The following is a 144,179-nucleotide window of genomic DNA, read 5'->3' on the forward strand; positions in this document are numbered from 1 at the left end:
GTGAATCTGTGGAATTCTCTGCCACAGGAAACAGTTGAGGCCAGTTCATTGGCTATATTTAAGAGGGAGTTAGATATGGCCCTTGTGGCTACGGGGATCAGGGGGTATGGAGGGAAGGCTGGGGCGGGGTTCTGAGTTGGATGATCAGCCATGATCATAATAAATGGCGGTGCAGGCTCGAAGGGCCGAATGGCCTACTCCTGCACCTATTTTCTATGTTTCTAGGTTTACCATCTTATCAATTTGTGCAGCCACTTTCATGGAGATCTAGACAAGGACCCAAAGATTCACCTGCACAACACAGTTAATGGTCCTGTCTTTAAATGTGGCCAGTCCCTTTAAATCTGACTTCTTAAAAAGAACACCTCACCCTTGTCCCAATTAACCCTCAACTGCCATTTCTCTGCCCATCTCTGTAACTGATCTGTATCTCACTGTATATCTGTTGTAATCTTCTGCACTATACACGATGCCACCAATCCTTGTATCTTTGGTGAACGTAATCACCCATCCTCGTTTTCATCCAGATAATTTACATACATATTCTTTAACCAGAGAATGGTGAATCTCTGGAATTCTTTCCCAGGGGCAGCTATGGAGGCCAAGTCTTTATGTGTATATATAAGGCAGAGGTCAATAAATTCTTGATTGGTCAGGGCATGAAGGGATACAGGGAGAAGGCAGGATATTGGGGCTGAGAGGAGAATTGGACCAGCCATGATGAAAATGGTGAGACTTGATGGGCCAAATGGCCTACTTCCATATCCTATGGTCTTGTACATGATGGTGAACAGAGGTCACAATTTGCTCGACACAACACCAGATTGACTGTAATGAGGTCATTGTTTTCAAAGTGCCCATAAATCATATACCATAGAAATATTTAAGAGCAGTTGGAACACTGGGAGAGAACAGCCAGCTAGTTGTACAGTTCCAGCTGTCAGATTCTGTAGAGTTAACTCTTCAAATTAACCTTTCTTCCTCCTCAGGTGTATCACAGTCTGCGTGATCATGGTCATATCTGCTCCTGGTAAGTACATCCTGTTCTAGAGGGAGCTTCACACAATGTCTGATCCTGTACTTGTGTGTGTGATGGCACAGTGTGGGAAATGATTGACTTTGTATCTGACCCCAGAAGTATGTGTTGGAATGTGGAGGGAACTTCACTCATGTCTGTCCCCAGTAGTTGATGATAGACTGGAGTGGAGGGAGATTCACTATGTGTCTGACTCCGGGAATGTCTGACAGGACAGTATGGAGGGAGCTTCACTCTGTATCTGACACTGGGAATGTGTGATGGGATGGTGTGGAGGGAACTTCACTGTGTTTCTGCCCCAGGAGTTTGTGATGGGTCAGTGTGGAGGTAGTTTCTCTTTGTGTATGACTCCGGGTGTGTGTGATGGGACAGTGTGGAGGGAGCTTCACTGTGTGTCTAACCCCAGGAGTGTGTGGTGGGGCAGTGTGGAGGGAGCTTCACTTCGTATCTGACCCTGGGACTGTGTGATGGAAGAGTGTGGAGGGAGCTTCAGTCTGTGTCAAGCCAGGGGGTGTATGATGTGACAGTATGGAGGGAGCTTCACTCTGTGTCCGATACTGGGAATGTGTGATGGGATGGTGGGGAGGTGAGGCTGATTTCCCCCCCCCCAACCGACCCCATTAACCAGGAACACAGTTCTCCCTACAGGTCAGCAAGGCATCTGCCTTTTCAAAAACGGCTCCTACAAGTGCCCCTGCTCCCTGACTGCCAAGCAGATCATTTACTTTTTCAACTTAAAAGAGTCTTTCGAGGATTTCTGCATCAGGGACAAGGGAGATGAACTTTGCTGTGAAAACAACAGCCAGGCCAGGGAAGCTGATTGCTACACCTTCCTGAAGAATTCCTCACATATATCTGGCACTTTGTGCTGTGAGACTGACACACGTAAGTTCTTGGGGAGAGGCATGTACCACAAGGGTTTGATATTCCAGAATCCCACTCTTCCCATGGTTTGGTGTCTGGACAATATTCCCCCTCACACCTCCCTCTTCCCCCACACACACCTTGCAGGGGCACGTGGTTTCCTGTGTTCTGATCTAAATATAACAGGAAGCAGCACAGTACAGGAACAGGCCTTTTGGCCCAATATGCAGTGCTGGACTTATTAAATATGTTCATATGTGTATAGTCCCTTCTCCCTACATCACATCAATATCCCTCCATTGTCTGAACAGTCTCAGCACTCGTGGGTCAACAATCTAATTCATTTGCCGTGTACTGTTCGATGTATTGGAAATTTGCTGTGGTGCATCCCTGTAAAGAGAACTGGCTCAGCACATCTCCTTTGAACTTGCCCCCTCTCACCTTACATGCACAACCTTTGTACGTTTTAACTCTGGGAACAAGAAGATACTAGCTTTTGTAATTTCATTACAAGTCTCCAGGAATGAAACTTGTAGAGCCAAATCTCCATAAGATCATAAGATATAGCAGTAGAAGTAGGCCATTCAGCCCATCGAGTCTGCTCCAACATTCAATCATGGGTTTATCCAATTATTCCAGTCATCCCCACTCCCCTGCTTTCACCCCATACTGTTTGATGCCCTCACTAATCAACAACTTATCTATCTCTGCCTTAAATACACCGAATAACTTGGCCTCCACAGCCGCTCGTGGCATCAGATTCCACAGATATACCACCCTCTGACTAAAGTAATTTCTCCGCATCTCAGTTCTAAAAGGACGTCCTTCAATCATGAAGTTGTGCCCTCTTGTCCTAGAATCCCCCACCATGGGAAATAACTTTGCCATATCTAATCTGTTCAGGCCTTCTAACATTCAGAATGTTTCCATGAGATCCCCCCTCATTCTCCTGAACTCCACGGTATACAGCCCAAGAGCTGCCAGACGTTCCTCATACAGTAACCCTTTCATTCCTGGAATCATTCTCGTGAATCTTCTCTGAACCACCTCTAATGTCAGTATATCCTTTCTAAAATAAGGAGCCGAAAACTGCACACAATACTCCAAGTGAGGTCTCACGAGTGCCTTATAGCGCCTCAACATCACATCCCTGCTCTTATATTCTACACCTCTGGAAATGAATGCCAACATTGCACTCGCCTTCTTCACAACCAACTCAACCTGGAGGTTAACCTTTATATAACCATATAACAATTACCGCATGGAAACAGGCTATCTCGGCCCTTCCAGTCCATGCCGAACTCTTCCCTCACCTAGTCCCACCAACCTGCACTCAGCCCATAACCCTCCATTCCTTTCCTATCCATATATCTATCCAATTTAACTTTGAACGACAACATCGAACCTGCTTCAACCACTTCTGCTGGAAGCTCGTTCCACACAGCTACCACTCATAAGTGTATCTTGCAAAGGGACTCCCAAGACGCTTTGCATCTCTACATTATGAATTTTCTTCCCCATCTAAATAATAGTCTGCCCGTTTATTTCTTCCACCAAAGTGCATGACCATACACTTTTCAACATTGTATTTCTTTGCCACTTCTCTGCCCATTCCCCTAAACTATCTAAGTCTCTCTGCAGGCTCTCTGTTTCCTCAACACTACCTGCTCCTCCACCTATCTTTCTATCATCTGTAAATTTAGCTACAAATCCATTCATACCATAGTCTAAATCATTGACGTACATTGTAAAAAGCAGTGGTCCCAACACCGAACCCTGTAGAACTTCACTGGTAACCGGTAGCCAGCCAGAAAAGGATCCCTTTATTCCCACTCTGTTTTCTGCTGACCAGCCAATACTCCACCCACTCTAGTAACTTCCCTGTAGTTCCATGGGCTCGAATCTTGCTAAGCAGCCTCATGTGCGGTATCTTGTCAAAGGCTTTGTGAAAATGCAAGTACATCAAGTCTACTGCATCTCCTTTGTCTACCTGCTTGTAATTTCCTCAAAAGAATTGCAGTAGGTTTGTCAGGCAGGATTTTCCTTTCAGGAAGCCATGCTGGCTTTGGCCTATCTTGTCATGTGCCTCCAGATATTCCGTAATCCGATCTCATCCCTATTAATCGATTCCAACAACTTTTCAACCACTGATGTCAGGCTAACAGGTCTGTAGTTTCCTTTCTGCTGCCTCCCACCCTTCGTAAACAGCAGAGTAATATTTGCAATTTTCCAGTCATCTAGTACAATGCCAGAATCTATCGATTCTTGAAAGATGATCGCAAAATCATTTCAAGAGACCCTCCGCAATTTCTGCAGCTACTTCCTTCAGAACCCGAGGGTGCATTCCAGCAGATCCAGGAGATTTATCCACCCTCAGACCATTAAGCTTCCTGAGCACCTTCTCAGTTGTAATTTTCACTGCACAAACTTCAGTTCCCTGACACTCTTGAATGTCCGGTATACTGCAGATGTCTCCCACTGTGAAGACTGAGGCAAAATACGCATTCAGTTCCTCTGCCATCTCTGTGTCTCTCATCACAATATTTTCAGAGTCATTTTCTATTGGTCCTATATCGACCCTCAACTCTCTTTTACCCTTTATGTGCTTCAGAAAGCTTTTTAGTTTGTAAGCTTTTTAAGCTCTCATTGTAAATTCTTTAGGAAAAAGATTCCGACTGCATCTCTGTAAATTGTTTTGCTGGAAAATGTGTTCTAGTACTTTGTAACAATCAAGCCAATAAGAGTTGAGAGTTTAAATTGGAATAACTTCCAGAAGTCTAGAAGATTAGCTCATCTTCCAGCTGAGCGGCATGGCAGGTTATTGGATACTTAATGGACAACTCTGTGGTGTAATGATTACTGCAGGGCTGTCATCATTTCAATCGAGGGGAGAGAGCTACAAGATCGGGGTCAGTCATTTCTTCTAGAAGACGGTACCATCAATACTCTGCCCCAGAGAATGTGAAGGGTGGATTACTGAGGGAAAGGGATAAGTGTCAGAAAGGTTGTGTGGAGGGGGTTTGGAGTAAGGATGGAGACCGATGGGCAATTGGGACATGAGCCTTGCACAAAGCGTTGGACTATTGTGTTCATTTTTCATCACCTTGCTCTAGGAAACATGTCATTAAGCTGGAAAGACGTGAAATGCTCCAGATATAATACACAAGTGACAACTCTGGAGTCAAAGTCTGACAGGACGAATGGATCGGATGGAGGAGGTGTGCAGGATACAAATAAGAGTGCGGCTGGGTGGATTGCAGCTCCAGGTGAGGTTTCTCATTCAGAAACTGGGACTTGAAATGAGTGTCTGGTGGGTGTCTGGTTCAGAAGGGGTTAAATGAACCCAGCAGTAACTGGGCTGTCCCGTCCTCTGTCCCTGGATTACAGCCCCTCTTCCTCTCTATTCCCCTATTGCTCTGCTGTGGGGGCAGTTTTAAACCAGAAGATACTGTACAGGAGGAACTGAATAAGACCATTTGTCTCATTGAGTCTGCCTGTCCAAACATTCATGGCTGATTTTTTTTTTTCCTCAGCCCCACCCTCCCACTTTCTCCCTGTAACCCTCACACCTTCACCCCTCTTCTCAATGTCAAAACTTGTTCATATCTGCCTTCAGTACCCTTTCCCAATGGCGATGTCCACAGCCAATGAATTCCACAGTTCTGTGCTCCTCATAATTTTATTCACCTCTATAAAGTCATCCCTCAGTCTTGTATACTCCAGACAATAAAGTCCCAACCTCTCTCCATAACTTAGTCCCTCAAGCCTCGGCAACATCTCAGATCTAATCTGCACTCTTTCCAAATTCAGGGCAACTTTCCCCATATCAAGTTGACCAAAGCTGAGCACAATATTCCAAGTGTGGGCTCACTAACAACTCGTACAACCGCAACGTGACCACCCAAGCCCTGCTCTCAGTACCCTGACTGATGAAAGCTCATGTACCAAACACCTTCTTCACCATCTTGTCTACCTGTATCACCACTTTCAGGGAACAATTGATTGGGATTTAAGAAGGGGATAGATAGACTTTTTAATATAACAGACCTGTGATGGAGCGTGAATGGGATTGTAGTATGGATGAAGGTGTATCTGGGATGGGTGTGGATGGTGGAGCAGGTACCTGGGGGTAACGGATGTCCTACATCTATGTTGTACGTTTCTGGTTGATTCACTCTAATTACATCATTTCCATTCACCAGTGACTGTGGGAGTCATTGTGCCTGTTGCTGTGGTTGTCATTCTCATTCTGTGGTAAGTGACCTCGTCCCTTCCTGGGAAAACTCAGTTTTCAACCCTCCCAGTTCCTCAGCTGTGGCTTCCCCTACACCCCTCTCATCTCTGAATTCTTCTAGTCCCTACACCCCGTCAACCCATCTCTGTGACCCCCCCCCCCAACTCTGGCCCCTAGACTTCTCCCATTTCTGTAACCACCTCGAGCCCCTAGACTCCTCCCAGTCTCTGTGACCCAATATCTCCCCTAACCCTTCCCAGTGTCTGACTCTCCCCTCCATCCCCTACACCCCTCTCTTTGACCGCCTCCAAACCTTTGCCACTCCCTGCCCCTGTGCTCCTGTGACCTTCATTTCTGTTCTACTTCCAGATACCGGAAGCGAGATAACAATGCGAGTGGTGAGAATGTTGGCCTGGATTGATCCTCAGGGAACGTCTACACACAGTTAGGACTGACTAACAGCCTGGAGTGCCTGAAAGGAGTTGGATTAGCAATGAAATTACACTTTTTGACCTATGCTGTAAATTCATGTTATGCTAAATGTCCATCCTCTGGCAATGTTACTTTGTGTTTGGTGTGTACACCCTGGTCCAGAGGAACGTTATTTTGTTTGGTGGTTTACATCTGTACAATTGAATGACATTAAACCTTATCTTGAGCTTGAACTTGCCCCTCACCAGCTGACACAAGTCTGTTTTAGAAAAAAGATAAACTCTGTCTCACAATCCAACTGGCTGTGGTCTTGCACCTTATTGTCTACCTGCACTGCACTTTCTAACTAACGCTTTATTCTGAATCGTGTCCTTGTTTTATCTCGGTATTACCTCACCATTCTGACGTGTGCAATGATCTGTCGGGATGAAACATAAAGCAAAGCTTTTTACTGTATCTCGGTACATCTGTGAAAATAGTAAACCAGAACTGGGCAGCATGCCAAGGTACTTATCAAACGGCTCTGTGTGTTGGGGGCGTCCCTGATGGGGAAAAAGCACAGTGTCCATGTGGGCAAGGTGCAGACAAGGGCACTGGGTATGTTGACAGGAGAACATATGTCACTGTGTCACAAACACCTAACATCCTCAGAGCCCCACACACCAACAAGCTCCCACAGTGCTGTTAAATTCATTGCAACATACATTCAAAGGTGAAAGTATGAGAGTACAATCACAAAGGAGAAAATCTGCAGCTGCTGAAATCCAAGCAACACACAAAGTGCTGGAGGAACTCGTGAGGCCTTTTCCCTCTTTCACCTTATCTCCTTGCTGCCCAACACCTTCCTCTGTTGCTCGTCCCCCTGTCCTTTCTTCCATGGTGTTCTGTCCTCTTTTATCAGACTCCCACCTTCTCCAGGCCTATATCTCTCTCACCAATCAACTTTGAAGAAGGAAGTCTGAGAATCGGAGCGGGAGTGCGGAGAAAGACATTTTTGAATTTTTCGGTTTTTTTTCCATCGGCGTTCAGAGAGGCGGGACTGCGCAGGTGTGTGATGTCGGGCAGTGAAGCACGGAAGATTTAAAAGGGACACAGCCTCATACAGCGGGCAGCGTAGTTTGTGGGCGGTGGAGTGAGCCGGGAGCAGAGTGAAGGGTTAAGGGCTTCGGCTCACCGGGCTTAGGTGGAAAGGGGCAAGGAAAGGAAGGTTTGGTATTCATTTTTTTGTTGTTCTTATTTGAGGAGAGGGGCAGTATGAGTGTGAGGGCAGTTTGTTGTTCTCGGTGCCGGATGTGGGAGGCCCTGGAGTCTCCAAGCCTCCTGGACGTCTACATCTGCGCCAAGTGCATCAAGATGTAGCTCCTAAGGGACCACGTTAGGGAACTGGAGCTGCAGCTCGATGACCTTCGTCTGGTCAGGGAGAGTGAGGAGTTGATAGAGAGGAGTTACAGGCAGGTGGTCACACTGGGGCCACGGGAGGCAGACCAGTGGGTCACGGTTAGGAGGGGGAAGGGGAAGAGTCAGGTAACAGAGAGTACCCCGGTGGCTGTGCCCCTTGACAATAGGTACTCCTGTTTGAGTACTGTTGGGGGGTCAGCTTACCTGGGGGAAGCGACAGTGGCCGTGAGTCCGGCCCTGTAGCTCAGAAGGGTAGGGAAAGGAAGAGGAGGGCAGTTGTAATAGGGGACTCAATAGTAAGGGGGTCAGATAGGCGATCCTATGGACGAGTCCAGAGACCTCGATGGTAGGTTACCTCCCTGGTGCCAGGGTCCGGGATATTTCTGATCGTGTCCAAGATATCCTGAAGTGGGAGGGTGAGGAGCCAGAGATCATGGTACATATAGGTACCAATGACATAGGTAGGAAAAGGGAAGAGGTCCTGAAAGGAGAATATAGGGAGCTAGGAAGGGAGTTGAGATAAAGGACCACAAAGGTAGTAGTCTCGGGATTACCACCTGTGCCACGTGACAGTGAAAGTAGGAATGCAATGAGGTGGAGGATAAATGCGTGGCTGAGAGATTGGAGCAGGGGGCAGGGATTCAAGTTTTTGGATCATTGGGACCTGTTTTGGCGTAGGCGTGACCTCTACAAAAAGGATGGGTTACACCCGAATCCTAGGAGGACCAATATCCTGGCAGGGAGATTAGCGAGGGCTACTGAGGTGACTTTAAACTAGAATGGTTGGGAGGTGGGAATCAAATTAAAGAGGCTAGGCCAGAGGAGGTTAGTTCACAACAGGGGCATGGGAACCAGTGCCGAGAGACAGAGGGGTGTAAAATGAGGGTAGAAGCAAAAAGTTGTAAGGTGAAAAGTAAAAGTGGCAGGCCGACAAATCCAGGGCAAGCATCAAAAAGGGCCACTTTTCAACATAATTGTATAAGGGCTAAGAGAGTTGTAAAAGCAAGCCTGAACGCTTTGTGTGTCAATGCAAGGAGCATTCGTAACAAGGTGGATGAATTAAATGTGCAGATTGTTATTAATGAATATGATATAGTTGGGATCACAGAGACATGGCTCCAGGGTGACCAAGGATGGGAGCTCAACATTCAGGGATATTCAATATTCAGGAGGGATAGACATGAAAGAAAAGGAGGTGGGGTGGGGTTGCTGGTTAGAGAGGAGATTAACGCAATAGAAAGGAAGGACATAAGCTGGGAGGATGTGGAATCGATATGGGTAGAGCTGCATAACACTAAGGGGCAGAAAACGCTGGTGGGAGTTGTGTACAGGCCACCTAACAGTAGTAGTGAGGTTGGGGATGGTATTAAACAGGAAATTAGAAATGTGTGCAATAAAGGAACAGCAGTTATAATGGGTGACTTCAATCTACATGTAGATTGGATGAACCAAATTGGTAAGGGTGCTGAGGAAGAGGATTTCTTGGAATGTATGCGGGATGGTTTTTTGAACCAACATGTTGAGGAACCAACTAGAGAGCAGGCTATTCTAGACTGGGTATTGAGCAATGAGGAAGGGTTAATTAGCAATCTTGTCGTGAGAGGCCCCTTGGGTAAGAGTGAACATAATATGGTGGAATTCTTCATTAACATGGAGAGTGACATAGTTAATTCAGAAACAAAGGTTCTGAACTTAAAGAAGGGTAACATTGAAGGTATGAGACGTGAATTAGCTAAGATAGACTGGCAAATGACACTTAAAGGGTTGACGGTGGATATGCAATGGCAAGCATTTAAAGATCGCATGGATGAACTACAACAATTGTTCATCCCAGTTTGACAAAAGAGTAAATCAAGGAAGGTAGTGCACCCGTGGCTGACAAGGGAAATTAGGGATAGTATCAATTCCAAAGAAGAAGCATACAAATTAGCCAGAAAAAGCGGCTCACCTGAGAACTGGGAGAAATTCAGAGTTCAGCAGAGGAGGACAAAGGGCTTAATTAGGAAGGGGAAAAAAGATTATGAGAGAAAACTGGCAGGGAAGATAAAAAGTGACTGTAAAAGCTTTTATAGATATGTGAAAAGAAAAAGATTGGTTAAGACAAATGTAGCTCCCCTACAGACAGAAACAGGTGAATTGATTATGGGGAGCAAGGACATGGCAGACCAATTGAATAATTACTTTGGTTCTGTCTTCACTAAGGAGGACATAAATAATCTTCCGGAAATAGTCGGGGACAGAGGGTCCAGTGAGATGGAGGAACTGAGGGAAATACATGTTAGTAGGGAAGTGGTGTTAGGTAAATTGAAGGGATTAAAGGCAGATAAATCCCCAGGGCCGAGTGGTCTGCATTCTAGAGTGCTTAAGGAAGTAGCCCAAGAAATAGTGGATGCATTAGTGGTAATTTTTCAAAACTCTTTAGATTCTGAACTAGTTCCTGAGGATTGGAGGGTGGCTAATGTAACCCCACTTTTTAAAAAAGGTGGGAGAGAGAAACCAGGGAATTATAGACCAGTTAGCCAACATCGGTGGTGGGGAAACTGCTAGAGTCAGTTATCAAAGATGTGATAACAGCTGATTTGGAAAGCGGTGAAATCATCGGACAAAGTCAGCATGGATTTGTGAAAGGAAAATCATGTCTGATGAATCTCATAGAATTTTTTGAGGAAGTAACTAGTTGAGTGGATAGGGGAGAACCAGTGGATGCGGTATATTTGGATTTTCAAAAGGCTTTTGACAAGGTCCCACACAGGAGATTAGTGTGCAAACTTAAAGCACACGGTATTGGGGGTAAGGTATTGATGTGGATAGAGAATTGGTTGGCAGACAGGAAGCAAAGACTGGGAATAAATGGGACCTTTTCAGAATGGCAGGCAGTGACTAGTGGGGTACCGCAAGGCTCAGTGCTGGGACCCCAGTTGTTTACAATATATATTAATGACTTGGATGAGGGAATTAAATGCAGCATCTCCAAGTTTGCGGATGACACGAAGCTGGGCAGCAGTGTTAGCTGTGAGGAGGATGCTAAGAGGATGCAGGGTGACTTGGATAGGTTAGGTGAGTGGGCAAATTCATGGCAGATGCAATTTAATGTGGATAAATGTGAAGTTATCCACTTTGGTGGCAAAAACAGGAAAACAGATTATTATCTGAATGGTGGCCGATTAGGAAAAGGGGAGGTGCAACGAGACCTGGGTGTCATTTGTGACAAGAATACACATAGATGTTAGCTGTCCTGTGTGATCAACAGTTGGTCTGCCACCTGTCTTCAGGAGAGAGCGAGATAAGGAAGACAATGGAGCAGCTTTGGGAGATGTGTAATGAAGGGACGGGAGAGAGAGCTGTCTAGAGCGGCTCCCCCTTTGAACCCTGAACTGTTTGAAGTGATGGACAGGCGATACCCCAGCAGGGGGATAAAAAGGGACAGGTTCGCTAAGGCAGTACACATACGACACCACGAGGAAATGAGACCCTGGAAGCGGTGCCCCCCCCCGCAAGTCGGCGAGAGTCGTTTGGAAGGCTGGTTGTGGAACCAAGCCATAGACGCACAGGGTGGAAAGGTACGATCAGCGGGAACCCGGTGTGTGTCCACCCTTGCTTGGGTGCCAGGTTCACTGCAGAGGATCGACCGCATCTGGAGGAGGGGTCACAGTCGGTGACCTCAGGTGACATCACAAAGGACTCGCCCGAAAGCTGCTTGTGAGCAATATCGCAGGTGTGTGTGTGGAAGCCGTTTTGAATGATCATTCGTTCTTGTTCTCCCTCTCCTTCCCCCCACATTGTCCATCGCCATGGCAACAATTACTGCGAACTGAACTAAATTGGACTGGACTTTGTGTCACTTTGAAACTGGTCATTTACCCCTAGACAACGATAGAGCTTGATTGATCCTGTTATCTTAATTCTGTGCACATGTGTGTTTATCATTGCTGAACTGTTGCATTTATTATCCTTTCGATTACTGTGTTGCTTGTTTCTTTAATAAAACTTTCTTAGTTCTAGTAATCCAGACTCCAACTGAGTGATCCATTTCTGCTGGTTTGGCAACCCAGTTACGGGGTACGTAACATAAGTAGGGTTCTCGTCCGTGATTTTGAACGCTAAATTTGGGATGGAGTAAATTGATTGGGTCAAAATTCCCGAAGGAAAGAAAAGACAAACAGCAGAAATGGAGGCTGAGGAAGTTATAAAGGCGCCAACCTTGGAGGCATTAGAGGATGCCAGGAAATCGGAATTGGTAGCTGTGGCCAAACGGTTGAATCTTGCTAAGGGGAAGTCGACAATGAGGAGAGAGGAGGTACACAGAGCTATCGTACAGCACTATGTATCAAAAGGTGTGTTTCCCCAAGGCGAGCTGGAGGTGGTGTCTATTGAAAAACCTGCTGGAGACGCAGTACAGGTGCAGCTTGAAAAACTGAGACTCGAGCACGAGTTCCGGGTACGACAGTTGGAGCGAGAAGGGAAAGAGAGGGACAGACAGTTACAGCGAGAAGAGAAGGAGAGAGAGTTAGAAAGGCAAGAGAGAGAGTTAGAAAGGCAGGAGAAAGAGAAACAGTTAGAAAGGCAGGAGAGAGAGAGAGACAGCTGGAGCGAGAGGAGAAATAGAGGGAAAGAGAATTTGACCTGGAGAAGTTAAAGATAAGGGCCAAGCAGGGGCTCGTGCCGAACCAAGGTGGAGGGTTCCAGGCGACCCAAGAGGTTAGGCTGGTTCCCCCATTTAACGATACCGACGTGGATCGGTACTTCCTCCATTTCGAGAAAGTGGCTATAAGTCAGGACTGGCCGAGGGATAGGTGGGCTGTTTTACTTCAGAGTGTGCTGAAAGGGAAAGCCCAAGAAGCTTACTCAGCTTTGTCCGCGGAAGATGCCCAGAGGTATGAGGTGGTGAAAGAGGCCATCCTCAGGATTTATGAGTTGGTCCCGGAGGCATACCGGCAGAGGTTCCAGAACGCAAGGAAGCAGTGGGACCGCATGTATTTAGAGTTTGCCCGTGAGATGCAGACATATTGTGAGCATTGGTGCGCCTCGAAGTGGGTAGAGGGGGATTATGACAACTCTACAGCTGATCCTGATTGAGCAGTTTAAAGGTTGTGTCCCTGAGGGTATGAGACCCTACCTAGATGAGAAAGAGGCAGCCACGTTAGTTGCAACTGCTAAGTTAGCGGTTGAGTATGCGTTGACGCATAAAATGAAGTTTACCCCGAGTAAAGGCTACCAGAAGGGTAGTCAGGACGGCAGGGAGAGTCCGCCGGAAAAGTCAGAAAGTAAGCCGGGGACTAGTGAGAAGGATAAGGTAGACCAGGAGCAGTCTGGTAGGAAGTCTCCTGGGGTCATCTGTTATAATTGCGGGAAAATCGGACACTTTGCGTCCAGGTGCTTTGCCCCAAAGAAGGAGACGGGAAAAGGGAAAACAGCGATTTTGACTGGCTGTATCGAGCTGGTAAGCGAACTGCTAGGGAAGGACAGGTCTGCCAAAGTTCAGGAAGGGCGCGAGAAGTTTATCTTGGCCAGATTGGTGTCAGTGAAGGAGGGGTTAAAACCAGTTCCAGTGCGGATCTGGAGAGATACAGGAGCGTGTCAGTCACTAATACTGAAAAGTGTATTAGAGTTTAGCTCAGAGACCCAGACTGGGGAGGTAGAGGTCAAAGGTGTTGGGGAAGGGACAGAGTCAGTCCCTTTGCACCAGATACACTTACAAAGCAACCTGGTCTCTGGATTAGTCACAATCGGGGTGAGGTCCGAATTACCGATGAAAGGCGTGGAAGTCTTGCTCGGTAATGACATCGCCGGGGGAATCGTGTTCCCAGTCGTGAGATTGACAGGTCAGCCTGCCAGCATTGAGGCCCCGCCCATGGACTCACAGGTTCATCATGGGACCGCGGTAGTGAATTTAGCTGAGACGTTTCTGCCAGTCTAGTACGAGACGGGGGTAGAAAATGAAAAGAAGGAGTGTAGTGAGACAAGAGGTAGTGAGGGAGCTGGGACAGACATAGCAGTAGCCAGGAAAGAATTTGTGCAGATGCAGGAGCGAGACGAGGGGCTGATGGTTTTGGCAGAGACAGCTCTCTCTGACACAGACTTAACAAGGGAACTAGTAGGCTATTGTGCGGAGGAGGAAGTGCTAAGGAAGAAAGGGAAATCAAGTACAGTACCCGCAGATGAGGAATGGGGGGTGGTGCAAAAGAATTATGAGGATGAGATTTTTAACCTGGCCCACAAGGTACCCCCCGGTGGACATTTTGCGGTGCTGGAGGAAACAGTTGGTGGAATCATGAAAGAGGTTTACCGGCTGCCCAGGGGTGAGGATGTTATTGATTATGGCCGACGCGAACTGAGACGGTCACAGGCTTTTGATATGCTAACAAACCTAGTCGGGGTTAGCGTGGAAATCAATGAAGCTAGGGTCCCCCCGATAAGAGAGAAAAACCATTTTGAAAAGATGAGTATGGTATCGACCAGATGGGAGAAGGCTATTGTTTTGGCCAGGTCTGCTGATAAGGTCTCTCCCTTAATCCCCGAACAAAGCGACTCTTTAGGAGAAGTAATTAAACACCCATGTGTTTGATTGTCCCGAGGCGATGCAAAGAACTGGGACGTTGGGTGGTGTCTGTTAAAATAGGTCAGCCTCGTGAACAACAGCCATATAGAATGAGTAATTCAGTGACTAAAGGGCTGACGAACACAGAAGTGTATATTGGCAATTTAATACGGCTGTCTGAAGCCAGCTTGATAGTGAACCTTGAAAAAAATGAGTTTGGCCACACGAAGGTCTCTTACCTGGGAATTGTGGTGACACAGGGGCAGCTGGCAGCGATGCAAGCTACAGTGCAGGCTATCGCTGACCTCCCAACCTCGACAGACAAGAGGGCCCTCAGAAGGCTCTTGGAGATGGTGGGGTACTGTAGGAAGTTTTGCAATAACGCTGCGGTCACTACCCCTCCCCCTCCTACTAAGCCCTTGCGAGAGAAAACTAAGTCGGAATGGGACGACCCTTGTTATTGTGGTCCAGGACAAAACCAAATGAGAGGTTACATTGATCGCAATTCTTCAGTGTTTTTGGCCACAATGAAGTTTGCTGAGTTGGAGCCTGTTCCAAGGGATTATTAATAACATATAAAAGGAACAGAAAATGTGATGGCTGACTGTCTGTCAAGGTGTTGACAATTTCAAACTCGCTGTGTTAGCCAGATAGCTGATAAAGATGTATATTTGTGTGTGTATCAAATAATGTATTCATGTTTGTAATTTTTACCCCCCGGTAAAAATCCTTAAAGGGGGGAAGTGTGACAAGAATACACATAGATGTTAGCTGTCCTGTGTGATAAGCAGTTGGTCTGCCACCCGTCTTCGGGACAGAGAGAGATAAGGAAGAGCAGCATTTGGGAGATGTGTAATGAAGGGACGGGAGAGAGAGCTGTCTAGAGCGGCTCCCCCTTTGAACCCTGAACTGTTTGAAGTGATGGACAGGCGATACCCCAGCAGGGGGATAAAAAGGGCAGGTTCGCTAAGACAGGACACACATGACACCACAAGGTAACGAGACCCTGGAAGCGGTGCCCCCCCCCCCCCCGCAAGTCGGCGAGAGTCGTTTGGAAGGCTGGTTGCGGAACCAAGCCATAGACGCACAGGGTGGAAAGGTACGATCAGTGTGTCCACCCTTGCTTGGTTGCCAGGTTCACTGCAGAGGATCGACCGCATCTGGAGGAGGGGTCACAGTCGGTGACCTCAGGTGACATCACAAAGGACTCGCCCGAAAGCTGCTTGTGGGCAATATCGCAGGTGTGTGTGTGGAAGCCGTTTTGAATGATCATTTGTTCTTGTTCTCTCTCTCCTTCCCCCCACATTGTCTATCGCCATGGCAACGATTACTGCGAACTGAACTAAATTGGACTGGACTTTGTGTCACTTTGAAACTGGCCATTTACCCCTAGACAACGATAGAGCTTGATTGATCCTGTTATCTTAATTCTGTGCACATGTGTGTCTATCATTGCTGAACTGTTGCATTTATTATCCTTTTGATTACTGTGTTGCTTGTTTCTTTAATAAAACTTTCTTAGTTCTAGTAATCCAGACTCCAAATGAGTGATCCATTTCTGCTGGTTTGGCAACCCATTTACGGGGTACATAACACATTATACACCAGTCATTGAAAGTGGGCATGCAGGTACAGCAGGCGGTGAAAAAGGCGAATGGTATGCTGGCATTTATAGCAAGAGGATTCGAGTACAGGAGCAGGGAGGTAGTACTGCAGTTGTACAAGGCCTTGGTGAGACCACACCTGGAGTATTGTGTGCAGTTTTGGTCCCTTAATCTGAGGAAAGACATCCTTGCCATAGAGGGAGTACAAAGAAGGTTCACCAGATTGATTCCTGGGATGGCAGGACATTCATATGATGAAAGACTGAATGAACTAGGCTTATACTCGTTGGAATTTAGAAGATTGAGGGGGGAATCTGATTGAAACGTATAAAATCCTAAAGGGATTGGACAGGCTAGATGCAGGAAGATTGGTCCCGATGTTGGGGAAGTCCAGAACGAGGGGTCACAGTTTGAGGATAAAGGGGAAGCCTTTTAGGACCGAGATTAGGAAAAACTTCTTCACACAGAGAGTGGTGAATCTGTGGAATTCTCTGCCACAGGAAACAGTTGAGGCCAGTTCATTGGCTATATTTAGGAGGGAGTTAGATATGGCCCTTGTGGCTAAAGGGATCAGGGGGTATGGAGGGAAGGCTGGTACAGGGTTCTGAGTTGGATGATCAGCCATGATCATACTGAATGGTGGTGCAGGCTCCGAGGGCCGAATGACCTACTCCTGCACTTATTTTCTATGTTTCTAAGTTTCCCAGCTCTTAACTTCATCCCTCCTCCTTCAGATTTCACTTTTCACCTTTTGTTTCTCACTCCCCTCCGCCCACCTTTCAAATCTACTCCTCAGTTCTTTTTCTCATCCTGCTGAAGGATCTTGGCCTGAAATGTTGATTATTCCTTTTTCCATAGATGCTGCCTGGCCTGCTGAGTTCCTCCAGCATTTTGTGTGTGCTATTTGAAAGTTCAAAACTTGATGTGCCTGTCAGAATAAAAGGCAAAGATCATAGATTTCGGAAACCCTGTTTTTCAAGAGAGAGTGATAGTTGGTGAAGAAAAAAGAGGAGCCCAGCAAGTACAGGCAGGTGGGAACAAATGAGGTACTTGAGGAGTATATGAAATTCAAGAGAACACTTAGTAATCAGGAGGGCAAAAGGAAGCATGAGGCTTCTCTAGCAGACAAGGTGAAGGAGAACCCTCAGAGCTTCAACAGACACATTAAGAACAAAAGGATTGCAAGGGACAAAATTGGTCCTCTGGAAGGTCAAATTGGTAATCCTCTGCATGGAATTAAGTGTTGGGGGAGATCCTAAATGGATATTTTTTACATCTGTATTTACTCAGGAGATGGACACAATGTCAATACAGAAATGAGGCAAAGGGGCGGTGCGGTTACTATACAGATGACAGAGGAGGTGTTTGCAGTTTTGGGATAAATCCCCAGGGCCTGACAAAGTGTTCTCACAGACCCTGCAGAAAGGACAGTGGTGTAGTGGTTGGCACAATGCTTCACAGTACCAGTGATCCAGGTTCAATTTCCACTGCTGTCTGTAAGAAATTTGTACTTTTTCCCCCGGGCCGCGTGCGTTTCGTCCAGGCGCTCAGATTTCCTCCCACAGTTCGAAGATTTATCAGTTAGTAGCTTAATGGTCGCTGTAAGTTTTCCTGTGATTAGGCTAGGATTAAGTTGGGGATTCCCATTCAGAGTGATATGAAGGGCCAAAGGGCCTATTCCCAATAAATAAAGAAAGAAAGAAATAGTAGGGTCCTTAGTGGACAGGTGAGATACCTGGAGGATAGCTAATGTTGTTCTGCTGTTTTAGAAAAGCTCTGAGAATAGACTAAGAAATTATAGGCTGATGAGCATGACATCGGTGATGGGAAAGTTATTGGAAAGTATTCTAAGAGACTGGATAAATGTGTATTTGGAGTGATTAGGAGTAGTCAGCATAACTTTGTGCACTGCAGGTTACAGAGTGTTTTCAGGAAGTTACCATGAAAGTTGACGACAGCAAGGCAGTGGCTGTTGTCCAGATGGACAAAGCATTTGACAAGGTTCCACATGGAAGATTGGTCAAGTAGGTTCAGTTGCTTGGTATTCAAGATGAGGTCGTCAGTTATATTAGGAACCGACTTTGCGGGAGAAGCCAAAGGATTGTAACGGTTGATTGCCTCTCTGACTGGAGGCCTGTGACTTGTGGAGTCCCGCCAGTGTCAGTGCTGGGTCCACTGTTGTTTTTCATCGATATCAATGATCTGGATGATAATGTGGTTAACCAGTTCAGCAAATTTGCAGATGAAACCAAGATTGGGGGTGTACTGGACAGGGAGGATGACTATCAAAGCTTGAATTGGGGTCTGGATCAACTGGAAAGATGGCAGATGGAAATTAATGCAGAAAAGTGTGAGGTTTTACTCTTTGGGAGGACCAACCAGTGAGCAGAGGGCACTGAGGGGTCAAAGTAGAACAAAGGGATTCTGGAATACAGGTCCATAATTCATTGAAAGTGGTGGCACAAGTAGGTAGTGTCATTAAGAAAACTTTTGGCACATTGGCCTTCAAAGATCAAAGTACTGAGTACCGGAGTTGGGATGTTATGTTAAAGTTGTGTGAGGGTTGATTTGGAGTAATGTGTGCATATTTGGTCACCCAGCTACAGTAAAGATGTAAATATGATTGAAAGAGTACAGAGAAAATTTACAAGGATTTTGCTGAGACTGAAATACCTCAGTTACAAGGAAAGATTGAATAGGTTTGAACTTCTTTCCCTGGAACATAGAAGATTGAGGGGAGATTTGCAAGAATTTAAATTATGAGGGCTATAGACAGGGTAAATGCAAGCAGGCATTTTTCACTGAGGTTGGGTGGGATGGCAACCAGAGGTCATGGGTTAAGGATGAAAGGTGAAATATTTAAGGGGGACATGAGGAGAAACTCCTTCACCTGGAGGGTGGTGAGTGTGTACGAGCTGCCAGCGCAAGTGGTGCAAGTGATTTTGGTTTTCATGTTCAAAGAAGTTTGGATAGGATTATGGATGGGAGGGGCATGGAGAGCGATGGTTGGTCAGAGTTGGCAGTTTAAGCAGTTTGGCATGGACTGGATAGCCGAAGGGTTTGTTTCTGCACTGTAGTTTTATCTGATTTTATGACTCTAACTCAGCAGGTCAGGCAGCATCCATGGAGATGAACAAACAGTCGGGGTTTCGGGCCAAGACCTTTTACACGATTGCAAAAGAAGGAGGGAGAGGCCAGAATAAAAAGTTGGGGCAGGGGAGGGGAGATAGCCGGAAGAGGTTAGGTGAACCCAGCTGGGTGGGAAATGTAAAGGGCTGGAGATGAAGGAATCTGATCGGAGTGGAGTGTGGACCATTGCAGAAAGAGGAAGAATACAACGGGAGGTGATAGGCAGGTGGGAAGAGGTTAGGGGCTTGAATGGGGAACAAAAGATGAGGGGAGGGGGAATGTCGCGAGACTCTTCAATGAATCCTACAAACTGGGGGAACCTCACGAGATTGTTCGATGATCCCCACGGACTCGTGTGCCGAGTAAAGAGCAAAACACGCTACAGTATGTGTAATGTGTCAGTTTTAGCATCAGTGCTCCCCGAGCAAACAATTGTTATTTTCCTGTCTTCACTGGGAAGCGGAGGAAAGCAATCCAGGTGCGACAGAGAACAAACTGGAAGTCATGACTCAAAAGAATTTATTCTGCTTACGTTTAGATAAAACGCGGGTACTGCAGAAACTAACCGCTGGACCAGGTGCCCTGTATGCTACATATGTAAATCTGTATACAACATGGCTCAGATAGGAAGGAACAAGACAAAATCTGCAGATGCTGGAAATACAAGTTACACACACACACATAAAATGCCGGAGGAACTCAGCCGGCCAGGCAGAATCTGATGAAGGGTCTCGGCCCGAAACGTCGACTACACTCTCTTTCATAGATGCTGAGTTCCTCCAGCATTTTGTGTTACTTACACAGGAAGGAGCATCTTCGCTCTGTCGGCCGCAACAGTCAGTATTTCCCACTGGCCACCCATACCAATTGCTCTTCCTATTCTCACGCTGAATTTTCTGTCTACGGTTTCCTCCAATGCCTCAATATGAGCACCAATTCTGTCCAGTCTGATGACATTAACATTGATTGATCTAACTTCTGGTAGTAAATCCCCTTAGTTCCCTCTCCCACGTTTGGCCTTCCCCTCAATCTATTCACCCTCTCACCTTTGGTTTCCTGTTCCCACCCCCTCCATCTTGCTCCCTTCCTCCTTCCTTTTCTTCCATGGCCCACTACTGTCCCCTCTGGTGCTGTATTCCTTATTCTCCAGCTTTTGCCTGTTATAGATTTCTCTCATTATTCCCACCACTCCACCTGCTACCTATGTTCCCCTCCTTCACCGGGTCGAGCACCTGTCGCCTGCGAGCGGTTCTCCTCCCCCTCCCTTCACTGTCTTATTCTGCGCCCTTCCCCTTCATTTCGAGTCTTAATACAGGGTGTTGGTCCAATACGCCGACTGTCCATTTCCCTCCAGAGATTCTGCCAGATCTTTGCCTCCTGTCCTGCATTCCAGTATCTCTGTGAGGTCACGGTGGGGAACCTGCAGGGATGGTCGCTACAACTGCAGGGCAGCGGGGTCGCTCGGGAACCGCCCCTCGCGGAGAGAGCTGGGTCGCTTGAGGAAGTAACACACACACAATGCTGGAGGAACTCAGCAGGCCAGGCAACACCTATGGATAAAGAGTACTTGAGGGAGTGTCTGGGACCTCCTCCGTCGCGGGGGCCGCAGGATGGACCGGAGGAGACCTGAAAGGCGAGGGCATCGTGGAAGGTGAAGCAATTATGGGCAAAGGCTTGCCCGAACAACACAATCAAAAATCAAATGTATTACTTACCTGTTTTCCCTGGAGACGCCGAGGAAAGCAGTTCCTATGTGGCGTGGAATGCGGTGGTAACAGAGAGTTCATGTTCATTACTTTCAAAATTAAATACCCTACAAACTAACAGCTGACAATCTCACTGCGAACGGTGTCCTATCCACTGTTTGTGTAACAGTAAATGGAGACGTAGAAACACAAGGAAATTAAATGAACTTATCTCTTGTGATTAACTCTCGAGAGTCTGCAAAGTTTCCCACAGACTGGAGTAACAAGTAAACAGCAAACACGCCAGCCTGTCAGCGGGCAGATGTCAATCAGGTGCCCCGGGCGCAGCGGGAGCGCAGATGACAGGACGAGTTCGCGGCTAAGGAGGCTCTCCAGGTCGGAATCAAATTCAGAATCAGGTTTATCATGGCCGACGTGTGTCGTGAAATTTGTTAACTTAGCAGCAGCAGTAAATGCAATAAATGATAATATAGAATTTTTTTTAAAAAAGTAAATCAGTGACAGTAAGTATATATGGATGTGTATTGAATAGATTAAAGATTGTGCAAAAGTCGTTATCTATTTAAAAACTGAGGTAGTGTTCCTCGATTAAATGTCCATTTATGAATTGTATAGAGATGGGGGAAGCTGAGTGTGTGCCTTCAGGCTTCTGTACCTCCTTCCCGATGGTAACAACAGGAACAGGGCATGTCCTGGGTGGTGGGGGTCATTAAGATAGACGCCACCTTTCTGAGGCACCGCTCCTTGCGGATGTCTTGGATGCTACGGAGGCTAGTACCCAAAGTGGAGCTGACTAATTTAATTGCAGCTTCTTTCGGTGCTGTGCAGCAGACCTCTCTCCCCATACTGAAGAGTGATACAGCCTGTCAGAATGCTCTCCACAGTACATCTGTAGAAGTTTTCAAGTCAAGTCAAGTCAAGTCACTTTTTATTGTCGAGAGTGAGGAATAACCAGGAAGGGTGAATGAGAGGGATGGAAGGGGAATCGGAGAGAGAAAGACAGATGATTAGAGAGTGAAAGAGAGAGAGACAGGGCAGGGAGAGCAACACAGTGAGTGAGATGGTGAGGGAAGAGGGTGAGTGGATGGACCATGGTGGCTGGGTGTTGAACAAGCTCCAGTTTTGGGTGCAGCGGTGATAGATTGGGTGAATTGGTGGGATGTCCGGGGGTGTCTACTGAGGCACCATGGCCCACAGTGGGTGTACATACTCTGCAGCACTGATTGCTTTACCAGATCACTGCTGTCCCTGTGCACAGGCACCCTTATGAACTCCCATCCCTCACACTGTGTTGGCTTGACGAGGTTCCAGCGCAGATGACATCCAGACTGCACACAGCTCTGTCCTTCCTGGCTCCGACGCTGGAGGACTCGGAGAACCTACGGTTATTACAAGGGAGATGATTTGGAGGTCCATCTCGGCGAGATGATCCAGAGGTCGTGTTGGGGAGGTGAACTGGAGGTTAAGTCAGAGAGATAACCTGCAGCTCATCTCGGGAGATGATCTGGAGGTCATGTTGGGGATATAATCCAGAGGTTCATGTCAGAGAGACAATCCAGAGGTCTGTGTTGGGGAAGTGATCTGGAGGTTGTGCCAGGGTTTTTCCACACAAAATGCTGGAGGAACTCTGCAGATCAGTCTGCATCTATGGAAATGATCAAACAGTTTCCATTTCAGGCCAAGACCTTTCATCAGGACCATTATTATGAGTATTGCTCCGGATTTCCATCATCTGCAGAATATCTTGTGTCAGAGGTTTGGGGGGGGGCGCGGGCAGGTGGTGGTTAAGTGCCCAATGACAGTTGGGAAGCAGCTGTTGTTCACTCTCTCCGTCCCCTTCCTCCTGTCTACCCGGTCTACCATTGTCATCTGTCTGGGGCACTCCTCTACCTCCTGTGCGACAGTGGCATTGAGAAGAGTGTATTGTGCTGATGGTGGGGGTTCCTGATGATGGATATTGCCTTCTGCAGACATTGCCTCTTTTAGATGTTCTCAATGGCAGGAACAGTTGTACCCATGATAGTCTGGCTCATCCCACCACTCTGTAGATTTTTGTGTTGCTCTGCACATGCAACCAGTCAGAATGTTTTCCACAACACATCTTTTGGAAGTTTTCAGTCTTCAAATGGCAGGCAAGTATCCGTAAACTTACAGGAAAGTAGAGACCTCAGTGTGTCTTCTTCACAGTTGTATATATGTGCTGGGCCCAGGGCAGATCCTCTGAAGATGTTGACACCCAGGAACTGCCCACATGTTCCCCACTGACCCTTCAGGGAATGTGCTGTCCTGACTTCTCCTTCCTGAAGTCCATGAGCTGTTTCCTGCTCCTGCTGCCCAGTCACCCAGCCGACTTAACTCACTGCTGCAAAGATCAGATGCAGGAAATCCACATTCACTGTTTTAATTTGCTATTTATCTCTATAACATTTATGTTATGACCAGATAGGATATGACGTTAGGTGGAGGTAAGAAAGTTCAAGCAGAGCTTCAAAGTGAGGATAAGTCTTAAAGAGGTTCTGAGCGGCTAAGGCTTACTTTTAAACAATCAGACACAATTGGAAAGGCATTGAGATATCACACACTCCCAGCGTCAGACACAAAGTGAAGCTTCCCTCTACACTATCCCATCAACACTCCCAGGGTCAGACACAGCATGGAGTTCCCTGCATACTACCCCATCACACGTTTCTGGGATGAGACACCAGTTGAAGCTCCCTTCACACGATCCCATCATACCCTTCTTTCACTGTTTCCATTATCCCTTCCTTCATCTGTCTATCACTCCCTCTCAGCACCTGGGTCCACCTGTTGCTTGCCTCACCCCCTTCCCATCACCCTTTACTCTGCTTCACCCCTTTATCTAACGATTGATGGTTAGCTTCATTTGTCATGAAAACATGCAGTGAAACACATGGTTTTGTGTCAAATCAAATCTTTCAGGCTGGATGAAGGGTCTTGACCCAAAACATTTCCTATCCAGGCTTCTATTACAGAAGAGAGGCCTGTGACCAGTGGTGTACTGCAGGGATTGGTGCGGGGGTCAGCTGTTGCTTGTCACCCTTATCAATGATTGCCGGTTGGATGGGAATGCCCTGTAGGTGCCATGGATAGCAAGTAAATTTACAGCTGTCATCAAAGTTGGTGCAGTGGACAGTGATGAGAGTTATCGCAGGTTATAATGAGCTCCAGATCTACTGGGGAACTGGGCCAAGGAATGGCAGATGGAGTTTAGCTCAGACAAATGTGAGGTGTTGGTTTGGGGACAATAAGCCAGACCTTTTTTGGTGCTCAGAATTTTTGTAGATCAGACAGACCTATAGGTAACTCACTACAAGATGAACATCATGACATTTTTGCAAGTTCAGAATCAGATCAGGTTTATTATGTTCTGCTTCTTCAGCTGTCCATTGATTTCGGTGTTGACTGAGGCCTGGGCAAGGTTGTATGGAAGACCAGCAGTTACCCATGCTGCAAGTCTCCCCGCTCCATGCCACCGATGTTGTCCAAGGGACGGGCCTAGGCCGATACAGCTTGGCACCCGTGTCATCGCAGAGTAATGTGTGGTTAGGTGCCTTGCTCAAGGACACAACACACATCACACCGCCTCAGCGAATGCTCGAACTAGCGACCTTAATATCACTAGACCAACACCTTAGCCACTTGGCCACGCCATAACATTGTTTATTATCAATGATAATATAAATATATAAATATATATATAATGAAAACTGTCATTTTGAATGGAATGAAAAAGTTACAATAAGAAATACATAAAAATAAATGTATTGAGCAAAATATATCAGATTTGGACAATTGAGAAATCTGATGGTGGAATGGAAGCAGCCAATCCAACAATGTTGAATGTGCATCCTCAGACTCCTGTACCTCCTCCCTGCTGGCAGGAATGAGAAGAGGGTGCGATGAGCAAAAGCACTTGCTGGCGGGTTTTACCTCAGGTGACCCTAAAGGAGACACATTTGCAAACTGGTAGTTAATAGTGATTGCGTTATAAGGTAATGAAACAGCAGCTAATAGAACAAGTTGGGGTCGAGTAGACCGGCTATTCTGAAGTGGCCATTGTAGGAGTGGGGAGCTGAGGTTTCGGGTCTGGAGGCTTTGGCGTGAAGAAGCTGAGTAAGTGGCCCAGCTGTGTGGAGTGAGAGCAGTGAGAAGGTGCAGGTAAGAACAGTTTGATAATGTTTTATTTTATTGATGAGCCTTACACAATGTTTCAGTACAGGCGCATGGTAGAGCCAGGTTGGAGTGAAACATTGTTCTTTTTCCTGTAGTTTGACTTTCCTGCACTTGCTTATAACATTTGCGGTATATAATTACCTGTCTGAGTAACTGTTCATTGAATTTTCAGCAACTGTGGTACAGCTGTTTGTATACTTAGCTAGAATGTTTGTTATGGACATCTAATCAACTGCTATAGTACCGAGAAGGTCCAGAGGTTCACGAAAATGACCCTGGGAATAAAAGTTAATGCATGAGGAGCGTTTGATGGCTCTGGATCTGTACTCACTGGAGTCTAAAATGAAGGGGGAATCTTATTGAAAACTATTGAATATTGAAAGGCCTGCATAGAGTGGATGTGGACAGGATGTTTCCAGTAGTGGGACAGTAACTAGTTATGTTTAAAAGCAGAGGTTGAGGGATTTTGATTAGTCAATGGTTATGGGGATAAGGCAGGAAAGCAGAGTTGCGAGGGATAATAAATCAGCCATGATGGAACGGTAGAGAATACTCGATGGGCTCTGTGTTGGCCAATTCTGCTCTTACCTACACTGGCCTTATGGCCTCATTCTTGACTTTTGAAGAACCTCTGGGTCACAATATCACTAGATCCAACTACAATGCAGACCCTGCTGCGAGATGTGGAAGGTCAGGGAACCTCTGGGCCAGGTGCAGCTCCTGATGGGTCGGGACAAGGGACCAGTTTCCTCCCACGTTCTAGAGACCAATGAGCGAGTGTCAGTGAGGAGTCGGCAGGCTGTGTTGGTGCAGAAGCATGGCGACACTTGTGGGCTGTCCTCAGCACATCCTTGGTCGTTTTATGCAAACAAAGCATTTCACTGCATGTTTGGTGTTCCGATGTACCAATGAGAAATAAAGTTAATCTTTAACCTTTATGTTAATCTGAAGGGCAAAGTTAGACAGAGATGGGAGACCCAATAGTCAATGGGGACAAACAGGATATTCTGAGGCCGAGAAAGGGACAATGGGATGGTGTTGCCGCCCAGGTGCCAGGGTCGAGGACGTCCCAGAGCAGCTGCAGAATATTCTCAAGGAGCAGGGGGAACTGCACAATGACCTCGGGAGAAAGGGGGAAAGAGGCTGTGCACGGTGAGCTTAGGGAGTTTGGAAAGAGGCTGAAAACCAGGACTTTGAAGGTATTCATCTCTGGATTACTGCACGCCAGGCCCGGAATAGAAATATAGAACAGATGAATCTAACTCCACCATGGACGATCCCTAACCCAGCGACGGAAGGAGAAGGGTTGGATATGGGGCTAGCAAGCCATGTGCTTGTTAGTCGAGACAATAAAGTTAATTGTGAGGAAATACGTAGTTCTCTGTACCCAACTAGTCATTATTAGTACAAGTGCACATTCCTGAATCCGAAATTCTGAAATCCAAAAGGTTCCGAAAACGCAAGTTTTTTTGCCAACAGCTGACGTCACTCAGGTGTGACGTAGCAGCACTCGCAGAGGCCTCCAGACGTCAGTTGTGGCTCAGCGCTCGTACTGGTTACACGTGTTCGCTGATATTTTGTGTTCTGTGTTGACTTTGTGTTTAATTTCACTGTGAAAATGTCAAAATGAGCTGCAGATACCCCTATGGGTAACATTGAGAAAAAGAGAAGGAAGTATCTATCTTTATCAATAACGCAGAAAGTGGAGTTACTGCAGAAGCTTGATCGTGGATGTCTGTGCTGCGTTTTACTGAAGAAAATAGTGTCGGAACTACCACTGTATATGATCTAAATGAACAGAAAGACAAGTTACTGAAGTTTTATAGTGACAGTGACAGTGATAGTCTACATTTATTCCAATAAGTCACTTACCATGTGTTTGATTCGGTTCGTTTGAAGCTGTATATCTTTATGTTTTATTGAATATCTTTGCTGGAAATAAAATTTCTTCTTTTCATTATTCCCTAAACAATATAGTATAACAATTATTTACATAGCATTTACATTGTATTTGGTATTATAAGTAATCTAGAGATGATTTACTTGGGAGGATGTGCGTAGGTTAGGTGCACCGCCAGGTCCTAAAGTCCTCCGCACTAAATAACAGGTTAAATCAGGGACTTGAGCGTACGTGTTTTTGGGTATCGTGGGGGGGGGGGTCTGAAATCCTAAAAATTCTGAATTCCAATTCCAAAATGCAACTGGCCCCAAGGATTTCGGATAAGCGATTGTGGACCTGTATTATTATTGAGTGTTAATTTTTGTAATAGAGCTGGTAACAGACACATTTCCTATCACCACCCCCGCCCCCCCCAACTTGCCTGAGTTTTTAATGAGGTGGTAACTAAGATACATTGACCAGGACAATGAGGCAGAATTTATTCAGTTACACTTTGGTAAGGTCTTTGATTGGGTTGTGGTGGGGGTTGCGGTGGGGGGGTGGGGTGCGGAGCAGGTCCAGAAAGCACTCGGTGTCCAAGTTGAATTCGATAATTGGATCTAATTGGCTGATGATTGCAGACAAAGAGGGTTGTGCTGGGAGGATACTTTTCTGATTGAAGTGTGTGACTTGTGGTTAGCCACAGGGTTAACTTCATGTGTGATGTGGTAACAACTGATGTGAGGTGTGATGTGAATGTGGGAGGAATGATTGTGACTAACCCAAGTAGGTGTTTGCCAACTTGTCTTAAGGCAGGGATTCTCAACTTCAGGGAAGTCATTTTGGAACTGAGACAAGTAGGAATTTCTTCAGCCAGGGCATGGCGAAGCTCAATTTACTGGCTGAGAGGCCAAGACATTTAAATGTTTAAAGCAGAGACTGATAGGGGTTTGTGAGGATGTTAAGGATTACCAGAGGAAGGCAGGAGAATGGGGTTGAGAAAAAAGCAGCCATGACCGAATAGAACAGCAGATTCGATTGGCCAAATGGCCTGTTTGTGCTCCTACATTTTCTGGTCTAATGCTGCCTCCCACAGCACAGCTATAGGAGAATGGAGCGGGAGAAGGGCTGGGATCCAGGGAAGGAGGTTGGGAGACTGCTGAGGGCCATTTAACCACTCCCCCTTCAACTCTGAATGGACTCCAGCAACTCAACTTCAGTCCCCATGCACAGAAAGTGAAACCTCACCTTGAGTTACTGTCTGCCCAGCCACACTCGTGGAGTTCAGCATCTTTCTTCTACCCCATCCCTCCATCCTGGTGGATACTGGCTTCCAAGAATTCATCAGTGGCAAGTTAGACACCTGGTCTACCATGGTCCCCTGTTCAGGACACTCCACATCTGTAAAACAAAGTTCAAAGTAAATTTATTATCAGAGAACATACAAGTGTAACCCTCAGGTTCGGCAGGCGGCGTTAGTCCAGGGGAACACACTCTCCGGCCCGCCAAACTTGTGAAATCTCGTTTGTGTGGATGCTGCATGTTTTCCCCTGTTACAAATCAGGACCACGAAATAACAAGTAGTACCACCATATGCAATTATAGCTTTATAATTCTGAATTTGACTTTAGAGTTAATAAAGGCAACAAAAAGTAAAAGGGCCCATTTTAATGAAACAGTCTAATGTGCACATTGGAGCTCACGATATTCTCATCCATTCTCCATTGATTTCCCCTGGAATCGTCAACTCCCGACCCCATTCCACATCCACTCAGTCCTGCAGTCAATGACCTCTCCATCCTGGCATCTTCCCTTTCCATCTTCTGCTGAACAAAAGCCTGTGAATACGTCACTCTTTGGCAGACAAGAAAGAAAAACACTCCCCTCATTGGACACCGCACATTCCAAAGCCCCCGTTATCTCTGGTCATAACCCAAACCCTGCCGCTACAGACAAACCATTACACTGGCAGTGAAACCTTTCCCAGGGTGTTACACCTGCATCCCTGAGATTCATTTTCTGTGGGCATACTTAGCAAATCTATAGAACAGTAACTGTAAACATCAGGAACTGTCAGCTGTAAACAAACTGTGGAAATGCATATGAGGAGCGTTTGTCGGCTCTTGGACTGTATTCATTAGAGTATAGAAGAACGAGAGGGGATCTCATAGAAACATTTCAAATGTTGAAAGGGTTGGACAGAGTAGATGTGGAAAGGCTGTTTCCCTTGGTGGGTGAGTCCAGGACAAGAGGCCACAGTCTTAGAGTTAGAGGGTACCCATTTAAAACAGAGATGAGGAATATTTTTAGCCAGAGGGTCATGGATCTATGGAATTTGTTGCCACATACAGCTGCGGAGGCCGATCATTGAGGGTTTAAATGAGGAGATTGAAAGGTATTTAATTAGTCAGGGTATCAAGGGATATGGGGAAAAAGCCAGAAATTGGAACCAGATGGGAGAATAGTTTAGCTCATGACATGGAGGAGTAGCGGAGCAGATTCGATGGGCCGAATGGCATACTTCTGCTCCTTTGCCTTGTGATTTTGTGAAATGCGGATATAGATAAATAGCAATAGATAATGAGCATGAAGTTACAATAAACCAGGTCCTTAAATGAGTGCAACTATCCTCTTTTGTTCAACAGCCTGATGGTTGGGGGGTAGTAGCTTCCTGAACCTGGTGGTGCAAGTCCTTGGGCTCCTGTATCTTCTACCTGATGGCAGCAGTGAGCAAAGAGCATGGCCTGGATGGTGAGGATCTTTGATGATGGATGTCGCTTTTCTATGGCAACTTCTCATGTAGATGAGCTCAGCGGCTGGGTGTGTTTTACCTCCAGGCCACTGATGAGGGGTAGCAGGGGGAGTGGGTGGGGGACGATTGCTGTGTGTGAGAGACAGACTCGTTCCCCAGTTAGGGTTAGGTATGGAGATGGGAGATGGAGACGGAGACAGAGACCCCGACACAGACTCGTCCCTTGTGGGGGTCCTCCTGTGACGAGTCCTGTCCGCCTGCAGAGCTGGTGTTTTGATCTAGCGCCACCCGCTGTCCCATCTCGGAATTACAGCGGCCTCACCCTCTGCGTTGGAACGGGAACTGTGGAAAATGTCTCCCGGCCGAGGGAAAAAGGGGCTGGATCCAAACCCGTCCCCGGACATTAGCTGCGGTCAAGCGGGACGAGTGCACAGTATCATCCCACTACAGGTACATGCCCCGGAATCGGAGGGGGTGGGTTGGAGAAACATTCAGAGGGAGGAACCCGGGAACCGTACGATCAGTGGCGAGCAGCGGGAGGTAGACTTGGGCCAGGCCAGACCAGGCCGGCATTACGAGTGGACAGAATTAGGCGGGACCCCGGGGGTGAATTACCCTGGAACTGAGAAGGTAGGAAACGCAGAGTTTTGCATGTGGATCAGCATCAGGTTTCTTTATAAAGGTGAAATTTGTTGCTTTGCTGAGCAGTACAGTGCAAAGGCTTAAAATCTCTAAATAACAATGCAGAACAAGGCGTTGTTGACGGTTCGCGTGTCTATTCGTGCGTCTCCTTTATCTCCGCCCCTGTGGGATCTTTTCTTCACTCCCCCCCCCCCCCCCCCCCCCCCCCCCGCCATTGGGGAAGAGTCATTTGTCCGAGAACAGAGGAACCAAAACTGCACAGGACGGTAACCGCGGCCTCACCAACGTCATATGTAAACTGCATTTCAACCTCCCAACTCCTGTACTCAGCGCCCTGGCTAATGGAGAGCAGCGAGCCAAGCTTTTCCTTCCCCACCCTGTCTACGTGTGACTCCGCTCTCAGTGAACTCGACTCGTACTTGGAGGTCCCTCTATTCCATTGCACTTCCCAGGGACCCTACCATTCATTGTACAAGTTCAACCCTTGTCTGATCTCCCAAAACAGTACCCGTTTCGCTATCGTCTGCAAAGTTCCCATCACTTGTGTCCTGTTTCACATCCAAATCATTTATATGACTTAGAGACAGCAAAGGACCCAGCACTAACTCCATAGAATTCCACTGGACACAGGCCCCCAGTTCCACAACCAACCCTCGACTATCACACACTGCTTCCTACCACTGAGCCGTTCTAAATCCAGTTCACTGTCTCCTCCTGGATCCCATAGGCATTGGGGTGTGTTAGGCCTCTTGGCCCATCGTGGCTGATTTGTTTTCCCTCTGAACCTATTCTCCCACCTTCTCTTGTAACCTTTGATGCCTGAACCAAGAAGGCATCAGCCTCTGCTTTAGACATACACAATGACCTGGCATCCACAGCCACCCATGGCAATGAATTCCACAGACTCTGGCTACAGAAATCCCTTCTCAGTTCTGTTTCAAATGGATGCCTTTCTCTTCTGAGGCTGTGCCCTCTTGTGTAGGCCTTTCAATATTCCTCCTCTCTCCCCTCCATTCCTCTAAACTCCAGCAAGTCCAGGAACATAACCATTCAATGCCCCTCATTCTTTAACCCATTAGTTTGCAAATTCATTATCGTGACCCTCTTCTGAACCTTTTCAATGGCAGCAAATCTCTTCTTTGATAAGAGGCCCAAAACTGCTCACAATACCCCAAGTGCAGTCTTATGTCCCCAATGCCTTATAAATTCTCAGCATTACAGCCTTGCTCTTATATTCTAGTCCTCTGAAAAATGAATGCTAACATTGCATTTGCCTTCCAACACACAGAAGCAGTCTTCAGGGAATCCTGCATGATCTCCTAAGCCCCTTGGCTCCTGATTTTTAAATTTTCTCCCTGTTTATTAAATAGTCTACACCTTTATCCTTCTACCAAAGTCCATGGAAATGCATCTCCATGCACTAAATTCCATCTGCCACTTCTCTGCCCATTCTCCCAATCTGTCCAAGTCCTTCTGCAGAGTCCCTGCTGTTTGGAAGGTTAGGTTTCCAAAGTTTACAAACTAAAATTAATATCCTGATGAAGGATCCCGGGCGAAACCTTCAATGTTGACTGTTTATTCCCCTCCATTGATGTTGCCTGTCTTGTTGATTTGCCCAGCATTTTTGTCGGTGTTGCTCTGAAGAACTTGTGTGTGTAAAATTAACAAGAAATTGTATATAATAGCTGTTGTGTTTATTTTGTTTAAATGCGAGCATGCACACTACACACAGCAGTCACTTTATTCTTCCCCATTCTGATGTCTGGTCTGAACAACATCTCAAACTCTCGAGTCTGCAGAACTTTATGCATTGAGTTGCTGATACATGATTGGCTGACTCCTTATTTACAGTAACCAACAACTGCAGCTAACTTACTGAATGCAAACTTACTGTACTGTATTGCTGCTGAGAAAAGCTATTTTGGTGACACTTATACCTGAGGTGTAGCTGCTGTGACAATCTGGGAGACAACAACAATTAGCTTGACATCAGACTTTTGGATTTAATTACGTTATGACTTTCTGGCTTTGTAAATCTGGGGCTCTGTTCTCACTCTCTACCTGCTCCCATTCACTTGGTGACCTCATTTGCATCTTCTCCCCATGGGCACCCTGTTTTTGCCCCATCAGAGATACCACCCCCCCTTGCAATTTAATAAGCACCTTGTGTCTGCTGCCTGTTTCCAGAGGATTGGTAACTGGCTTTCAATTGTCACTTGTACCAAGACACAGATCACGAGTTCATCTTCTTGGGTCCGAGAGGTTTGGTGCTGGTGGGACAGGTGGTTGTCCTTGAGTCTGGTGGGATGAATTTCAAATGTTTGTATATTCTGCCTGACAGGAGGTGGGAGAGGAGAGAGTGCCCAGGGTCGGAAGGGTCCTGATTTCTGTTGATAGTGGGATGAGGGTGACCCTCCCGTCCTCTGCGGATAGTGAGATCTCACTGTGCGTAGACGCCCCACAACATTATTCCTGGGCCAACCTTCCCATGAGCCATGAAGTATGAAGAGAAAATACACCTGCCATATGGGACTAGAAAGACTGCACTTAGCAATGAACCAAGTTGTGGTGGTGATGGGAGCCTTTACTTCCTCAGGAGGCAAAAGAAATTACCCCGTTGACCCTTACCAATGTATTATTAAGACACTGAAAACATCCTGTACGTACCCTTCACATTTGGTACGGTAGATGCTCTGTGCAAGATCGCATGAAACTGTAGTGATCTGTAGACACAGCTCAACACATCACAGAAACCATCCTCCCATCCATGGACTGATTATGCTGGCTGCTCTACAGCTGTACAGACAAACGACAGATTCCTCTATTCCCCTCTCTGGTCTCTACCTCTTCACCTGATCTGTCCCTCACCTCGCCCACGTGCCTTTCTTCCCTTTCTCCCATGATCCATTCTCCATTCACAACAGATTCCCTCTTCCCCAGCCCTTTCCCTTTCCCAAACACCTGCCTTCACCCCTCACCTTCTGTCTAGTTCTCCTCTCCCTCTCCCCCCCACCATTTAGTTCTTTCCTCTTCCCTTTCAGTCCTGTGGAAGTACCGAAACTTCGATGGTGTAATGATTTACAGATGACGCCTGACTTGCTGACTTCCTTCGGCATCCTGTGAGAATTGCTCTGGATTTCCAGTATCTGCTGAATCGCTTGTGTTAAAGATTCCAGCCACCCCAGACAGTCTCTTTCCATCCCCTCTCATAAGTCAGAGACACAGAAATCTGACAGACGTACCACCAGACTCAAAGTCAGCTTCTGCCCTTCTCTTCTCAGACTGTTGTGTGGTTCCTCAGTGCAGTAGATTGTCTGGGTCTCATTATGATCCTGCACTTTATCATTTACCTGCACTGCACTCTCACTGTTGCTGTTACACGTTTTACTGCTTCCCGTCGTTATTTTACCTTGTTCTATTGTGTAGTGATCTGATCTGTATGAACAGTTTGCAAGACAAGCTTTTCACTATCTCGGTACACATGACACAATAAACCAATTCTGATTTCTAATATGATTAAGATCTTCAGGAAGTTCTTAGAAACCGATGTGATTGTGCAGAGAATGGAGGGATTTGGACCATGTGCAGTCAGGAGGGATCCGTTCAGTTATGGGTTTCATTACTGGTTCAATCAATTTGAAGTATTTTGGGCCAAAGTGCCTATTCCTGTGCTGTACTGTTCTAAGTCTAGAAACCAGAGTCTCCGGCTAGTCAATAATTTGGATGATGGAATTGGTGATTTTGTGCCCTAGTTTGCCAGTGATATGAAGATGAAGATATCAATGATATGCAGATAGAACTGAGGAAGCAGGGTGACTGCAGAAGACCTGCACTGATTCACAGAATGGGCAAAGAAATTACTATTTTCTAAATGGGGAGAGAATTCAAAAATCTGAGATGTGCTGACATTGGAGATGGATCATGATAATTATCCCTGTAAGTAAAGGCTTATCTTAGGAGGGGCATTTGACAGCTCTGGGAGTGCACTCAATGGAATTCAGAGGAATGAGGGAGCATCTCATTGAGTTCTATCGAATGTTGAAAGGCCCAGATAGAATGGAAGTGGAGAGGATGGTTCCTGCAGTGAGGGAGTCTGGGACCAGAGGACACACCCTTAGCTGCCCATTTTTAATGGAGGTCTGGAGGAATTTCTTTAGCCATGGGGTGATGAATCTGTGGAATTTATTGCCACAGGTGGCTGTAGAGGTCAGGGTGCATTTAAGGCGGAGATTCATAGATTATTGATAAGTCAGGGTATGAAAGGTTATGGGAAGAAGGCAAGTAAATGGAGTTGAGAGGGAAATGGATCAACCACCATCAAATGGCGGAGCAGACGTGATGGACCAAGTGGCCGAATTGGTTCCTCTGTCTTATGGTTTAAGTCGCTTTGCTCACCACGCCCTCTTCTCATTGCTGCTGTGAGGGAGGAGGTACCGGAGACTGAGGACACTCACTCATCATGGACAGCACAGTAGCATAACGGGTAGCAGGTCACTATTACAGAGCCAGCGACCCAGGTTCTATTCCCACCACCGTCTGTAAGGAGATGTATGTTCTCCCCGTCACCGCATGGGATCCGACGGGTGCTCAGGGAGGAGGCAATTCTGGATTTAGTGTTGTTTAATGAGCCAGATTTGATAAGGGAACTCGAGGTAAAGGAGCCATTAGGAGGTAGTGACCTTAATATGAGAAGTTTTAATCTACAATCTGAGAGGGAGAAGGGAATATTGGAGTGTCAGTATTACAGTTGAACAAAGGGGACTAAGGAGCTGGCAAAAGTTGACTGGAAAGATACCCTAGCAGGGATGACAGTGGAACAACAATGGCAAGTGTTTCTGGGATAATACAGAAGGTGCAGGATCAGATCATTCCAAAGAGGAAAAAGGTTCTAAGGGGAGTAAGGGGCGACCGTGGATGACAAGGGAAGTCAAGGACAGTATAAAAATAAAAGAGAGGAAGTATAACATAGCAAGGATGAGCGGGAAGCCAGAGAATTGGGAGACTTTTAAGGAGCAACAGAAGATAACTTAAAAGGCAATATGGGGGGAAAAGATGAGGTACAAAGGTAAGCTAGCCAAAAATATAAAGGAAGATAGTAAAAGCTTCTTTAGGTATGTTGTTACGTACCCCGTAACTGGGTTGCCAAACCAGCAAAAATGGACCACTTAGTTGGAGTCTGGATTACTGGAACTAAGAAAGTTTCATTAAAGAAATAAGCAACACAGTACTCTAATAGTAAGGATATAAATGCAACAGGTTAGCAATGAATAAACACACATGTACACAGAACTAGGATAATAGGATCAATCAAGCTCTATCGCAATCTAGGGGTAAAATGATCAGTCTCAAGTGACACAGAGTTCAGTTCAATTTAGTCCAGTTCGCAGTAATCGCTGTTGTTCCGTTGGGGAGAGAGAGAGAGAACGAATGAATATGCAAATTGGATTCCAAACAGACCTTCGATATTCCTCGCAGTTAGCTTTCGGGCGAGCCCTTTGTAATGTCTTCTGAGGTCACCAACTGTGACCCCTCCATTCCAGATACGATCGTTCTTCTGCGGTGAACCCGGCACCCAGGCAAGGGCGGACACACACACCAGGTTCCTGCCCGACCGCACCTTTCCACCCTGTGCGTCTATGGCTGGTCCCGCGAGCAGACCTCCAAAACTCTCACCAACTTGTGGGGGCACACCGCTTCCAGGGTCTCGTTACCTCGTGGTGTCATGTATGTCTTGCCTTAGCGAACCTGTTCCTTTTATCCCCCTGCTGGGGTATTGCCTGTCCATCAAACTTCAAACAGTTCGGGTTCAAAGCAACCGGTCTCTGACAATACTCGGAACTGTGTCTCCTTTCAGTTATCTCTCTCATCTCTCTCTTATTAGCATTTTGAATGTTCCCCCATTGTCCTCTTATTGGCATCAATCTTCTGATAATATGGTCTGTTGTCACAATGTGAAGAGGAAAAAATTAGTTAAGACCAAAGTTGGGCCCTTGAAGACAGAAATGGGTGAAATTATTATGGGGAACAAGGAAATGGCAGACGAGCTGAATAGGTACTTTGGATCTGTCTTCACTAGGGAAGACACAAACAATCTCCCAGATGTAATAGTGGCCAGAGGACCTAGGGTAACAGAGGAACAGAAGGAAATTCGCATCAGGCAGAAAATGGTGTTGGGTAAACTGATGGGACTGAAGGCTGATAAATCCCCAGGGCCTGATGGTCTACGTTCCAGGGTACTTAAGGAAGTGGCTCCAGAAATCGTGGACGCATTGGTAATCATTTTCCAATGTTCTATAGATTCAGGATCAGTTCCTGCGGATTGGAGGGTAGCTAATGTTATCCCACTTTTTAAGAAAGGAGGGAGAGAGAAAACAGGCAATTATAGACCAGTTAGTCTGACATCAGTGGTGGGGAAGATGCTGGGATCAATTATAAAAGAAGTAATAGCAGCATATTTGGATAGCAGTGGCAGGATAGGTCCCAGTCAGCATGGATTAACAAACTGAAAATCATGCTTGACTAATATTCTGGAATTTTTTGAGAATGTGACTATGAAAATGGACATGGGAAAGCCAGTGGATGTAGTGTACCTGGACTTTCAAAAAGTCTTTGATAAGGTCCCACATAGGAGGTTAGTGTGCAAAACTAGAGCAAATGGTATTGGGGGTAGGGTACTGACATGGATAGAAAATTGGTTGGCAGACAGGAAACAAAGAGTAGGGATGAATGGGTCCTTTTCAGAATGGCAGGCGGTGACCAGTGGGGTACTGCAAGGCTCGGTGCTGGGACCGCAGCTATTTATAATATACATTAATGATTTAGATGTAGGGATTAAAAGTAACATTAGCAAATTTGCAGATGACACAAACTTTGGTGACAGTGTGAAATGTGAGGAGGATGTTATGAGAATGCAGGGTAACTTGGACAGATAGGGTGAGTGGGCAGATGCAGTTTAATATGGATAAGTGTGAGGTTATCTACTTTGGTGGCAAGAACAGGACGGCAGATTACTATCTGAATGGTGTCAAGTTAGGAAAAGGGGAAGTACAACGAGATCTAGGTGTCCTTGTTCATCAGTCACTGAAAGTAAGCATGCAGGTACAGCAGGCAGTGAAGAAAGCTAATGGCATGCTGGCCTTCATAATAAGGGGAATTGACTATTGGAGCAAAGGGGTCCTTCTGCAGCTGTACAGGGCCCTGGTGAGACCACACCTGGAATATTGTGTACAGTTTTGGTCTCCAAATTTGAGGAAGGACATTCTAGCTATTGAGGGAGTGCAGCGTAAGTTCACGAGGTTAATTCCCGGGATGGTGGGACTGTCATATCTTGAAAGATTGGAGCGACTGGGGTTGTATACACTGGAATTTAGAAGGATGAGAGGGGATCTGATTGAAATATATAAGATTATTAAGGGATTGGACACGCTAGACGCAGGAAACGTTCCCGATGTTGGGGGCGTCCAGAACCAGAGGCCACAGTTTAAGAATAAGGGGTAGACAATTTAGAACGGAGTTGAAGAAAAACTTTTACAGAGAGGGTTGTGGTTCTGTGGAATGCTCTGCCTCAGAAGGCAATGGAGGCCAATTCTCTGGTTTCTTTCAAAAAAAAGTTAGATAGAGGAGTGAAGGGATATGGGGAGAAGGCAGGAAAAGGGTGCTTATTGCGGATGATCAGCCGTGATCACAGTGAATGGTGGTGCTGGCTCGAAGGGCTGAATGGCCTACTCCTGCACCTATTGTCTATTGTCAGGTTTCTAGTTTCCTCCCACATTCCAAGAAGTACAGATTGTACAGAGTAGCACACAGTGCAGGTTTGTCCAGTTGGAAGGGCCTGTCACTGTGCTTTATATCTAAATAAAAATTTAAAAAATACCTTTTCAGTATAACTTCCAGTTTACCATCAGATTTCTGAATGGTCTGTGAACCCATGGTCTACCTCACCATTTTGCTCCTTTTCCCTGGTTATATCCCTCTTTGTTGACTATCCCTAATCTGTCCCTGTCAATCCAAATACTCAATCATCCAGTCCAGATAATACCTTATTATCACTTGTCCACCATTGATGGCAGACTCACTGGCCTATAATTTCCTGGATTATTCTCAGAGTCTTCCTGAAACAGCAGAGCAACATTAGCTATTCTCCAATCACCGGCTACCTCACCTGCTCTAAATATCTCTGCTAGGGCCCCTGCAATTTTTGCACCTGCTTTCCAAAGGGACACCTTGTCAGGCCCTGGGGATCTGTCCACCCTGACTTGCCTCAGGACAACAAACACCTCCTCCTCTGTGACATGTACAGAATCCACCGCCTCGCTGTTGCTTTACTCCTCTTCCATCGACTCTGTCCTTCCTGACTGAATTCATATTTATTAAGAAATGCATTTCTTCTACTCCTCAACTACCTCATTTGTTCCTACCTGCATATACCTACAATGAACCTCCTTTTTTTTCTTAACCATGACCACATCATCTGTCAAAGCAAGGTTCCCTAAACCTGTAATCCTGGCCTTTTATTCTGACTGGCACATTCAAGCTTCGTCCTGTCAAAATTTCACTTTTGAAGGCTTCCCACTTACCAAGTGCACCTTTGCCAGAAAACATCTTGTGCCAATCCACACTTGCTAGATACCTCCTGATACCATCAAAGTTCCCTTTCTCCATTTAGAATGTCAATCCCAGGACTGGACTTGCCCTTTTCCATAATTACCTTGAAACTAATGGCATTGTGAAAACTAGTGTTTTACTTGTCTGAGTTAAACTCCATCTGCAATTCCTTGATTCAGACCTCGGGTCATCTGGCACTCACTATAAAGTGAGATAACACCCTTCACTGCCCATTACCTCATCATATTTGGTGATATGTGCAAACTTATTTGAACAGCATGAGGGTGTCTGTAGATTGGGTGTTTGTAAACCTGTGACGTATGGTCTCCTGTCTGTTCTCACTTCCTAACTGCTCCCAATCACTCAGTGAGCTTGTCAGCACCTTCTCCCCGTGGTTACCCCGGTTTTATCCCATCAGAGACATCCTCCACCCCCACTCCCCCCCGCAGTTCCACAAACAGAATTTACAATTTACCCGCTTCTCCATTTTGATAATTGCTTTATTATTCTCACTTGTACTGAGGAATAGTGAGGAGCTTTAATTTATGTGTTGTCCTGTCCTGAAAGATCATGTCTACATCAGCACATCAGGGCAGTGCAAATAGGAAACAGAATACATAATAGTGTCAGAGTTACAGAGAAAATCGGGTGCAGGTAAATAATCAGGGCCGCAATGTGCTCATTGGAAGATCGGGAAGTCACAAGGCTCGTACAAGAGCTCCCACAGATGCTGCCTGACCTGTAAAATGTTTCCATCATTTCCTGATTACATTTTCAATCTCCATCCCCCACTCTCTCACTCTGGGCCGAACACTTCAGTATAACAATAATATATTGCCATAAATACAAGAAAACTACAATAAATATTTACAACACTGATCCCTCTCCCAGCAGGGAGGGATAGTTGGTGTTCACATCCCAGAAAGCAGACTTTGTCATTCCCACATCCAATTCTTTGAGAGATGTGTGGAAAGGCAGGAATTACTCCCATGAGATTGTGGATTGTGTGAAAAGCCCATGCTTAGTATATGCAGTTGAATGCCTGGAAGCCAGGTTTTACATAACTGACTCAGGGACGCACATGCACCCAGGGGTCCATAACTTCCCCCATACATCGAACGCCTGGTAGACTAACGACCATCAATTCCAAATGGGAATTGGTTGACCTGGAATGTCACAGAACTATACAGGCCCTTCAGCTCCTCCTTACACAGGAGAATTCAACCCCCTCCCACAAAATCTTTTAAGGAGGTAACTATAAGGATTGACAACAACAGTGATGTAGATGGTATGTACATACACTTTGGTTAGATCTTTGATAGGGAGAGCTGGTCCAGAGGCTCTTGAGGTGCAGGGTAAGCTGGTTAATTGGATCCAACATTAACTGGTGATCAGAGGTTGAAGGTAGAGTTGGGAGGTTGCTTTTCTGATTGATGTCTGTTACTCTGTGATGTTACTCGTGTGATATGATAACAGCTGAGTTGTGAATGTTGGGGATATAATTGGTAGGTTTGTGGCCAATACAAGTTGGTGGTATTGTGGAGAGTGAGGAAGGTTGGCTCGGATACAGGTCGGATGGAAATTTGTGCAGAGAAATTTGTGAATTATGGTCCAAGTGTAAGAGTAGACTGGACTCCTCGTCTAATGTATGAGAGATATTGGGGTGCAAGTCCAAAGCTCGCTGAAAGTGGCAACGCACTTGGATATGCCGGTAAAAAGGCTAAACTGGTAAATTCATTGATAAATTAGTTAATTATTGTCACATTTCCGAAGTACAATGAAAGTTTTTCTTTTGCACGTCCATATGGATCATTTTACCGCACCAAGATAGAACAAGGCCATGTGCCTGGCGAGATTGTCCTGTAGTGATTTCATTGGGGCCATCGGCAGCTGATGAAGAGACAGCTTCTGCTCCTGGATAGGAACTTCTCTTACTGCTATGGTGTGGGTGTGTGTGCCTGTGCGTGTGTGTGTGTGTGTGTGTGTGTGTGTGTGAGACGTCCCCTCTGAGTGTTGGTATGTATGTGTGTTTCTGTGTACGAAGGGGAGAGGGTGTTGGGGACAAAAGGAGTCGGTGTGGGGGGAGAGGGAGTTGGGGTGATAGTGGTGGGAGAGGGGTAGGGGGTGTGTGAGAGGGAGGAGAATTTCAGGGATGTGGGGAACAGGTTAGGGGAGGGAGATGGAGAAGTGATGTCGGCTGGACAGAGATTGGGCTGTGTTTGATACAACTGTCCGGTTACTCTCCCTCCCCGTGTTGGAGACCCTCCCTTACCACCCTTTTACTTTTATTCTCTCCTCGTTCACTGCTCACTGCCCACCACTTCACACATCCCTTCTGGGATGGAGTTGCATTTCCCTTTCAGTTATTCCATATATAAATTTCCGCAAGCCGCTGGAATACATCCCAGCGAGTAACCCACTCCCAGCGATCTGTTATTCTATATATAAACTGCACCCACAAACCCCTGGATTAGATCCCAGCAGGTAACACATTCCTGCTGTGTGTGAGGACACTCCCTCACCAGCTTCCACCCTGCCCCCGCTCTGTTACAGATACACCCTCCTGCTCCATCCCTCTTTATTCCTCCCTCCATAGCCTGGGCGGGTAACTATGGTGCATTCCATAGTCGGCGGTCTGCACTGCAGCCACTGTGGAGGGAGGGGACGCTTAGGATGAGTGTGGTGTGCTGATCGATCGACTAGTTCTGTCCCACACAGTGTTGTACTTCGAGAATTGTTGGCACTGAAAGTGCAGGGTGCTGCACCACACTCTGATTTATTCTAAACCCGCAGCAGTGTGCAAATGGCATTTGGACAAGATTATTCTGATTTCGAGATGGAGAGAATTGTCGATGGCAATCTGCCTTTTATACTTTTATTAATAGGAAAACAGTGAATACATGTCAATAATGAACAGGACATTCCTTTTCCTTAAAAAGTGTATATTTATTGTTATAAATTAATCAATGATAAACTCTGCACAAAATTATAATGGCACACGAGAGAGTTCTCTTTAGAACATTATTCCCATTTTTGGCACAAGTGATCAAAAAGGTTCACCACCCCTCATTCCCACCATTGCCTGATTTTATTCCCAATCTCTTTGCACAGTAACTAACTCCAGGCTGAACACTTTAATTTAATAATGTACTGTCATACAAGAATAATTTACTATCATAAATACTAAAAATTAATATTTATAACACTGATCCCTCTCACTCCAGGAGTAGCTTCTGTTCACATCCCAGAAAACTACCTTCATCATTCCCACAGATTTGAGAAAGAACAAGAATTACTTCCAGGAGATCCCGGACTGTGTGCAAATCCCACCCCTGGGCTTGCAGAGCTGACCCAGAGGTGTATGCTCACCCAGGGGTCAGCAGATTCCCTTGGACATGGCACATATTGGGAGATGTGTCATGTATAAGGGACAATGATAGATCCAACTGGCTTTTGGCTGGGAAGGTCACAGAAGTTTCCAAATACAGGCACTTTAGCTCATCTTTGTAGAGTGAATTCCTGTCCGTCTAATTTGCCTGAGTTTTTTTTTAAGGTGGTAAATAAAAGGATTGATAAGGACAGTGAGGTAGATGTTATCTGCATGCACTTTAGTAGGTGTTGGCGCGTGGCCAAGTGGTTAAGGTGTTCGTCTAGTGATCTGAAGGTCGCTTTCGAGCAAGGCACTTAACCACACATTGCTCTGCAGCGACACCGGTGTCAAGCTGTATGGGTCCAAATGCCTGTCCTTTGGAAAATGTCGGTGGCGTGGAGAGGAGAGACTTGCAGCATAGGCAACTTCTGGTCTTCCATAGAAACTTGCTCTGGCCTGTGCCCTGGAAACCTTCCAAGGCGCAAATCTGTGGTCTCCTCATGAGACTAACAGATGTCCGTATAGTAACACTTCAGTAAGATCTTTGATATTGGGGTCTTTAATATGGAGACCTGATGGACGTGCATATCAAAGGTATGGTCTGGAAGGCACTTGGAGTCCAAGGTGAGACAGATAATTGGATTCAACATTGGCTGGTGATCAGAGTTTGAAGGTAGTGATGGGAGGATATTTTCTGATTGATGTCTGACCTGTGGTTTACCACAGGGTACCAAATGTGTGAGTTGTGAAGTTGCAGGTATGATTGGCAAGTTGGTGGCTAAGACAAGTTGGTGGTGTTACGAGGGCGAGGAAGGTTGTCAAGAAATCACCTTCATTGTACAAGAGAATTACCAGGCTGAAAGGTGTCTTTCAGTATACTGACAGCTTCCCTGAGTCAGGGGGAGTGTTTTCAAATGGAAATGTCTGCCCCCACAGATACTGCCTGACCAGCTGTGTGATTCCATCATTTCCAATCTCCATTTCCCACTCCCTCATTCTGGACTGAACACTTCAATATAACAATAATATATTGTCATAAATACAAGACAACTACAATAAATATTTACAACACTCATCCCTCTCTCAGCAAGCAGGACCAGTTGGTGTTCACATCCCAGAAAATGGACTTCATCGTTCCCACATCTAATTCCTTAAGAGGTGTGGAAAAGGCAGGAATTAGTCACATGAGATTTTGAACTGTGTGAAATGCCTGTGCTTGGTATACACAGTCCAATGCCAGGGTTTACATCGATGACCCAGGAATGCACATACACCCAGGGGTCCAGTGTTTCTGCCCCCGACCTGGGAGACAACCAACCGTCAATTCCAACACCGAATAGGTTGGCCTGGAATGTCACAGAACTATACAGCACAGCTACAGGCTGTTCAGCTCATCTTTGCACAGGGGAATTACTCCCCTCCACAAGTGTTTTTAAAGAGATAACTATAAGAATTGACAAGTTTGACACGGTTACAGATTGGATGGAAAGTTGGACAGGGAGAGGCAAATGGAGTTTAATACAAATGGGGACAAGGTGATGTATTCTAGGAAGTCAAATTCGGGAAGAACATCCACAATGAATGATGGGGCTCCGGGGGTGTGGAACAGAGAGTCTGTGGGATACTATTCCAGAGACCCCTGAAAGCAACTGCACCATGAGACAGGGTGGTGAAGAAGGCGTTCAGCGTAATTGCCTTCAGAGATCAGGGTATGGAAAGTAAAAGCTGGGATGTTATGTTGGAAATTGACAAGACACTGGTCAAACTGCACTGGGATCACTGTACAGTTCAGCTGACTGCACTACAGGAAGGCTGGCCTCACATTGGAGGGAGAGCAGAGGAGATACACTATGATGTTGTCGGGATCGGGTGGTGGGGGCTTTAGTCACGTGGAGTGATTGGACGGGTTGGAGCAGATTCCTCTGGAGCGTCGGAGACTGAGGGGAGACCTGAAGGACGTGCTGCTTGAGGTATCGACATTGCTGATAGTGGGATCTCCCTGTGCATCTCCATCTGGGCCGACATTCTCAGACACATTTTCCGACGTTGTCTCCTGGAGCTACAACAGAGGGGAAGGTCACTGAGAGTCTGTTCACTGAGCGACAGAGATGGGTCACGGAGACAGTGAGCGAGGTGGGGCACCGGAGGGACGGTGAGCGAGGATGCCACAGTTGAGAGAACTGAACACTAGGCTACCCCAGGAAGCAACAAGGTCACTTACCACAGAATGAGAACCAGGGCACCAAGTAGAATGACTCCCACCACCACCACCACTGTAGAATGGATATGTTACAATTAGACTGGTTTGACCAGAAACATACTCAATTGATATGGGAACATCTGATACCCATCCTCCTCCCCACTCCCATGGCTGCATCACCATCCACACCCATCCCGGCCGTACCTCCATCCATCCCATAGTCCCACTTACTCCCCATCTTCACTGCCTTTTGTATCTCTCCATCCCCTTTCTAAATCACAAGTACAGGGTTCTGTAAACATGGTGTCACTGGTAGACAGGATGGTGAAGAAGGTGTTTGGCACACTGGCTTTCATCAGTCAAGCCACTGAGTATAGAAGCTGGAACATTACGTTGCAGTCATGCAAGACATTGGTGAGGCTGCATTTGGAATATTGTGTTGGTCAGTGTGTTTCTAGTTACTTTGAATGAAAGGTGCCATTCGGGGGTGGGGGGGGTCAGTCCAGAAGTTCACAATAACTCCTGGGAAGTGTTTGATGTTCCTGGGAGTTCTGAATGATCAGGGAAGGGGGTCTCATTGAAGCCTCCTGGACACAGAAAGTCCTGGATAGAGTGGACGCAGGGAGGACCTTTCCATCAGGATCTGAGGAAACAGTGACAGGATAAAGGGACACACACAAAATGCTAGAGGAGCTCAGCAGGCCAGGCGACATCTATGGAAAAGAGTAAACAGTCAACGTTTCAGGCCGGGACCTTTCATCAGGAATGGTTTTCTCTTTTCCATAGATGCTGCCTGGCCTGCCGTGTTCCTCCAACATGTTGTGTGCACTGCTTGGATATCCAGCATCTGCAGCTTTTCTCTTGTTTGTGACGGGATAAAGGGAAGTCACTTTGGAACTACGATGAGGAATTTCACCATTCCAAAAGTGTTGAATTTGCAGCTTGAGACCAAGTCATTAGGTGGACGATAAAGTAGCCGCTGAGTGTAAGTGTGTGGTCTCTGCTGCTGTCGCACTTGCACTTCAAGGTTTGACATCTTATGTGTTCAGAGATGCTCTTCTAAACACCACTGTCGTAATGTCTAGTTCTTTGACTTACTGTCACCCTCCTGTCAGCTTGAACCAGTCTGGCCATTCTCTCTGACCTCTCTCAATAACAAGGCGTTTTCACCCACAGAACTGTTGCTCACTGGATTTTGTTTTGTTTTCACATATTCTGTGTAAACTCTGGAGACTTGTGTGTGTGCAAATGCCAGGAGATCAGCAGTTTCTGAGATACTCGAACACCCTGCCTGGCAATTATCAGTCCACACTTTCTACCAAAGTGCATGATCATACACTTCACTGCACTGTGTTCCATCTGCAACCTCTTTGCACATTCTCTTAATCTGTCTAAATCCTTCCAGACACTTCATGTTTCCTCAACACTACCTACCCCTCCAGTTATCTTTGCATCATCCACAAACCTGGCCACAGAGCAATCAATTCCCTCAAACAAATTCTCGTTGTATATCAATAAAAGAAGTGGTCCCAACACAAAAACTGATGGAACACTACTACTCACTGGCAGCCAAGCAGAAATGGTCTCCCTCCCACCCCCCCCACCTAGCACTTAACCTCTTGCCAGTCAGCCAATCTTCTATCTTTCCTGTAATACTGTGAGCTCTTATCTTGTTTAGCAGCCTCTTGTGTGGCAGCTTATCAAAAGCCTTCTGAAAATCCAAGTAAACAACATCTATTGACTCTCCTTTGTCTATCCTGCCTGTTACTTCCTCACAGAATTCCATCAAGATTTCCTCTGAAGGAAACCATGCTGACTTTGGCCTATTTTATCATGTGCCTGCAAGTATCCAGAAACCTCTTTCTTTCTTTTTAAGTCTTTTTATTAATTTTCAAGATTATAAACACAGTAACAATGTTGATATAAAGAGATTGGAATAATCTTAATAAACATATGCAAAAAAGATTTTAAGTAACATAGGTATAATAGACTTCCAAACTCATAATGAAATTAGTCATAAAAAAAGAAAAAGAAAAAAAAATCTAAACAAAGAAAAAACCCCAAAAGAAAAAGAAAAAAACTGAATACTAAACCCAAAAGAAAACAGAACAAAACAGGGCTGGACCACTATCTTGAATCAGACACGTTCAGTAATGTCATCAACTCCACTCCTCTATTCATATAATTTAAGTTAATAAAAGTCCCATGCCACATCTGCCAAATTAATGGTCTCCAAATCTTCACAAGAGTGTCTGAATGTATCATCCCGAGGGGCGAGACTGGTCGTCCCGATCATCTGAAAGAGTACTACCATCCATAACCCCATCCTTAGGGTCTTCGGGCCTGTCCTCAGGACCAAAAATTTCCCTTATTACTTGGTCAAGTTCCTGCGGTTCAGTGTCAGCTTCTTGTTGCTCTTGCCTGTCCCCTACTGTTTGTTCCTCTTCACCACTTACCTCGGGTGGCACACCTGACTGTACCTGCGGGATTGCTCTAGTGCAGTGACTGAGATGATACCAGGTGGAGCGTCCTTCCACTTGAACGGCGGTGGGTGATGCTTTGGTTACTGTAAAGGGCCCTTCCCTTCTGGGCTCGTTCCACTTTCTTCGAAACGCTCGCACGTAGACCTGATCGCCTGGTTTGATTGGACCTTCCCCTTGATCTATCTCTGGCTCTTTCTGTTTTTCCTGTGCATAAATAGACTTATGCATCATAGTTAATTGCCGCATGTATTGTTTTAATTCCAATTCCATTTGTTCCAAACTAGGCCCTTTATATGGTCTTCTTCACTGGGGCACTGGCATGGGCCTTCCGGTTAGCATTTCATGCGGTGTTAGACACATCATCCGATTAGTCTGCACACGGTAACTCATTGTTGCTATCGGTAGTGCATCGACTCAGTTGAGTTTAGTATCTGCACAGATTTTGTTTAGTTTGGTTTTTAAGGTCCCGTTAATTCTTTCCACCATACCCTGCGACTGAGGGTGATACACATATCCAAATCTTCGCTTTATTCTCAGTGCTTGCAGTACTAACTTGACCATTTTTTGGATGAAAGCTGAACCATTGTCTGAGCTAATTTCTGTCGGTATCCCAAACCTTGGGATCACTTCGTTTGTCAGGAATTTCACCACTGTTCCTGCCCCTTGATCTTTCGAGGGTACTGCCCCTACCCATCTGCTGAATCTGTCGATTACCACCAACATGTATCTTTTCCCTCTTACTGTTTTTATCATGTCTACATAGTCAATCACTAGGTGTTGAAATGGCCCTTCAGGTACGGGTATATAACCTATTGGGGTTGTAATTCCTTTCTGAACATTATTCTGCGCGCATACCTCGCACTGTGACAATACATGGTCTACTGAAGCCTGTAAATAAGGTGACCAAAATCCAACCTTTTTTTATTTTCCTTATTTCTTCCCCCCTTGCACAATGATCCATCCCATGTGCTTCTGAGATCAGGATAGTCAGTAAAGGGGTGGGAGCTATCAGTAAGCCATCTTCCGTGGTCCATAGGCCTTCTGGGTTCTGCTTGGCCCCCCTTCGTCTCCACAGTGTTTGTTCTGCCAGAGTTGCCTTTCCCTGTATTTCAATCAGGTTCTCTACCATAGGTTCCGGCTCTAGACTTAGCTGGGGTGCAATAACAGCGGATGTACACCCAGACCCTTTCCTGGATGCTTCATCTGCAGTTGATTTCCCTTTGTTACTGCATCATTTCCTTCTTTGTGTGCCTGGCATTTTACTATAGCCAGTGCTTTAGATTTCATCAGTGCTTTTATTAGATCTAAAATCTGCTGACAGTACTGTATGGGATCTACACTGCTCTTTTTTAAAATTCTCTGTTTCCACACTGCCCCAAACAAATGACACACTCCATGAGCATATGCTGAATCTGTGTAGATATCTACTTTCTCTCCTTCCATCATTTCACACGCTGTCGTCAAAGCTCTGATTTCCGCTAGCTGGGCGGAGCACGGTTGGGGGCACGCCTCTATTCTGATGACCTTGAAGTCTGCCTGATCCTGTTGCACTACTGAGAACCCGGCGTGATTCCCATCGTGATCCCTGGAACAAGAGCCATCTACGAACAGAACCTTTTTATCTTCGTCCTCTAATGGTTCTGATCGTAAATCTGCTCCCAATTAGCGAATGTCATTGTTTTCCCTACACAATCATGGGGTTCTCCTTCATACCCTAAACGTACATAATCAGCTGTGTTACCGGTGGTGCATCTCTGTATAGTTTTATCTGGAAATGTCAGTAGCATCTGATATGCTGCTATCCTGGCTGGTTTCAACACGAATTTCCTTCTTTCCAGTAATTCTGCTACCTTGTGGTGTGTGTACAGAATCACAGGATAGCCCATGGTTACGGATGCTGCCTTTTCATATGCATAGTATAGTGCCGCCAATCCCTGGTAACAAGGTGGGTACCCCTGAGCCACCTCATCCAGTTTCACACTGTAGTATGCTATCGGTTGTTTTGCTTTACCTGTGCCGGTCTCCTGCATTAGAACTGCCGTGGCATAACCTTCCTGTCGGTTGGATATGTACAGATGAAAGGCCTTCTCGTAGTCAGGCAAAGCTAATGCTGGGGCTGACTGCAATTCCTGCTTTATAGTATTGAAAGCCACTTCCGCCTCCTCATTCCACTGTAGACTACTCCTCAAGCTTGTATGTCCTGCTTCCTTCATTATTTTCCCTAGTGGCGTTACAATTTCAGCATATTCCTCAATCCAATCTGAACTATATCCTGTCAGTCCCAGAAACGTCATCATCTGTCTCACTGTCTGGGGCTTGAGAGCTTTAGTTATAGCCTCAATCTGATCCGGCGCTCTCGCCCTCGCCCCCTTGGATATCACTCTATCTAGGTATTCTACCTGTTGCTTGCAAAATTGCAGCTTCTTTCTAGATACCATATGCCCTCCATGCGCCAGTCTCTCTAAAAGGGTTATGGTATCCCGTTCACACTGTCTCTCACTTTCGGAGCACATACTGTATCAATGTACTTTCCAACGATATGCCCTCTAGGCCCGCCTTTAACACTTGATTAAATACGTGTGGTGAATGTTTAAATCCTTGCGGCATTCTAGTGTAGGTATACCGGTTGTCTCTGTATGTAAATGCAAATAGGTACTGACACTGATCTGCCAGGGGAACGCTGAAAAAAGCCGAACACAAATCAATCACTGAAAAATAGTCTGCCTCTGGTGGAACATTAGTCAAGAGCGTGTGTGGGTTGGGAACTACCACTGGCCAGTCCTCCACTACCTCATTCACCGCTCGCAAGTCATGCACCAGTCTCCATTTAGATTTATCCGCTTTAAGGACAGGTAACAGTGGGGTATTACATGGGCTGTCTGTCCTTTTGAGTACTCCTGCCTCCAGCAGCCCCTGTATCGTTGGCGCTATTCCCTCTTCTGCCTCTGGTTTCAAGGGATATTGTGGTCTCCTGGGTGGAACTGCTCCCTTTTTCAGCTTTATTTCTACCGAAATGGCTGTTCTTATTCTCCCTACATCCATGTCGTGTTGTGACCACAGAATAGATGGTAACCTATCCAGCCTGTTATCTCTCTGCTGGCCTTCCTCCTTTCCCAATAACGTCAGGTGTGGTTGGGGAGTTACTTCAACCTCCTTTGTTGTTCCTACTATATCTATATCTACCTCTATTTTAAAATGGTTGTTGTCTCCCGATACCCACACCTGTAGCATAATTTTCCTCCACACCGCTATGGCTCCAGCGTGCTTTACTAAGGGTCCTAGGTCTTTAGACTGATGTCCCTAATTTACCAGCAGCGTTATGTGGGGCTCAGCTTCCAGTATCCTGTACCGTTTCTCCAAGAAGGTATTCCACCTGACTTGCAGGGCTGCCCCTTGTCTCCCAATTATTATAGCCTCTCCTGTTAGGTGCTGCCGGTTGCCTGCCTCCTTGTGCCATCTCTCCTCTAGCTCTTCGATCTGAGTTTCGTCAAAAATCACTGTGCAATGTAACTCGGATTCGGGCGCTACAGCCTGGGGCAATATAGCCTGAACGCCCTTTTTCCACTTTTCCCAGGTTTCCCAGATCTGATCTTCTATGTCTCCTATCCAAAAGACATTAGCTTTCTTGACTTCCTGCACTAGTAATTGAGCATTTACTCTTTCCACACCCACTTCTAGTACATTCTAATTTTAATTCTAGTTTTAATAGGGCATCTCTGCCTAGCAAATTCACCGGAGTTCCTTTGGACACTAATATCGGCAAAACTATTCCTTTGCTGCCCATCCTTAATCTCACTGGAGCTGTACATTGTGTCAACTGTGTTTTTCCCGAGAACCCTACAGTCTTAATAAATTTTCCTGACATGGGAAGGTGAAGGGCATACTGCGGCTGTATGCAAGTATACGTGGCTCCAGTATCTATCAACATTGGTGTCAACTGCCCTTCTAACACAACCTGAATAATGGGTCCCTCTTCTGCCTCCCATGTTATCACTGGGTAGTGTCCCTTCCCACCTGGGTTCTCGGGGTGCCCCTAATGTCTTGCATAGGGGTTCACGGGTCCACTCGGGCCTGCGGGGACTGGTCCTTGGCTAGACTGTGGTTCCCATCTCATTGGTTCCCGCTGGTACGTGACGGCCCATGGCTTACGTGGGCAGTCCCTTCTCATGTGTCCTGGCTGGTTACATCCCCAGCACAATCTCTGTATCCCTCTTTCCCCTTGTTTCCTCACTGGCCCTTCCTGCCCATAACCTCTCTGCCCCGCTCCTTGGGATTTCCAGTCCTGTGTGTGCTGCTGTTTAAATTTATCCTGTCCCTGATAGGGCATTTGCAGAAAAGCTCCCCCAACGACGTTTATTATTGGCATGGAGTTTTCTGGGCTCCGTCTTATGGCACGACCAGTCCCTCCATACAATGGCATTTCATTCATTTCAATGGCTGTGCTTAAATCGGTCACTGCTGGCAGCATCTTCTTGCCTTTTTGCTTTTCCTTCTTTTTAAGCTCGTCAAGCTGCATTTGTATCAGCTTTCTCTGCACTTCTTCTTGCTGCTCAGTCAACTTTCGTTTGTCTTTTCGATATTTTTTGACCGCATGGACTACGTGGTCCCTGAATTCCTCTGGGGTCATTGACATCAGTCCAACCACTTCCTCAAGTTTCGGCTGAACTCGGGGAGGCATCGCATCCAAAACAAGATTTCGGAACGTCCAGGTCCTAAATGGGTTGCCTTCCACCTCTTGTTCAGTTTCCAGTCTCCACCTTTTCAATTGATTTTCTATATAGGCTGCTGGATTTTCAGTGCCTCCCAGTGGATCCCCTTTCATGGCTTTGGGGTCCATTTTGGGTGGATAGAGCTCCCTGAGGGCCCCCCATACCCTCTGCCTCACTGTGTCAAATCTGGCCCCGTCAATCAGTGTGCTGTCCGCTTTCTGTATGCCAGCCACTTCCATCAGCTCTCGTAGTTTGGAGGTTCTCATCAGCCTTATCAGCAGTGCCTTCAGATCTCCCATAGCCAACATTCGTCCCGTGGTTTCTTCCTCAAAGGCCCTAATCCACTTCCCTGCACCCTCATGTAGGCTGGGCAGGGTGTTTATCAGCCCTTCCAGGTCCTGGGATCCCCAAGGATTATACTGTACTTGTCCCAATCTTTTTACTAACAACGGCATCATTCTTCCTTTCCTTTCCCACATATCCCGACTCTCCACCTCGCCTGACTCCCCATCTGTTTCTGAGCATGTTTTTACTGGCTGCCACATGATTCTTTCTGGGGTTTCCTCTCTCCCTTGGCCTCCTCATGGAGTTCTTCCTTTCTGCCTTGAACTAGCATCTGCTTGGGCCCATGTGAGATCCTCAAACTCCCGTTGGAAATTCAGTCTCCGCTGTAATTTCCTAATCTCTCCCTCTGTTTCTAATATCTGCCTTTTCACTCTCTCTTTTTCCCCTTCAAGGCTCCTGTCTCCTATCCTCTGCCTACACTCTCCTGCACCCTCTCTTTTGCTACTTAACTCTTGCTCTCCCGACAAGTCACCTTCTGCTCTGGCCTGTTCAGTTCTGTGCCCATATAACAAAGATTTCTCTTCATCCCTTTTCGCTTTTAATTCCTGTAACCCTTTGATCTCCTCTTCTCTTTCCCTTTTCTCCTGTTCTAACTTTGCCCTGTCTTCTTCTGTTACCTTCCGTAGTTCCTCCTGCTCCTTTTCGTGATTCTTTCTTTCCTGCTCGGTATCCCAGACTTTAATTTCTCCATTTAGATCCACTTTTCCTGTTATCATCGGACACTGCTTAAGGGTTTCTTTCTCATAATAGAGAGGAGGTTTTTCTACGTCTTTCAGGTCTGGGAACAGAGCCGAAGATGGCTCCCTGTTATGCTTTTCCTTTTCTTTATCAGACTGCACCGTTCGTTCTCAGTGACTTTTTTACTTACTATTAATATATTTCCCGTCTTTCTTAACCTTTCTCCCTCCATCCTAAAGAGTTTTAACACTTCCATTTCTTGTTCCCTTTTTTTCCCTCTCTTTTCTTAGATTTATCTCTGGGTTTGTGATTTTTAATTAGCGCTTCCATTTCCTCACATAAGCTTACATCAAACGTCCCTTCTCTTGGCCATTTCGTGACCAGTTTTTTAGTTCTTTTTTCCCATTTTTCTGAAATTTCCACAATCTTACCTTGACACACCGGGAATTTTCTGCTCAATATTTCTACTGCTGTTCTCTTTTTCCTTTTTCTATTATGGTATTTTTAGAATCTCACAACTTGCCTATTTAATAATACTATTTCTCTAATTCTATTTCTATGCCTAGTCTTATGATTTATCTCACCAGCGTCTGAATTATCTATTAAACTATCTTTATCTCTTATTACGTTCTGCCCGTGCAGACCCCTACTTAGGGCGGTATCCACAGAACCTTTTCCTTTTACACCTCGCCTATGCAGACCCTTACACTTCTTAAGGCGGTATTCACGAGGAGTTTTAATTTTCTTTCCCTGCCCGTTCAGACCTTCGTTTCGTGCGAAGCGGTATCCACAGGGACTTACCAACACCACGTGGAATTTTCTTACTTAACTTATTATTACCTTATTCGTACTTAACCCCACTGCCGTGCTCTTGATTAATCCTCTGAGCCTCCTTTTATCCCTAATTCTGCCAGATTCTTTGGATCGGAGAGACCCTTCAGCAGTTGCTTCACACTTCTGCGTCTCCGAGACCACCCAAAACCAGCAGAATTCTTAGTCCGAATTCTTGCAAAAAGCGCTCACCTTTTTTCTTTTTGGGTGCACCCTTAATTCTGTTAGCCCCGTGAGGGTCCCCGAGGGAACGGGAAGAGTCCCAATCTGCCGTTCCCTTCCTCGCGGGTCTCTATCCGATCCTGTTCGTGACGCCAAATTTGTCGTGGTTACATAGTAAATATAGAAAATACAATGTGTAAATTTGAGTAAATACTGTTGAGTAAATACTGTAATACTTAGAAAATACAATGCATGCATTTGCATTTTCCAATACGGTGAGCTCGGTGCAAAGGGAGCAAGGGGTGGGCCTGTCCCACAGAGCTGGTCTGTCCCAGGACTCAGTGACACAATCACACACCATAGAACCATGCCCTTTGGGGACAAACCAACAGAGCCAGTCCCATTGACTTGTATTCATTCTGAAACCTTTCCCATCATGCACCTTTCTGAGTGACTTTTAAATGTTGTTATTATAACCAGCAACAAACTGGCTGCTCATTCCAGGTATGGACCTTCTGCCGGGTGCAAATACTGCTTAAAACTCTGCATAACCTTGGGAGAAAGGCTATGTGTATTCACCCCATCCATGTCCCTCGTCATGATAGATAGATTATCATCATGCACCTTATGGTTTACCTGCACTGCACTTTCTCTGTTGCTGATACACGTTTTTCTGTTTCCTGTCATTATTTTACTTTGTTCTATTGTGTATGAACAGTTTGCAAGACAAGCTTTTCACTATCTCGGTACACATGACACAATAAACCAATTCTGATTTCTAATATGATTAAGGCATTCAGGAACCTCTTAGAAGCTGATGTGACTGGGCAGAGATTGGAGGGATATGGACCATTGGGCAGAGACCGGAGCAGGCAGAAGTGCATTGGGCAGGCAGAAGAGAGTTCTTTAGTTCTGGGTTAATAACTGGTTTCATTGATTTGACACAGTATTTTGTGCCGAAGTGCCTGTTCCTGTGCTGTACTTTTCTAAGTCTAGAAACCAGAGTCTTCCTCTAGTGGCACGGAGAGAATATACATCGGAATGGTGGCAGTCTGGAGTATCAGACCCTCCCTCTCCCATCGGCACTTACTTGATGTGTTGTTGTAGATCTCACAGAAGACGATGCCAGGGACACCCTGTAGCTTCAGAGTGACACCGGCAGCTTCCACCCTGGCCTGGCTGGCGATCTGACAGTGGAGTTCGTTGCCTTTGCCCCTGGTGCAGTTATCCTGGAACTCCTGGAGGTTGTGAAGCCTCAGGATCTATTCAGCATTCGGGGGCCATGACATTGTGCAGGGACAGCTGAGGGAGCTGCTGTTTGGAATGAACTTACAGAGGCCGCGATCACCTGTCAGGAGAGGAGTATCAGGGTCAGTGGGTTCAGAGGGAGGTCATCCTCCCCTTCATAGAGTGGTTCCCTATACACTGCCCCATCACAGCCCCAGAGTCAGACAAACAATGAATCTCTCCCTCTCTCTGCTCTCCCATAATACCATACCGGAACCAGATACAGGGTGAAACTCCCTCTGCATTGTCCCATTGCCCACTCCATGGGTCAGATGAAATGCCGTTTGCTACACACTGTCCCATCACAGGGATCAAACACAGAATGAATTTGACTCCATCCCAGACACAGAATCTCCTTCTATACGATGTTGTACTTACGAGCAGAAGATATGACCGTGAGCAGCCACACACAGACTGCGATGGACCTGAGGAGAAAGATAGTTTGAGGTGAGGAGTGAACTCTGCAGAATCTGATCCCACCTCAGATAGTCACGAAAGCTGAAACTGTCTAGCCAGTCGTCTGCTCTTAAATGTTCCTTTGGGTTGGTATTCATTGGGAAACCATGGCCGAATTGGGGTCAGTCAGCCTGCCATTGTGTGTAGTAAGTCGTGTGATTCTTTTGACTTGATTGAATTTTTTGATAAGGTGACGGTGATTGATGACGGCCGAGCTGTGGATGTTGTCTACAAGGTCTTTGACAACATCCCTGATGGGAAGTTCCTCCATATTAAGATCCACAGTGGATCCACAGTGAGTTGTCTGTGAATTAGAAGTTGGCTGTTTGGATTTAGAAGACAGGGTAGTGATTGATCAGGTGTCAATGACTTCCAGTTGGAATACTAGAGGTGTTCTGCAGGGTTTCTGTACTGGGATTTCTGCTGGATGTATGGATCAATATGTTTGCAGATGATGGTCGATGAAGTCCAGTCCTGACAAGTGTGAGGTGTTGGAGTTTGTGAGATCAAATGTAAAGGGATAGTGCACGATTAAAGGCCAGACCATTAACACTGTTGATGTACGGTGCGATGTAGAAAGTGGCTGCACTGTTTGATGGGGCTGTTTGTGGAGCGTTCGAGAGTGAGGAGACATCTGATACAAATTTATGACATTACCAGAGGCATGGACAGCCGCCATCTTTTCCTCAGGATCGTAATGGTTAACACTTGGAGGAATGCAGCTATGAAGTTGGTTGAAAGGGGATGTGCGAGGCAGGTTTTCATTCATGGTGAATTGCTGTAATGTACTGGCAGAATTTGATACGATGAGTGTTTAAAAGGCTTAGATATATACATGAACTATCTCAAACAAGGCTGAACAAAGGCTTGGAGCTCTGCAGAAAGTAGCATCCAAACTAGACAAAGAGGGCAGAGCCACGGTTTACAAAGCCCAGGTACAAAGTATCACGGAGTATGCCTGCTTATCATGGATAAATACCTCACAGAGTGTCCTCAGCCAGCTTGATTCCATTCAAAGAAAGGCTCTCAGGATTATAGGTGCAGATGAAGCCACAGCTCGTGAGAAGCTAGCCATCAGTAGCTTACACCACAGTCGACAGGTTGCTGCAGCTACTGTGCTATACAAAATGCACACCAGCCACAGCTCTGCAGACCTTCACGCATGCTGCCTTCATCTTACGAGAGACGGCGCACCACACAATCAAGTTTATCTATGCCTGCTCACGCTGTTTCTATGCCTGATGCGAGAACCTACACACTGGATAGAAGCTTCCTTCACTGTGCTATCAGAATTTGGAACAGCCTTCCAGATGCTGTGGTTGGAAACATCTGTGATGATGGGGGCTAAACCTTCAAGAGTGGCGTGCACGAACATCTATCATCTCTGGGAGAGAATAGACAGTAGGTACAGGAGCAAGCCATTCGGCCCTTCGAGCTAGCACCGCCATTCACTGTGATCATGGCTGATCATCCACAATCAGTATCCAGTTCCTGCCTTATCCCCATAACCTTTGATTCCGCTATCTTTAAGAGTTCTATCCATCTCTTTTTTGAAAGCATCCAGAGACTTGGCTTCCACAGCCTTCTGGGGCAGAGCATTCCATATATCCACCACTCTCTGGGTGAAAAAGTTTTTCCTCAACTCCGTTCTAAATGGCCTACCCCTAATTCTTAAACTGTGGCCTCTGGTTCTGGACTCGACCATCAGCGGGAACATGCTTCCTGCCTCCAGTGTGTCCAATCTCTTAATAATCTTATATGTTTCAATAAGATCCTCTCTCAGCCTTCTAAATTCCAGAGTATACAAGCCCAGTCACTTCAATCTTTCAACATATGACAGTCCAGCCATCCCCGGAATTAACCTTGTGAACCTACGCTGCACTCCCTCAATAGCAAGAATGTCCTTCCTCAAATTTGGAGACCAAAACTGCACACAGTACTCCAAGTGTGGTCTCACCAGGGCCCTGTGCAGCTGCAGAAGGACCTCTTTGCTCTTATACTCAATTCCCCTTGTTCTGAAGGCCAGCATGCCATTAGCTTTCTTCACTGCCTGCTGTACTTGCATGCTTGCTTTCAGTGACTGATGTACAAGAACACTTAGATCTTGTTGTGCTTCTCCTTTTCCTAACTTGACTCCATTTAGATAATAATCTGCCTTCCCGTTCTTACCTCCAAAGTGGATAACCTCACATTTATTCACATCCTCCGAGATGGATTCTTAGAACAGCTTGTACTGGAGCCTACCAGAGAGAACGCAATTCTAGATTTAGTGTTGTGCAATGAACTAGGTTTGATCAGGGACCTCCAGGTAAAGGAGCCATTCGGAGGTAGTGACCATAATATGATAAATTTTAATCTACAATTTGAGAGGGAGAAGGGAAACTCGGAATTGTCAGTATTACAGTTGAACAAAGGGAACAATGGTGCTCTGAGGAGGAGCTGGCCAAAGTTCAATGGAACAATATCCTAGCAGGGATGACAGTGGAACAGCGAAGGCTCCTTTACCTCGAGGTCCCTAATCAAATCTGCTTCATTGCACAACACTAAATCTAGAATTGCGTTCTCTCTGGTAGGCTCCAGTACAAGCTGTTCTAAGAATCCATCTTGGAGGGACTCCACAAACTCCCTTTCTTGGGGTCCAGTACCAATCTGATTCCTCCAGTCTACCTGCATGTTGAAGATACAGCTGATCTACCAGGGACAAGGCTCTCTCCTCCTCCCCTCCTACTAGGAGAACATGCCCGGAGGCAGGGGTAGGTCTGGTAACCACATACCCAATAAGTACTGTTCAGCAGACAGGGAGAACTGAGATTGATCAGTTCCATACATACAACTTTACAGCTCCCCGGGTACAGGTATTCACCCTTCATGTTACCTGATCAGACACCTCCATTCCAGAAATGGGCATTGGAAACCCTCTCAATTGCTGAGGAAACTTCAGTGTATAGAATCAAATCTTTGGCAGAGTAATAACTAACAGGATGCCGTCAATCTCCCTGTTCTTGAATTAAGACTGTTATCATTTGTTTCTCATTGACAATTCAGTGCAGCTGTATCAGGTACTTAATGGAGGTACAGAGCACAATGTCAACTTGCAGTTGTTCTTTGAGAATCACAGGTTCATCCTTCAGCAGATGGTTGAGCAATAGTTGATCGATCTGCCACTAGCTTGTCAATACATTAATTAGCAATAGTTTCATCTGACATGGTTGTCAATCTTTTTGTTTCATCACTGTCGTTCTCACACCAGCCGCTAGGGGCTCCCGCAAAGGCCATATTGTGTCCATACTGTAATCCCTCGGAATACCAATGGTATCACTGGTATATTGATGTTAATATTGATGTTAAGGATACTATCAGAACGAGCTATTCAAGTGCAAAAAGATTTGTTTGTTTTTTTTAAATCGACTACACAAAAGCTTTTGATAAAGTGAGGCACAATAAGTTATTTGAAATATTACACGAAACTCTAGATCTAGATTCGAAAGACCTCCGCCTAATCAGAAATCTGTACTGGGAACAAAGTGCCGCTGTAAGGATAGATGGAGAAGTGAGTCAGTTTACAAAAATCGAGAGAGGCGTTAGACAAGGGTGTGTTTTCTCCCCTGATTTATTTAATGTCTACAGTGAAACAATATTACAAAAGAAGAGACATCTTGGGAATCAAAGTTGGCGGTAAAAACATCAATAATTTCAGATATGCAGATGACACTGTGTTAATTGCAAGTACGGAGGAAGAACTACAAAACTTAATTGAAGAAAGTGCAAAAATGGGTCTATCCATCAATTGCAAAAGGACAGAATGGTTGGTGATATCCAAAAAGAAGGAGAATCCTATCTGCAGGCTGAGAATAAATGGGGAAGACATAAAACAAGTACAGAACTTTTGCTACTTAGGAAGCTGGGTGACATCAGATGGCAGGTGCGACTTGGATATCAAAAGAAGAACAGGGATGGCAAAAGACACCTTTACGAGAATGAAGAGTATACTGACCAATACTAAACTAGGCATGACAAACCGCCTCAGTACTGAAATGTTGCGTTTATCCGGTTATATTATATGGCTCAGAATGTTGGACAATAGTTAGTAACATGAGGAAATGAATTGTAGCAGCCGAGATGTGGTTTTTGAGGAGGATGCAAAGAATATCATAGACGAAACGAATATCTAAGGAGTTAGAATGCACGGTAATTATGGGAAAGATTGAAGGGAAGAAAGCAAGAGGAAGGCAAAGACAAATGACGATGGAGACAGCAGCCAGAGAACTGGAAATGAATACCAATGAATTGATTCACTTGACCCGGAACAGGAGTGGGTGGGCCATGGCAGTCAAAGCTCAATCTGGGCACGGCACCTGATGATGATGATGATCACTATTCCCGAAGTCTTGTCATTCTCCTGAGCTCGGATGGCGGCGCTGTTCAAGACAGTTCCACCGGACAATTCCCCGGGCTTCTCTGCGGAGCAGCATCTGAGCATCACCATGGACCGCCCAAGCAAAATCCCAGCACTTTTCCGTTCATGCAAAGATTTGCTCTTTAGATTTTTTCACTATCATGTTTAAGTAGTTTATCGCATGTTTGGCGATTCTTTCGAATAGCAGAAGACTAAACATCCGATGTTTGGGGTCGAAATCCTTACTTTCCAGTCCTGCTGAAGGGTCTCTGCCTGAAACCGTGACTGTTTATTCATTTCCATATATGCTGCCTGGCCTGCTGAGATCCCCCAGCATTTTGTGCGCTTTGCTCTGATGTTTTCTGTCACTATTCCTCCCGACGGTCCAAGCTCAACCTCCCCCTTCCTTCCGGAGTGAGAGGTAGAAACTCCAGCCTCTGCTCAGCACAGCTTCGCTACGCAGATTCCTCCCCCATGTATCACCTCAGCTCACCCCAACGCGACTCCCGCTCCAGGACCCCAACTTCGGCAATCACCGCCGCTGTTGCCGGAAAGAACAACCTCACCGTTACGATCCCGGGATCTGTATCTGAGCGTATTCAGCTGTGGAATGATGCCATTCTCCAGACGGACAATCACCGGAAACTTCATTATCACCACTCTGCGAGGACACACTGACTGCTCCGCTCTCTGCTGCTAGGTATTCAGAAATAGTCAGAGGTGATAGTTAGAAAAAAAATACGGCGAAAACACACCCGCGTTGAAGCATATGAGCACACTGATTGGTGCAAATTGGTGCAATCAGAAGAGGCTGTGTGCTTAATAGGATTTAGTGGGTGGGCATTACTGTTCCAGAAAAATTTTGGTGCAGAGCTGCTGCTCCTCGTTCAAATGGATCTCAGCCGGGGGCGGGTCGGTGAGATTGGGCCAATGGGAGTAGGAGGTAAGCCTCACCCACACGTCTTTTGCTCCAGGAATTGGTAAATTTGTCTATTTCCGCACCTTTTGCCTCCATCCCCCGAAACGTTTCCTGTCCCAAGTGTCTTTTAATTTTAGTATTGTACCTGTTTCACTCACTTCCTCGTTCCCTATGACCACCCTTTATGTGAAAAAGTTGCCCCTCAGATTCTGTCGAACCTCTCCCCTCTCATCTTGTTTTATGGCAGCTGTACTTTGCAATACATAATAATCAAAAACTATAATTTGCAATGAGTAAATATATAAAAATATGAATAAATAGTGCTAAAAGAGAGCAAAGCAATGAAGAGGAAGTGTACATGGGTTGATAGTCCATTCAGAAATCTGATGGGGATGGGGGAGCTGTTCCTGAAATGTTAGGTGTGTGACCTCAGGCTCTGAGTGTCCTCCTTGATGGCAGCAATGAAGAAGGTTGTTGTTGTGACACCACTTCTCCAACTGATCTATCTTGCTCCAGAATGCCTCCTTGTCACCATCTGATATTCTGCCAATAATAGTTGGGGCATCAGCAAATTTACGGCTGGCATTTGAGCTGTGCCTAGCCACACAGACATGGGTGTAGAGAGAGCAGAGCAGTGGGCTAAGCACACACCCCTGAGGGGTGCCAGTGTTGGTTGTCAATGAGGTAGAGATGTTCTTTCTGATCCACACTGACTGCGGTGCCTCGGTGAGGGAGTCAAGGGTCCAGTTGCAGAGGGAGGTACAGAGTTTGTTGATTAGAATTGCATACATGATTGTTAAGGATCTGAGCGTATGAGTATACATGTATCTTCAACAACTTTTACTGTTGACAAAGTCAATGTGAAATCTCCTCGTTGCTTTAACGATGTTTACAGTTGACGACTCTACCTGTAACTTTTAATGTTGATGAGTTTGTTTATTTATTGAGATACATCACGAATAGGCCCATCTGGCGCTTGGAGACACATCACCCAGCAATCACACGATTTAACCCGAGCCTAATCACACGACAGTTTACAATCACCAGTTAATCTACCAACTGTCTGTGGGAGGAAACTGGAGCACCCGGATGAAATCCACATGGTCATGGGGAGAGCATGGAAACTCCTTACTGACAGTTTTGGGAATCGAACCTGGATCGCTGGTACTACAAAGTGTTATGCCAACAACTACACTACTGTGCCAGCCCAAGTGGTACACGAGTCTTTAACACCTTTTATAGAATCAGAGTCATAGGAACTACAACACAGAAACAGGTCCTTTGGCCCATCTAGTTGATGCCAAACCAGCCTGGTTGCATTGATCTGCACCTGTCCCCTCCCCCCCACCCCACACCCCTCCTACATATCCATACTTCTGGAACGTTGAAATCGAACCTGCATCCACCAATGCCCCTGGCAGCTCGTTCTACATTCTCACCACTGTCTGAGTGAAGAAGTTCCCTCTCGTTCTTCCCTTAAACATTTCACCTTTCACCCCTACCTCGTGGCCTCTAATTCTAGTCTCACCAAGCCTCAGTGGAAAAGCCTGCTTGCATTTACCCGAACTATAGCCCTCAATTTTTTATTCCTCTATTAAATATCCCCTCATGCTCTTACGCACGAGGGAATAAAATACCAACCTTTTCAATCTTTCGCAGGTCCTCCAGTATTGGTCGATGTTGGTAAATTTTATCTGTACTTATTGGCATTTTTCCGGTCGGTAGATGATCAGAACTGCACACAATACTCCCAGTTCAGCATCATCAATCTCTTATCCAGCTTCAACATAACATCCTAACTCCTGTACTGAATAGTTTGGATTTATGGATCAGTATTCCCAGAACCCTCTGCCACACCCTCAGTGTCGTCCCTTTCACTGTGCAGGTCCTCCCCAGGTCTGACCTGCCAAGGTGCAACACCTCACACTTCTCTTCATCACATTCCATCTGCCATGTTTCAGGCCATTTTTCCAGCTGGTCCAGATGTTGCTGCAGACCACTGTGCCTCTAATTTTGACATCATCTGCAAATTTACTATTCCAGTTAACCACATTATGATCCAAATCTTCAGTGTAGATGACAAGCAACAGTGAGCCAGGAACCTATCCCTGCGGCGCACCACCAGTCACATGCCTTCAGTCAGAGAGACAACCACGACTGGCTTCTCCCACAGAGCCAATATCCAATTGAGTTTACTACCTCACCTTGAATGCCAAGCTATTGAACTTTCTTGATCGACCGTGTGGAGGTTAATGGCTTGTCAATGGTTTTAGTCATGTCCATGCAGACAACATCTATTGCTTTGCATTCATCAACTTTCCTGGCAACTTCCTCAAATCTCTGTAAATTGCTCAAACACATGTTGACTATCCCTATGCTGTCCGTCTATCCAAACTCTTATCTTCACAACTAACAGTATGCCAGTTGATATTAAACCTGATGTTTCTGTCTCGTTCCTCAGTAGGAGATCCAGTATTGCATACAATCATAGAAGTTTCAAAGGTTTCAAAGAAACATTTAATGTCAGAGAAATGTATTCAATATACATCCTGAAATGCTTTTTCTTAGCAACCATCCACGAAAAGAGGAGAGCCCCCAAAAAGTGAATTACAGTTAAATGTTAGAACCCCTCAGCCACCCCCTCCAGCTCCCGCCACCCACGCATATGCAGCAACAAAGCAACAATCCCCCCTCTCCCACCAGCAAAAAAAAGTATCGGCACCCACCCCGAACACTCAAGCGTGCAGCAAACCAACAGCAAAGACACAGGCGTGCAGTACCCCAAAGACTACTCATTCACCCGGTATTCGACATACCACAGGCTCTCTCAATCTACCAGTGCAATGCTGATGGGAAACAGAATACATAATTGTGTTAGAGTTACAGAGAAAATCGGGTGCAGGTAAACAATCAGGGCCACAATGTGCTCATTGGAAGATCAGGAAGTCACAAGGCTCGTACAAGAGCTCCCACAGATGCTGCCTGACCTGCTGAATGTTTCCATCATTTCCTGATTACATTTCCAACCTCCATCCCCCACTCCCTCAGTCTGGGCCAAACACTTCAATATAACAATAATATATTTTCATAACTACAAGAAATATTTACAACACTGATCCCTCTCACGGCAGTGAGGGATAGTTGGTGTTCACAGCCAAGAAAGCAGACTTTGTCATTCCCACATCCAATCCTTTGAGAGATGTGTGGAAAGGCAGGAATGACTCCCATGAGATTGTGGATTGCGTGAAAATCCCATGCTTAGTATATGCAGTTGAATGCCTGGAAGCCAGGTTTTACATAACTGACCCAGGGACGCACATGCACCCAGGGGTCCTGAGTTTCCCCATACATCGGATGCCTGGTAGACAACCAACCATTAATTCCAAACGGGAATTGGTTGACCTGGAATGTCACAGAACTATATAGGCCCTTCAGCTCCTCCTGGCACAGGGGAATTCAACCCCTCCCACGAATTTTTTTAAGGTGATAACTATAATGATTGACAACAACAGTGCGGTAGATGTTATTTACATACACTTTGGTTAGATCTTTGATTGGGAAAGCTGGTCTAGAGGCTCTTGAGGTCCAAGATGAGCTGGTTAATCGGATCCGACATTAGCTGGTGATCAGAAGTTGAAGGTAGGGTTGGGAGGTTACAGTTCTGATTGATGTCCGTTACTCTGTGATGTATGAAAGGGTAACTCGTGTGATATGATAAGAACTGAGTTGTGAATGTTGAAGACATAATTGGTCGGTTTGTTGCAAAGACAAGATGGTATTGTGGAGAGTGAGGAAGTTTGGCTCGGATACAGATCGGATGGAAAGTTGTGCAGAGAGAGGTAGATGGAGTTTAATACAAAGGAGGGCAAGGAGATGTGTTCTGCCTTGATGGAATGGTAGAGTAGACTCAATGGGTCGAGTGGCCTAATCCTGTCCCTATCTATTATGGTCTAAATGTAAGAGAGTAGAGTGTGTGTGTGCACGTGTGATGGAGCTGACTGGTCAATCTCCTTCCCTGTGTTGTAGATGCTCCCTCACCACCCTTTTACCTTTACTCTCCCCTTGTTCACTGCCCGCCACTTCATGCATTCCTCCTGTTGTACTTCGAGAATTGCTGAAACTGGAAGCTGCTGCGCCACACTCTGATTTATTCCAAACCTGCAGCAGTGCACGAACGGCATTGGGACAACAACCTTCTGATTTTGAGACGGGACAGAATTGTCGATGGCAATCTGCCTGTTATACTTCTATTAATAGTGAAACAGTGAATACATGTCAATAATGAACACAGCATTCTTTAAGGAAAAAGTACATATTTATTGTTACAAATCAATCAATCATAAACTCTGCTCAAAATTACAATAGCACACGAGAGAGTTCACTTTAGAAGATTATTGCCCATTTGGGCACACATGATCAAAAAATAATAAAAGATATTATTCCTAATCTCTTTCCAGTCCCTCACTCCAAGCTGAATACTTTAATTTAATAATATATTGTCATAAATACGAGAATCATTTATAACCATAAGTACTAAAATTCATACTTATAACACTGAGCCCTCTCACACTAGGAGTCAGTTTTGTTCACAGCCCACAAAACTACCTCTGTCCTTCCCACATATTTGGGAAAAGAGGCAGGAATTACTTCCATTGTAATAATAAATTATAAATTCTTCCAATAGAACCCTTCATAATAGTATCCAACAGGTCAGCCTCCAATATGCAAGGAAAATTACTTAAATATTTTTATAAGAAATGTCTAACTTAAAGGTATTGTAAAAAGTGTGAGTATGAAAGAGAATATTTATCAACTAATTGTTCAAAAGACATCAATCTTCTTTAAATAAATCCAAAAAAGAATTTTCCAGTATCTGTCCCCCACTTTTCCTTCGCTACATTAACGACTGCATTGGCGTTGCTTCCTGCACGCATGCTGAGCTCATTGACTTCATTAACTTTGCCTCCAACTTTCACCCTGCCCTCAAGTTTACCTGGTCCATTTCCGACACCTCCCTCCCCTTTCTAGATCTTTCTGTCTCTGGAGACAGCTTATCCACTGACGTCTACTATAAGCCTACTGACTCTCACAGCTATCTGGACTATTCCTCTTCTCACCCTGTCTCTTGCAAAAATGCCATCCCCTTCTCGCAATTCCTCCGTCTCCGTCGCATCTGCTCTCAGGATGAGGCTTTTCATTCCAGGATGAGGGAGATGCCCTTTTTTAAAGAAAGGGGCTTCCCTTCCTCCACTATCAACTCTGCTGTCAAACGTATCTCCCCCATTTCACGCACATTTGCTCTCACTCCATCCTCCCGCCACCCCACTAGGAATAGGGTTCCCCTTGTCCTCACCTTCCACCCCACCAGCCTCCGAGTCCAACATATTATTCTCCTTAACTTCCGCCACCTCCAACGGGATCCCACCACTAAGCACATCTTTCCCTCCCCACCCTCTCTGCTTTCCGCAGGGATCGCTCCCTATGCGACTCCCTTGTCCATTCGTCCCCCCCATCCCTCCCCACTGATCTCCCTCCTGGCACTTTTATCCGTGTAAGCAGAACAAGTGCTACACATGCCCTTACACTTCCTCCCTTACCACCATTCAGGGCCCCAGACAGTCCTTCCAGGTGAGGCGACACTTCACCTGTGAGTCGGCTAGGGTGATATACTGCGTCCGGTGCTCCCGATGCGGCCTTCTATATATTGGCGAGACCCGACGCAGACTGGGAGACCGCTTTGCTGAACACCTATGCTCTGTCCGCCAGAGAAAGCAGGATCTCCCAGTGGCCACACATTTTAATTCCACATCCCATTCCCATTCTGACATGTCTATCCACGGCCTCCTCTACTGTAAAGATGACGCCACACTCAGGTTGGAGGAACAACACCTTATATTCCGTCTGGGTAGCCTCCAACCTGATGGCATGAACATCGACTTCTCTAACTTCTGCTAATGCCCCACCTCCCCCTCGTACCCCATCCATTATTTATTCATATACACACATTCTTTCTCTCACTCTCCTTTTTCTCTCTGTGTCCCTCTGACTATACCCCTTGCCCATCCTCTGGGTTCCCCTCCCCTTTGTCTTTCTCCCCGGACCTCCTGTCCCATGATCCTCTCATATCCCCTTTGCCAATCACCTGTCCAGCTCTTGGCTCCATCCCTTCCCTTCCTGTCTTCTCCTATCATTTTGGATCTCCCCCTACCCGTCCCACTTTCAAATCTCTTACTAACTCTTCCTCCAGTTAGTCCTGACGAAGGGTCTCGGCCTGAAACGTCGACTGTACCTCTTCCTAGAGATGCTGCCTGGCCTGCTGCGTTCACCAGCAACTTTGATGTGTGTTGCTTGAATTTCCAGCAGCTGCAGAACTCCTGTTGTTTGTGTTTCCAAAAAAGAATTAATACCTTTATTCTCCCAAAGTAATAAAATTGGATCACTCAAAGGCAGCTTAAAAAGGTAATTTCGATAAATTAAACTACAAAGTTTAAATTTTTTAAGATTAAAAAAAATTGCGGAACTGGAGCCAAATTTGTCCAGAATGCTTAATCACAGGGTACAGGTTTAAATTAGCAACTTCAGCTAATTGTATTGGTAAAGCAACTCCCAAAAACGAGGTTGAATAAAACTGTTTCACAGCTTTCAGTTCCAGGTCTACACAAATTGGCCGATCGTTCTCATCAACCCAATATAACCAAAAGGACAAGTTGCGCACATTAACAGCCCAGTAATACATTCTCAGATTAGGCAAAGCAAGATCTCCATCCTTTTTCAACTTTTGTAAGTGACATTTACTAATTCTTGGTCTTTCATTATTCCAAATAAAAGAGAAAATAATAGAATCAATCCAATCAAAAAACTTCGTAGTCAAAAAAACAGGGACATTCTGAAATAAATACAAAAATTTTGGTAAAGTCATCAGTTTAACTATATGAATATGACCCACAAGTGAAAATGTAAGTGGACTAAATAAATATTTCATAGAGTCTACTAAGGGAACAAAATTGGCTTTGTAAAGATCCTTATTTTTTTTTAGTAATTATAACACCTAAATATCTAAAAGAATCCGTGACTTTAAAAGGAGTATTATCATATATAGAGACAGATTCATTTAAAAGGAAACAATTCACTTTTACTAAAATTCTACATCCTGAAAAATCTCCAAATTCATTGAATACTTTTAGCAAGGCAGGAATAGATTCCTCAGGGTTAGATATATAAACCAGTAAATCATCAGCATAAAGAGAAATCTTATGAATAGTCTCATTCACAAAAATCCCATCAATATTTTTAGGTTCACGAAGAACAATAGCAAGGGGTTCTAATATTAGATTAAATAACAAAGGACTTAATGGACAACCTTGTCTTGTCCCCGTGAACGCTGAAAAAAAGGAGACCTACAGATGTTAGTGACAACAGTAGCAATAGGAGCTTTATATATTATTTTAATCCAATTATTAAAATTAACACCAAAGCCAAATTTCTAAAACATTGAATATTTCCATTTGACGCGATCAAACGCTTTTCCAGCATCCAAAAATACAATGCATTGTGGGGTTTTAAAAGACAAATATATAATGTTAAATAGTCTCCGAACATTTGAAAAAGAATAGCGACCCTTTATAAAGTCTGTTTGATCTTTACAAATAATTTTACCCAAAATATTCTCCAACCGATTGGCCATTATCTTTGACAGAATCTTAGCGTCGACATTCAGTAATGAAATAGGTCTATATGAGGCACAGTCAGTAGGATCTTTATCCTTTTTGAGAATTAAAGAAATAGAAGCCTCATAGAAAGTAGAGGGTAAATCACCTTTCACAAAAGAATCCTTCAACATTTCCAACATATACGGAGAAAGCAATTTTCCAAATTTTTTATAAAATTCTACAGGATAGCCATCAAGTCCAGGGGCCTTAACAGATTGCATTGAAAAAATAGCCTTATGAATTTCTGCTTGAGTAATTTGGGCATCAAAAGCTGGGTGGCAGTGTGAAATGAGAATGCAGGGTGACTTGGACAGGTTGGGTGATTATTATGATTATGAGGGGACACAGTCCCCTTTTATTGTCATTTAGTATTGTATGCATTAAGATAAAAATGTTCTTCCAGAATGATATCACGAAAACACATGACAAACCGACTTAAAAACTAACAAAAACCACATAATTATAACATATAGTTACAACAGTGCAAAGCAATACCATAATTTGATAAGAACAGACTATGCACAGTAAAAGTCTCAAAGTCTCTCGAAAGTCCCATCATCTCACGCAGGCGGTAAACCTTCAGCACTGCCAACTTGCCAATGCAGCATCCCGGGAGCATCCGACCACAGTCCGACTCCAAGTCCGACCGAAAACTCTGAGCCTCCGACCACCTCTTCAACACCGAGCACCATCTCTGCCGAGCATTTCAACCCCGGCCCCAGCAACAGGCAATACGCAAAGCCGAGGATCTGGGGCCTTTGTCTCCTGAGATTCTCGATCGCACAGTAGCAGTGGCAGCGAAGCAGGCATTTCAGAAGTTACTCCAGATGCTCCTCTGCGCTTCTCATGGCTGTCTCCATCAAATCCGGATTGTGCACGGCACCCCCAGTTACACATGTCGATATTCATTCGGAACAGCCACACGCACTGCATCCTCCCTCCTCTCAAAATTATGTAGGTGACTGAGCAGATGCAGTTTAATGTGGATAAATGTGAGGTTATCCACTTTGGTGGCAAGAACAGGAAGGCAGATTACTATCTGAATGGTGTCAAGTTAGGAAAAGGGGAAGTACAACGAGATCTGGGTGTCCTTGTTCATCAGTCACTGGAAGTAAGCATGCAGGTACAGCAGGCAGTGAAGTAAGCTAATGGCATGCTGGCCTTCATAACAAGGGGAATTGACTATAGGAGCAAAGAGGTCCTTCCGCAGCTGTACAGGGCCCTGGTGAGACCACACCTGGAATATTGTGTACAGTTTTGGTCTCCAAATTTGAGGAAGGACATTCTTGCTATTGAGGGAGTGCAGCATAGGTTCACGAGGTTAATTCCCGGGATGACAGGACTGTCATATGTTGAAAGATTGGAGCAACTGGGCTTGTGTATGCTGGAATTTAGAAGGATGAGAGGGGATCTGATTGAAACATAAGATTGTTAAGGGATTGGACACGCTAGAGGCAGGAAACATATTCCCGATGTTGGGGGAGTCCAGAACCAGAGGCAGATTTAAGAATAAGGGGTAGACAGTTCAGAACGGAGTTGAGGAAAAGCTTTTTCACACAGAGAGTTGTGGTTCTGTGGAATGTTCTGCCTCAGAAGGCAGTGGAGGCCAATTCTCTGGATTCTTTCAAGAAAGAGTTAGATAGAGCTCTGAAAGATAGCGGAGTGAAGGGATATGGGGAGAAGGCAGGAAAAGGGTACTGATCGTGGATGATCAGCCATGATCACAGTGAATGGTGGTGCTGGCTCAAAGGGCAGAATGGTCTACTCCTGCACCTATTGTCTGTTGTATCGACACTGCTGATAGTGGGATCTCCGTGTCAGGTGGCACCCTGTGCATCCCATTCCGGGCCAACAATCTTGGACATATTTTATGACATAGTTTCCTGGAGGTACAACAGAGGGGAAGGTCACTGAGAGTCTGTTCACTGATGGGTCACGGAGACAGTGAGCGAGGTGGGGCACCGGAGGGACGGTGAGCGAGGATGCCACAGTTGAGAGAACTGAACACTAGGATTCCCCAGGAAGCAACAAGGTCACTTACCACAGAACGACAACCAGGGCACCAAGTAGAATGACTCCGACCACCACCACCACCACTGTAGAATGGAAATGTTACAATTAGACTGGTTTGACCAGAAACATACTCGATTGATATGGGAAAGGCTGATACCCATCCTCCTCCCCACTCCCATGGCTGCATCACCATCCACACCCATCCCGGCCGTACCTCCATCCATCCCATAGTCCCACTTACTCCCCATCTTCACTGCCTTTTGTATCTCCATCCCCTTTCTAAATCACAAGTACAGGGTTCTGTAAACATGGTGTCACCGGTAGACAGGATGGTGAAGAAGGTGTTTGTCACACTGGCTTTCATCAGTCAAGTCACTGAGTATAGAAGCTGGAACATTACGTTGCAGTCATGCAAGACATTGGTGAGGCTGCATTTGGAATATTGTGTTGGTCAGTGTGTTTCTAGTTACTTTGAATGAAAGGTGCCATTCAGGGGGTCAGTTCAGAAGTTCACAATAACTACTGGGAAGTGTTTGATGTTCCTGGGAGTTCTGAATGATGAGGGAAGGGGGTCTCATTGAAGCCTCCTGGATACAGAAAGTCCTGGATAGAGTGGACGCAGGGAGGAGCTTTCCATCTGCATCCAAGGAAACAGTGACAGGATAAAGGGACACACACAAAATGCTGGAGGAGCTCAGCAGGCCAGGCAACATCTATGGAAAAGAGTAAACAGTCAATGTTTCGGGCCGAGTCCCTTCATCAGGAATGGTTTACTGTTTTCCTTAGATGCTGCCTGGCTTGCTGAGTTCTACCAGCATTTTGTGTGTGTTGCTTGGATTTCCAGCAACAGCTGCTTTTCTCTTGTTTGTGACAGGATAAAGGGAAGTCACTTTGGAAATAAGATGAGGATTTGTGGAAAGTGTTGAATCTGCAGATTGAGACCAGGTCATTAGATGGACAACGTAGCCACTGTGTGTACGTGTATGGTCTCTGCTGCTGTAGCCCATCCACTTCAAGGTTTGACATTTTATGTGTTCAGAGATGCTCTTCCGTGTATCACTGTCGTAATGTGTAGCTTTTTGACTTGCTGTCGCCCTCCTGTTGGCTTGAACCAGTCTGGCCATTCTCTCTGACCTCTCTCAATAACAAAGCATTTTCACCAACAGAACTGTTGCTCACTGGATTTGGTTTTGTTTTGTTTTCACATATTCTGTGTAAACTCTGGAGACTGTTGTGTGTGAAAATGCCAGGATCAGCAGTTTCTGAGATACTCAAATACCCTGTCTGGCAACAACAATCAGCCCACACTTTCTACCAAAATGACCAAACACTTCCCTACTCTGTGTTCCATCACAACCTCTTTGCACATTCTCCTAGTCTGTCCAAGACCTTCCAGACACTTCTTGTTTCCTCAACACCACCTACTCCTCCACTTCTATTCGCATCATCAACAAACCTGGCCACAAAGCAATCAATTCCCTCAAGCAAACCAATGATATATAGACAAGAAAAGAAGTGGTCCCAACACCAAAACTTGCGGAACGCCACTACTCACTGGCAGCCAACCAGAAAAGGTCTCCCTTTATCCTCCCCGCCAACTCTTAGCCTCCTGCCAGTCAGCCAATCTTCTATCCATAGCAGAACCTTTCCTGTAATACTGTGAGCTCTTATCTTGTTTAACAGCCTCTTGTGTGGCAGCTTATTAAAGACCTTTTGAAAATCCAAGTAAACAACACCCACTGACTCTCTTTTGTCCGTTATTTCCTCAAGGAATTCCATCAAGATTTTCTCTGAAGGAAACCATGCTGACTTTGGCCTATTTCATCATGTGCCTGCAAGTATCCCGAAACCTCATCCTCAACCTTCCCAGCCAATGAAGTCGGGCTAACTGAATGATCATTCCCAATGCCTCAATGTCTTCAGAACCCTGGTGTATTGTCCATGGTCCAGGCGACGTATCTACCTGCAGACCTTCCAGCTTCCCAATCATATTCTCATTAGTAATAGCAACAACACTCACTTCTGCCCTGACACTCTCGGATTTTTGACATACTGCTGGTGTTTTACACAGTGAAGATTGATGCAAAATAGTTACAGATTTGATTGGCAATTTCTTTGTCCCCCATTACTACTAAACCAGCCTAATTTTCCAGTGGTGCAGTATCCACTCTTGCTTCTCGCGGATGTGGGAGGATGGGACTGAGACTAAAATCAGCCGAGCCAGAATGGAGCAAAGGACTCAATGGGCTGAAACGCTGCATTCTGCTTCTACATCCGAGAACAGCTCACCTCAAACTTCAGGTACAGAGTGGGAAGCCTCACCTGGAATTACTATCTTCATAGTAGTGTCCCACCCCTCTGTCTTGGGACACTCCACACCTGCAAAACACGATGGGTACACTTCAGGGCCGAGCTGCTGTCCTTCAATCCGCGCTTCTCCAAGGTCGGATGAGTCCTGTGGGAAGGAGCGGTGAGCTCGGTGCAAAGGGAGCAAGGGGTGAGCCTGTCCCACAGAGCTGGTCTGTCCCAGGACTCAGTGACACAATCACACACCATAGGAACATGCCCTTTGGGGACAAACCAACAGAGCCAGTCCCATTGGCTTGCATTCATTCTGAAACCTTTCCCATCCATGTACCTTTCTGAGTGACTTTTAAATGTTGTTATTGTAACCGGCAACAAACTGGCTGCTCATTCCAGGTATGGACCTTCTGCCAGGTGAAAATGCTGCTTAAAACTCTGCATAACCTTGGAACAAAGGCTATGTGTATTCACCCCATCCGTGTCCCTCGTCATGATAGATAGATGGATAGAAGACAGCCACATCATTCCCCCATTGTCAAGATGTCTAACACATTTAACCAAAATTGGTAAGTTTGTAAAATTTTTACTGTTAATTTTTTGGAATTCGCAGTGAGTGATGGATTGCTGGAATGTGCTACCAAGGGTGATGGTGGAAGCGGATACAATACAAGAGTTAAAATGTCCTTAGATAGACACGAATGTATAGAGAATGGAGGGATATGGACATTGTGTAGACAGAGGGGATTAGGTTAGTTCGGCATTGAATGACCAGTTCTAAATTCAAGGGGGAGCACAGATGGACTTTCGTGGACATCCAGATGGGAGACTGGGGAAACGCGTATATTAAATTTTTGGAATAGTGGGATCCCGGAGTATCGGATCATCTCCCCAAAACTTACCCGATGTGTTGAAGCCGATCTCACAGTGGATGGTGTGGCGGATATCCCGGCTGTAGTTCAGGATAACGCGGTCCGCATCCACTCTGGCCTGGCTGGCGTTTCGACAGCAGAGTCTGTTCCCCTCCCCCCAGGTGCAGACATCACTGAAGAGTCCTCCAATGTTGCGAAGGTGCAGGCTCTGTGCAGCAGTCGGAAAACAGGGGCAGCTGAAGGATCTGTTGTCTGAAAAGCCATGGCAGGTGCTATGCTGACCTGTCGAGAAAGGTGTGTTCCTGGTCAATGGGGTTGGGGCGGGGGAGATCATCACTTTTACCTCCCCTCCTTCAGCACCCCACCATCCCATCACACACCCCCAGGCTCAGACAGAGTGGAGCTCACTCCCCACCATCCGATCACACACCTCCAGGGTCAGACACAGAGTGAAGCTCCCTCCCCACTGTCCCATCACACACCCCCGGGCTCAAACACAGAATGAGGCTCACCTCCCACCATCCTATCACACACTCCCGGAGTCAGACACGGAGTGGAGGTGCTCTCAATGAGCTGGGAGAAATCGAGGAAAAACTACTGCATAAAGTTCGTGAGATACTTTGAAGGTTGGTGAAAATGTCTCTTGGACATCTGAGTGAGAAGCTGTTTTAGTGTGGGAGCTTCATTTGGAGTTTTTCTGCCAGTTTGGACTGGGTTTGTTGGCGGCTGCTAACTGCGTAGCACTCAGCTGCGGCCGCTGGCAACTCGCCAAGGAGCCGTCACGCTCCAAAAACCGGAGACAAACACCGTTGTTCCCCCACTGACATCGGGACAATGTCCTTCCACCTTTAACGTCGTGACTCTCGTTCGGTGTAGAAGCCGGAGCATCTGTCGAGACGTCTCGACCTCTTATGGCTTGGGAGTTCTTCAGGACCGATGGAGCCTTTCCTGGCGTTGGAATTTCTGGTGCCGAGCCAGCGAGGTACTGTCGACTGCAAACTTTCCCGGCCAGTTATTCGACTTGCTCCAGGACTTCTAACCGGCACCGCTGTAAAATTCGCGGACTGGAAAGAGCGCCAGCATGCCGGACCAGTCTCCAGGGAGTTGCGGGCCTTCGGGGAGTTACGCAAGGGCGGCTGCCTCCCCGGCCTCGGACAACGCCCTGTTTCGGTCGGTGAAGGTGGAACGCGGGGTGCAATGTATTTTACGCCCTGGAATGGCTCTGGAAAAGTGTGCGGAGGCCATGGAGGACCTGGTGGGGAAAGGTGGTATTTTGGCCACCGAGAAAGAGTTCGAGAAGGCAGTGTTCTATTTGGCGAATGAAGAGTTAGTGCACCAGGCTCCAAGCAGGGGGGGTCACAGTAGAAAACATCTTTTTACAGGTGGAGCTGGTGACGGCCCCCATGCAATGCATCGTCCTCAGTCACATTAAGCCTTTCATTCTCAACGAGGACCTGCTTCCCTCACTAGCCCGTTTGGGACAAGTAAGGTCGGAGATCACTGCTATCCGACACAAATTTAAGAGACGCACCCTCCATACTATAATCTCTTTCCGGCGTCGGGTATTCATGCAACTGGAAAGGGAGGACGATGCTGAGGGCTGGTTTACTGTCTGACATGGGGGTGTGGACTATCAGGTGTATTGGAGCTCCGAGCGCCCACGGTGCCATGCATGCAGGGAGGTGGGGCACTTTCAGAGGGACTGTCCTACCACCATAAATGCTAGGGAGTCCACTTCGGGCACCAGTGCCCTAGCTACCTCTGCCCCTGATCCTACTCTTGTGCGTGCACCTGACCCTGTGCCTGCACTGACCCTGCCCCGACCCCTCACCCTGCCCCTACTCCTATGGTTATTTCAGTCCCTGCTTCTGCCCCTGTGGTTCAGGTGGGGGACGGGGTGGAGCCTGTGCGGGGCCAGAAAGCGGGGAAGAAGACCAAACACCCTAAGAAGTCGGCCCCCGAGACCGCAGAGCTCACACCCATTTGCCCTGAAGTGGAGCGGGAGGCTCGGGGAAGTGCGCAGGTAGACGGGATGATGGAAGTGGAGAATGCTGCCCCTCAGTGAATCCTGCACCTGTGTGCTCATCCGGCGTGAAGAGGAGAAGGGAATGTTCCCCCAAGAAGGCAGGGAATGTAGGTGCGGGGGAGTCCCAGGAAGGGATGGGAATCCGGGTGGAGGTTGGTTCTAACCCTGAATCCCCTGATGCAGCTACCAGTCCTGTGGTAGGTGGTGCGGTTGTGCAGAAAGCTAGTGCTAGCCCTGTTTGCACAACTAAGACAGACCTGGAGCCCTCCACCCAGGACTTAGTAGTTAGCACATCCCTGGAGGCAAGTGTATCGAATAATATGAGAGGAGAGGAGACCGAGCTCTCTCACTCTCAGCATCAGGCTGCCGGTGAATCCCGTGGACCAGAGATGCTGGGGTCCCCTTCATACCTGTCTCATATGGAGGGTGGTATGCTCTGCCTGCCGACCCCAGCAACTAATGGCCTGCAGGGAGTCCCTGGGGATCCCTCCATTGTCGTAACTGTGGATAAGACTGATGCGACGGTGGAGCGGGCAGGTATGAGTGGGGTGCCCGCTTCCATTGGAACACACGAGGAGGAAGATGGGGGATCTATTTGCAGTGAGGGGTTGGAGGGAGACTCCTGTAATAGTGAGACATTGGACATCCTCACCCCTCCTGAGAAATCCCCATTGATACCGGTGGAGGAAATTAGAGAGTTCATTCTTAACTCTGAAGGTGCAAAGCATCGGTCTAAACTAGCCTCGCTTCGCTGGCCTAGCATACTGAGGCTGATGAATCCCTGTGAGTCATCCTCAGACGGAAGGGGAAGAGGAATGCTATGTCGGGGAATGACAGGCGACAGCTGAAATCCTTCCTGGGTGACCTGGTGAGGGACATCAGAGTGAGAAGCAGCCTCGCTCCTTCGGGAGATGGTGGGTCACAGGGCAGCGATGGTACCAGTCAGGCCCGGAAAACAAAAACTATTCTCAGTTTTCTTCGGGATAGTGTGGTTGAGGGCGCCACCCCTCTCAGAGGGAAGGGTACTGGTGCCGAGGCCCAGTGTGCTCCCGACATGAAACTTACCATAGCGAGTCTAAATGTAAACGGAAGCAGGGGACCTCTCCGCAGATATAACAATCTCTCAGTCCTCAGGGATGGGAGATATGCGGTGAGTTTCCTGCAGGAAACCCATACCATCCCAGGGGACGAGTCTGCTTGGCTCCTGGAGTGGCAGGGCGGGGTCTACATGAGCCACCTCAGCTCCAACTCTAGCGGGGTGGCGATCCTGTTGGCCCCGACCTTCCAGCCAGAAATCGAAAGGGTCCAAGACGTTGTGCCCGGCCGCCTGCTCCACCTGGCTGTGCGCCTGGATGGTGTACCTGTGCATTTTATCAGTGTGTATGCTCCGAGGTGCGGTGTGATGCAGACGCGCCTATTCTGTCAGCTGTCCACCCTGCTGAGGTCCATCGATCCTGGGGACTGCATCATCCTCGGGGGAGACTTCAACTGTACCCTCGAGGCGGAGGACCGCTCTGGCCTCCAGCGCGACCCAGTATCGGCAAAAAAGTTAAAGGAGCTGGTTGACTCCTTTGACTTGGTAGACAGCTGGCGGAATCTTCACCCTGACTCTAGCACCTTCTCAAGAAGGTCTAGAGAGGGAGGTTCCCAGATAGACCGTCTGTATATCTCTCGAGCTTATGTCTCCCACGTGTCGGCATCCTCCATGCGGCCAGTGTCGTGCTCGGATCATCACCTTGTGTTGATGGAATTTATTCCTCTGCACCCTCGGGTGGGATCTGGGTATTGGCATTTTAACAACCGGCTGCTGGAAGACGGCAGATTCCGGGATTCGTTCTGAACGTTCTGGGTCACCTGGACGGAGAGACAGAGAGAGTTCTGCTCCCTATGGCTGAGATGGGATGTGGGCTTTGCCCACATCCGGTTTTTATGTTGGGAGTATACTAGGGGGTCGACAAAGAGGCGGAGCTCTGAGATTGAGCGGATTGAGAGAGCGTTGTTTGACCTGGAGTCCCGCCTCGGTCCGACCGCTGGAGACCAACAGCTGTGGCAGGAGTACCAGGAGAAGAAGGACGCACTAAGGAATCTGCAGCTCCAGCAGTCCCGAGGTGCGTACGTGAGGTCACGGATCCAAATGCTGCAGGATTTGGACCGTGGCTCACCCTTCTACTCGTTGGAGAAGTGGCGGGGAGTTCAAAAGCAGCTAGTGGAGTTGCTAGCTGCTGATGGCTCCTCCATCACGGACCCTGACAGAATTAACAAAGAAGTCCGTTCACTCTATCGGTCCTTATTCTCACCGGATCCATCAAATGTAGAGGCGTGTAATGAGGTCTGGAAAGATTTGCCTAAAGTCACCGCAGAGGACGCAGTGCGCCTGAACACTCGCGACTCGGGAGGAGCTGTCTACTGCCCTTCGGCAACTCCGGAGGGGCAGGTCCCCGGCTTAGATGGATTGAGTGTGGAGTTTTATCAGGCTTTTTGGGATGTCCTGGGGGATGATTACAGCCTTGTCCTAGGGGAGAGCATCGCCACCGGGGAAATGCCCCTCTCATGGTGGAGAGCTGTTGTCGTCCTACTGCCCAAGAAGGGAGACCTCCGCCTGCTAAAGAACTGGCGGCCGGTCTCCCTCTTGTGCGCGGGCTACAAGATATTCGCCCGGGCAATGGCCAACCATCTTGGTTCAGTACTGAGACACCCTGACAAATCTTACACAGTCCCGGACAGCTCCATACAGAACAATGTCCACCTAGTACAGGACCTGATCCACCTGCTCCAGGAGACTGGGTCCCCGGCAGCGTTTCTCTCTCTTAACCAGGAGAAGGCGTTTGACCGGGTAGACCACAGTTCCTGGTGGGCACTCTGCAGACCACACTTTGTGGCCCGAGTTCAGCTCCTATACTCTGCCGCAGAGTGCCTTGTTAAGATTAACGGATCACTGACAGCACCCATTCCCTTCAGAAGAGGAGTACGTCAGGGGTGCCCCATATCTGGTCAATTGTATGACATATGTGTCGAGCCATTCCTCAGCCTTCTTCAGCGAAGGCTGTCAGGTCTGCTTCTACGCGAACCGCACATGGAGGTCGTCCTCTCGGCCTACGCCGATGATGTACTCCTCAAGATGACAGATCCCAGTGACCGCGGAGGATGCGCGGGTTCCAAGATGTTTTCTTGGGGGCATCCTCCGCTAGGATCAACTGGGCGAAATGTTCCGGACTCTTTGTAGGCCAGTAGCAGGTGGACTCCCTGCCAGAGGAGATGAGAGCTTTTGAGTGGAACACCAGTCATCTTCTCTATCTGGGAGTCTACCTGAGTCCTGGGGAGACCTGGCTGGCGAACTGGCAGGACCTGGAGACAAAGGTCATGGCCCGGCTAGAGTGCTGGTCAGGCCTTCTCAGGGTGCTGTCCTATTGAGGCAGGGTGGTGGTCATAAACCAGTTGGTGGCCTCCATGTTGTGGTACAGGATAGTCACCTTGGCCCCTCTTGCCCCCTTTGTTGCGAGAATGCAGAGGAAGCTAGTGGACTTCTTCTGGGGCAACAGGAAATACTGGGTCTCTGCAGCGGTCTTGAGTCTCCCAGTGGGAGAGGGCAGACAGTCGCTGGTGTGTGTACGTCCGCGACTGGCAGCTCTCCGCCTCAGGACTCTGCAGAGATTCCTGTGTGCTGAGAACCCTCCCAGGTAGCACGTGTTGGTGGCTTTCTTCCTCCGGAGGGGCTGCTGTCTTCACGAAGATATGCAGCTACCACCGGCGGGCGTCAGTCGTGCTGCTTTGCGGAGTCTGCCCGGCTTCTATCAGGACCTACGAAGAGTCTGGAACATGGTTGCCTCAGGCCAGGAATCCCCTCCTCTGGCAGAGGGCGGAGTCTTGGCTGACCCCTGCCCTGCCTCAACGGATGTCGGTGCGGTTCAGGTGTGTGGACCAACTCAGGCTGAGCTGCTTGTCGGGCCCAGGCCCCTCAGCCTTACCCGAGAGACGAGTCCACACAACTTGAGCGGTCTCTCCTCGACACCCACAATCCCATTAAGAGATGCAAGTAGGAGGTACCTCTATGGGCTGCTGCTCCACACCCTTCACTTCCTTGCCCTTGTCCACCGTCCCGACGCGCCATGGCGATCTGTCATTCCACCTGGAGGTGAGGGGGTCCCCAATAGAAGTCCCTTTACGAGGGTGTTCTTCCCATGAACCTGGGGGATCTGGGGTGGAGGCTGCTGCATCGAGTGGTGCCCTGCAATAAGTTCTTTAGTTTGTACACGGATCTCCCAGCCGCGTGTCACTTCTGCGGGCTGGAGGAGACCGTGTACCACATGTACATGGAGTGTGTGAGGCTGCAGCCCCTTTTTGTGTATTTGCGTGGCTGCTTCTCGCCTTCTGGTTGCATTTCAGTCCCACCCTATTCATATATGGTCACCCAGTAAGGAGGGGGACACGGAGCGATGAGGATGTCCTTGTCAACTTGCTCCTAGGGCTGGCGAAAATTGCCATCCGTGGCTCCTGGAAAAGGGTGGCAGGAGGATCTCCCCGGGCAGACTGCCTGGCTATGTTTAGGGGGTATGTTCGTGCTCAGATGAATATTAAAAAGGAACACGCGCAGTCCACGGCGACCATGAAGGCGTTCCGGGAACATTGGGCTTCGAGGGGGGTTATTGCCATCATTGATAGAGATGGCAATATTTTGTTTTAATGTGTATTGTCTATTAGTAGTGAAGTAATTGTGTTAGTCACTGTTTTGTATATATTGTATAGCACCAATATTTGTAATAAAGCATCTTGTATTAAAAAAAGGGTCAGACGCAGAGTGAGGCTCCCTCCACAACACTCCCAGGGTCAGACAGAGTGAAGCTCACTCCCCACCATCCCATCACACACCCCTGGGGTCAGACACAGAGTGTAGCTCACTCCCAACATCCCACCACACCCCTGGTGTCAGGCACAGTGAAGCTCCTTCCCACCATCCCATCACACAGCCCCAGGCTGAGACAGAGTAAAGCTCACTCCCCACCATCCCATCACACACCCTGGGGGTCAGACACAGTGAAGCTCCCTCCACACCGTCCCATCACACACTCCCGGGGTCAGACACAGCGTAAAGCTCCCTTCACACCATCCCATCACACTCTTCCGGGTTCAGACAATCCACACTGGGGTATACTTACCAAGAACAGATCCGACAGTCATCACCCAGACACAGACTGCGAGGGACCTGAGGAGGGAGAAAGGTTGAGGTCAGGAGTGAGTCATGGAATCAGACCACACCTGTTCAGGTGCGGGGACAGGGCAGCAAGTGCCGGTCTTGCCCCCTCCCAGGATATTTCACAGCTCCTGTCCCTCACCCACTGCACATGCGGAAAACACAGAAAATAGACACAGTGTACAGCTGGGAGTAGAAGACGGAAAGTTCCTTGAGAGAACACGGACATTCAGTCAGCCAGCGGTGCGGTGAGGCAGCACCAACACCGACTCTACCCCTCTCTCTCTCTCCCTCCCGCTACGGGACGGGCATGTCATCGGTGCGGTTCCCGTTACCAACCCGACTCCGTCCAGATCCCCACTTCGGCAATCACCGCCTGGTGTCGTATGAAAGAACAATTTCACCGTGACCATCCTGGGACTTTTACCTGAGGGTGTTTGACTGTAGGGCCGCTCCGACAACCATTTCAAATAGTCACGCTCCCCACACCACGCCGGCTTTCAGAACCCTTAAGAAAGTGACCACCCCCAAGCGCTGATTGGCGGAGGCTTCTTGAGCCCGCCCCCTCACCTGGCTGTTATATATATATCTCCCTCCTCCCTCCTCCCTGCCCCTCCAGCGCTGATTGTAGTGGCTTGTTGAGCCCGCCCCCTCACCTGGCCGTTATATATATATATATATCCCTCTCCCTCTCCCCCCCCCTCCTCCCTGCCCCTCCAGCGCTGATTGTAGTGGCTTGTAGAGCCCGCCCCCTCACCTGGCCGTCATATATCTCTCCCTCTCCCCCTCCCCCCCTCACCACCACAACAACAACAACAACAACCCCCGGCTCTCTGCTGCTGTGTCCTGCCAAAATATAACGCAATTCCAGTCGTCCCGCCTCCCACCATGGTTCTGAGCCTAACAACCCATCTACTCACCAGCAAGGGTAATTTTGCATTCAGCGCGCCAAAATGACTTGGCGACACAATATAGAAACAAAATTTACTTGTAACATATTCATTTGTATCTTGCTGAATTTTCAGAGGATGGACGTCATGGGGGGGTGGGGGGGGGTACATAATTCAGGCACCGGGACAGAACCGGGCCAGCATTAGCGTTGGGAGGTGGGATGGGCGGGGCAGTGTTTCAGAAAGACAGTGTCCATTATGAAGCACCGACCCCTTCACCCAGGACGTGCCCTCTTCTCATTGCTACTACAGTAAGGAGGCACAGAAGTCTGATTTCTGAATGGACGTTGAACTCATGAATACTATCTCACTTTTATTATTTCTGTTTTTGGGCTATGTTTAATTTAACTATTTAATATCATTTATACTTACTGTAATTCACGACTTGTCACACACAAAGCCAGAGTGCTTGGGCCTGAGCACCCACTCCAGCAATTTGCCAACCACAGACGTGAGACTCACTGCTCTATAGTTTCCAGGATTGTTCCTATATCCCTTCTTAAATAACGGAACAACAGTAGCTTCTCGATACTCCTGTGGCCGGAGAGGACATGAAGATATTGGTCAAAGCCCCAGCAATCTCCTCTCTTGCCTCTCTCACCAACTTGGTATATCACATCAGGCCATGGGAGCTTATCAACATTCAAGTTTTTCTGGTCACCTCACTACAGGAAGGATGTGGAAGCCATAGAAAGTAGTCTTTTCTTTCTATATTATAATGTATTGAACTGCTGCTGCCAAATTACAAAAAAATTCACGACACGTAAACCTGATTCTGATATATATTTTTCAATGTACTGCTGCCGCCAAACAAGTTTCATGACATTTGCCAGTGATATTAAACCTGAAGATTCTGTCCCGTTCCATAAAAGGAGATCCAGAATTGCATTCTCTCTAGTTGGGACGTAGAGTCATAGAAAAATACAGGCCCTTTGGCCCATCTAGTTCATGCGGAAGCATTTGAACTGCCTTTTCCCATTAACCTGCTGCCAAACCACAACCCTTCATATCCCTGCTATCTGTGTACCCATCCAAACTTCTCTTAAACATTGGAATCAAGCTCACATGCACCACATGTTCTCCATGAGCCTCTTATGTTTCATCATTAATCCATGCCCACTACTTCTGGTCTCACCCAACCTCAGTGGAAAAAGCCTGCTTGCATTTAACCTATCTATACCTCTCATAATTTTGTAAACCTCTATCAAGTCTCCTCTGAATCTTCCATGTTTCAAAGATTAAAGTTCTAACCCAATCAATCTTTCCATACAACTCGGGTCCTCGAGGCCTGGCAACTTCCTTGTAAATTTTCTTTGTACTCTTTCAACTCTGTTTACGTCTTTCCTGTAGGTAGTGACCAAAGCTGCACACAATACTGCAAATCACCAATATCTTACACAACTTCAACATAACATCCCATCTACTGTACTGAGTACTTTGATCTATGAATGCCAATGTGCCAAGAATTTTCTTTACAACCATCTGTGGCTGACTCCTGAGTAAGTATATATGTAAAATCCATTTAGGATCTCCCCTCCCTTTTGGCTAAACACATATGTTAACATTCAGATTTTCCAGAGGACCAGTTTTGTCCCTTGCAATCCTTCTGCTCTTAACACATCTGTAGAATCCCATGGGATTCTCCTTCACCTTGTCTGCTAGGGCAACCTCATGCCTTCTTTTAGCCTTCCTCATGTTCTCTTGCATTTCTTGTACTCCATAAGTAAGTACCTCCTTTGTTCCTACCTGTAATAAACTTCCTATCTTTATTAACCAGGGCCTCAATATCTCTTGAAAACCAAGGTTCCCTAAAGCTGCTATCGTTATCTTTTATTTGGACAGGCACATATAAACTCTGTTCTATCTCTGGGACTCTAACATCAAAACTCCATCCTATCCAGCCCTTTTTCAGTATAGGAGTCCCAGCCAATCTTTGGAAGGTTTAAAATCACCTGCGATCACAACATTTTTCTTGCAATTGTCTCTCTACAAGTTTGCTCCATGATCCCATTAACCTGGGCACCCTTTCTTATTCCTCAGTTCCACACATACAGTCCCCCAGTCTGTCCTGTTTGAGCACTGTCATGACATTTTCCCTCACTAATAATGCTACCCCTCCCACTTTAGCCCCTCTGTAAAAAAACAAAACACTGGAGCATTGAGCTGCCAGTCCTGCCCCTCTTTATACCAAGTCTTACTAATGGGTACGATGACATAATTCCACGTGCTGATCCATGCTCTATGTTCATCCGCCTTTCCTATGATCTTCCTTACAGTGAAATAGATGAAACTCAATATTAGTCCCAAGATGCTGAAACTTTCAATTCCTGTCTTTATATGTAGGTTTAACATCTCTCCCCACAACCACTCCAATATCTGTTCCAGTGTTCTGGTTACCAGCCCCCCCTTATTCAATGTATATTGGGGAAAAAAGCATTTGGTATACTTTGCTTATTATTGGCTTACTTACTTTCATATTTCATTCCCCTCCCCTTCTGGCTTGTTTGGCTGACTTCTGTTGGTTTTCCAAGCATCCCAATCGTCTAACTTCCCTCGAAGTTTTGCTCTATTAAATGCCCTCTTCAGCTTTTTTGTTGTCTTTGACTTTCCTTCTCAGCCACAGTTGTCTCATCCTCCCTTTAGAATACGTCTTCGTCTTTGGGACTCAGGATCCCAAAGAACACTATCAGCAAAGCACTCTGGTACAATATAGGTTCCATTTTGTTACAACAAGTAAAGTGTATTTCCACATTATTTCCCTTTTGTCATTTTATGACAACACTACATTTAATCAAATATAATAATTGAAATATGTATGTATGTACATAAAGCAATGATGCAATTTCAAAGCCCTATCCAAAATTCCCTTTTCCTCTGTTCACCTCAATGAATGCCCGTTTTTTTTACTTGCTATCCTCTCCTTCACCCTGTAATCACACAAAAATCAGAAAAGAATACCAGCCATTTTTATAAACCGATAGTTATACTAGAACACAGAATGGTTGTCCATCCTCCCAGTGTCCTGAAAGTCCGCCATCCACCTCCTGGAGTGTAATAGTTGTGATATTGATCCCCCTCTTTCCTGATCTCTTTGGTAGCTTCTGGGATGTGGTTTGCCAAGTTAGTTCTATTTTCGGATTGGTCAGGTTTGTAAGTACAGCAACACGGGTGACCATTTTTCTGAAAGCGTAGAATCCAAAGCCACTCTGTCCTGTAATGCTACTGTAGGATCAGCCATCAGTACTGCCGACAACTTGGTTAATCCTTATTAGGTTTGACCAAAGGCATGTGGAGTTTCATTCATTATTTTCTACAAATCCGATGCCATATTAATCAGTCCCCGGGACAGTCTCACAGTCCCATATCCCGGAAAGGGAATCATCCAGAATCACTCGGCCTCTGTTATGGATCTCTGGGGCCACCAGACCAGAGGGTGGTGAGGTGGTGAATTGAATTGAATTGACTTTATTTCTTACATCCTTCATATACATGAGCAGTAAAATCTTTACACTATGTCTCCATCTAAATGTGCAATGTGCAATTTATAGTCATTTGTAATAAATAGTATGTATATCAGGACAGTGAATATAACATAGAAATACAATGGTGTCAGTGTGAATTAATCAGTCTGATGGCCTGGTGGAAGAAGCTGTTGCGGAGCTTGTTGGTCCTGGCTTTTATGCTGTGGTGCCGTTTCCCAGATGGTAGCAGCTGGAACGGATGGTGGTTGGGATGACTTGGGTCTCTAATGATCCTTTAGGCCCTTTTTATACCTGTCTTTGTAAATGTCCTGAATCATGGGAAGTTCACGTCTACAAATGCGCTGGACTGTCCGCACCACTCTCTGCAGAGTCCTGCAATTGAGGGAGGTACAGTTCCCATACCAGGCCATGATGCTCTCAATAAAAACACAAAATAATCTGCAGATGCTGGGGTCAAAGCAACACTCACAACACACTGGAGGAAGGTCCTGATGAAGGGTTCCAGCCCGAAACGTCAACTGATCGTTTCCACGGATGCTGCCCGACCTGCTGAGTTCCTTCAGCGTGTTGTGAGGATGCTCTCAATTGTGTCCCTGTTGCATGTTCTTAGGATTTGGGGGTCCATACAAAACTTCTTCAACTGTCTGAAGTGAAAGAGACGCTGTTGTACTTTTTTCACCACACAGCTGGTATGTACAGACAATGTGAGATCATCGGTGATGTGTATACCGAGGAACTTAAACTCTGAGTTTAATTATTGCAAGTATCACATGTGGAGTATTGCGTAGGCAAGGTAACAGCAGCCCTTCCAGGGTCATTGCTCTTTCCACTTCCACTCGTACTCAGGGAACATGCCCAACAGACAAGGGGTAGGTCCAGTAACCACATACCCAATAAGTACCCTTCAGCAGACGGGGAGGATTGAGGTTTGTTAGTTCCACATATACACCTTTACTGCTCCCCAGATAGTGACCTTCAACTTGTAGTGATACGTTACCTGGTCAATGCCCTCAGTTCCAGAAAAAGAACACTTGAATCTCCCTCTCAATCATTGACGAACCATCAGTGTATTTATTTTTCTCGATATTTATCATGTGTCACCCTCGGGCTGGGCTGGTGGTGTTAGTCTAGGGAAGACAGTCTCTGGCCCCGCCAAACGTGTGAAACCTGAGGTGCAAAACCTCCTATTTGTGTGGATGCTGTGTGATCTGTTCCCCGTTACAAATCAGTACCACAAAATAACAGAGAGTACACCATGTGCAGTTAAACGATTTAGCTCTTTAATTCTTAATTTGACTAAGGGGTTAGTAAAGTAAAACAAAAAAGAAAAGGGCTCATTTTAATGAAACAGTCTAACGTGCACAAGTTGGAGCTCACGGTTTCTCTTCCGCTGGTCCTCCATTGATTCCGGGCTTCATTGACTCCTGGCTCCACTCCAAGTCCACTCCGCCCTGCTGTCTACGACCTCCCCTTTCTGGCATCTTCTCTCTTCGTCTCTTGCTGAACGAAAGACCCAGGTCACCTTGTTCTCAGCCACACAACAAGAAACAGACACTCTCTTCATTGGATGGTGCACATTCCAAAGCCCCCATTATCTCTAGCCATAACCCAAACACTGCTGCTACAGAAAAGCCATTGAAACATATCCCAGGGCATTATATATATAATGCATTGTACTGCTGCTGCTAAGTGAACAGATTTCACCACATGCCGGTGATATTAAACCTGATTCTGACTTTACTCGCCTCGTTAACTTTCAATCACTGGTACATTTTACTGAGTTTGTTTTACTTTACCTCCTTTACCACACTGTCAATCCGTGTGGAAAGTGGAGGGAGCAACGGACTTGGACCTGAAGATTCCTCCTCCCATCTCTCAGGGTCTCACCATTAATGGTGTACCGTCACTTTAGATTTGATCTCCCAAAGAGCAACACCTCACAGTTGATCAAACTAAAATTCATATATCATTTCTCTGCCCATATACTGATCTGCATCCTGCTGTATCCTTTGCCAGACTTCAACACCAGTGATCTTCATTTTGTCTACAGACTTACCAAACCACCAATCCATATCCTCATCCAAGTCATTTCGATATATCACAAACAGTGTCGGTCCCAGACGGATACCATTAGTCACGGGCCTCCCACCATTACTCTCTCTTCTGTGAGTAAACCAACTACGAAGCCAAATGGCCTATACACTGGATCCCATGCATCTTATTCATCTGAATGTACATATCATGAAGTATCTTGCCAAATGCATTACTAAAAGCCATGTTGACAATATCCACAGCTCTACCTTCAATCACCCTTGTCACCTCAAGTTAGCGAGAGATGATTTGTTTCCACAAAGCCATGCTAACTGCCTCGAATTAGGTCAAATGCTTGTAAATCCCAGTAATCTCGCCAGCACTGACAGAAGACTCTCTTGTATGTAGTTTCCAGGATTGTCCCTATATCCCTTAATTAATGGACCAAACAGCAGCTTCTCGATACTCCTGTGGCCGGAGAGGACATGAAGGGTTTGGTCAAAGCCCCAGCAATCTGCTCTCTTGCCTCTCCCTCTCTCTCTCTCACGTCAGGCCTTAGGGACTTGCCCATCTTCATGTTCTTCAAAAGATCCAACACTGCCTCCTAATGTATATATCGAGATGCTGTAGTAAATTAGCTCAGTCCACACTGATCTCACCATCCTCCTTGGTAAATACTGATGTAAATTACTCATTTAGGACCTTGCCCACATCCTCCAGCTCCAAATACATGTTCCATTCATAATCTGTGAGTGGTCCTACCCTCTCCCATTTACATTCTGCTCTTGATCTACTGTATGAGTAGAGTGCCTTGGATTCTCTTTAGTCCTATTGCCAGGGATATTTCACAGCCACTGCTGGTTTTCCCAATTTCCTTTTTGAGTTCTCTTCTGGTTTCTCAGTTTCGCTGCTTGAATCTAGCTTCCTGAACCTTACCTACATTTCCTTTTCCTTCTTGACTAAATTCACCACCCCACAACATCCAAGGTTCCCTGACCTTGCCATCGTTGTCCTCCTGACATGGAGCATAACTGTCCTGTACTCTATGACGTTGGTCTTTAAACACCCTGCACGGTCAGATGTGGACCTGCCTAAAAACTACTGATCCCAGTTAACTCTCCCTAGTTCCTGCTTAATAGTATTGTAATTTGCCATGCTCTGATTTAGTACTCTTGCACGATTTGTGCTTGCCCTTATCATTAGATATCTTAAAACTTGTGTTTACTATTTCCTGACAATTCTCCCATGGAAATGTGTCCATCTGGCCTGGCTTATTACACAACAGCAAGTCCAGTATCGACCCTCACCTACGTAATGGTTTAAGAGACCCTCCTGGATGTATCTAACAAATTCTGTCCTGTCTGATCTCTTGCACTAGGCAGCTCTCAGTGTATACTGGAGCAATTGAAATCACCCACGACAACAGCCCTGATACAATCAGAATGATTGCCTTTTATTGTTTTGAGTTTTACGCACACAGACTCAGTAGGTCCAATCTCCTTTAATCTCCTTCTATCCACTCTAAAACATTGAAACAGTGGAACGTTCAGCACCCATTCCAGCTCCCCAGCCCCTGTCAAACACTGTCCCAAGTAACTACTGGGTGCACTAACTGCAGACGCAGTCATCGGGGAGACCATGAGACAAGACCATAAGTCTTGAGGGCAGCACCATAATCTCGTGGTTCGCACAACGCTTTACAGTACAGGTGACCCAGGGTCAGTTCCCAGTAAGCCAGTTCCGTAGCCAGTAAGGGGCTTGTACATTGCCCTTGTGACCCTGTGGGTTTCCTCCGGGTGCTCTGGTTTCCTCCCAGAGTCCAAAGAGGTACCGGTTGGTAGGTTTTTTAAAAACGCAAACAACAAGAATTCTGCAGATGCTGGAAATTCAAGCAACACACATCAAAGTTGCTGGTGAACGCAGCAGGCCAGGCAGCATCTCTAGGAAGAGATACAGTCGAAATTTCAGGCCGAGACCCTTCGTCAGGACTAACTTAAGGAAGAGTTAGTTAAAGATTTGAAAGTGGGAGGGGGAGGGGGAGATCCAAAATGATAGGAGAAGACAGGAGGGGGGAGGGATGGAGCCAAGAGCTGGACAGGTGATTGGCAAAGGGGATATGAGAGAATCATGAGACAAGAGGTCCGGGAAGAAAGACGGGGGGGGGGAGCCAGAGGATGGGCAAGGGGTATAGTCAGAGGGACAAAGGAGAGAGAGAGAGAGAAAGGATGTGTGTACATAAATAAATGACAGATGGGGTACGAGGGGGAGGTGGGGCATTAGCAGAAGTTAGAGAAGTCAATGTTCACCAGCAACTTTGATGTGTGCCGGTTGGTAGGTTGATTGGTCATTGTAAATTGTCTCGTGAATGTGCTAGGATTCTTGCTGGGCAGAATGACTCGAAGAGCCTATTCTGCTCTGTATCTCAGTCAATAAACAAACAGATTAACAGACAGAAATAAATGAATAAAAATATCGACACACAAACATAAGAGCAGAATTAGGCGCCTCTGTCCATTGAGTTTGCTCTGCCATTCCATCATGGCAGATTTATTTTCTCTTTCTACTGCATTCGTCTGCCTACCCCCATAATCTTTGGTAATTTCCTGATCAAGGATCTGTTAAACTCAGCAAAAGTTTACCCAATGACTTGGCCATAAATTTCTACAGATTTACCACCTTCTGCCTAAATAAATTCCTCCACATCTCGATTCTGAGGCTGTGCCATGTGGTCGTAGACTCCAGTATAGGAAACATCCTCTGTATGTCCACTCTACCTCAGCCTTTCAACATTCAATACTTTTCAAAACCCCATTCTTTTAAACTCCAGCAAGAACAGTCCCAGAATCATCAAATGCTCCTGATATAATAACACTTTTATTTCCAGGTATGTTCTCGTCAACTTCCTCTGGACCCTCTCTTCCGTTTATTCAGTGTTGATAACAAAACAAAATAATGGTTATCGGCTTAGTCTACTGTAAGGAAGGTAGAGGCAAAGAAAGACAAAAAACAAAGAAATTACCATTTTTACAAAAAGTAGCTCAGACTACAGAGTTTCCAGTGATACGGAATAACCTATCAATTGGTCAGGTTCAGTTGCATGACACAGACTGCAAAGGAGCTTCTGGAAAAGTACAGAAACACCTACACCACTGTTACTGAAAATTCAATGAACAATTACTCATACAGGTGATTTTATAAACATTATAAGCAAACTAGAAGTAAATGAACAATGTTACGCCCTAATCCAACACTACCATCCTGCCTGAACTGAACAAATGTCAAAGGTCAACAGCAAAATAAAATATCTTGAGGATGTTCTTACCTGCAACTTCTCACTACTCTCCTTCCCCACACCTGGGTCACTTACTCAGCCTCTTCATGCCAGAGCCTCCTCAGCTCCCCACTCCAAAAACTCTAGCCTGCTTGACCCCAACTTTTTTCTATCTGCTGCTGTTAATTACCTGATTACCCAATCACTATCAACCATCAATTTGCAAATGTGTCTCCTTTCAGGTCCTGTTGAGGTGAAACTTACCACCAAGTGGGACTGGGAAGCTTTCGAAAAAACCAACAGAGGGCAACTACAACAGCCACAAGGAAGGACAAGTTGAAGTCTGAAGGTAAGCTAGTTTAGCAAGAGTGCATGGCATTTCAAGAAAAATACTATCATGGATAGAGCATTGGGTGTTAGAAGGAGGCAAAGAGTGGGAAATAAGAGTTCCTTTTCTGATTGACTGCCGTTCCTCAGGGGTCACTTTTGGGACTACTTCTTCGTATATTGTATATCAATGATTTGGCTGACAGAATTGATGGCTTTGTGGCCAAGTTTGTGGATGATACAAAGATAGGTGGAATGGCAGGTAGGATAGTGGAAGGAGAGAGGCTGCAGAAGGACTTGGACTGATTCTGAGAATGGGCAAAGAAATGACAGTTTTCCAAACGGAGAGAAAATGCAAAAAAATTGAGATGCAAAAGGACATGCTAATCCTTGTCCAGGATTCCCTGAATGTTAACTTGCAGATGGAATCGGTGGTAAGGAAGGCAAATGCAATTTTAGCATTCATTTGGAGAGGACTAGACTGTTAAAGCAAGGATGTAATGCTGAGGCTTTATAAGGCACTGGTGAGGCCTCATTTGGAGTATTATGAGCACTTTGGTGCCCCTTATCTGAGAAAGGATGTGCTGATATTGAGAAGGTTCAAAGGGGAAATTGATCCCAGCAATGTAAGGCTTATCATGTGAGGAAGGTTTGGCTCTGAGCCTGCACTTACTGGAATGTAGGGAAATAGAAGTGGCGGGGGGATCTCATTGCATCCTATTGAATGTTGAAAGGACAAGATGGGGTGGGTGTGGAGAGGATGGTTCCTATAGTGAGGGAGTCTAGGACCAGAGGGCACAACCTCAGGGATGTCCATTTAGAACAGAGATCGGGAGGAATTTCTTCAGCCAGCAGGTGGTGCATCTGTGGAATTCATTGCCACAGGGGGCTGTGGAGGCCAGGTCACTGGGTGTATTTAAAGTGGCGTATTTAAATAGGTTCTTGATAAGTCAGGGCGTGAAAGATTACGGGAGGAAAGCAAACGAATGAAGTCGAGAGGGAAATGGATCAGTCATGATCAAATGGTGGAGCGGACTTGAAGAACCTATTGGCCTAATTTGTTCCTCTGTTTTATGGTCTAAGTCGGTTTGCTCACCACACCCTCTTCTCATTACTGCTGTGAGGGAGGAGGTAACGGAGACTGAGGACACTCACTCATCATGGACAGCACAGTAGCATAACGGGTAGCAGGTCACTCTTACAGAGCCAGCGACCCAGGTTCGATTCCCAGCACCGTCTGTAAGGAGATGTATGTTCTCCCCGTCACCGCATGGGATCCGACGGGTGCTCAGTTTTCTAGTCTCCTCCCACATTCCAAAGACGCCCAGATGAACAGGTTAATTGGTCAGACGGGTGTAATTGAGCAAAGCAGGTTCATTGGGTTGGAAGAGCCTGTTACTGTAGTTTATTTCTTTACAAATTAAAGAACAAAGAGCAGTTTTAGAACAGTGTCCTAGTGTTCACCATCAGATATCTGAATGGTCCGTGAACGCATAAACACCACCTTACTATTATCTCCCTTTTTGCACAATCTACTTTTTACATATTTCTTATTGTACTTTTTTATGTATTCCACTGCATTGGTGTTTCAACAGAAAAACAATGTCATATGTATCTCAGTGATAATAAACCTGATCTGATTCTGAACTTGTACAAATGTCATAATGTTTATTTTGTTGTGTGTTATGTAGAAGTCTGTCTGATCTACAAATCTCCATCTCCCTGACGTTTTTGTCTGCACCCTGCCCTGGGATATCTCCCCAAAATCAACACCTCACACTTAGCACCATGGAGTCATAGAAAGCTAAAGCACAGAAACAGGCCCTTAAACATTGAGATCGAAATCGCATCCACCACTTTTGCTGGCAGCTTGTTCCACACTCTCGCCTCCATCGGTGAAGTGGTTTCCCCTCATGTTCCCCTTAAACATTTTACCTTTCACCCTTAACCTATGACCTCCGGTTGTTGTGTCACCCAATCTCGGTGGAAAAAACCTGCTTGCATTTACCCTATCTATACCCCTCATAATGTTGTATACCTCTATCAAATCTCCCCTCAATCTTCAACATTCCAAGGAATAAAGTTATAGCCTACTCAATCTTTTCTTGCAACTCATGTCCTCCAGTCCTGGCAACATACTGTAATTTTTCTCTGTATATTTTCAATCTTATTTGCATCTTTCCTGTAGGTAGGTGACCAAAACTGCACACAGTTCTCCAAATTAGGCTTCACCAACGTCATACAACTTGAACATAACAACCCATCTCCTGTGCTCACTATGTTGATCTATGAAGGCCAATATGCCAAATACTTTCTTTAGAACCCTATCTACCCACAACACACACTTTCAATGAATTATGGTTGTACATTCCCAGACCCCTTTGTTCTACCGCACTCCTCAGTGCCCCACCATTCAATGTAAGATGTACCCTAGTTGGTCCTACCGAAGTTCAACACCTCGTACTTGTATGCATGAAATTCCATCTGCCATTTTTTCAGCTGGTACAGATCCCACTGTAGGCTATGATCGTCTTCCTCACTCACTGTCCACTACAACACAAATCTTGGTGTCATCTGCAAATTTGCTGATCCAGTTTACCACATTATCATTCAGTATATTGATATAGATGACAAACAACAACGGACACAGCACCAATCCCTACAGTAGTCCACTAGTCACCGAGGAAACTATCTATTACCAATCTCTGGCTTCTCCCACAAAGCCAATGTCTAATCCAATTTACTACCTCATCTTGAATGTCAAGTGATGGAACCGTCTTGACCAATGTCTCCTGTGGGATTTTGTTAAAGGCCTTGCTGAAGTCCAAGTAGATAACACCCACTGCCTTGCTTTCATCAACTTTCCTGGTAACTGCCTCGAAAACCTCTTGTAAGATTGGTTAGACATGACCTACCACACACAAAGCCATCCTGACTATCCCTAATCAATCCCGTCTATTAAATATTCATATATCCGGTCCCTAAGAATACCGTCTGATAACTTTCCCACTACTGATGTCAGACTCAACGGCCTATAATTTCCTGATTTATTCTTAGAGCCTTTCTTAAACAGCAGAGCAGCATCGACTATTCTTCAATCATAGAAGGAGGGAGGAGAAGCTGGTGGCGTGACGCAGCACGCGCGGCCGTTCCGAATTGATATCGATTTGTGTTAACTAGGGGGCCGTGCACAATCCTGATTTGACGGGGACAGCTGTGAGAAGCACGGAGGAACACCTGGAGAAACTTCTGAAATGCCTGCTTCACTGCCGCAGCTACTGTGCAATCGAGAATCTCCAGAGGGGAAGGCCCCAAATCCTCGGCTTTGCCTATTGCCTGTTGCTGGGGCCGGGGTTGAAGCGTTCGGCAGAGATGGTGCTCGGTGTCGGAGAGCTGGTCGGAGGCTCGGAGTTTTCAGATGGACTCGGAGTCGGACTGTGGTCGGATGCTTCCAGGACGCTGCATCGGCAAGTTTGCGGCGCTGGAGGTTCACCATCTGCGTGAGATGATGGGACTTTCAAGGGACTTTCAGACTTTTACCATGCCCATGGTCTGTCCTTATCAAATTACAGTATTGCTTTGCACTGTTGTAACTATATGTTACAATCATATGGTTTTTGTCAGTTTTTAAGTCAGTTTGTCATGTGTTTCTGTGATATCATTCTGGAAAAACATTGTATCATTTTTCTTAATGCATGCATTACTAAATGACAGTAAAAGAGGACTGTGTGCCCTCATAATCTAATTAATCTAATCTTGTACCTCACCTGTCATTAAGGATGATTTAACTAGGACCCCTGCAATTTCAGCACTTGCATTCCACAGGATCCGAGGAAATAGCTTGTGAGGAGTAAGCACCTCCTCTGTGATCTGTACAGGGTCCATGACCTCACTGCTGCTTAGCCTCACTTCTTTTGGCTCTGTGACCATCTCCCAAGTTAATACAGATGCGTAAAATCAATTTAAGATCTCCCCATTTCTTTTGGCTTCAAGCCGAGATTAGCATTGTGATCTTCCAGTGGACCAATTTTGTCCTTTGCAATCCTTTTCCTCTTAACGTACTGTGTCTGTAGAAGCCCTTAGGATTCTCCTGCTACTTGGTCTGCTGGAGCAACCTCATGCCTTCTTTTAGCCTTCCTTGTTTCTTTCTTAAGTGTTCTCTTGCATTGCCTTGAAATTAATGGCACTATGATCAGTAGATGCAAAGTTTTCGAGTTTAACTCCATCTGCCATCCCTTGGCCGTTCCCCAGATCATCTGGAATTCCGTGTACTCTGAGATGACCCTCTTCACTGTGCACTACCTCACCAACTTTGTTGAGAGGGTAAACTGATTTGAAGAGGGGATACTGCACCAATCCCTTCGGCACACTGTTGGTCACAGGCCCCCAGTTTGGAGGAACTCCATTCCTATCGCAACTCTTAACCACCAAGGCCAATATTGTGTCCATTTGCTTATCTCACCGTTGATCCCACGTGTTCTCACTTTCCAGACTAGCTGCAACGTGACATGTTTTCGAAGTCCCCTATAGACAACGCCTGCCTTGCCATGTGAATCCTCTTGATCACACCTTCACCTTTCCTTCCTCCCCACCGTGTATCACTCCCACCCAAAGGCTTATTTAAAGTAATGGTCTGGCGGGGTCTAAATGAGGTCTCCCCCATTTGTGGCCCTGCTGCCTACCTGTCACTGTACCCAGTCCACAGCCACTCCCTCGTTGGCTCAGAGGTGCCCCCTCCCCCCGATGCTCCCCCTTTGGCCCTGAGGTACTTCCTTCCAGCTCCCTTCAAACCGGTCACTCCTTCCAACTAAGATGTGCTTCCCCCACCAACCGGATGACCCTTCCCCAGTCCAGGGCTGCTCCTACCAACAAACACACTCTCCCCTGCCCAGAGGTGCCCCCTTTTCACTCGGACACCCCTGGGAACCCCCTCATCACTGGGTGCTCCATCACCATCCCAATCTCCACCATGACCACTGATTCTGCTGTGTCACTTTAACCTCCACAGAGATTGCCGGGAACTGTACTTTAAGGAACACAACCCGCTGTTAGACGTGGTGAAGGATGCCATTTGATCTGGCCGAAGCTTGTTGGTCTCCCCTTATAGTGAGATGTCTGTGAGAGCATGCTGGCACCTCGCACAGTCCAGGCTGCAGGAGGATGTGCTGAGGCCTGGTGCATCCAATGCAAACCCTCTGTGGGGAGGAGCATAGTCTGGGCTCCTCCTGCTCCTGCACACAGAGTGGCTGAGTCAGGTGGGGAAGCCTGTCAAACGCTGAAAGGGTTTATTAACCCGAGGAACTGTGTAAGTGTTCAATGAAAGTTTTCAAAGGAAAATGTTAACACTACTGGACGGATCTGAGTAGTGAATAGTACTGCACAGTCACAGTCAAAGTGAGTTTATTATCAAAGTAGCCATGTTGCCATATATTAACTTGGGGTTCACTTTCTTGCAGATATAGAGTAGTACACTAGAATTTTTGATAAAAACCATGCATTAGCAAAGACTGACAAACAAGCTATGTATGAAAGAAGACTGACTGTGTAAGTAGACAGTAATACTCAGAATCTGAGTTGCAAAGAGTCCTTGAACGTGAGCCTGTAGGTCGTGGAATCAGTTCAGGGTGAAGTTATCCACATAGGTTCAGGAGCCTGATAGTTGAAAGGTGATACCTGTTCCTGAATGTGATGGTGTGGGACCTAAGGCTTCTGACCCTTCTACCTGATTGTAGCAGTGAGATGAGGGTGTTGCCAGGACAATGAGGGTCTTTGATGATGGATGCTGTTTTCTTGTGGCCGTGTTCCTTGTAAATGTGCCCATTGCTGGGAAGGGCTTTGCCTGTGATGGACTGGACTGTGTCTACCACTTTCTTCAGCATTTTCCATCCTTGGGCACTGGTGTTTCCATACTAGGCTGCGATGTACCAGCTGGGATGTTCTCCACTGTACATCATTCGAAGTTTGTCAGTTTTTGGTGACATGTGAATCTACACAAGTAAGAAAGTAGAGGTACTGTCGAGCCTTTGTGATGATGCTTATGTGCCAGTCCCAGACCAGATCCTCTGATATGTTAACACCAAGGAATTTTTACCTAACTGACTTCCCCTGCCTCTGGTCCCCAAGTGAGGACTGGCTCATGGACCTCCAGTTTCCTCCAATAGTCTGTAATCAGCTCTTGGCTTTGCTGACATTGACCATAAAATATAGGAACAGAATTAGGCCATTTGGCCCATCAAGTCTTCTCTACCATTCCAACATGGCTGAACCATTTTTTCCTCTTAGCCCTAATCTTCTGCCTTCTCCCCGGTGACTTGGCCTCCACAGCCATCTGAGGAAACAAATTCCACAGATTCATCACTCTCTGGTAAGGAAATTGCTCCTCACCTCTGTTCTAAAAGGACGCCCCTCTGTTCTGAGGCTGTGTCCTCTGGTCCCAGACTCTCCCACCATAGGAAGCATCCTCTCCACATCCACTCTTATCAAGGCCTTTCACCATTCAATGGGTTTCAATGAGGTCACCCCTCATTCTTTTGAATTCTAGTGTACAAAGGCCCAGAGCCATCAAGTGCTCTTCATTTGACAAGCTGTTTGATCCTGGAATCATTTTCATGAAGCTCCTTTGAACCCTCTCCAGTGTCAGCACATCCTTTCTAAGATAAGGGGCCCAAAACTGCTCACAATGCTCCAAGTGAGGCCTCACCAGTGCTTTATAAAGCCTCAACATTACACTCACTGAGATGTTGTGGCACCACTCAGCCAGATTTTAAATCACCTTTGATTTGGCTTTAATTACTTACCATGTTAACCATGCAGAATTCTAAAACAACTTTTAATATTGGGAAATAATACATAGAGCTTTCACAACTTTTAACATAACAAATTCTACATCGAAATTTAGCACACTTTTGCAGACATCCCACCCTGCAAAAATTCATTTCAGGAGGTAGCATCATCAATTTGCGGGAGACTCCCGGAACTTCCGGGAGAGGTGGGATGTCTGCAATAGAGTAGCTCCTTAGCAGCTAGCCAGCTAGTTTAAATAACGTTAGCTATGCTAATGAATGAATGACACCTGTTAAACTCACCTCAGCATGTCTTTTACAGTCTTAACCCACCATGGGCAATAGAAAAGTCACTGTTGCAAACAGTGCAGTGAGCAACACTGTCATTATTTTGACCCCTATTAGGCAGGGGTACACTTTAGTGCAGTCTGGGGTGAAGTACGTTGTATATTTTCTTTTTTTGGAACGCTCTGCCATGGTGCGTGTGCTCTCTCTCTCTCACTCGCACTCTCTCAGGCTCTCTCACTCCCTTGTGCGCTCTCTCTCATGCTCTCAATGTCTCGCTCTCTCTCTCTCTCTCTCTCTCTCTCTCTCTCTCTCTCTCTCTCTGTCTCGCTCTATTGCTCTCACGCTCTATCTCTCTCGCTCAAAAAAAAAATTGATTTCCAGGATACTATATATAATTTATGGGCATCAGGGAGTCACTATTAATATGTGGGAGACTCCCGGAACTTCCGGGAGAGGTGGGATGTCTGCTTTTGATTTGACGATTTGACGAATGGCATATGTACATTAATGATACAGATGTCACATGGAGATGTCATGATCTTTAATGTTGGCAGAAGTCACGGAGAAGTTTTGATCTTTAATGTTGGCTAGAGGCTGCAGAGAACAGAGGGAGTGAGCTGGATCTATTACACTTTTTACCATGATCAAGGAAGATCTACAAGATGCGATGTCTCAGGAAAGCGGCATTCATCATCATGGACCCCCACAAACCAGGCCGGAGGTACAGGAATCTGAGGCCCACACCTCAAGGCTCAACAACAGCTTCCTCTCCGCTTTCATCATATTCTTGAACCTACCTAAAACCCTGACACTGTCTCTGATTGTATCTTCCCCACCTTCAGTCTGCACTGATGTCAGGATATTTAAAAAGTCTGTCAGTAATGAACAGTGAAGCTGTTGCAAGCTACCCCAGGTGTGTCTCCTGTGACAATCCTTAACTGCACAACAATACACTTGAATCAGATTTTTAAATTTAACAACATTACAGGAGTTTGTTGGTGTGAGAGGTATCTGTAGGTTGAGTGTTTAGTGTGTTTGGTAAATGAGGGTGTCTGTAGGTTGTGTGTTTCAGACATCCCACCCTGCAGAAACTCATTTCAGGGAGGTAGCATCATCAATTTGCGGGAGACTCCTAGAACTTCCGGGAGAGGTGGGATGTCTGCAATAGAGTAGCTCCTTAGCAGCTAGCCAGCTAGTTTAAATAACGTTAGCTATGCTAATAAACGAATGACACCTGTTAAACTCACCTCAGCATGTCTTTTACAGTCTTAACCCACCATGGGCAATAGAAACGTCACTGTTGCAAACAGTGCGGCGAGCAACACTGTCATTACTGTCATTATTTTTGACCCCTGTTAGGCAGGGGTACACTTTAGGGTAGTCTGGGGTGACGTACATTTTATATTTTCTTTTTTTTGAGCACTCTGCCGTGTGTGTGTGTCTCTCTCACTCTCATTTCCAGGATACTGTATATAATTTGCGGGCATCAAGGAGCCACTATTAGTATGTGGGAGACTCCCAGAACTTCCGGGAGAGGTGGGATGTCTGGTGTTTGGTGTGTGAGGGTGTTTGTAGATTGTGTGTTTGTGTGAGGGTGTCTGCAGGTTGATGAAGGAGGATTGGAGCCCTCAATGGATCTCTTGTTTTTAGCCGAGACACCAGACACACCAGTCAAACAGAAGTGGCAGTCTGTCACATGGTCCTTAAGCTCCCACCATATCATCAGGACAGCAGACAGCATTGATTTCCGAGCACCTCTGAGCCAAGTCTTACGATCAACAACGCATGTTGTGCAACAAATGTGAGGCGCCCAGGCCTTGTCTGAGTCGCCAATTTTCCACCCAAAGTAAAGGCTTTCTTAATAAGAGCAGTCATGTTCCATCTTTGAGATTTCATTGTATACTCATCACAAATGCCCAGGAATGCCTGGACACGAGGGAGAACTCAATTTACCTTGTGGGCAACATTTTAATTGACTTTAGTAATAAATTGAAATAACAAATATAGGCGAGTTTTTAAAAAAATGGTGTGTGATAGGGAAATTTCTTGGTGATTTTGCATGATCAGCAGCCCAAAGTCCATAAAGTTCACTCAAAAGTATTCAGGAAGCAAATTCTTTGTTGTCCAGTGTTATTGACTTCATGAGAAGGAAACCAGAGGCTATGAGAGAGGTGGGGAGGATCAGCAGCTTTAAATTCCAAGGTTATTATTTCAAAGGACTTGTCCTAGGCCCCACAAATGAATGCAATTATGAAGAAAGCACGGCAGCACCTCTACTTCCTTAGGAGTTTGCAAAGATTCAGCGTGACTTCTAAAACTTTGACAAACTTCTGTAGATGTGTGTGTGGAGAGTATATTGACTGGCTGCATACAGCCTGGTATGGAAACACCGATGCCCTCGAATGGAAAATGCTACAAAAAGTAATGGATACGGCTCAGTCCATCACAGGCAGAGCAGCCCCAACTATTGTGCACATTTACATGAAATGCTGTCGCAGGAAAGCAGCATCCATCATCAGGGACCCCCCCACCCCCCATCACCGGGACATGCTCTCTTGTCGGTGCTGACATCAGGAAGAGGTTACAGAAACCTTTGGACTCACACCACCAGGTTCAGGAACAGTTATTACCCCTCAATCATCAGGTTGTTGAACCAAATGTGATAATTTTACTTGCCCAATCATTAAAATGTTCCTACAACCTATGGACCCATTTTCAAGGGCCCTTCATTTCATGTTCTTGATATTTATTGCTTGTTTATTTATTATTATTAATTCTTCATTTTGTATTTGCATAGTTTGTTGTCTTCTGCACTCTGGCTGGTGGGCCCTAGTGGGTGGTTTTACATTCATTCTATTATGGTTATTATTCTATAGATTTATAGATTGCGGCCAAGTGGTTAAGGTGTTCATCTAGTGATCTGAAGGTCGCTGGTTTGAGCCTTGGCTGAGGCAGCGTGTTGTGTTCTTGAGCAAGGCACTTAACCACACATTGCTCTGCGACGACACCAGTGCCAAGCTGTATGGGTCCTAATGCCCTTCCCTTGGACAACATCGGTGGTGTGGAGAGGGGAGACTTGCAGCATGGGCAACTGCCGGTCTTCCATACAACCTTGCCCAGGCCGGCACCCTGGAAACCTTCCAAGGCACAAATCCATGGTCTCATGAGACTAACGGATGCCTATATAGAGTGTGACCACAAGAAAATGAATCTCAGGGTTGTATATAGTGACATATATGTAATTTGATATTAAAGTTTACTTTGAACATTGACCTGTAGTTTACTACAGGGTACCTCATGTGTAATGTGTTAACAACTGAGTTGTGAATGTTGGAGATATGATTAGTAGGTTTGTGGCTAACACAAGCTGGTGATGTTGTGGAAAGCAAGGAAGGTTGTAGTGGATACAGATTGGATGGAAAGTTGTTCAGAGAGAGGCAGATGGAGTTTATTACAGGAAAGGTACTAACATGGACAGAGGATTGGTTGACTGGTAGGAGGCGAAGAGTGGGAATGAAGGGGAGCATTTTCTGGTTGGCTGCCAGGGGCTAGTGGTGGTCCATAGGGGTCGGTGGTGGGACCACTTCTTTTCACAGTATAGGTCAATAATTTTTGTGACAGAATTTATACTTCTCTGGCCAAGTTTAAGAACGATACAAAGATAGATTGAGGGGCAAATAGTGTTGAGGAAGCAGGGAGTCTGCAGAAGAACTTAGACAAATTAAGAGAATGGGCAAAGAAGTGGCAGTTTGAATGTTGGGAAGTGTACAGACATGCACTTTGGTAGAAGGAACCAAGGTATGGACTATTTTCTAAATGGGGAGCGAGGTGCAAAGGGAATTGGGAGTCCTTGTGCAGGATTCTCAAAAGTGGGGGTCCCCCACCCCTACAAGTAACCGGGGGGTCTGTGGACCCCAGGTTGGAACACTCTGCCCTAAAGGTTAACATGGAGTTTGAGTCAGTGGTAAGGAAGGCAAATATAATGTTAGCATTCATTTTGAGAGGACAAGAATACAGCAATGGTGAGCCTTTAAAAGGCATTGGTCAGACTGCACAGAGTACTATGGGAAGTTTTGGGCCCCTTATCTAAGACAAATTGTGCTGGCATCTGAGGGGGCCCAGCAGAGGTTCTGTGAATAAAAAGGTTAATGTATGAAGAGCATTTGATAGCTCTGGGCCTGTACTCGCTGGAGTTTAGAAGAATGAGGGGAGATCCCATTGAAACCTATCGAATATTGAATGGCTCAGATAGAGTGGATGTGGAGAGGATGTTACTAATGGTGCAGAAGTCTGGGACCAGAGGGGCAACCTCAGAATCTTTAGCCAGAAGATGATGAATTGTTGAATTCATTGCTGAGATGGCTGTGGAGGCAAAGTCATGGGTATATTTAAAGTGGGGGCTGATAGGTTCTTGATTAGTAAAATTATGGGAGAAGGTAGAAGAACGGAGTTGAGAAGGATAGTAAATCAGCCATGATGGAATGACATAGCAGACTTGATTGGCTGGATGTCCAAATTCTGCTCCTGTGTCATACAGTCTTTTAGGTAACTCTTAACCCCTTACGTATCTTGAACCTATCAACCTCTGCCTCAAATACACTTAGTGGCCTCATGTTTGGTACACCTGTGCATCTGCTCATTAATGCAAATATCTAATCAGCCAATCATGCGGCAGCAACTCAATGCAGCAAAGCATGCAGGCATGGTCAAGAGGTTCAGTTGCTGTTCAGACCAATCATTAGAAAGGGGAAGAAATGTGACCAAAGTGACTTAGACTGTGAAGTGATTGTTGGTGCCACACGGGGTGGTTTGAGTATCTCAGAATATATTGATCTCCTGGGATTTGCCTGCACAACAATCTCTTATGGGGGATGATGCAGAGAAAAAACAGCAAAATGCTTCCAGTGAGTGGCAGTTCTGTGGGTGAAAATGCCTTATTAATGAGGGAGACCGGAGGAGAATGCCAGACTGGTTTAGGCTGACAGAAAGGTGAGAATAAAGAACATAAACATAAAGAAAATGAGAAATAGGAGCAGGAGTAGGTCATCTGACCCGTCGCGCCTGCTCCGCCATTCAATATGATCATGGCTGATCTCCACCTACCCGCCTTTTCCCCACAACCCTTAATTCCCCTACTATGCAAAAATCTACCCAACTTTATCTTAAATATATCTACTGAGGTGGCCTCCACTGCTTCATTGGGCAGAAAATTCCACAGATTCACCACTCTCTGGGAAAAGCAGCTCCTCATCATCTCCGTCTTAAATATACTCCCACAAATCTTGAGGCTATGTCCACTAGTTCTAGTCTCAGCTACCAGTGGAAACAATGTTCCTGCCTCTATCTTACCTATCCCTTTCATAAATTTACATGTTTCTATAAGCTTTCCTCTCACTCTTCTGAATTCAAGTGAGTACTGTCCCAGGTGACTCAATCTCTCCTCATAGTCCAAACCCCCTCATCTCTGAATCAACCTGGTGAACCTCCTCTGCACTGCCTCTGAAGCCAGTATATCCTTCCTCAAGTAAGGAGACCAGAACTGCACGCAGTGTTCCAGGTGCGGCCTCACCAGTACCCCATACAGTTGCAGCATAACCTCCCTGCTCTTAAATTCAATCCCTCTGGCAATAAAGGCCAACATTCCATTTACCTTCTTGATCGGCTGCTACACCTGCAAACCAACCTTTTGTGCTTCATGCACAAGCACTCCCCAGTCCTTCTGCACAGCACCATGCTGCGATCTTTTACCCTTTAAATAATAATCTGCTCTTTCATTTTTCCTTACAAAGTGGATGACCTCTTATTTACCAACATTGTATTCCATTTGCCAGACCATTGCCCATTCATTTAACCTATCTATATCTCTCTTCAGACTCTCACAGAAAAGTCCACTCTTTGCCTTCTGCCATTCAACCAGTCTTCTATCCATGCCAGTACCTTTCCTGTAATACCATGGGCTCTTATCTTGTTTGGCAGCCTCATGAGTGGGACTTTGTCAAAGGCCTTCTGGAAATCCAAATAAACAACATCCACTGACTCATCTTTGACTATCCTGTCTGTTATTTCCTTATCAAGTTGCATCAGATTTGTCAGGAAAGATTTTTTCCTGAAGGAAACCATATTGACTCTGGCCTGTTTTATCATGTGGCTGCTAGTACTCCAAAACTTTATCATTAATAAACCTCATCCTCCAATATCATCTGAACCATTGAGACTAACTGAATGATCACTACTTGTCCCTCCATAATCCATTGAGCCACCTCTTTCAGATCCCTGAAGTACTGTCCATCTGGTCCAGGTGACTTATCTACCTTCAGCTACTCAAGCACCTTCTGTGTGACAGTAACAACACTCACTTCTGCCCTGACACGCTCAAAGTTCTGACATACTTTCCCAGTGAAGACAGATGCAAAATATTTTGAGTTCATCCAACAATCCCACTCCCCCGTAATTGCTTCTCTGGTATCATATTCCAGCAGTCCGATATTCACTCTTGCCTCTCGAGGAGAAGGTGGGAGATTGAGGTTGAGGAGAAAGATAGGTCGAGGTGAGAGTGAACTCTGCAGAATCTGATCCCACCTCAGACAGGAGCTGTCAACAGCGGCCAGAGTCAGGAGTAGCTGGAAATGTCCAGCCAGACACTGTAAATTCTGAATTTACATTGAACCCACGAACACTACATAACCACTTTTTACATTTGTTTTTGCACTACTTATTTAATTTAAGTATTTAATGTCTATATACAGTATACACTTAGTATAATGCAGTTCTTTTCCATAACTTGTATTGCATTGTACTGCAAAGTTAACAAATTTCATGCCGGTGATATTAAACCTGATTCGGATTCTGATTCTACAGATGCACAGTAGAGGGCTTCCGAGAAGCTGAATCACTCCATCCAGCCAACCCACCATCAAGGATGTTTATACAGAAAGGTGTTGGAAAAGGGCCAATAACATCATGAAAGATCTGACCCACCACAGTCATGGACTGTTTGTCCCACTCCCATCAGGGAGGAGGCTACACAGATCAATACCTTCACCTGTGGAAGTTGCAGTAAGGCAAGGGTTAAAGGCAATGATAGCCTGGGGCAGTTGTAGACAAATGAGACTTCCAGACACTTGCAGTTTTATATTCCTGCAGTCCGAAATCTACTCTTGCCTCTCGAGGAGAAGGTGGGAGGATGGGATTGAGAAACATCACTCCTGACTGAATGGAGTAGTGGTCTCAATGGGCTGAATGGCCTCATTCTGCTCCTACATCCTCCAGAAGCTCTCTTCTACCTCCAGGTGGAGAATGGGAAGCCTGACCTGGAATTACCATCTGCACATCTGCACTCGTAGTGGTGTCCCACACCTTACCTCTGTCCATCCCTGCAGACATGGGCTTCCGAGACACCACCTGAGATGGGCTAGACAACCTGTCTACCACATTCCCCTGTCTGGGCCGAGCCACAGCACACCTGCAAAACACAGCCGGCCTGCCTCAGAGGTGAGCTGCTCTCTGTAGATCCGCGTTCTCCGGTGGTTGGTCGGGTCTCTTGGGGAGGGTTTGTGAACTCAGGACAACGGGAGCAAGAAGAACGACTGTCCCACATGGATTGTCTGCCCAGGATCAGTGATACAGAGTCACACATCACAGAGATAGGCCCTTCGGCCCATCTGGTCCCTGTCAGCCACGATGCTCATCAGAGCCTGTCCCACTTGCGTGCATTTATCCCAAAACCCTTCCTATCCACGTACCTCTCCGAGAGTCTTTTAAATATTGTTACTGTACCTGCTTCAGCCACTTCTTCAGGCTGCTCATTCCATGTACAGACCACCCTCTCGTTGAAAATGATGCCCCTCCAGTTCCCATTAAATCTCTCACCTCAAGCCCGTTCCCTCTGGTACTGCATTCCACGACCCTTGGGTGAAAGATTGTGTATTCACCATGTCCATCACCTTCATGATTTTATACACCTCTATAAGGCCACCCCTCAGCCTCATAAACTCCCATGAACAACGTTCCAACCTGTTGTCTCGATTACATGGTATGAGCGAGAAGGAGAGGTTGGACAAACTAGAGTTGTGTTCACTGGAGCTGTAGATTCTGACAGGAGACCTGATAGTGATGAGATTGTGAGAGGCAGAGAGAGCAGACAGCCAGTATCCTTCCCCCAGTCTAACACGAGAGGGATCACTTTCCACATAAATTGGTATATTGAAGGTTAACAATATTGGAAATTGTAGAGAGCAGTGGCTGCATAGAGTGTGTTGCCAAGGGTGGTGATGGAAGCGATTCAATACAGGCAGTTAAGTTGCCCTTCGATAGACACACATGAATTTGTGGAGAATACATAGAACATAGAAAAACTACAGCACAATACAGGCCCTTCGGCCCACAATGCTTTGCTAAACATGTACTTACTTTAGAAATTACCTAGGGTTACCATAGCCCTCTACTTTTCTAAGCTCCATGTACCGATCCAGGAGTCTCTTAAAAGACCTTATCGTTTCTGCTGCCAGCAGCATTGCCAGCAGGCATTCCATGCACTCACCACTCTCTGTGTAATAAACTTACCCCTGACATCTCCTCTGTACCTACTTCCAAGCACTGTTGCTTCTCGTGACAGCCATTTCAGCCCTGGGAAAAAGCCAATGACTAGCCACACGATCAGTGCCTCTCACCATCTTATACACCTCTTATCAGGTCACCTCTCATCCTCTGTCACTCCAAGGAGATGAGGCCAAGTTCACTCAATCTATTTTCGTAAGGCATGCTCACAATCCAGGCAACATCCTTGTAAATTTCCTCTGCACCCTTTCTATGGCTTCCACATTCTTCTTGGCGTGAGGCCACCAGTACTGAGCACAGTACTCCAAGTGGGGTCTGAGCAGGGTCCTATATAGCTGCAACATTACCTCTTGGCTCTTAAACTCAATCCATCAGTTGATGAAGGCTGTGTTCATGGACCATTCAGAAATCTTTATTAATCTTTTTATTGATTTTTAAAATAGCATAAATACAGTCAAGAGGAGAATTAGTTCAAATATATATATCACTAACAACATAAACCAAGATTAAGACAAATGTCAAAATCATAGATATTGTTAAACTAGTATAAAATATACAATAATAAATAAAATGAAAATAACAACTCTCCTCGTACCAGTTTATGAAGAGAAAGGAAAAAAATTGGGTTTTGAATGAAAAGAAAGAAAAAAGTAACCCCACTACACTATAATAAAACAAAAAAAAAGGGACTGGACAGTCCATTTTGAGGATACGAAGAAAAAATGAAAGAAAGAAAGATTTTCTGATCAAATCTAAAACTTCAAAAAAAAAAATTGAAAGAGCAATAAATCAAATTAAATGAAAATATTGGATAAAATGTTGCCATAGTTACTCAAATTTAAAGGATGTATTCAAATGTCCGACTTCTTATTTTCTCTAAACTTAAATAGGACATAATGGAGGAAAGCCAGTAAAAGACCGTAGGTGGATTAGAATCCTTCCACTTCAATAAAATGGCTCTCCTAGCCAGTAAGGTCGAAGAGGCTATCGTACGTTGGGCGGAAACAGGAATATTTCCTGCTTCCGATGGGATAATCCCAAAAATTGCCGTAAGCAAGTGAGGTTGTAGACCCACATCCAAACCTCTTGATAGTGTTTTAAAAACATCTCTCCAAAAGTTATCTAGCTTTATACAAGACCAATACATAAGAGTTAAAGTGGCCAGCTCAGTATTACATCTGTCACAAATAGGATTAATATTGGGGAAAATACGCACTAGTTTATCCTTTGACATATGGGCCCGATGCACTACCTTGAACTGTATCAAGAAATGACAGGCACAAATAGATGAGTTGTTAACCAAATGAAAAATTTTACTCCATTGATTATCTGAAAATGACTCTTGAAATTCCAATTCCCAAGCGTTTAATTTTATCGTTAGATATCATTCGTAAACTCAATAACCGTTTATAGATTTTAGCTATCAACCCTTTCAAAAATGGTTTAAACTGAAAGAGAACATCTATCACATTAAGTGGATAAGCAGAGGGGTAACTTGGTAACAAACCAGGTAAAAAATTCCTAATTTATAAATATCTAAAAAAGTGTACATTAGATAAATTATATTTATGCACTAACTGAGAAAGAGACATTAAACAGTCCCCTAAAAACAAATCTGAAAAAGTTATTATTCCCTTGGTTTTCCAAATTGAAAAGGCCTTATCCAAAGTTGAGAGTTTAAAAAAATAATTGAGATAAATATTACAAGAAAAAATAAAATTATTAAACTCAAAAAATCTACGAAACCGGAACCAAATTCTTAATGTATGTTTAATAATGGGATTAAATTCTTGTCTACTTATCTTAGAAAGCAAAAAGGGAAGAGGAACTCCCGGTAAAGAGGCCAAAGAGAAGCCTTTCACCGAGTTTACCTCTAGGTCCAACCATGAAGGACATTCATGTATATCTGAACAGTGAATCCAAAAACTAGCATATTGAATATTGATTGCCCAATCGTACATTCTAAAATTAGGTGAAGCCATACCACCATCCTTTTTAAATTTCTGCAATAAGGGTTTACTCAATCTAGGATTTTTATTGTTCCAAATATAAGATGAAATTATAGAATCTATTCTGTCAAAGAACTTTTTAGGAACGAAAGAGGGAACTGCCTGAAATATATATAAAAATTTTGGTAAAACTAACATTTTAATAGCATTAATTCGACCTATTAATGATAATGTCATAGGAGACCAATTAGAAAGCATTTGTTTGGTGTAGCCAATTAATGGAAAAAAATTATATGCATATAGATCCTTAAAATTTTTAGTAATTTTAATAAACAAGACAGGCAAAGTATTTTTAGCAATAGTAAAAGCTATTTGATGATTTGGATCTAAGTAATTATTAATAATAAATAACTCACTTTTATGTAAATCTAATTTATAGCCAGAAAAGCTACTAAATTCAGAAAGTATAGATAACATAGAAGGAATAGATTTCCTAGGATCCGAAATATAAACTAACAGGACATCGGCATTTAATGAAACCTTATGTATTTTGTCCCCTCTCTTAATACCCTGAACAGTGTTAGAATCTCTAAGAGCAATAGCAAGCGGTTCTAAGGCCAAGTTAACTAATAAAGGGCTAAGAGGGCATCCCTGTCAAGTACGCCTTGGTAATGTAAAATAGGGAGATTTTTGATTATTAGTTATAACAGCAGCCATGGGAGCATGATAGATCAGTTTGATCCAGGAAATAACTGCCGGGCCCAGATTTAATCTTTCCAAAACCTCAAATAAGTAAGACCACTCCACCCTATCAAAAGCTTTCTCTGCATCAAGAGAAACAACACATTCAGATTCCTTAGGTGGTGAAGAGTGAATAATATTTAATAATCTTCGAATATTAAAATGTGAATATCTATTTTTAATAAATCCAGTTTGGTCATTGGAAATAACGTAGGTAAAATATTCTCAAGTCTGTTAGCCAAAATCTTGGAGAGAATTTTTCGGAATTAAAGATATTGAAGCTTATTAGAAAGTCTTCGGGAGAGCCCCAGAGGATATAGAGTCAGCGAAAATTTGACATAAGTAAGGTATATCAGTAAAAGTCTTATAAAATTCCACTGTATATCCATTCAGTTCCAGAGCTTTAGCTGATTGAAGAGAGGATATAGCCCTTGCTATTTCCTCATGTTTAATAGGTGCATCTAATGTCTTGAATAGAGATTTTACGTATATTCACTTTTTGCAAAAAACTAATCATAAAAGTAAGATCTGAAAATTCAGACTTATAAAGATGAAAGTAGAAATCCATAAATGTCTTATTAATTTCATGAGGATCTACCGTTGTAGTTCTGTCAGGTCTTCTTATTTTCAGGATCTGTCTTCTAGCCGTAATTGCTTTTAACTGACCAGCTAATAATTTGCCGGATTTGTCTCTGTGTATATAAGATTGGTTTTTGGATTTAAAAAGTTGCTGTTCAATAGGAAAAGTCAAAAGCAAATCACGTTGTGCTTGGAGTTCCACCCTTAAAGAGATCTTCACTAGGTGTTACTGAATAGAGTTTATCTATTTCTTTCTATCTATTAGTAGTCAGCAAAAGTTCCACCTTAGTTTTCCTTCTTAAACCTACTGAATATGAAATTATCTGTCCCCTAAGAAAAGATTTCATTGTATCCCAAATAACCAAATTTGACATTCCCTCGGTTGTATTCAATTCAAAAAATAAAGAAATTTGTTCTTTAATAAAATTTACAAAAGTTGAATCTTGCAACAATGAAATGTTAAATCTCCACTGAGGTCTGTAAATATTATCAGAAAATTCCAAATTTAGTTTCATAGGTGCGTGATCTGACAACGCAATCACATCATAGGCACACTCAACAACAGAGGGCACCAAACGCGTACCTAAAAAAACAATCAATTCTTGAATATTTATGATATGCATGTGGAAAAAAAAGAAAAATCTTTTTCTTTAGGAAATTTAAATCTCCAAATATCGACCAAACCGTATTCTAATAAAAAAGAATTAATACAAGTCGCAACTTTATTAGGAAGTGATGGATTGGTGGATGATCTATCAATCAACGGGTTAAAGTCACCGCCCATAATCAACTATATTCATTTATATTCGGCGACACAGAAAATAGCTTCTTAAAAAATCGGGGCTATCTGTGTTAGGTGCATATACACAAACTAAAGCCACCTTTTGACCACACAACGAACCAGTAACAATTAAATATCTTCTAAGTAAATCAGTAACAGTATTAAAATGAACAAAAGGGATCTTAGAATTAATAAAAATAGATATCCCTCTTATTTTATTTACTGATAAAGAATGAAATAAGGGTACCTTCCAAAATTTAAAAAAACGACTTTCATCTTGTTTACGAATACGTGTCTCCTGCGCAAAAATAATATCTGCATGAAGTGTTTTTAATTCCTTAAAAATCTTTCTACGCTTAATAGGTTGAATCATACCATTTAAATTCCAAGATATTATATTGATTTTATTGAGATCCATATTTAAAATTTAATTTTTAAATTCTATAAAGTAATCTAACGCGCAGGCGCAGCCTAAATCCGAAGGAAGTTTGAAGCTTGACTCCATCAGAAAGAACAACAAGATGTTTGACAGAGAGAAACCCCTCAGGACCGCCCAGTCGAAAAGAAAACTAACCTAATAGCCCCACCCACCTCCCCCAAAAGCCCAGAAGTCGTCCAATAGGCAAATGACGTGCTAAACTACTGACCTTTAACCCGTCTCCAGATGGCAGCTCCATTTACAAAGTAAAAAAAATTACCACCACCAAAAAGACATAACAAAGAATACATAAAGAAGTAAACAAATTACAAATATTTTCATATTATGTCTAACAGTAATTAAGACCGAGTTAACGACGGCCATCTTAAATCCATTTGAAATACACAGCCATGTATTCAAAAAAGAAAGATAAATACTAATATACACTAAAGACTTACAAATCAAGGAAAAAATAAGTAAATATATATGTATTAAATTCAGAACTACATTAACTGTTAAAGCAAACAACAACAGATCTAAGTAAGTTAACCAAGTCTGTATACGAACATTGATAAAATGGAAAGCGAACTTTTATCAACAGCATTACAAACCACTCCCAGCTAAGGATCAACTTTTCAAATTGCTTGTAAAGTGGACTTAAACTCTCTTATAAATTTCCAACCATAAATTTCCAACATCAATCCGTCTTAGACGAGCATTTGGTGGAGTAATCATCAAACGCGCCCAGTAGCGCAACGACAGACAAAAGTTCATTTAAAAAGTGGCCTAAGGTAGAAGGATGTGAGTTATACAGCTCTCGTTACATGCACGTGCAGTTCAACTCTTTGAGTGATTATGCAGAAAGTTTGAAGTTAATAACTTACCTCCTCTGGCCACAAACTTATCAATCACCCCTGCTGTGGACCACTTCTGGAGGTCCAAGATGCTGACTTCGACAAAGAAGGGATCCGTATGCTCCAAGACCACTGGACTAAGTGTGTAAATGTAAGAGGGGACTATATTGAAAAATAAATGTGCTAGGTTTTCTAAAATTGACTCCTTCTACCTTAAGCCATGAACTTATCAATCACCCCTCGTATAGCAGTTAGCTGGGTGGTGTCACAGTAACAACCTTGCACTCAACATCAGCAAGATCAAAGAGCGGATTGGAAAGGATAAGACAAGGGAACACAGACCAGTCTTCAGTGGGATCAGAAGTGGAGAGAGTGAGCAATTTCAGATTCCTGGGTGATAATATCTCTGAGGTCTAACCTGGTCCCAACATATCGATGCAACTATAAAGAAGGCAATGCAGTGTCTGTATTACGTTAGGAGTTTGAGGAGATTTGGTCCGTCACCTAAAGCGCTCGCAAATGTCTACGGGTGTTCCGTGGGGAGCATTCAGACTGGTTGTATCACCGTGTGGTCTGGAGGGGGGTGGGCTGGAGTGATATTGCACAGGATGGAAGTAAGCTGCAGAGAGTTGTAAAGTTAGTCATGGACACTCGGCTCCATAATATCCAATACATCTTCAAGCAGCAGTGATTCAAAAAGGTGTTGTCCACCGTTAAGGACTCACCACCCAGGACATGCCCTCTTCTCATTGTTACCATCAGGAAGGAGGTCCAGAAGACTGAAGTCACACACTCAGTGATTCAGGAACAGCTTCTTCCCCCCTGCCATCGGAATTCTGAATTTACATTGAACCCACAAACACTACGTAACTACTTTTTAAATTTGTTTTTGCACTACTTACTTGATTTAACTATTTGATGTTTATATATACACTTAGTGAAATTCAGTTCTTTTCTATATTTATTGCATTGTACTACTGCTGCTGCAAAGTTAACAAATTTCATGACTCATTCCATTGATATTAAACCTGATTTTGATTCTACAGATACACAGTAGAGGGCTTCCGAGAAGCTGAATCACTGCATCCAGTCTACCCACCATCAGGGATATTTATACAGAAAGGTGCTGGAAAAGGGCCAATAACATCATGAAGGATCTGACCCGCTCTGCTCATGGATTGTTTGTCCCTTCCCATCAGGGAGGAGGCTACACAGCACCCACGCCAGGACCACCAGACTCAAAAACAAGTACTTTCCCCAACAAGTAAAGCTGATCAATACCTTCACCTGTGGAAGTTGCTGTAGGGCAAGGGTTAAAGACAATGCTAGCCAGGGGCAGCTGTAGACAAGCGAGACTTCCAGAGTCTCCTGTACTCAATCCAAACAAGTGAGGCCTCTGCCGTGAAATTTTCCAGAAATGACATACTAAAACATAACATCCATTTACACGACAGGGATTTCCAGACACGGACAATATGGTTTTACCTCCTCCCCAAGATCCACAAGCCTGACTGTCCCAGCAGACCCATAGTTTCTGCCTGCCCCTGTCCCACCGAACTTGTATCTGCCTACCTGGACTCCATTTTGTCACCCATAGTTCAGTCTCTCCCCACCTACATCTGGGATATATCCCATGCCCTCCATCTCTTCAGTAACTTCCAGTTCCCCGGTCCCAACCGCTTCATTTTCACTATGGATGTCCAATCCCTATACACCTCCATTCCCCATGAAGAAGGCCTCAAAGCCCTCCGCTACTTTCTGGATAATAGACCTCACCAGTTCCCCACCACCACTACCCTCCTCCAGTTGGCGGAACTGGTTCTCACACTTAATAACTTCTTTTTTGGCTCTTCCCACTTTCTTCAGACTAAGGGTGTAGCTATGGGAACTCGCATGGGTCCTAGCTATGCCTGCCTCTTCGTTGGTTATGTGGAACAGTCTGTGCTCCAGACCTATTCTGGTACTGCTCCCCAACTTTTCCTTCGGTACATTGACGACTACATTGGTGCTGTTTCCTGCACCCATGCTGAGCTCATCAACTTCATCGACTTTACTTCTAACCTCCACCTAGCCCTCAAATTCACTTGGTCTATCTCGGACATTTCTCTCCCCTTTCTCGATCTCTCGGTCTCCATCTCTGGTGACAGACTGTCCACTGACATCTTCTACAAGCCCACTGACTCTCATAACTACCTCAACTATACCTCTTCCCACCCCGCCAAATGCAAAAATGCCATTCCCTATTCCCAGTTCCTCTGTCTCCGCCGCATCTGAGGATGAGGTTTTCCATTCCAGGACATCTCAAATGTCCTCTTTCTTTTAGGATCGTGGTTTCCCTTCTGCCATCATCAATGATGCCCTCACCTGCATCTCCTCCATTTCCCGCACTTCAGCCCTCACCCCATCCTCCCACAACCACAACAGGGACAGAGTTCCCCTTGTCCTCACCTACCACCCCAGCAGCCTCCGGATCCAGCACATTATCCTCTGCAACTTCCGCCACCTTCAACATCACCCCACCACTAAGCACATCTTTCCCTCTCCACCGCTCTCTGCCTTCTGCAGGGATCGGTCCCTCCGCGACTCCCTGGTCCACACGTCCCTCCCCACGGATCTCCCACCCGGCACTTATTCCTATAACAAGTTCTACACTTGTCCCTACACCTCCTCTCTTGCCACCATTCAGGGCCCCAGACAGTACTTCCAAGTGAGGCAACACTTCACTTTTGAGTCTGTTGGGGTCATCTATTGCATCTGGTGCTCCCGGTGCAGCCTCCTCTACATCAGTGAAACCCGACGCAGATTGGGGGACCGCTTCGTCGAGCACCTCCACTCCGTCCGCCAAAACAGACAGGATCTCCCAGTAGCCACCCATTTCAACTCTGCTTCCCATTCCCATTTGGATATGTCCATACATGGCCTCCTCTACTGCCATGAGCAACACCTCATATACCGTCTAGGTAGTCTCCAGCCCCTTGGTATGAACATAGAATTCTCCAACTTCTGGTAATTCCCTCCCCCTCCCTTCCCCTATCCCTATGTCACTCTGCCCCCTCCCCAGCTGCCTATCACCTTCCTCATGGTTCCGCCTCCTTCTACTACCCATTGTGTTTTCTCCTATTCGTTCTTCATCTTTCCTGCCTATCACCTCCCTGCCTCCCCTCCCGCACCCCTTTATCTTTCCCCTTACTGGTTTTTCACCTGGAACCGGCCAGCCTTCTGCTTCCCACCCTCCCCCCACCTTCTTTATAGGGCCCCTGCCCCTTCCCTCTACAGTCCGAAACGTCGACCGATCTTTTCCACGGATGCTGCCTGACCTGCTGAGTTCCTCCAGCGTGTTGTGAGTGTTGCTTTGACCCCAGCATCTGCAGAGTATTTTGTGTTTAAGAGAAAGATGTGAAGCATCTCCAACAATGAAGGCTCTATTGTCCTCACTAACTTTTTAAATATCATCGGCTGCCCGATTGAAGTTTCGGTTGACTTTAGTACCTCTATTGTGAATGGCGAATGATCTTGTGAGTAAGGAATTCAAACATATTCAATTTATAATGATCAATATCCAAAACGAATAAGCCAATTTAAAAATTCAGTCCTCATAACGGTGGCAGGGCCATGCTGTTCTCCTTATGTACGAGTAAAATTAATAAAGAGCTTGAGTCATGAGAGTTCTGGGCCCAGTTATCGTATGCGCGGGGTTTTGGGGCCGAAGGCGGGAGAGAGAGAGAGAGACAGAAGATGGACCAGGTGCTGTGAGTCCGCTAACGGGGTCGGACCCCGAGTGGGGCATTCAGTGAGGAGACGAACTCGTGTGGAGCGTCTGGTCGACCACCGTTGGTGGTCCCAGGTGGTCGGTCGAGGTGGTCCAAGGGGTCACAGGGTGAAAAAGAAGGGTCCTGAGCTCCAACTGTTTGTGCACGAAGAGATTGAACTTTGATAAGTGTGGCGCCTTTTATTTCCCTTTTATATTTTATTCTCTCTTAATTATATAGTTCCAGTAATATCTATAAACTGTAAATCATTTAATTGTATCTGGTGTATTGTCTGTTATTTGGGCGGGGTGGGATACATCACACAGCATCCACGCAAACTGATTCCCCAGTTTGGCGGGGCCGAGGGCTGTTTCCCTAGACGACAGCGAGCCGAGTGACCCTGAGGATGGCCGGGGGGCTACATGTGTGTAAAACAAGCAACCTAAAATAAGCTGAAGTGATTGGGGGAAAAAAACCGGGATGGGGTTACCAAAACAGCTACAGTGGGACATATTGCAAAATGCAGCAAACCCATATTCCCAGTGTGATGAGAACCCAGCCACCCAAAACTGAAAACACTCTTCTTGTGATGTTCCCAACAGTCTTCCAACACACTTTAACAGGGTGAGAATTCCTCTGCCCCATCAAGTTAACCCAGTATGATATCAATAACTGCAACCTCCGCATCTGTAAGGGTTATTGTCCTATTTCAACCAGTAAAGCTGAAACAGGAGATGCTCTTACTACACCACAACACTCTTCTGCGGGAGGTACGACCTGTACAAAAAGGATGGGTTACACCTGAACCCAAAGGGGTCCAATATCCTAGCGGGCACATTTACTAGAGCTACTAGGGAGGGTTTAAACTAATTTGGCAGGGGGATGGGACCCGGAGTGATAGGGCTGAGGAAGGGGAGAACAGAAATAAAACAAAGATAGCGGGCAACAGAGATTATAGAAAGGACAGGCAGGAGATGAGGCTTAATCAAAGCCAATGGCATGAGTTACAGGACAATAGAGATGTGGTGCAGTTAAAACAGAAAGCAACAAATACTGGACTGAAAGTGTTATGCAGTATTTGAATGCATGCAGTATTAGAAATAAAATGGACGATCTTGAAATTCAGCTACAGATTGGCAAGTATGACATTGTGGCCATCTCTGAAACTTGGCTAAAGGGTGGCTGCCATTGGGAGCTGAACATCCAAGAATATACAGTGTATCGGAAAGATAGGTTAGTTGGCAGGGGGTGGTGATGCTCTGTGTATAAGAAATAATATTAAATCCTTGGAAGGAGATGACATAGGATTAGAAGGTCTCTGTGGGTTGAGTTAAGAAATGGCAAGGGTAAAAGGGCCCTCATGGCAGTTGTATACAGGCCTCCAAACAGCAGCCGGGATGTGGATTACAAATTACAGCAGGAGATAGGAAAGGCATGTCAGAAAGTCATGATAATAGTTGGGGATTTTAACATAAAAGTTGATTGGGAAAACCAGGCCAGTACTGGACCTGAAGAGAGAGAATTTGTAGAATGTCTAAGGGATGGCTTTTTAGAACAGCTTGTTGTTGAGCCCACTGGGGGATCGGCTGTGCTGGATTGGGGGTTGTGCAATGATCCGGAGGTGATAAGAGAGCTTAGGGTTAAGGAACCCTTCGAGAACAGTGATCACAATATGATTGAGCTCCCTTTGAAATTTGAGAGGGAAAAAATAAAATCTAATGTGTCAATATTCCAGTGGAATAAAGGAAATTACAATGGCATGAGAGGGAAACTGGCCGAAGATGACTGGAAAAGGACATTTGCAGAAAGGACAGCAAAGCAGCAATGGCTGGAGTTTCTGCAAAAAATAAGGGAAGTGCAAGACAGATGTATTCCAAATATACCAAAGTTAAGTTGGCGCCGGTACCTGGCGACTCTGCACGTGCTCTCCCGAGCAAACTGCCCTCTACACTATCTTATACCCAAGAAACCCTTCTAAACCTCCAACCTGCTACATCTAGCAAGATCAACAACACCCTGGCAAAGCTACTGACCCAGCTGGAGACCACTGCGCCAGAACTGCTTCTTAAAATCTGGACCGCACCTGGACCCCACCAGCGAGGCGCATCACCTTCCCGGAGACTCGCGGTCTGCTACCGTGCCTCAGCGCTTGGAGTCGTGGCCCATTCTGACCAGCACCTCTCCGGAGCAGACGACCACACAGAAGTGACGGCGGAGACCTCAAGGTGCCCCAGATGCTTCCCCAGAGCGACCGCCGTAAAGCCCCGTTGGTGGCCATCCACAGCTGCCGGAAGTGAGGCCTCCGCCGCCGACCTCGGAAATCGAGCCCGAGGCTCGGCTGGAGCGGAGGCCTCCACAACCGTGACTCGGTTTATGGACTTGTTTCAACCAGGAGCCCGGCCATCCAGGATTAAGTGTCAGCTTCGGGGCCTGACCCAATCGACAGCCTGGGCCCCCGGCAGCTGGAAGTGGCAGCAAAGCCTCCCCCGTCACTCGGCCCGACCCGGAGCGCCCGACGACACAACCCTCCGCTCGATCCCGCGGGACGCGTCCACCAACCTCAAAGAGATGCCAACAACACACTGCATCGATGGAGACCTGGAAAGATGCACTACTTACCAAGGAAGCGTGAGAAAAGAGCTGGGCTGCTGGTCAGATTGAAGCTGAGGGGCTTCAGGGTCTAATATGCAAGCCATAGAGAACAAGTTGGATGATCTTAAAGGGAGGCTCACCTACTGCAGGGAGATGCAGAACTGCTGTGTATTCTGTTTCACCGAGACCTGGCTCTCCCCTGCACCCCTGTCGATGCCATCCGACCAGAGGGATTTTCGATCCATCGGATGGACCGCACGGCATCTTTGGGCAAGACGAGGGGAGGTGGTGTCTGCCTACTGATCAACACTGCGTGGTGCTTGGACACAGTGGCACTGACAAGCTCCTGCAGCCCGGACCTGGAACACCTGTCGGTGAAGTGTCGTGCCTACTATCTGCCATGGGAATTCACCTCGGTCATACTGACAGCGGCATACATTCCCCCCCAGGTAGACGTGGAGTGTGCTCTGAGCATACTGTATGCCAACATCAGTGAACTTGAGACCAGGTAACCGGAGGCTTTGCTCATTACAGCCGGGGACTTTAACCAGGCCAACCTCAGAAAGGCGCTGCCAAAGTTACACCAACATGTCTCCTGCTCCACTAGAGGCCCGAATATACTTGATCGCTGCTATACAGCAGTCCAGGATGCCTACTGTTCCGTCCCACAACCTCACTTCGGAAAATCGGACCATCAAGCCGCACTCCTCCTCCCGGCTTACAAACAGAAACTGAAGTGGGAGGTCACGGTGTCAAAAGTAGTGTCGCGTTGGATGGAAGAAACGGATGAGGTCCTCCGTGACTGCTTTGAATCGGTGGACTGGTTAGTATTCAAGGACTCGGCAGCTAACCTCGATGAGTATGCCTCAGCTGTCACGGACTTTATTTGGAAATGCACGGAGGACTGTGTGTCTCGCAAGACGATCCGGGTATTCCCTAACCAGAAACCTTGGGTGAATTATGAGGTCAAGACCCTTTTAAAGGCTAGAGCTGCGGCTTTTAGGTCCGGGAATACCAGTCGCTACACAGAATCCAGGCGTGAACTCCGGAAAGCCATTAAGGGCACCAAGAGGCAATATTGAGCCAAGTTGGAAGCCCAGGCTAACCAGAGGGATGCCAGTAGGCTATGGCAGGGTCTAAATGAGATCACTGGGCGCAGAGAAAAGGCTAGGAATATCAATAACTGTGGTGCTTCTCTTCCCGACGAACTTAGCGTATTCTACGCAAGATTTGAACAGAAGAGGAGCATCCCGCTCCCTCCGGATGAACCGGACCTGGTGGCATCGAGATTCATCGTCACCGAGGAGGACGTTAGAAGGGCCTTCCTGAAGATAAATCCAAGGAAGGCGATGGGCCCAGATGGTGGCCCGGGACGGGTTCTCCGGGGCTGTCCAAGCGAGCTAGCTGGAGTGTTTGCTGACATCTTCAACTGCTCCTTGCTTCAGTCTGAGATCCCCTCGTGTTTTAAGAAGGCAACGATAATCCCGGTGCCGAAGAAGAGCAAGGTGGCATGCCTGAATGACTATCGACCTGTGGCTCTGACATCAATTGCTATGAAGTGCTTCGAGCGATTGATTATGGCACAAATCAACCACAGCCTACCGGTCAACCTCCACGCTACCGGACTTACTGGAGCAACAGGTCAATAGCTAATGCCATCTCTCTGGCCCTACATTCCTCCTTAGAACACCTGGAGAATAAAGACGCATATGTAAGGCTCCTTTTCACTGACTACAGCTCTGCCTTTAATACCATCATTCCAAATAAGCTGATTTCTAAGCTCCGGAACCGGGGCCTTAGCACTCAGATCTGCAGCTGGATCTTCAACTTCCTCACAGACAGGACCCAGGCTGTAAAAACAGGGGACAAGCTCTCCTCTACAATCACTCTGAGCTCCGGTGCTCCACAAAGCTGTGTACTCAGCCCCCTGCTGTACTCACTGTACACACATGATAGCCAAGTTTCCATCGAACTCAATATATAAGTTTGCTGATGACACAACAATTGTAGGCCATATCTTGGTTAATGATGAGTTTGAGAACAGAGAGGAAATTAAGAACCTGGTGGCATAGTGCGAAGACCATAACCTATCCCTCAACGTCAGCAAGACGAAGGAATTGGTTGTTGATTTCAGAAGGAGTAGCGGACCGCACGACCCAATTTACATCGATGGTGCACAAGTGGAACAGGTCAAAAGCTTAAAGTTCCTCAGGGTCAATATCACAAATGACCTGACTTGGTCCAACCAAGCAGAGTTCACTGCCAAGAAGGCCCATCAGCACCTTTACTTGCTGAGAAAACTAAAGAAATTTGGCCTGTCCCCTAAAACCCTCTCTGATATTTATAGATGCACCGTAGAAAGCATTCTTCTCGGGTGCATCACAACCTGGTATGGAAGTTGTCCTGTCCAAGACTGAAAGAAGCTGCAGAAGATCGTGAACACAGCGCAGCACATCACACAAACCAATCTTCCATCCATGGACTCACTTTACACCGCACACTGTTGGAGCAGTGCTGCCAGGATAATCAAGGACACGACCCACCCAGCCAACACACTTTTTGTCCCTCTTCCCTCCGGGAGAAGGCTCAGGAGCTTGAAGACTCGTACGGTCAGATTTGGGAACAGCTTCTTTCCAACTGTGAGAAAGACTGCTGAACCGATCCTGACCTGGATCTGAGCCATACCCTCCAAATATCCAGACCTGCCTCTCAGTTTTATACACTACCTTACTTTCCATTTTTCTATTTTCTATTTATGATTTATAATTTGAATTTTTAATATTTACTATCAATTTGTACTCCAGGGAGCGCGAAGCGCAAAATCAAATATCGCTGTGATGATTGTATGTTCTAGTATCAATTGTTTGGCAACAATAAAGTATAAAGTACAAACAAGACGAAATTTTCAAAGGGAAGAAGGACACTACCATTGCTGACAAGTGAAATCAGAGCAAAAGTAAAAGCTAAAGAGAGGGCATACAAGAAAGCCAGAGCTAGTGAGAAGATAGAGGATTGGGCAGCTTTCAGAAACATGCAGAAGGAAACGAAGAAGGTCATTTGAAAGGAAAAGATGAATTATGAGAGGAAGCTGGTAACTAATATCAAAGGAGATACTAAAAGCTTTTTTAAGTATATAAAGGGTAAAAGAGGGTTGAGGGTAGATATAGGACCAATACAAAATGACACCGAATGCAGAGATGGCAGAGGAACTGAATGCATATTTTGCATCAGTCTTCACGGTGGAAGAAGCGTGCAGTATACTGGACATTCAAGAGTGTCAGGGAAGTGAGGTTTATGCAGAGAAAATTACGACTGAGAAGGTGTTCTGGAAGCTTAATGGTCTGAGGGTGGATAAATCTCCTGGACCTGATGAAATGCACCCTTGGGTTATGAAGGAATTAGCTGGAGAGATTGCGGAGGCGTTAACACTGATCTTTCAAGAATTTATAGATTCTGGCATTGTACCAGATGACTGGAAAATGGCAGGTGTTACTCCGCTATTTAAGAAGGGTGGGAGGCAGCAGAAAGGAACCTATAGACCTGTTAGCCTGACATCAGTGGTTGGGAAGTTGTTGGAATCGATTGTGAGGGTTGAGATTACAGCGTACCTGGAGGCACATGACAAGATAGGCCAAAGCCAGCATGGTTTCCTGAAAGGAAGATCCTGCCTGACAAACCTACTGCAATTCTTTGAGGAAATTCCAAGCAGGATAGACAAAGGAGATGCAGTAGACGTGGATTTTCTTGGATTTTCTGAAGGCTTTTGACAAGGTGCCGCACATAAGGCTGCTTAGCAAGGTAAGAGCCCATGGAATTACAGGGAAGTTGCCAGCATGGGTGGAGCATTGGCTGGCATTGGCTGGAAAGCAGAGAGTGGGAATAAAGGGATCCTATTCTGGCTTGCTGCCGGTTACCAGTAGAGTTCTACAGGATCGGTGTTAGGAATGTTACTTTTTACGATGTATGTCAATGATTTCGACTACGGTATTAAGGGATTTGTGACTAAATTTGCCGATGATACAAAGATAGGTGGAGTAGTGATAGTGTTGAGGAAACAGAGAGCTTGCAGAGAGACTTAGATAGTTTAGGGGAATGGGCAAAGATGTGGCAAATGAAATACAATGTTGGAAAGTGTATGGTCATGCACTTTGGTGGAAGAAATAAACAGGCAGACTATTATTTAGATGGGGAGAAAATTCAAAATGCAGAGGTGCAAAGGGACTTAGGAGTCCTTGTGCACGATACCCTAAAGGTTAACCTGCAGGTTGAGTCAGTTGTGAAGAAGGCGAATGCAATGTTGGCATTCATTTCTTGAGGTATAGAATATAAGAGCCGGGATGTGATGTTGAGGCTCTATAAGGCACTCGTGAGGCCACGTTTGAAGTATTGTGTGCAGTTTTGGGCTCCTTATTTTAGAAAGGATACACTGACATTGGAGAGGGTTCAGAGAAGATTCACGAGAACGATTCCAGGAATGAGAGGGTTACCGTATGAGGAATGTATGGCATCTCTTGAGCTGTATTCCCTGGAGTTCAGGAGAATGAGGGGGGATCTCATAGAAATATTCCAAATGTTAAAGGCCTGGACAGTTTAGACATGGCAAAGTTATTTCCATTGTTAGGGGATTCTAGGACAAGAGGGTACGACTTCAGGATTGAAGGACGTCCTTTTAGAACTGAGATGTGGAGAAATTACTTTATCCAGAGGGTGGTAAATCTGTGGAATTTGTTGCCACAAGCAGCTGTGGAGGCCATGTCATTGGGTGTATTTAAGGCAGAGACAGATGGCTTCTTGATTAGCCAGGGAATCAAAGGGTATGGGGTGAAAGCAGGGGAGTGGGGATGACTGGATGAAGTGGATCAGCCCATGATTGAATGGTGGAGCAGACTCGATGGGCTGAATGGCCTACTTCTGCTCTTATATCTATGATCTTATGGTCTAACACAGTTTTAAAGCCCGAGCTGGTATCCTATCCAAACATTTTAAATTTGAAGATGAAGCTGATCCATAGGTCACACAGCCATAATCAAGTACCAATTTAGACAGATATAAATAATCCACAGAGATTTTCGTGCAGCTCCCCAGGAATTACCACAGAGACCCAAAGATATTTAATGCCTCTTTACAGTTATCAATTATTTTACTGATATGGTGCTTCCATGTCAGGTTATTAGCCAGCCACATGCCAAATAATCTGATCACTGACACTTCCAGAGTTTGACAAATTTCATACCAAGTGCAGGTCCATTGATCCTCTGTAAAACACATAACTTGTGTTTTAGCGACCGAAAGCTTTAAAGCCCATCTATTTGCCCACTATTCGACCTTATTAGTCACTAATTTCATTCTATATACTGTTAAATTCAAACTTCTACCTCTGATCCACAAAGCTCCATCATCTCCAAAAAGTGATTTACCCACCCCTGTACCCGTCTCAGAGAAAACATCATTCATCGTCATATTAAACAATAAAGGGCCACACTATAGAATATATAGATGCACTATGTTCCCCTCTGCAATTATAACAATTAACGTTACACCTTCACAATCTTTATATTTATGTTCCCCGCCACACTTACTACATCGCAGTTTCCCACAACATACTGCCGCAACATTCCCAAGCCTGTGACATTTGTAACATTTCAGAGGAGGTGGGACACGCTTGTATTATAACAAACATACCCCAAACTAACTTTATCAGGGAGCTTCACCTCATCAAAATAAATCAATACAGATAAACTATCCATCCTTTCCCCATTTCTGACAACTTGCAATTTCTTTACCTCCTTAACCTTGCCTCCCAATAAATGAGATTTAACCTCTTCCATCGAAATCTCTACCGGAACTCCTGTATAACACTCCTAATGCCTCTATTTTCATTAGACAACATAGATACTACCTTTTGCCAAGTCGAGGAAATCTGCAGATGTGAGAATTTCAAGCAACACACACACAAAAATGTTGGTGAACACAGCAGGCCAGGCAGCATCTATAGAAAGAGGTACAGTTGACGTTTCGGGCCAAGACCTTTCGTCAGGACGAACTGAAAGAAGAGATAGTAAGAGATTTGAAAGTGGGAGGGGGAGGGAAGATCGCAACAGGAGTGGGGATGGAGCTAAGAGCTGGAAAGTTGATTGGTAAAAGCGGTAAGAGGCTGGAGAAGGGAGAGGATCATGGGATAGGATGCCTAGGGAGAAAGAAAGGGGGAGGGGAGCCCAGAGGATGGGCAAGGAGTTATAGTGAGAACGACAGAGGGAGAAAAAAAGAGAGAAAAAAAAAGGAGGGGAGAAATAATAAATAAATAAATAAATAGATAGATAGATAGATAGGTAGATAGATAAATAAGGGATGGGGTACGAAGGGGAGGTGGGGCATTAACGAAAGATAGAGAATTCAATGTTCATGCCATCAGGTTGGAGGCTACCCAGAGGGAATATAAGGTGTTGTTCCTCCAACCTGAGTGTGGCTTCATCTTTACAGTAGAGGAGGCCGTGGATAGACATATCAGAATGGGAATGGGACGTGGAATTAAAATGTGTGGCCACTGGGAGATCCAGCTTTCTCTGGCAGACAGAGCGTAAGTGTTCAGTGAAACGGTCTCCCAGTCTGCGTCGGGTCTTGCCAGTATATAGAAGGCCGCACCGGGAGCACCGGACACAGTATATCACCCCAGCTGACTCACAGGTGAAGTGTTGCCTCACCTGGAAGGAGTGTCTGGGCCCTGAATGGTGGTGAGGGAGGAAGTGTAAGGGCATGTGTAGCACTTGTTCCGTTTACAAGGATAGGTGCCCAGAGGGCGATCGGTGGGAAGCGATGGGGTGGGGGGGAATGAATGGACAAGGGAGTTGGGTAAGGATCAATCCCTGTGGAAAGCAGAAAGAGGGGGAAAGGGAAAGATGTGCTTGGTGGTGGGATCCTGTTGGGGGTGGCGGAAGTTAAGGAGAATTATTTGTTGGACCCAGAGGCTGGTGGGGTGGTAGGTGAGGATAAGGGAAACCCTGTTCCTAGTGGGGTGGCGGGACTCTCCACTGATACCACCAGCCTCCCCCCTCCCCCCCTCTGATCCTAGCTGTCAAGACAACAGCCTTGAACTCCAGGCCGGATCTTCACAGCTGCTATTGTGACTCCCGTCTCCCCTTCCCCCACCACCACTCTGCAACCCCATCTCCTCACATCCCATCATCTACTCCTGGGCCCTCAGAGGCTCCTTATTCCTCTCACCCCAACCCTCCCCTCTCCACTGACACCACCAGCCTCCCTCCCTCCTCTGATCCCAGCTCTCATCCGTGCCGGGTCTTTACCATCCCCTCCGACCTTCAACTGTCTGAGGCAGAGCGCTCTGTCCTCAGTAAGGGCCTCACTTTTGTCCCCCTTCGCCCACACCTCAGTGAGTTCCACGTTCGCCATGACACTGAACTCTTCTTCCGCCGGCTCTGTCTTCGAGCCTACTTCTTCGGCAAGGACTTTCCCACCTCCACCGATGACCTCTTCTACTGTCCTCAACCCTTCTCCTCTTCATAGACACCCTGCTCTGGTCTTCTGCCTGCTCTGGATCTCTTTATTGCTAACTGCCAACAGGACATCAACCGTCTCGACTTCACCACACCTTGTCCCCGTTCCAATTTTAACTCTGTAGTTGATAGAAGAAGGCTGTTCCAGGTCAAGTTTAAACAATATTTTGAAGCTTTCTTCCCTTATTTTTTCAAAATATCCCACCCTTCCTCTCAATCACTCGAAATTATTCAAATATTATGTTTCTTTTTTCATTTTCCTGATCTAGATTCAACTTCATTCTAACCTCCTTCCACCAACCCACGTTCGCCCAAATCCTCCATTTGCAGTTCTCTGTCCAGATCCTCGCCCCGACCTGAACCCCCACTATTTCCCAACATCCTCACACTGTCCACAACCAGCACACCTCCCAGCCAAGCCTCGAACCCCCAACTGAACCTCTTCCTCGTCTTCTGATTTTAATGGCGGTTGGCAGTCCAACTTAAAGATTCATTACCGCCACCAGCTGGACTGGAGTGTGTTGTAGAGAGTTGGGAAATAAATACCTGCTCGCTCTTTATCAGATGAAGACTAAATTGCCCCAGAAGGCTCTATGGATGGTAAGTAATGGAAGACAATATTGTGAATGAAATTAAAGCCACTTCCATAACTTGGTAAAGTTTTTTAATGAAAACTATCAACTCCCAAGATGCTAGTGCAGCCTGCATTTGCTTTCATGCAACCTTATGTGGTTTACATTGTAAAAGAATATGTTCAACTGTTTCACAATGATGACAACAGAGTGATGTTTTCCAACAAGATATAAGGAACAATTAAGCATAGAATGCCCAATTCTAAGTCAAGTCAATATAATTCCTTCATTTCTTACCCCCTTCTCCCATCAATCCAACAGTTCTGTGTATTCAGTGAAGGTGGCTCCCTTACGGTCATTATCCCACAAGTCTTGCCACAATCCCCTGATTCTTAGCTCCACCACCCTTTCACCTTCTGATTTGCAAAGTGGAAGGTCTATACCCACAGATAAACTTTTAACAGCTTTTTTGGCCAGACAAACAACCTGGTCATTCCCCTCAACACCTCTATGTGCAGGGACCCATAAAGAGTAGACATATAGACCAATACTTTGAATATGAAGTAAAGTTCGAGGAGCTTCCTGCAATAAATCCGACCTACTGCTAGAATGACCTTTTTTAAGATTAGTCAAAGCCGAAAAATAACCTGAACAAATTACAACTTTACAAGGACAAATGTCTTTCACCAACTGTAAACCCAAAATAATGGCAACTAATTCTGCTGTATACACTGATAAACGGTCAGTAAGATATTTGTGTATTGTACCTGTAATCCAGATTCACCAACATTCCCAGTTAAATTATCTTTGGACCCATCAGTACAAATGGTTAACATATCAAAATAATTTCCCTTAACATATTGATGAACCAAAAGTCTTTTGGGCATATCAGGATCCTTGGACCATTAAATCTTGCAACCTAAAATCAATTAAAGCCATTGGATAAAACCATGGTGGGGTTACCAGAAAGGTTACAGTGGGACATTCTGCATAACCCAGCAAACCTGTATAGCTAGCATGATGAGAACCCGGCCACTCAAAACTAAAAACACTCTTCATGTTCCCAACAGTTTTCCAACACACTTTTAACAGGATGATCATTCCTCTGCCTCCTCAATTTAACCCAATGTGATAACAATAACTTCAAACTCCGCAACTGTAAGGGTAATTGTCCCATTTCAACCAGTAAAGCTAAAACAGGAGATGACCTTATTGCACCACAACAGTCTTAAAGCCTGAGCTTGTATCACATCCAAACATTTTAATTTTGAAGATGAAGCTGATCCATAACCCACACAGCCATAATCAAGTACCGATCTAATTCAACAAATATTTAAACTCAACAGAGATCTTCATGTAGCACCCCAAGAATACCCACATAGACACCCAAGGATACTTAATGCCCCCTTACATTTGTCAATCATCATACTGATATGTTGCTTCAACGCCAACTTAATATCCAGCCACATGCCAAGAAATCTTACCACTGACACTTCTTCAAGAGTTTGACGATGCAATTTCAAACTGAGTGCAGGTCTATTGATCCTCTTTGTAAAAGATATAACTTGTGTCTTAGCTACTGAAAGCTTCAAAGCCAATCTGTTTGCTCACTGTTCAACCTTATTAATTGCTAATTTCATCCTATATACAGTTAAATTGATTTTTTCCCTCTGTTGCATAAAGCTCCGTCGCCTGCAAAAAGTGATTTACTCACCCTGGTGCCCATCTCAGAGAAACTCATAATATTAAACAATAAAGGGCTACAAATACTGCCTTGTGGGGTCCCATTCTCCATCTCATAGAAGGCCGAATATACCAACTGAACCTCTTGACCATTTCTACATGCTTTTATGCATTAATTTGCTGTCACATGATTGACTGATTAGATATTTGCATTAACGAGGTGTACAGGTATTCCCAACAAAGTGTTCTTTATATTAATACATACCGTGAGTTGCTCATAAAGAAACATAACTAGAACTTTTATTTACAACAACCAAACCACATTTTACACTGCCATGTTTTCTCAATCATTCTGGATCTTTCTCTCATTTCTGCGCATGCTCAGACCTCTGTCCAATCAGGTTCTGACACGTGTATCACCATATCTTTCTTTCCTTAAAAAGAAAAACAATAAGCAATATTAATCAAAGCAAATGCATAATTTAACATGTCTCTATCAGTCTCTCTGGGGGTTTACGAACACAAGTAGACCTAAGTGCTTCTCACAGTTCTTGTGTTTCGTCGTTATTTCCATGTTTTGTCTGGTCTGCATCAGTTAATTGTAACTCCGAAGTTGGCTCCTTCTTGAGGACTTTGCGATTTCTTCTTAACACTGCTCCTTCTTCTGTTTGGATCATGTATGATCTAGGTTGTACTTCTTCAAGTACTGTAGCTTTCTTAATTCCTTCCACTTCCATTTGTAATGAAATACGAGTCTTCCTTTCTTCATCTAATTCATTCATTAACTTTGTAATCTCGTTTATACTTCGTAAAATCTAGAATTTGTGAAAATTTGAAATTTAATTTGTGATGGTTACAGTTTTTGAAAGCTAATGTATAATATCTGAACACTACAGTTTGCAAAAATTACGTATTTGTGAAAGCTAATGTTTAACTTATAAACACCATAATTTGTAAAACCTATTTGCATAATTTGTAGAAGTTAGAATTTGTGAACCCTGTGTGTATAATTCTCGAACATTGCAATCTCTGAAATTGTAATATTTTTGAGCGGTACATTTTGTTTGAAAGCTACAGGTATAATTTACGAACGTTACTGTTTACGGAAGTTACATGTATTCTTTGTGAAGGTCACAAATGCTGAAAGGCACACGTGTACAACAATTGGTGAAATCTTCCTTTATATGGCATTCATTTTTCAATTTGCAGATAATACACGTATCATTTCTGAAAGCTACAATTTGTGAAACGTACAAGTATCATTTGACCGATGTACAATTTGAGCATATTGCATGTTTAATTTGCGAACCCCACTATTTTTACAAGCGACATGTGTATAACGTGAACGCTACAACTGGTACAAGATACATGTAGAATTTGTGGACGGTACAATTTGTGTGCGCAATTTGTATAATTTGTAAATATTTAAACATTGACCAGCTGTGAGCGTGCCCGCCTTTGACTTGGTTGAGGACAGACATTGCGGGCAATAGGAATTCATGAAATTCCGAATAATTTCGGTGTGTGCGCGCCCCCAGGTCCTGCCGCCCGCCCGTGAAGGCAGAGCTAACGGACAAAGGCTCTTCCGTTGCTTCAGTCCAATTGTAGCCGAAGGATATTTGTGTGTTGACGGGGCGTGCATAAACACAACAGGTCCCGGTCTGAACCACGTTTCTCGTTGTCTCCGTTAGACTCATGATGTGGGGCCAGACTTGATGGGGCGAATGGCCAATCTTCCGGATGCTCCGGTGTCCTCCCACAGACAACAGACCTACCAGTTAGTAGATTAATTTGTCGTTGTAATCGGTTCTGTGATTAGACTAGGGCTAAGTCGGCACGTTTCTTGGCGGCGCTGCTCCCGAGCAAGAAGGGCGTTTAAAAAATTGTGTCCGCATCTCCCACAATTCCTTGGCAACAAATAACACGCACCCACCACACTTTGTGTAAAAATCGTGCATCTGGTGTATTCCCCGCCCAAACATTTGTGAACCTGACAGTTTGTAAAAGCTACATATATACTTTGTGAACACTACAACTTGTGAAAACATTTTGTGAAAGTCTCATGTATATCGTTTGAAGCCTACAGTTTTTTGAAAGCTGCGTGTATAGTTTGAGAAATCTGTAAAAATTACAGATGTATTATGTGAAATGTAGAATTTTTGAAATGTAGAATGATTTGTGAATGTTAGAATTTATGGATTCTACGTGTATAATTCGTGAACAGTGGGATCACTGAAAGCTATATGTATAAGTTACGAATGCGATAGGTTTTGAAATCCATATCTAGAATTTGCGAGTGCCACAATTTATAAAAGTTAAATATAAAAAAGCTTCATCTATAACTCCTCAATACTACAATTTATTTCCTCAAAATATTCATGGTATTTCTGTGTCTGACCAACATGTTATTATATTTGTTACATTGATAGCTAGGAGGGCCATTTTGTTGAAGTGGAAGGATACATCAGCTCCCACTTTGTCACAATGGTTCTCTCAAGTGATGCTATGTCTTAGTTTGGAGAAAATTAGAAGTCGAACCTTTGAACCTTTATTTGATTTTGAGAAAAGATGGGGCTCATTTGCTCTTATTATCATTTGAGTTAATTGATACAATTTTTCCACGATCTAATTGTAAATTCTTTTAGTATATTTTCTTTTCTTGCTGGCGGTTTGATGTTTATTTTTAGAAGCTTTTTGTATGACGCATGGCTCCGGGCTTGTACACCTAATGGGTTCTCTTTTTTTTCTCACTTTCCTGCTTAGTAGGTTTCTTTTGTTATCACAAAATTTTGTTTTCAATCTTTAAGATGATGGTTTTTTTTTGAGGCATTGTAAGTGTTGTTACTTCGATGTACTCATGTTATTTTTCCTATATATATATACAATAAAAAGATTTGAAAAGAATACTACAATTTATGAAAGCCAGTGAATTTGTGATGGCTACAGTTTGTGAAGGAAATATTCGTTGAACGCTACAATTTCTGAATGTAACAAGGATAATTTGAAAGAGTTAGAACTAATGAAATTTACATGTATAATCTATTAACGCTACTATCTGTGAAAGCCTCATATATAAATTGTGATGGTTACCCTTTATGAAAACCACATGTATCTTTTGTGAACGCTATAATTTCTGAATGTTACTATTTATGAAATTCACACATATAATTTGCGAATGCAGCACATTGTGGAAGATACAGGTATTATTTGCGAGTGCTACACTTTCTAAAGTCTGCATGCATAATTTGTTAATGCTACAATTCGAGAAAGGTAGATGCATAAAATTTTAAATTTACCATTTGTGAAAACTGTGTGTATAATTTCTGAATGCTACTTAAATAATTTCTAAAGACTACAGTTTTTGAAGCTATGTCTATCATTTGTGAAATGTATAATTTCTGATCACAATTTTTGTAAGCTACTGGTATCATTTGTGAAAGTTTCCGTTTATGAAAGTTGCAAGTACAATTAGTGAATATTACAATTTGTGTAAGATAATATGAGATTTGAGTAAGATAATAATATGCTAATATTGAAGTTTAAGATTTGTTAAAGCTACATGTATCATTTCTAAATGTTACGATTTTTGAATGCTACAAGCCCAATTCACGAACATTATAATTTATTAAATTTAGATGTATAAGTTATCAGTGACAATATTTGTGGTTTACATGTATAATTTATAAACATTACAATTTCTGATCATAATTTTTGAAAATTACTGGTATTATTTGTGAAGTTAGTTTATGAAAATTAAATGTATAGGCACTCAATATTACAATTTCTGAATGGTTTATACACAAATCTTGAATGATAGAATTTCTACACATTCAGTTTGTGAAAGCTACAGGTATAATTTACGAATTGTAGAATTTGTGAAAACTTCATGCATAATTTGTGAACGCTACAATAGCTCATTATCAGATTTTGTGTAAGTTACAATTTATGTAAATTACACATGTAATTCTAAAATATGTGGGGACTGCAATACGTGAACAGTACGTGTTTACTTTGTGGAAACTATAATTGGTGAAATTTAATATATAATTCGTGAGTGCTACATTTTTGTAAAACTGAGCTCCAATTTTTGAATGCTACGCATATAATTTTTGAAGGACACAGATGGTAAAAATTACATATATAATTGATCTGTATGGTGTTTCAAAGCTGTGGGTATAACTTAATGCTACAACATGTGAACACAACAGATTTTGAAAACTAAAGGTATGCTCGAGGCTTTAGTGAATATTACTATTTTTGAATGGTTTGTATATACAGTATATAAATTTTGTGTGTTCAAATTTGTTAAAGCGTAATTATAATTTCTACACATTCCAGTTTGTGAAAACTACAGGTATAATTTGTGAATTGCAGAATTTGTGAACAGTTCATGTATAATTTGTGAATGCTACAATTCTCATCGTCACAATTTGTGAAAGCTACAATTTATAGAATTACATATATAATTTCTAAATTCTAAATTGTGCATACTGCAATATGCGAAAAGTACATCTATACTCGTACTTTGTGAATGCTTTTATTGGTGAAATCTGATATGTCATTTGTGAGTGCTATATTTTTTGAAAGCTTCATGTTTAACTTCTAAAAGCTACAACTTTTCAAACCTACACATATAATTTCTGAAGTTTGTAAAAATTACACAGTAAATTACATATATAATTTGTAAACTGCATGATTTTTGAAAGATACGTGAATAAATTATGAATGCTACAATTTCTGAACGTAACAGGTTTTGAAAACTACAGTATAATTTGCGAATGTTCAAATTTATGTTCTCTACAGTTTGTGAAATGTAGATGTGCACTTGGTGAATGCTAAAATGTGTGAAACTACATGTATAATTTGTGATGGCTACGATTTGTAAAGTCGACACGTATATTTTGTGAATAGTACAGATTTTAAATGTATCCATGTAAATTGTGAAGGTAACAGTTTGTGAAAGCTATATACTTCGTGAACTGTACAATTTGTAAAAGGTACGTGTAGAATTTTGAACTCTACAGTTTGTGAAAACAACATTTTGTGAAAGTTTCTTGTATATTTTTTGAAGGCTGCAGTTTTCGAAAGCTACGTGTTCATTTGGGATGGCTACAGTCTGAAAAAGTTACAGATGTATTTCGTGAAATGCAGAATTTTGAAAACTACAGGAATGATTTGTACAATTTCAGTACAATTTATGAAAGTTACATACCTACTTCATGAGTGCTAAAATTTGTGAAAGATCCTTATGTAATTTCTAATTACAGTTTTTGAAGCTATATCTATAATTTGTCAAATGTATAAGCTGTGAACACTCCGATTTCTAATCACAAGTGGTACTACTAGTATCATTTGTGAAGTTACAGTTTATTAACATTACATGTCTAAGCACTCAATCTTACAATTCTGAATGGTTTAATTGTAAACATCTTGAAGTTAGAATTTGTGAAAGTTTCATTATAATTTCTACATGAACCGTAGAATTTGTGAACGCTACAATTTCTCATCGTCAATATTTATGAAAGTTTCATTTTATGAAAATTGCACGGATAACTTTAAAATTCTAAAAATTATGTATACTGCAATATGTGAAATCTGCAGGTCTACTTTGTGATGAGTATATTTTGTAATATATATTTTTGAACGCAACGATATGTGAAGGCTGCAGTGAATACTACTTTCTTAACATGTACACATAAATTGTGAAGGTTAAGATTTGTGAAAGTTGAGATTTATGCAAATTACTTATATAATTTTAAATGCTAAAATGTGCGATATTTGTGAAACGTACATTTATACTTTATGAAAGCTAAAATTTGTGAAATCTAACGTTTTTACTTCTGAGTTCGTAGTTTTTGCAAGCCACGTGTATAATCTGTGAATACTATGGTTTGTAAGGTTACATATATAAACTTTGAAAGCTACATGTACAACTTAACAATGCTACAATTTCCGAGCGCAACAATTTTTGAACGCTACAGGTATATTTGGCGAAAATTGCTGTTTATGAAAATTACATGTATTCTTTGTGAAGGCCACAGCGCTGAAAGGTATAATTGTGAAAGGTACACGTATGCTACAATTTATGAAATCTTCCTTTAAATGTTATTAATTGTACATTTTGCAGATAATACACGTAGCATTTTTGAACGCCACAACTTGTGAAAGGTACAAGTATCATTTGACCGAGGTACAATTTGAGCATATTGCATGTTTAATTTGCGATTCCCACTTTTTTCACAAGCGACATTTGTATACCTTAAAATTTGTGAACGATACATTTTGTGCGCGCAACATGTATAATTTGTAAATATTTAAACATTGACTAGCTGTGAGCGTGCCTGACTTTGACTTAGTTGAGGAAAGAAAATGCGGACGATAGAAATTCATGAAATTCGGAATAATTTCAGGTGTGTGCGCGTCCCGAGTTTTGCCGCCCACCCGTGAAGGCAGAGGTAATGGACTCGCTCTCTTCCGTTGCTTCTGTCCAATCGCAACCAAGGATACAAGATATCACGTGCCCATAAGTATTGCGTGCATGTCGCTGTGTCTGTGTAGGCGAGGCGACTTAAAACTCCACTTGTCCCGCACCGAACCGAATTTCCATTCGATTAAGATGTGGAGACAAATCATTCTAACATGGTATGTACTCAGGTACGGGTCCCGGGACTGACGATGCCCCATCACTGAGAGGGAGGGAACCGATAACCGATAAGGGTTCAGTGAAGTTAGCGGCATTTGGAGTTGTGGACGAGGCCGGTGCTCTGAGTCGTGTGGCCGAGGGTGGAGGGGTAGAAAGAGGAGGAGGCAGTGGGAGAGTTTACGACTAGAGGACACGGCCACAGAATAGAACAGAGACGAGGTATTTCTATAGACAGAGGGTAGGAAATCTGAGGAATTCATTGCCACCGATAACTTTGGAACATTTTTGGGATACATTTAAAGCGGAGGTTCTTGGGTATTTAATAAGTAAAAGCGTTAATGGTTATGGGGAGAAGGCGGGTAATGGAGTTGAGGTGGATAGTAAATCAGCCATGATGAATGTCGGACCAGACTCGGTTGGGCAAATGGCCCGATTCTGCTCCTATGTCGATGGACGCACGGATGCGAGTGTGCGCCGAAAGCGCTCCCGAAGCGGGAGTCAGGTTTGCAGTGTCGAGTCGGCGGGGCGGCAGGAGCGGAGCGTTGGTCGGGGGTTGTAACCCAGAGCCAGATGGTCATCGCTGAACGTAGCGAAGGGTGGGGGCGGAACACTAAGGGAGATGGCAGCCCGGGCCATCGGAAACCGGGAGGTGTTATCTGTTGCGCTACGGAACGGTAGTACGTAAAACACAGAACAGGCCAGCACAAGAACAACTTAAGCGCGAATGTTGTACCGAACGAATTAAATGTCAAATTCGCGCTTAAATCCTTCTACGTCCATATCCCTCCACTCGCCGCGCATTGATAGAACATACAACGTGGAAGATTACAGGCGTTTCGGCCATCAATGATATACTGACATTTTAACCCACTCCAAAATCAATCTAACCCCTTCCTTCAATATCTAACATTCGTGTCCCTATCTTACATATCCCTTCGTCACGGACTAGGTAGCGTAGCGGTGAGCGCCGCGCCGTTATAGTTCGGGTCGATCGGTAATTCAATCCCAGCGCCGTCTGTAAGTAACGTGTGCGGCTTAGTTTCTTCCTGATGCTCCGGTGTCCTCCCACAGTCCAAAGGCCTACCAGTTTGTCATTGTAATCGGTTCTGTGATTAGACTAGGGCTGGCTGATTTATACTTGTGCGTATAGCCTACACCGTAGTCTACGCCAGTGGGCTACTGCGTTGTGAGCATTAATACTTGTGCGTTGGTGTGTCTGCGTCGCTCTGCAATTCACCGGCAGAACACTAGTTGGCGCTGGGGTTTCAAACTTCAAACAACGGCGACTGAAACTGAAGGAGGGTGAATTTTCAGTGCTTGTCCGGCCACTGAGAGACGTGGACGAGGAAATTCATTTCAAATATTTTCGGATGTCGGCAGGTAGATTTGACGATTTGGTTCATCGTCTCCAACCATTTATTTCGCATCAGTGTACGCACAGTATACTCAGAAACTGGCAATCACCATTCGAGTTTTAGCTTCAGGTGCAAGTCAACAGGCTGGAGCAGCTAGCTACAAACTGGCGTCAAGCACAGGGTCCTCCATAATTTCGGAGGTCTGTAAAGCTTTATGGAAAGCATTGCAGCCAGAGTTCCTTCCCATTGGGAAGCTATTGCAGCGCAGGAGGGGAATGCGATGCTACCAAGCGGACTATTCACAGTTGTTGTGGTCTGCGACACCACGACGCCGTGACGTGTAGTTACATTTGGGGAGACGTGCGCGTACATTTTGGGGCTGTACTTCTGCGTTAACTGGACGCCGTAACCTACGCAAGAGACCAACGTAGGGGTCGCTTACCTGCGGCGTACATTTGGCACACAGGTATATCAGCAAGTAGGCACGTTTCTTGGCAACGCTGCTCCTGACCAAGAAGAGCGTTTAAAAATTATGTCTGCGTCTCCCACAATTCCTTGGTAACGAATACACACACCCACCGCACTCTGTAAAAATCGTATCTCTGATATACTCCCCGCCCGAACATTCCTCCAGTTGCCTTAAAATTATGCCCATTTCCGCCCTGGGAAAAAGTCGCTGTCTGTGCAACACTCACAACACGCTGGAGGAACTCAGCAGGTCGGGCAGCATCCGTGGAAATGATGAGTCGACGTTTCGGGCCGGAACCCTTCGTCAGGACTCTAGGGGGAAGGGCAGAGGCCCTATAAAGAAGGTGGGGGAGGGTGGGAAGGAGAAGGCTGGTAGGTGTCAGGTGAAAAACCAGTAAGGGGAAAGATAAAGGGCCGGGAGAAGGGAGGCAGGGAGGTGATAGGCAGGAAAGGTGAAGAAAGAATAGGGGAAAACACAATGAGTACTGGAGGGAGGCGGGACCATGAGGGAGGTGGTAGGCAGCTGGGGGAGGAGGCGGAGTGACATAGGGATAGGGGAAGGGAGGGGGAGGGAATTACCGGAAGTTGGAGAATTCTATGTTCATACCAAGGGGCTGGAGACTACCTAGACGGTATATGAGGTGTTGCTCCTCCGACCTGAGTTTAGCCGCATCATGGCAGTAGAGGAGGCCATGTATGGACATATCTGAATGGGAGTGGGAAGCGAAGTCTCTGTCTGTGGCTTATCATCTCGTACTCCTCTATCAAGTCACCCCTGATCCTGTTTCTCTCCAGAGACAATCCGGAGTTCGCTCATAAGACGCGCTCCGCATTCCAGGTAGCATCCCGGTAAACCTCCTCTGTGCCCACTCGAAAGCTTCCACATTCTCTAATGAGGATGTCTGCCTAACGCTTGCACATCTCTATCGTATCTGCCTTCACCATGATCCCTGGCAGCACATTGCAGGCAGCCAACACTCAGCTAAAAATAAAACGCACCCCACTTTGTATCGAGGCGAAAAGAACACTGAGTGAACCAAACTGGTTTGATCAATCTGCAGCATAACTTGCTGACTCTTGAACTCGGTGCTTCGATGAATCAGAATCTGGTTCATTATAAGATCGGTATGTTGCAAGAAGTGTTTTGCCACAGCAGTACAGTGCAAGACAAAAATTAGTGTAGGTTATACACAATTAAACAATGCAAATGGACTGATTCATCATTCGTAATAAACACATACATGCCATACACCTTCTTTACCATCTTATCAATTTGTGCACCACTTTCATGGAGATCTAGACAAGGATCCAAAGATTCACCTGCCCAACACTATTAATGGTCCTGTCTTTAAATGTGGCCTGTCCTTTTAAATCTGACCTCTTAAAAAGAACACCTCACACTTGTCCCAATTAACCCTCACCTGCCATTTCTCTGCCCATCTCTGTAACTGATCTGTATCTCACCGTTTCTGTTGTAATCTTCTGCACTATCCACAATGCCACCAATCGTTGTATCTTTGGTGAACGTAATCACCCATCCTTGTTTTCATCCAGATAATTTACATACATTTTCTTTAACTAGAGAGTTGTGAATCTGCAGAATTCTTTGCCATGGGCAGCTGTGGAGGCCAAATCTTTATGTATATTTAAGGCAAAGGATGATAAATTCTTGATTGGTCAGGGCATGAAGGGATACAGGTAAAAAGCCGGATATTGGGGCTGAGAGGAAAGTTGAACCAGCCATGAGATGATGCAGCAGACTCAATGGGCCAAATGGCTCACTTCTGCTCCTTTATCCTATGGTCTTGTATATGATGGTGAACAGGGATTACAACTTGCTCGACACAACACCAGATTGACTGTTTCTAATGAGGCCGTTGTTTTCAAAGTGCCCATAAATCATATCCCATAGAAATATTTAAGAGCAGTTGGAACACTGGGAGAGAACAGCCAGCTAGTTGTACAGTTCCAGCTATCAGATTCTGTAGAGTTAACTCTTTAAATGAACCTTTCTTCCTCCTCAGGTGTGCCACAGTCTGCGTGATCATGGTCATATCTGCTCCTGGTGAGTACATCCTGTTCTAGAGGGAGCTTCACACAATGTCTGATCCTGTACTTGTGTGTGTGATGGCACAGTGTGGGAAATGATTGACTCTGTATCTGACCCCAGAAGTATGTGTTGGGATGTGGAGGGAACTTCATTCATGTCTGTCCCTAGTAGTTGATGATAGAATGGAGTGGAGGGAGATTCACTCTGTGCCTGACTCCAGGAGTGTCTGACAGGACAGTATGGAGGGAGCTTCACTCTGTATCTGACACTGGGAATGTGTGATGGGATGGTGTGGAGGGAACTTCACTGTGTTCCTGCCCCGGGAGTTTGTGATGGGTCAGTGTGGAGGGAGTTTCTCTTTGTGTATGACTCCAGGAGTGTGTGATGGGACAGTGTGGAGGGAGCTTCACTGTGTGTCCAACCCCAGGAGTGTGTGCTGGGGCAGTGTGGAGGGAGCTTCACTTCGTATCTGACCCTGGGACTGTGTGATGGAAGAGTGTGGAGGGAGCTTCAGTCTGTGTCAAGCCAGGGGGTGTATGATGTGACAGTATGGAGGGAGCTTCACTCTGTGTCTGATACTGGGAATGTGTGATGGGATGGTGGGGAGTTGAGGCTGATCCCACCCCCCCCCACCCCCCACCACCGACCCCATTAACCGGGAACACAGTTCTCCCTACAGGTCAGCATGGCATCTGCCTTTTCAAAAACGGCTCCTACAAGTGCCCCTGCACCCTGACTGCTGAGCAGATCATGTACTTTCACAACTTCGAGTCCTTCAAGGATTTCTGCATCAGAGGCAAGGGAGATGAACTTTGCTGTGAAAACAACAGCCAGGCCTGGGAAGCTGATCGCCACACCTTCCTGAAGAACTCCTTGCATATATCTGGCACTTTGAGCTGTGAGATTGGCACAGGTAAGTTCTTGGGGAGAGGCATGTACCACGAGGGTTTGATATTCCAGAATCCCACTCTTCCCATGGTTTGGTGTCTGGACAATATTCCCCCTCACACCTCCCTCTTCCTCCATACACACCTTGCAGGGGCACGTGGTTTCCTGTGTTCTGATCTAAATATAACGTGAACCAGCACAGTACAGGAACAGGCCTTTCGGCCCAATATGCAGTACTAAACTTATTAAATATGTTCATATGTGTATAGTCCCTTCTCCCTACATCACATCAACATCCCTCCATTGTCTGTACAGTCTCAGCACTCGTGGCCGTGTACTGTTCCATGTATTGGAAATTTGCTGTGGTGCACCCCTGTAAAGAGAACTGGCTCAGCACATCTCCTTTGAACTTGCCCCCTCTCACGTTAAATGCACATCCTTTGTACATTTTAACCCTGGGAGCAAGAAGATACTAACCTTTGTAATTTCATTACAAGTCTCTATGAATCAAATTTCTTGTAGAGCCAAATCTCCATAAGATCATAAGATATAGGAGCAGAAGTAGGCCATTCAGCCCATCGAGTCTGCTCCACCATTCAATCATGGGCTGATCCAATTCTTCCAGTCATCCCCACTCCCTTGCTTTCACCCCATACCCTTTGATGCCCTGGCTAATCAACAACCTATCTATCTCTGCCTTCAATGACTTGGCCTCCACAACCGCTCGTGGCAACAAATTCCACAGATTTACCACCCTCTGACTAAAGTAATTTCTCCGCATCTCAGTTCTAAAAGGATGTCCTTCAATCATGAAGTCGTGACCTCTTGTCCTAGAATCCCACACCATGGGAAATAACTTTGTCATATCTAATTTGTTCAGGCCTTTTAACATTCAGAATGTTTCCACGAGATCCCCCCTCATTCTCCTGAACTCCAGGGTATACAGCCCTACAGCTGCCAGACGTTCCTCATATGGTACACTTTCATTCCTGGAATCATTCTTGTGAATCTTCTCTGAACCACCTCTAATGTCAGTATATCCTCTCTAAAATAAGGAGCCCAAAACTGCACACAATACTCCAAGTGTGGCCTCACAAGTGCCTTATGGAGCCTTAACATCACATTCCTGCTCTTATATTCTATACCTCTAGAAATGAATGCCAACATGCATTCGCCTTCTTCACAACCAACTCAACCTGGAGGTTAACCTTTAGTGTATCGTGCACAAGGACTCCCAAGACTCTTTGCATCTCTACATTATGAATTTTCTTCCCCATCTAAATAATAGTCTGCCTGTTTATTTCTTCCACCAAAATGTATGACCATACACTTTCCAACATTGTATTTCATTTGCCACTTTGCCCATTCCCCTAAACTATCTAAGTCTCTCTGCAGGCTCTCTGTTTCCTCAACACTACCTGATCCTCCACCTGTTTGTAAATTTAGCCACAAACCCCATTAATACCATAGTCTAAATCATAGACATACATTGTAAAAAGCAGTGGTCCCAATACCAACCCCTGTAGAACTTCACTGGTATCCAGTAGCCAGCCAGAAAAGGATCCCTTTATTCCCACTCTGTTTTCTGTCGACCAGCCAATGCTCCACTCACTCTAGTAACTTCCCTGTAATTGCATGGGCTCATTTCTTGCTAAGCAGCCTCGTGCGGCATCTTGTCAAAGGCTTTGTGAAAATGCAAGTACACCTAGTCTACTGCATCTCCTTTGTCTACCCTGCTTGTAATTTCCTCAAAAGAATTGCAGTAGGTTTGTCAGGCAGGATTTTCCTTTCAGGAAACCATGCCGGCTATGGCCTATCTTGTCATGTGCCTCCAGATATTCCGTAATCTGATCTCATCCCTATTAATCGATTCCAACAACTTCCCAACAACTGATGTCAGGCTAACGGGTCTGTAGTTTCCTTTCTGCTGCCCCCCACTCTTCTTAAATAGCAAAGTAATATTTGCAATTTTCCAGTCACCCGGTACAATGCCAGAATCTATCGATTCTTGAAAGATGATTGCAAAATCATTGCAAGAGACCCTCCGCAATTTCTGCAGCTACTTCCTTCAGAACCCAAGGGTACATTCCAGCAGGTCCAGGAGATTTATCCACCCTCAGACCATTAAGCTTCCTGAGCACCTTCTCAGTTGTAATGTTCAGTGCACAAACTTCAGTTCCCCGACACTCTTGAATGTCCGGTATACTGCAGACGTCTTCCACTGTGAAGACTGAGGCAAAATACACATTCAGTTCCTCTACCATCTCTGTGTCTCTCATCACAATATTTTCAGAGTCATTTTCTATTGGTCCTATATCAACCCTCAACTCTCTCTTACCCTTTATATGCTTCAGAAAGCTTTTTAGTTTGAAAGCTTTTTAAGCTCTCATTGTAAACTCTCTGGGAAAAAGATTCTTTCTTTTTAAATCTTCTTATTGAATTAGTACACAAAAGGTAAAACATATAGCAACCAATACATTGTTAAGATATAAATATACGAGTAACATTAAAACAAAAAAACAATGCAAACAACGTAAGTTAGTTATAAAATAAAAAGGTAATATAGTTGTATACTAATTTTCCATATATATCGATAAACGAAAAAAAAACCCAAAAAAAACCTACCATGCAATCTGGGGGAAAAAAACAGATTCTGACCGCATTTCTGTAATTTGTTTTGCTGGAAAATGTGTTCCAGTACTTTGTAACAATCAAGCCAATAAGAGTTGAGAGTTTAAATTGGAATAACTTCCAGAAGTCTGGAAGATTAGCTCATCTTCCAGCTGAGCGGCATGGCAGGTTATTGGATAGTTAATGGACAACTCTGTGGTGTAATGATTACTGCAGGGCTGTCATCATTTCAGTCGAGGGGAGAGAGTTACAAGATCGGGGTCAGTCATTTCCACTAGAAGATGGTACCGTCAATACTCTGCCCCAGAGAATGTGAAGGGTGGATTACTGAGGGAAAGGGATAAGTGTCAGAAAGGTTGTGTGGAGGGGGTTTGGAGTAAGGATGGAGACCGATGGGCAATTGGGACATGAGCCTTGCACAAAGCATTGGACTATTGTGTTCATTTTTGATCACCTTGCTCTAGGAAACATGTCATTAAGCTGGGAAGACGTGAAGTGCCCCAGATATAACACACAAGTGACGACTCTGGAGTCAACGACTGACAGGACGAATGGATCGGATGGAGGCGTGCAGGATACAAATAAGAGTGCGGCTGGGTGGATTGCAGCTCCAGGTGAGGTTTCTCATTCTGAAACTGGGACTTGAAATGAGTGTCTGGAGGGTGTCTGGTTCAGAAGGGGTTAAATGAACCCAGCAGTAACTGAGCTGTCCTGTCCTCTCTCCCTGGATTACAGCCCCTCTTCCTCTCTATTCCCCTATTGCTCTGCTGTGGGGGCAGTTTCAACCCGGAAGATACTGTTCAAGAACTGAATAAGAACATTTGTCTCATTGAGTCTGCTTTTCCATACATCCGTGGCTGACTTTTTTTCTCAGCCCCACCCTCCCACTTTCTCCCTGTAACCCTCACACCTTCACCCCGCTTCTCAATGTCAAAATTTATTCATCTCTGCCTTCAGTACCCTTTCCCAATGGCGACATCCACAGCCAATGAATTCCACAGTTCTCTGCTCCTCATAATTTTGTTCACCTCTGTAAGGTCATCCCTCAGTCTCCTACGTTCCAGACAATAAAGTCCCAACCTCTCTCCATAACTTAGTCCCTCAAGCCTCGGCAACATCTCAGATCTAATCTGCACTCTTTCCAAATTCAGGGCAACTTTCCCCATATCAAGTTGACCAAAGCTGAGCACAATATTCCAAGTGTGGGCTCACTAACAACTCGTACAACCGCAACGTGACCGCCCAAGTCCTGCTCTCAGTACCCTGACTGATGAAAGCTCATGCACCAAACACCTTCTTCACCATCTTGTCTACCTGTATCACCACTTTCAGGGAACAATTGATTGGGATTTAAGACGGGGATGGATAGACTTATGAATACAAAAGATTGGTGATGGAGAGTGAATGGGATTGTAATATGGATGAAGGTGTATCTGGGATGGGTGTGGATGGTGGAGCAGGCACCTGGGGGTAACGGATGTCCTACATCTATGTTGTACGTTTCTGGTTGATTCACTCTAATTACATCATTTCCATTCACCAGTGACTGTGGGAGTCATTGTGCCTGTTGCTATGGTTGTCATTCTCATTCTGTGGTAAGTGACCTCGTCCCTTCCTGGGAAAACTCAATTCTCAACTCTCCCAGTACCTCAACTGTGGCTTCCCCTACAGCCCTCTCATCTCTGAGTTCTTCTAGTCCCTACACCCCGTCAACCCATCTCTGTGACCCCCCCCCAACTCTGGCCCCTAGACTTCTCCCATTTCTGTAACCACCTCCAGTCCCTAGACTCCTCCCAGTCTCTGTGACCCAATATCTCCCCTAACCCTTCCCAGTGTCTGACTCTCCCCTCCATCCCCTACACCCCTCTCTTTGACCGCCTCCAACCCTTTGCCACTCCCTGCCCCTGTGCTCCTGTGACCTTCATTTCTGTTCTACTTCCAGATACCGGAAGCGAGATAACAATGCGAGTGGTGAGAATGTTGGCCTGGATTGATCCTCAGGGAACGTCTACACACAGTTAGGGCTGACTAACTAAATTCATGTTATGCTAAATGTCCATCCTCTGGCAAT

At 45.2% G+C, this 144,179-nt stretch overlaps 2 long non-coding RNA genes across 8 annotated transcripts; both read left to right on the forward strand.

Annotated features, from left to right (window-relative positions):
- The first annotated feature begins 5,143 nt into the window (after positions 1–5,143).
- Positions 5,144–6,531, forward strand: LOC140201083 (uncharacterized). The gene is made up of 3 exons (XR_011886773.1): positions 5,144–5,166; positions 6,103–6,154; positions 6,504–6,531. It is a non-coding gene; the product is annotated as an uncharacterized lncRNA (long non-coding RNA).
- A 23,551-nt stretch (positions 6,532–30,082) lies between these two features.
- On the forward strand, positions 30,083–115,974 carry LOC140201674 (uncharacterized). Of its 7 annotated transcripts, XR_011886934.1 has the most exons (5): positions 30,083–30,216; positions 72,341–73,440; positions 90,934–91,040; positions 104,947–105,579; positions 113,013–115,974. It is a non-coding gene; the product is annotated as an uncharacterized lncRNA (long non-coding RNA). The 7 variants fall into 7 exon arrangements; XR_011886931.1 differs by lacking the exon at positions 104,947–105,579; XR_011886929.1 differs by lacking the exons at positions 104,947–105,579; positions 113,013–115,974 and adding an exon at positions 94,076–95,164.
- The last annotated feature ends 28,205 nt before the right edge of the window (positions 115,975–144,179 follow it).

The sequence above is a fragment of the Mobula birostris genome, chromosome 8 (genome assembly GCF_030028105.1).
Source record: "Mobula birostris isolate sMobBir1 chromosome 8, sMobBir1.hap1, whole genome shotgun sequence".
Lineage (NCBI taxonomy): Eukaryota > Metazoa > Chordata > Chondrichthyes > Myliobatiformes > Myliobatidae > Mobula > Mobula birostris.